The 137,909-nt window shown below is 44.2% G+C and overlaps 9 protein-coding genes, 2 long non-coding RNA genes and 1 pseudogene across 24 annotated transcripts in view; 7 read left to right on the top strand and 5 right to left on the bottom strand.

The window, feature by feature from the left end:
* Positions 1-10,622, bottom strand: part of NPR1 (natriuretic peptide receptor 1) — a 16,905-nt gene extending 6,283 nt beyond the window's left edge. Inside the window, exons 1-15 of the mRNA XM_079109916.1 lie at positions 9,324-10,622; positions 8,446-8,645; positions 7,960-8,073; positions 7,462-7,597; positions 7,002-7,093; positions 6,121-6,256; positions 5,824-5,908; positions 4,291-4,411; positions 3,830-3,904; positions 3,515-3,592; positions 2,993-3,097; positions 2,446-2,517; positions 2,168-2,324; positions 1,580-1,735; positions 1,178-1,346 (exon numbers count right to left, since the gene is read on the bottom strand). Of these exons, the coding sequence (XP_078966042.1) occupies positions 1,178-1,346; positions 1,580-1,735; positions 2,168-2,324; positions 2,446-2,517; positions 2,993-3,097; positions 3,515-3,592; positions 3,830-3,904; positions 4,291-4,411; positions 5,824-5,908; positions 6,121-6,256; positions 7,002-7,093; positions 7,462-7,597; positions 7,960-8,073; positions 8,446-8,645; positions 9,324-10,041 (2,414 nt within the window). The 5' untranslated portion in view covers positions 10,042-10,622. The remainder of the gene's footprint in view (positions 1-1,177; positions 1,347-1,579; positions 1,736-2,167; positions 2,325-2,445; positions 2,518-2,992; positions 3,098-3,514; positions 3,593-3,829; positions 3,905-4,290; positions 4,412-5,823; positions 5,909-6,120; positions 6,257-7,001; positions 7,094-7,461; positions 7,598-7,959; positions 8,074-8,445; positions 8,646-9,323) is intronic.
* A 7,729-nt stretch (positions 10,623-18,351) lies between these two features.
* Positions 18,352-26,606, top strand: ILF2 (interleukin enhancer binding factor 2). The gene is made up of 14 exons (XM_079150990.1): positions 18,352-18,448; positions 19,095-19,154; positions 19,437-19,479; positions 20,315-20,419; positions 20,881-20,958; positions 21,498-21,600; positions 22,948-23,013; positions 23,312-23,428; positions 23,932-24,010; positions 24,259-24,346; positions 24,731-24,792; positions 24,868-24,982; positions 25,170-25,260; positions 25,547-26,606. Exons 1-14 carry the CDS (start codon positions 18,444-18,446, stop codon positions 25,705-25,707), a joined length of 1,173 nt encoding a protein of 390 aa, XP_079007116.1. The 5' UTR covers positions 18,352-18,443; the 3' UTR covers positions 25,708-26,606.
* On the bottom strand, positions 26,221-27,955 carry SNAPIN (SNAP associated protein). Its single transcript, XM_079151004.1, has 4 exons — positions 27,763-27,955; positions 27,454-27,500; positions 27,086-27,204; positions 26,221-26,816 (listed from the first exon to the last, which is right to left on the bottom strand). The coding sequence occupies exons 1-4, from the start codon at positions 27,903-27,905 to the stop codon at positions 26,715-26,717; spliced, it is 411 nt and encodes a 136-aa protein (XP_079007130.1). The 5' UTR covers positions 27,906-27,955; the 3' UTR covers positions 26,221-26,714.
* A 9,174-nt stretch (positions 27,956-37,129) lies between these two features.
* CHTOP (chromatin target of PRMT1) lies at positions 37,130-46,859 on the bottom strand. 9 transcript variants are annotated; one of them, XM_079155451.1, is made up of 7 exons: positions 46,579-46,854; positions 45,342-45,507; positions 43,921-44,074; positions 43,131-43,214; positions 41,069-41,255; positions 40,136-40,273; positions 37,130-38,314 (listed from the first exon to the last, which is right to left on the bottom strand). In XM_079155451.1, exons 2-7 carry the CDS (start codon positions 45,356-45,358, stop codon positions 38,109-38,111), a joined length of 786 nt encoding a protein of 261 aa, XP_079011577.1. In that variant the 5' UTR covers positions 45,359-45,507; positions 46,579-46,854; the 3' UTR covers positions 37,130-38,108. The 9 variants fall into 9 exon arrangements, 7 of the variants coding, with proteins under 7 accessions (XP_079011577.1, XP_079011576.1, XP_079011580.1 ...); XM_079155450.1 differs by having other exon boundaries at positions 45,426-45,507; positions 46,579-46,853; XM_079155454.1 differs by lacking the exon at positions 40,136-40,273 and having other exon boundaries at positions 45,426-45,507; positions 46,579-46,859.
* Positions 46,860-46,920: 61 nt separating this feature from the next.
* LOC306670998 lies at positions 46,921-50,322 on the top strand. Its single transcript, XR_013766558.1, has 3 exons — positions 46,921-47,048; positions 48,191-48,260; positions 50,095-50,322. It is a non-coding gene; the product is annotated as an uncharacterized lncRNA (long non-coding RNA).
* Positions 48,369-52,612, bottom strand: S100A1 (S100 calcium binding protein A1). Its single transcript, XM_079155918.1, has 3 exons — positions 52,466-52,612; positions 50,329-50,482; positions 48,369-48,706 (listed from the first exon to the last, which is right to left on the bottom strand). Exons 2-3 carry the CDS (start codon positions 50,467-50,469, stop codon positions 48,563-48,565), a joined length of 285 nt encoding a protein of 94 aa, XP_079012044.1. The 5' UTR covers positions 50,470-50,482; positions 52,466-52,612; the 3' UTR covers positions 48,369-48,562.
* A 149-nt stretch (positions 52,613-52,761) lies between these two features.
* On the top strand, positions 52,762-61,566 carry S100A13 (S100 calcium binding protein A13). Of its 3 annotated transcripts, none has more exons than XM_079155737.1 (3): positions 52,762-53,462; positions 54,838-55,030; positions 61,312-61,554. In XM_079155737.1, exons 2-3 carry the CDS (start codon positions 54,878-54,880, stop codon positions 61,453-61,455), a joined length of 297 nt encoding a protein of 98 aa, XP_079011863.1. In that variant the 5' UTR covers positions 52,762-53,462; positions 54,838-54,877; the 3' UTR covers positions 61,456-61,554. The 3 variants fall into 3 exon arrangements, with proteins under 3 accessions (XP_079011863.1, XP_079011862.1, XP_079011864.1); XM_079155736.1 differs by lacking the exon at positions 52,762-53,462 and adding an exon at positions 53,528-53,834 and having other exon boundaries at positions 54,951-55,030; positions 61,312-61,566; XM_079155738.1 differs by lacking the exon at positions 52,762-53,462 and adding an exon at positions 53,565-53,834 and having other exon boundaries at positions 61,312-61,555.
* Positions 61,567-64,955: 3,389 nt separating this feature from the next.
* On the top strand, positions 64,956-67,150 carry S100A14 (S100 calcium binding protein A14). Its single transcript, XM_079125636.1, has 4 exons — positions 64,956-65,059; positions 65,422-65,531; positions 65,982-66,128; positions 66,340-67,150. Exons 2-4 carry the CDS (start codon positions 65,502-65,504, stop codon positions 66,475-66,477), a joined length of 315 nt encoding a protein of 104 aa, XP_078981762.1. The 5' UTR covers positions 64,956-65,059; positions 65,422-65,501; the 3' UTR covers positions 66,478-67,150.
* A 1,092-nt stretch (positions 67,151-68,242) lies between these two features.
* On the top strand, positions 68,243-74,209 carry S100A16 (S100 calcium binding protein A16). Of its 2 annotated transcripts, none has more exons than XM_079110200.1 (3): positions 68,243-68,400; positions 73,047-73,225; positions 73,484-74,209. In XM_079110200.1, the coding sequence occupies exons 2-3, from the start codon at positions 73,073-73,075 to the stop codon at positions 73,640-73,642; spliced, it is 312 nt and encodes a 103-aa protein (XP_078966326.1). In that variant the 5' UTR covers positions 68,243-68,400; positions 73,047-73,072; the 3' UTR covers positions 73,643-74,209. The 2 variants fall into 2 exon arrangements, with proteins under 2 accessions (XP_078966326.1, XP_078966327.1); XM_079110201.1 differs by lacking the exon at positions 68,243-68,400 and adding an exon at positions 72,249-72,401.
* A 40,497-nt stretch (positions 74,210-114,706) lies between these two features.
* On the top strand, positions 114,707-121,909 carry LOC306653684. The gene is made up of 3 exons (XR_013761768.1): positions 114,707-114,845; positions 115,206-115,321; positions 121,837-121,909. It is a non-coding gene; the product is annotated as an uncharacterized lncRNA (long non-coding RNA).
* On the bottom strand, positions 119,250-121,192 carry LOC306654303 (UBX domain-containing protein 2A-like; annotated as a pseudogene). Its single transcript has 2 exons — positions 121,177-121,192; positions 119,250-119,924 (listed from the first exon to the last, which is right to left on the bottom strand). The product of its transcript is annotated as a UBX domain-containing protein 2A-like (transcript).
* A 3,998-nt stretch (positions 121,910-125,907) lies between the features above and the next one.
* S100A2 (S100 calcium binding protein A2) lies at positions 125,908-129,124 on the top strand. 2 transcript variants are annotated; one of them, XM_079128461.1, is made up of 3 exons: positions 125,908-126,155; positions 127,500-127,647; positions 128,679-129,124. In XM_079128461.1, the coding sequence occupies exons 2-3, from the start codon at positions 127,507-127,509 to the stop codon at positions 128,829-128,831; spliced, it is 294 nt and encodes a 97-aa protein (XP_078984587.1). In that variant the 5' UTR covers positions 125,908-126,155; positions 127,500-127,506; the 3' UTR covers positions 128,832-129,124. The 2 variants fall into 2 exon arrangements, with proteins under 2 accessions (XP_078984587.1, XP_078984586.1); XM_079128460.1 differs by lacking the exon at positions 125,908-126,155 and adding an exon at positions 126,567-126,589.
* Positions 129,125-137,909: the final 8,785 nt, after the last annotated feature.

The raw sequence follows: 137,909 nt of genomic DNA, 5'->3' as shown, positions 1-137,909 counted from the left end.
GGAAAGTTCAGTTCATCTCTGAGAACCCAGGATCAAGTATGAAGCTTCAGGCACTTCGATAGCTTGTTCATCTTTGTTGAACACGAGTGAGTTGGAAGTGAATTGGTGGGCACAGTGACACACATCTGTAACCCTAGCAACTTGGGAGGTTAACAAGTTCAAGGTCAGCCTGGGCAACTTATTATTATTGCTGTTACTATTATTATTGTTGTGGTGGTACTGGGGATTGAACCCGGGGTACTCTACCACTGAACTACATCCCCAGATCTTTTTATTTTTTAACACATAGTCTCAAAGTGGAGCGTGGTGATGCACACCTCAGGAAGCTGAGGCAGGAAGATTATGAATTCAAAGCCAGCCTTAGCAATTTAGCAAAGCCCTAAGCAACCCAGTGAGACCCTGTCTCTAAATAGAAGAAAGGGCTGGGGATGTGGCTCAGTGGTTAAGTGCCCTGGAGTTCAATTCTAGTATCAAAAAAAAAAAAAAAATTAATGATCCTCTACCTCAACCTCTTGAATCTCTAGGATTATAGGTGTGTGCCTTGGGGCTGGGCTAGCCTGGGCAATTTAGTGAGAACAAGTCTTTTTTTTTTTTTTTTTTTTTTTTCAGTGCTGGGCATGGAACCCAGGGCCTTGTACTAGAGACCAAGTCTTAAAATAAAAAGGGCTGGGGTTGTAGCTCATTAGTAGATAGAATGCCCTTGGGTTCAATCCCCAGTGCAAAAAAAAAGAGGTGGAGAGGGACAAGGATGAGCTAAGGACAAAGTGACAGGCAGGCAGTAGAGAGATGTGTCTAGGGATCTCTGGGCTCCACTAGGATAAGGAGTCCAAAGGGCTGAGGCAGGAGCTTATGGAGAAGGCTAAGGCTATGGGGAGGAGATGAGAGAGGTCAAGGGTGTGTGACCAATTTATTCTGCACACCAATGAAAAGTCCAGGGCCCAGTGTGGGAGAGTGGGCAGTGTGTGGGATGTTGATGTTGGTGGAAGAAAGGGGTCTGAATGGTAGGGGACTGTGTTGTATAGTATCTGCAAAGCGCTACAAGGCCAGAGTGACCAGAGTGAGCCGCGCATGAGAAGGCTGGAGCGGGCTCCCTCTGTGGCTGCAGAGACAGACTGAAGTGTGGGGTTTATGGTGTTTGTAGTGGAAAAGAAAGGTGGCCATGACTAACACCAGTGACCTGTTAAACTTGCGCAGTGTCAGGCGGATCTGCTGAAAGGGTGGCCGCTCCTGTGGGTCCTCAGCCCAGCACCGCTGCATCAGCTGCCCCAGTTCCTCCAGGTGGCTCTGCAGGGCCAGGGAGGGCCGGAAGGGGGGCTGCTCACCCCGAGTCACACGCTCAATGATCTCTGTATTGTGTGGGGGAGAGGGATTAGCCAGGGACCCAGTGAGAGACTGGGGGCAACCAGCTAGGGTTGGTTATGGAAGCCCAGAACCAGCTGGGCAGGGAACTAGTCACTTGCATCAGTGGAACAAAGGGTGGTGGCTGGGACCCATTCCAGAAGGAAGGGGTAGGGATGCTTCCAAGACTCCCTCCCCCTGGGGCTGGGGTTAGAGGTAGGGGACATTGTGGCCCTTTCACCTTTGGGACTGAGGTCTAAACCTTCCACATGGAAGACCCCACTCCTCAGAGCAATCTCCTGAAGGATGATCCCAAAGCTGTACACATCACCAGCCTGGGAGCCCCGGGAAGGGGGCGAAGCCATTCGCAGAAGCTCAGGAGCGGTCCATAATTTTTCTGTGGGCCAGAGGTTAGGAGTTACAGGGTGAAGGCCCCCAAGGTGAAGGGATGAGGGACTTCACATTCTAGTGGAAAAAGAAGAACTAGCAAATGAATGTAATATTTCATACCAAAAAAAGCAATAATAGAAGTAAAGAAGAATAATGTGATAATGCTGGGGGAAAGAAAGCTTCAGACTGGGGAGGAGTGAAGGAAAGCTGTGAACAAGCTTGTGGCTGGGACTGGTCTGGACACATCACACTGTGTTTAGAACTGGAAGAGGTCTAGAGACCACTTAGGCTGTTCTCCCCCTTTTGCTGATGAGAATTGACTCTGGATTCAGTAGAGGCATGCCCAAACCAGATAGATCCCAAACCACAGTCTCCCAACTGAGCTACATTGGTGGTGGTTGTTAGGTAGATGGGGCTAGGGGTCAAGAATTGGGCTCACTGGCATAAAGGATGTGTCCTTGCTCTGGCTCCGGGTCCCTGAAGCTCTCCAGCCCATAGTCGGTGATCTTAAGCACAAAGCGCCCATCTACCACACAGTTGGATGACTTGAGGTTCCCATGGGAGCAAATGGCCCCATTGTGTAGAAACAGCATTCCCTGGGAAATTTGGGGAGGCAGAGGTCTTGGGCATGAGTGGGACCTACAACCGTGGCCAGGGGAGAAGCATACTCATTCCTTATCCCAACCCCGGACATCCAGTGGGCTCCGCTGGGCTTACCTTGACAATGTCATTGGTGAGTGAGTACCGGAACATCCAGTCCAGAGTGATGCTCTCATTCTCCAGAATGTCCTGTTGGGAAGAGTGAGACCTGTACCCCACAGACCTCCCTGGGAGTGGGAGGAGGATGCAAGTGTCCTACTGACATAAACTTGTAGAACAGAACACTACACTGGATTTACTCTAGCTGCATTTCCTCCCCATTCCCATTTTACCCATGGGGCCAATAAAGGTCAAAAGGAGCGAGACTTGCTGGGCTTGTATAACCAGTCAGGGATGGACCGGGGCTAGAACACAGTGTTCCTGATTTTTTTTTTTTGGGGGGGCGGGGGCTGTACCAGGAATTGAACCCAAGGTTATTTCTACCATTGAGCCACATCCCCAGTCCTTTTTATTTTATTTTGAGGCAGGGTTTTGCTAAGCTGCTGAGGCTGGCCTTGAGCTTGCAACCCTTCTGCCTCAGCCTCACAAAGTAGCTGGGATTACAGGGGTACCCCACCATGCCCAGCTTGGAACCTGTTCTCTGACACTCGGTTGTCCCCCTCACCTGCAGGCTCCCTCGGGGACAGTACTCTGTGAGGATACAGATGTTGGGGGGGTCAGTGCAGGCACCCACAAACCTGGTCAGGTGTTCATTCTGCACATCCCGCATCTGCAGGTTAAAAGCAGCATCAGGGGTGTGGCAGAGAACTCACTCCTCACCAACTTGCCCCCTGACCTCAGAGACCCCTTCCCTTAACTCCCTACTCATTTTTTAGAGACATATTCAGTAGCCCCTCCTCCTCTACGATCTGCTTCCTATACTTCCTGTCTCCATGCCGCTTACCCCCCTGCCAGGTGCACCACATTTGGTCCTTCAAGGACCTTCTTCTGGGGTAACTCCAGTGATAGTTCATCTTATGATTGATTCCCCTACCCCCATCCCTAAGATGTGAGGGCCCACCCCAGGTCCACAGACCCTAGCTTTCCTAGGATACTCTGATTAACTAGAACCTCTGCCGCCAGCTCTCTTGGCCATCTCCCTGCAGGGGACTCTTTCCCAGTCCACTGCCTCACACCCGCACATTACATGCTTCAGTTCAAACAGGACTTTTCGAGTCAGCTCAATGCGTTTACGGTTCACGTGTTTCACAGCCACCAGGTTGCCCTGAGCAAGGAATGGAGACTGTCACTGTGTGGAGCATGACCAGGGGCCCTGGGAACTCCAGCTGCTCCCAACAACTCACCCATCCCTCCAGGACCCCCAGCTGCTCCCAACAGAACTCCATTGCCCTTCGGATTCCCAACTGCCCCTCCACAGCCCACCCCGGCACCCTCTCCTAGTCCTCCACAGAGCACTCCCCTACTGAAGTGCCAAGGACCAGAGATCTTCCCCCAGACCCACCTTATAGTACGCTGTCTTGGCAAAGACTTGGAACTGGCCCTCTGTGGTTAGCAGGGAGCCATAATTGGAGCCTCTCTGAAGGAGTGGAGAACAGGAGGCATGGTCAGCACCCTGGATGCTTTACTACCCTGCCTTATCTTTGTGTTACCCTCCTTTACATTCTACATCAGGAAATCCTCCCCTTGTTTATTTGTTTTATATTTATGTTGTCACATATACTGCCTCCTTTGACCTTTGAAAGAGCCCTGTGAGGGAGGCTTTATGCCTATAACCATCAACTGAGCCCAGTTTAGGGAGGAAATGTGACTTGCTCAAGGTCATGAAGCAAAGGAAGGCAGAGCTGGGAGCAGAACCCTGTTTTCCACCCTACATGTCAGGCACTACTCTTGGTATCCAGGTCCCCCCACCCTGCAAACACCATTGTTGCCTCCCCAACCCCCCTCAGACACCAGCATTCTTACCCCACTCAAGGTCAGCCGGCTGCCTGCACTTCGGAGGTGCCTCTCAAGGCTGCTGGTCTGCACATCCTCCCAGCGCACTCGCCACAGCTCGGAGGCCAGCTCCTTCTCCAGCTGCATCTTCCTGGGGCATGAAGCCTACACCTGAGCCCAAGTGTGATCCCCCACCAGATGCTCAGCAGCCCCTCCTCAGAGCCCTGAGACCACTTCAAGTACTAAGAGGTAATGAGGGAATTTTATCTCCTGGGCTGAGGGTCAGGAGGCCTGAGTAAAATTCTGCTTCAACTGGGGACATTGGGGTAGTCACCGTTAATGTCCTCTTTTGGAAATTGGAGGCCACTATATCTATTTCATTTTATATGGGCATTAAATCCAGGGATAATCTACCACTGAGCCACATTCCCATCCCTTTTCATTTTTTATTTTGAGACAAGGTCTTGCTAAGTGGCCCGGGCTGGCCTCAAATTTGCAATCCTCTTGTCTCGGCCTTCTGAGTTACTGGGATTACAGGCATGTACTCCCACATCTGGCTTCATTCTTTACTATTATGAGAATAAAAATATTGTGTGTGGAAGTGCCTGACACATGGTATATGCTCAATAAGCATTGCTTTTTCTCCCTCCCTCCTCTCCTGTATCATGAACTTCCATTTTAGCCTCACTGGAAGACAGGAGTGGGGCTCATTCATCTCTCTTCTCCACTCTAGGTTCAACACTGGTACAGAGCAGGGTTCATCAAAAAAGGGGCTCAGCTTTCAGAGGTGTTGAACCATTGCTTCCTATCTAGCTGCAGGAGTAGCAAGGAAAACCAGTTCCATACCAGGATCCACTCTGCTATGATGTTATTTCTCAACCTTTCTGCTCCTTCTTGCATCTCCTTGACCTTCCCAGGCCACTCCTGTCCCTGTCCCCTCTCTCCTCTCACCCCTTCTCTGTTCTCCTGTGTCCTAAGGCTATTTATTTATTTATTTATTGTGATACTAAAGATAAAACATAGGTTTTCACACATACTGGGCAAGTGCTCTACCACTGAACTACATTCCCATCCCTTTAATTAATTAATTATTATTGTTTTGGTAGCAGGAATTGAATGCAGGGGCACTTAACCACTGAGCCATATCCCCAGCCTTTTTTATTTTTTTATTTTGAGACAGGCCCTTGCTAAATTGCTGAGGCTGGCTTTGAACTTGCAATTCTCCTGCCTCAGCCTCCCAAGTTGTTGGGATTACAGTCATGAGCCACTGAGCCCAGCATTTTTTTTTTTTTTTTTTTAATTTTGAGACAGGATCTCCCTAAGTTGTTGATGCTGACCTCAGACTGTGATCCTCCTGCTTCAGTCTCCAGAATCCCTGGGTTTATAGGTACATGCCACTGCACTGTGGCTTCTTAAGGCTTTTTAGTTTCTTTTCTCCCTCACTCCCTCTGCCTTCCCCTGCTGTCCTTCACCCTACTCTTCCCTCTGGGTCCCTGCCACCTCCCCTGCAGTTGGTTCTCCAGATCTCCCCATGTCACCCCACACCCCTATGCCACAGCTCACCTGTATACAAAGAAGGAGACGATCAGAATGCTGAGCAGGGCAAGGCTACCTACCAAAGCCAGTACCTCCAGGGTGGAAAAGTGGTCTGCAGGAGAGAGTTCAAGTTGTGGCAAAGTGATTTGGGTTCTACAGCAGTAGGAAGAACCTTCTAATAGTCAAACAGTGATAGATAAAGGGAAGCAAAAGGCAGGAGGAGGCTCTGTCTCCAGAAAAGGGTGGAAAGGAGCACCTATTTAATTCCCCTTGGGAGGAGGCAGTGTCTCCAGAATGGAAGCCTATAGAGCAAGGGCCAGTCACCTTGGTTGCAGGCTGGGTCCTCGTTGTCAAAGCCACATTTAGGAATGTCAGGAGGAGGATACCCCAGAGGCCAGTATAGTTTGCGCCCTGACATGGCCACCAGCTCTTGGGAAGTTCCATTGTAGTTCAGTACAACCTATGGGAGAGCAGGAGTGGTGGGTGGTCAAGGGCCAGGCATGTGGCCTCCTGTCCAGTGACACAGTCCTGCCTCCCACCTGCCTCATCAATACTTCCAGGGCTTGTATCTGGGCTGCCAACTATTCACCAAGCCCCTGCTGTGACTGCATACAGAGAGACCTCATAGTCATGTCCATGGAATTAGTGGGCAAACATTTAAAAAATGACTCAAGGAATTTATGAAGAAAAACTGCATATAGAACCCCACCCCTACACACAAGGAGATTATAATCTTGGTTGAAGCACAAAAACAGGAAAAGGTAGTGTTCTTCTCAATCCACATTTCCAGGTCTAATCTGTGTAGTTCTCTTCCAGGAAGACTTCTTGGATTTGATTCTTGGTGCCTTTGGCTTCTGTCTCTCCCAGTCTCTACTGTGTTTACAGAGCTGTGCATATGCATTCCTTTTGGCCCAGAGTCAGCCTGGCTGCTGGGAGGAGATCCTGCTGACCTCAGGAACTCCCCAAGAAAAGGGCTGTGTTCCCTCCTTAGACATGGGTTCCCCAAGGGTAATACCTTCGGGTCCCTATCATTCTGGTTGCTACCCCAGAATGGAAGTGGATGTGTTTTGTCTGGGGTTTTCATAGGTGTCCATGTGTGGCAGGGTGATCACAGAATAAATAGATGCCCTGGCAGGGCTATGGGGGAGGGTAGGAGGGGAGATGTCATCCTGAATTGACACTGTCTTGTGAGTGTGCACACATACCCTGAAGGCACCTGTGTCAGGATCCATATCCCAGAGGGAGAAGTCAGTCTCTCGATCTCCACTGCTATCAATTTTCAGGTATCCTGTCACACCTGTGGGCATGGGGCAAGATAACTGTGTTTTGAGAAAATACACGTTCAGGGATGCCCCACTTCCATGTCTCCATCCCCTGATCTTCAAACATACATATGTACAGAAGAATAGTGAACAGGACAGCTGTGTTGTCAGCAGGAATGACTGAGTTTGGACACTTAGGAGGACTTGATAGAATTGGGGAAGTGAGAGAAGGAGAGCCTGAAAGAAGCTGTGGAGGTTCCTTATAGAAGAAAAGAAAAGACTGGTATGGGCGGATGCTTACCTGTGTTGCAGGGCTACAGACTTCTCATGTCCTCCTGCTGGGGTACATGGTGCTCATACCCCCTCCCCCAAAAGTGCTTTCCAGACACTTCCAGACCCTGACCTGGAAAACTTCGGTTCCACATCCTCTGAGTTATGTTCTCCCCATTGGTGACAGTTCCCCCATGTGCCAGAGTCTCTGTCACTGCCTGGACATAGAGCAGAAGCCCATCATGGAAGGATGCTGGGATGATGTTCTCCTGCAGGCACAAACAGAACTCAGCTGCGGGGGGTAAGGGAGGGATGAAGGGTGCTGTGGTGGGGGAATAGGAGGCACTGGGAGCTCAGAAGAGGATGCATAAAATAAAACCCACATTATAGAGAAATGGGACGAGACAAATAGGAAGAGATGAGTCAACACCATTTTACTGATGAGGACTTGAGGTTTAGGGGTTGAACTTGTCACTGTCCCCTTTAACTCAAGAAAGATAAGGAGACAATGGGAAGGGAGAGAAGGGGAGACCTGTAAATACGGAGATGTCTGAAAGAACAGGATGGAGACTGGAAGAGGGCCATGAAGTAGAGGCTGGAGGTCTACACTAGGTTTCAGGACCCCTCCTACCAGGCCATCTTCCATGGTGAAGTTGAACTGCTCACGGGCCAAGAGTTTGAGCTGCTTCAGGAATTCCAAGTACTCAGGATTATCCGGTTCTTTATATGTAATGATTTTGGCGGCCTGAGGAAGGGGTCAGAGAGAGAGCTGGCAGCTGATTCGAGTTCTCCCAGTACCCCGTGGCACCAGTTGTCAGTGTGCTGATCTCTCAGGTCAGCCTCTCTGCTTAGGTCAAGGTCAAACATACCCTATTTCCTGCATGAAGTTGTCCCTGCTCTTGAGCAAGGGACTGGAGTTTTCATACAGTCTGTGGAACGTTAATGTCCTCCCACTTCAAGCCCCATTCTTTTCTTTTTAGCCTTGTGGCTCTGAAGTCCCCCATGAGCATCAAGAACACCTTTTTTTGGAATCTTTTCAGACACTTAGGGGAACAGTGTCCAGAAACTAAGTGTCAACAGCTCAGTTCCTTCACCATGGGCAAACCCTGGCACTCACCTGAAAGGCCTGGTGGGCACTGACATCCTGGCCATCTCCCCTCTCCCAGGGCCTTCGGGGAGCAGGGCCCTGTGCCCCTTGCAGGCTTTGCCCAAAGACATCTAGGTGGAAGAAAACATAGTCTTCCCCACTGAGGCCAGCGTCCAGGGCCAGGAGCATCAGTGTTCTGAAGGCATCTGGGGAGCTGCAGATGTAGATAACTGGAAGGAAAGGAGGAGTCAGGAAAAGAAAAGGGTAGGGAAGCTGGGGCTCATAGGGGAGGAAGCTGGGACCTGATGGTGGTTAAATGGCAACTGCTGGCTCAGTTTAGGCATTGGCAAGAGAAAACTGAAAAAGGGGGGAGGAGGTGTGGAGGGTGGAAAAGGAAGGAGCAGAGCTAGGCAGAGGGGGGGAAAGGAGAATAGAAGGTGGGGGCAGGTGGGGGCTGGAGGGAAGGGAGAGGGAGAGAAGGGCCAGCTGGAGAGGGGATGGGTGAGAGGGTGTGTGAGAGCAACGGGAGGAAAGGTTGGAGGAGGGGAGAGGGCAGTATGGAAGAGAGAAAACCAGAGAGAAAAAGAGACAGGAACTAAGCCGAGGGCACACTATGTGCTAGAATGGGCGCAGGCACTTTTCCCCTCCTGTTAACTCTGCAGTCAGGGAAAGTAGGGGAGGTGATAGGTTAGGAACGTAAATGCGGGTGGGGGTGGGGAAAGAGAGGGAAATAGAAACCCAGAAGTTGAGGAGCCGAGGAGACTGAGACAGGAATAAAGGGCCTCAGGAAGAAAAAAAGACTGGTTCAGAGAGGAAGGGAGAGGAAGGCCAGAGCCTTGTACACTGTCAAAGGTCAGAGGCAAGGCATTGGGGCAAGGGGGAAAAACTAGGGTGGGGGTCTCTCTCACCTCGGCCTTTGCGTCGAACGGTCCGCAGCAGCTTGACATAGTGGTCGTGGTCGCCCTCAGCGAATTCCAGGTGGTCCACTGTAATGTTGAGGCGGTCGCGGACCCGCATATACAGCCCCTCTACCACGAAGAAGCAGGGCTGGTCGTCGCCTGGCCGGTAGGCATAGAGCACCAGTGCCCGGCGCTCCCAGCCCAGTCGTCGATGCAACGCAGCCACGAAGTCGCCCAGCTTGGCGTGGCTGGGTCCTGCGCGGGTGGTCAACGCGTACTCGTCCTTAGCCCCAAAGCCCAGCGCTGGGGCGCCAGCAGTCAGCAGTGGCACCCGCCAGTGCGCGGTGAAGCGCCCCACTGGGGCCGCGGCGTACACGCAGCCGGGGCCCAGGAACACGGCGGGGTTGTGTTCCCACTTGAGGTCCACTGCGGCCAGGGGGGCAGCGGTGTCGGAGCAAGTTCCCAGAGCATTCTCGCTGCTGCCCAGCACCGTGCGAACCGTCCAGCCCGGCAGCAAGTCGGGCTGCGCTCTCACCCGAGTCAGAGCCAGCTCCACCGCGGGTCCCACGCGCGCCCACGACCACGGGTACGAGGTGTTGATCAGCGGCAGCACCACGGCTACGATCAGGTTGCCAGCGTAGCTGCCCTGGAGCAACAGCAGCAGCAGCGGTAGCAGAAGCAGAAGCAAGCGCGGGCCGGCGCTGGCCGGGCTCTGCCTCGCGGGCATGACCTCAATGGGTACCGCGGCGGGCAAGCGCTCCCACCATGGTCTCCTCTGCTCAGCGGAGGGTCGCAGGCATCAGGCGCGCCCCTGCGGGAAGGAGCAAGAGCAAGTAGGGGAGCTTCCACCCGGGAACCCTGTCCACTGAATCTGCGACCGTGAGAGGCGAGAGCGCAAGAGGCTGGGCGCGCCACTCAGGGGGGTGCAGAGGGCGCCTGGGAGCAGGCGGGAGCGACAAGAGCTGCGGGAAGGAGACTGCCAGAGTGTGAGCTAGCGAGGTGTGTTAGGAAGAGAGAGAAAGAGAAAAAGCGTGAGCAGGAGCTCCGGGGAGAAGGATGAGGGAGGGCGCGCTCGGGAGGAAAGGGGAGTGTGTGTTGGTAGGCAAGCGAGAGCGCCTGCTCCAGGGAGTGTGCCAGAAGGGGCGTCCAGCCGGCTCAAGTCTCCGGCTGTCCGGGGGGGCGACCCACAAGGACCCAGGCCAAGCTCAGAACCCTCCCTCCCGGCCGCGTCCCCTCCCAGATTTGGTGACATTAGAGCCCGAAGAGCCAATCCTAGATCTCTAACTCCTTCCTCCCAGCCCGAAGTCTGCGGCTCGCCCCCGCCCCCGACCGGCGCCCTTTGCGCAGAGACCCTCTTTCCGCTGCTCCGCAGCGGGACGTTTTCCCTCTCGGGGACAGCACCCGCAGACCCGGCGCCCTCGCCGGGAGGAGCAGGAGTTCGGGAGAGAAGGGTGCGGAAAGAGCCGCTGGCGCCCCACCTTGTCCCTTCCCTCCTACCTGGTTCCCTCTGGGGAAGAGGGAAACAAGTAGTTTGAGTTCTTGGCAGGAAAAGGTGTGTTTGGACGTGTGTATTTGGGAGTGGAGCGGGAGGGCGATGGGTTTCCGAAAAAGGCGTTGAAATAAGGCGTTCACATTACCCAGTCCATCTATGACTTCCCTTCCCTTCTCTCGCCTCCCCACAGCTGTCCAGAATGTGCGGATTAACGAAGAAAATAGACCAGGTGGGAGGAAGGAGTTAACTCTTCAGTTCCCAAATAGATGTGGGAAGGTGGGGAGAGCAGGTGGATGGCTGGGGACTGGGGTGGTGCGGAGGGGCGAAGAGAGGCAACGTCAGGTCCGCTTCCATAATGTAAGTGTATGTAAGGAGGATTGCTAAAATGGGGTCTATGATGGCAGTGGGAGATTATGTTGGAAATGACTTTTGGAGGTGTAAATTGAGTAGAGGGCTTTGGGGTACTTGACCGCTGGGCCCCCTGGCCCAGAGTGCTGTGGAATCAGTCTGCCCTCTAATGTTCATCAGGAGTCATTGACGGTATTGCTCCGCCAATCTCTTCAGAACCTGGAACCTAAGCAGGACCTAAGATAAGCAATCTTCTGTTAAGCAAATAATACAATATACATTAAGCACTGCGTGAGAGACATGAATAAATTGCTAAAGGGCCCAGATGAAGGCTATTGTATAAATTCTGCCTGGATTGGGCCAAGAAAATCTCCAAAGAGAAATAATTCAACAAGAGTAGAAGAAGAAAGGTATTTTGTGTAGAGAAATAACATATTTTTTAATTTGTTATTTTTAGATATACATGACATATTATATGTACATGGAGTTTAACATCCTAATTAGAATTCAATTCTTGTGGTTATATATGATGTGGAGTTGCATCAGTTGTGCATTCATGTATGAACATAGGAAAGTTATGTCTGATTCATTATACTGTGTTTCCTATACCCATGTTTTCTCCCTCCCCTTCATTCCCCTTGGTCTAATACAATAAACTCCTATTCTTCCCTTGTCTCCCCTTGTCGTGTGTTAGCATCCGCATATCAGAGAGAATATTTGACCTTTTTTTTTTTTTTTTTTTTTTGGGGGGGGGGATTGGCTTATCTTACTTAGCACGATAGTCTCTAGTTCCATCCATTTATCAGCAAATACCATAATTTCATTCTTCTTTATGTCTCAGTAATGATCCATTGTGTATATGTACCACATTTTCTTTATCCATTCATCTGTTGCAGGGCACCTAGGTTGGTTCCATAACTTAGCTATTGTGAATTGAGCTGCTATAAACATAAATGTGACTGTGTCACTGTAGTATGCTGATTTTAAATCCTTTGGGTATAGGCCAAGGAGTGGGATAACTGGGTCAAATGGTGGTTCCATTCCAAGTTTTCTGAGGAATCTCCGTACTGCTTTTCATAGTAGTTGCACCAATTTGCAGTCCCACCAGCAATGTATGAATGTACCCTTTCCCCACATCCTTGCCAACATTTATTGTTACTTGTATTCTTGATAATTGCCATTCTGATTGGAGTGAGATGGAATCTCAGTGTAGTTTTAATTTGCATTTCTCTAATTGCTAGGGATGCTGAGTTGTTGACCATTTGTATTTCTCCTTCTGGGAGGTGCATGTTCAGTTCCTTTGCCCCTTTATTGATTGGGTTCTTTTTTTTTTTTTCTTTTTTTTTGGTGTTAAGTTTTTTGAGTTCTTTATATATCCTGGAGCTTAACGCTCTATCTGAGGTGCAGGTGGCAAAGATTTTCTCCCATTCTGTAAGTTCTCTCTTCACATTCTTGATTGTTTCCTTTGCTGTGATTCTTCTTTTTAGTTTGAATCCATCCCATTTATTGATTCTTGATTTTACTTCTTGTGCTTTAGGAGTCTGGTTGAGGAAGTAGATTCCTAAGCTGACATATTGGGTATACATTTTCTTCTATTAGGTGTAGGATCTCTGGTCTAATGCCTAAGTACTTGATCCAGTTTGAGTTGAGTTTTATGCAGGGTGAGAGATAGGGTTTCAATTTCATTCTGCTACATATGGATTTCCAGTTTTTCCTGTACCACTTGTTGAAGAGTCTATCTTTTCTCCAGTGTATGTTAATTGCATCTTTGCATAGTATGAGATAACTATGTCAATGTGGGTTTGTCTTTGTGTCTTCTATTATGTTCAATTGGTCTCCAGGTCTGTTTCGGTGCCAATACCATGCCATTTTTATTACTATAACTATGTAGTATAATTTAAGGTCTGGTATTGTGATGCCTCCTGCTTCACTTTTCTCAGTAAGGATTGCTATGGCTATTCTAGGTCTCTTATTTTTCCAAATGAATTTTGTGACTACTTTTTCTATTTCTATGAAGAATGTCATTGGAATTTTAGCAGGAATTGCATTAAAACTGTATAGCACTTTTGGTAGTATAACCATCTTGACCATATTAATTCTGCTTATCCAAGAACATGGGAGATCTTTCCATGTTCTGAGATCTTCTTCAATTTCTTTCTTTAATGTTCTGTAGTTTCACTGTAGAGGTCTTTCACCATTTCACCATTTTTGTTAGATTTTTTTGAGGCTATTTTGAATGCAATAGTTTTCCAAATTTCTCTTTCAGTTGATTCATCATTTGTGTATAGGAATGCAATTGATTTATGTGTGTTAATTTTATATCCTGCTACTTTGGTAAATTCATTTATGAGAAAACATAGTACTGAAGTATATATTAGGAAACATAAATATTCTTATTGTCTAGGGTTGGTGGCCTAGAGACCAACTTCAGATTGTAAATATGCTTTATTTGGCTTGTGTGAATCCAAGGTCTTGCACATGCTAGACAAGTGCTTTAACACTGAGCCTTTTTATTTTATTTTGAAACAGTCTCACTAAATTGTGGAAGGCTAGCCTCAACTTGCCATCCTCCGGCCTCAGGCTTCCAAGTAGTTGAGACTACAGGTATGTGCCACCACACCGAACTATGTTCTTCTATATATTTCATTAAATTGCCCATATATAAAAATCAGCAGATGGTACATGAATATTTGGGTTTCTAAGTTTTCTGGAAACATTAGAAGAGCCAGTAATATAGGCCCTGCATCCCTCCTTAATCAATTGGAACAAGAATATGTGACCCCCTTGAAATGACTAATTCATTATGGTTCTGTCTTAACTTTTTCACTGCTGTGACTACAAGATCTGACCAGAACAATTTTAGGGGAGGTAAAGTTTATTGGGGGGCTCACAGTTTCAGAGTTCTTAGTCTATAGAAGGCCAGCTTCATTCCTTCTTGCTGGAGGTGAGGCAGAACATCATGGCCGAAGAGTGTGGCAGAAGGAAGCAGCTCCCATGATGATCAAGAAGCTGAGAGACTTCACTCTCCAGATATAAGCTGGGTGTGGTGGTGCATGCCTGTAATTTCAGGGCCTCTGGAAGCTGAGGCCAGAGAATCACAAGTTCAAAGCCAGCCTCAGAAATATTGAGGTGCTAAGCAACTCAGTGAGATCCTGTCTATAAATAAAATACAAAACAGGGCTGTGGATGTGGCTCAGTGGTTGAGTGCCCCTGAGTTCAACCCCTGGTTCCTGAAAAAGAAAATAAGAAACAAAATATATACCCCATAGTCATGCCAAATCTCCTACTTCCTCCAGCCTTTACTTCACTGATTGGGTTAAAGCTCTCACAACCCAATCACATTTCTTTTCTGAAGAACCTTCTGTCTCACACGTGAGTTTTTGTGGGGACACCTCACATCCAAACCATAACAGGTTCCTACCCACTGCGCTTCACTCAAGTGCATTACCTGGCTGGCTGCAGTGGGAACTTGTGTTTTCAACTGTGATCTGAGATGTAAAGTGTGTGCATTAGGAATGACTGAGGAGGAGAGGCAGGAAAGAGGGCAGAGGAGGACACATCATGAAAGCTATTGTGTGATAGGCATAATGTCTTTGTCCTATAGTGGGGAGGGAAAGGCCATATGTAGAGGTAGATAGAAGATGGCGAAATGTTTTGTAGTATCAGATAGACTTTGGGAAGTGAAGGGTTGATGTGCCATTGACCACATTAGTTGACAAACTGAAGGAGTTTTTTTTTGGAGAATGATAATTTTAGTTTGAGTTTGAGGTGTCTATAGATAACCGAGTGGAGGTATTCACTAGGTTTCTGAATTAGTGGAACTGGAGCTCAGAAGTAATGACTGAACTAGAAGTACAGTTTAGTAATTGGACTCCTCCCAATAATGGAGTAACTCCAGTAGCAGACAACTAAAAATGTATTAAAAAAAGATTTGTGTGTGTGTGTGTGTGTGTGTGTGTGTGTGTGTGTGTACAGATTGAATGCAGGGCTTCAAGAATGTTCTAGCACTGAGCTACATCTCCAGACCAAAATTTTTTTTTTTTTTTTTTTTTTTTAATAAAAGAACCGTAGAATGCTTGCCTAGCATGCACAAGAGCAGGGCCCAGGGCTTGATCCCTAGCACTGGAAAGAAAGGGAGAAAGAGGAGAGGGAGAGGGAGAGAGGAAGAAAGAAGGGAGGGAAGGAAAGAAGGAAGGAAGGAAGGAAGGAAGGAAGGAAGGAAGGAAGGAAGGAAGGAAGGAAGGAAGGAAAAGGAAGAATTCTTAGCATAAGAAGAGGGGAGGATAGGAAAGCAGAGAGGTTAGTTTACTTTGGGGTCGTTTGCTGATGCAGAATTGGTGGCAGAAAATAGGTTATGTAGAGCTAGCAGGACAAAAATTGGAATCCAAATGTTCCCAAAGGTAGGAACCTTGGTAAACCAACATCCTGGTTTTGGTCAGGATCCCAAGGCTGCAGTCCTTTGGGAAACTTGGGAGCAGGTAAGTCAAACATAAATAGAAATTCTAGACCCCAAATATTTTAAAACAAAAGTTAAGAACTGCCAGCATAATGGTGCATGCCTGTAATCACAGTAACTTGGGAGGCTGAGGCAGGAGGATTGCAAAATTAAGACCAGCCTCAGCAGATTAGTGAGGTCCTAAGCAACTTATCAAGAACCTGTCTCAAAATAAAATTTAAAAAGGAACTGGGGATGTGGTTCAGTGTATAGTGTCTCTGGGGTCAATCCCATGTACAAAAAAAAAATAAGAACCAATTAATAATTAGCAGCAGATTAGACTGGACTGGGAAATGAGTAGTGATTGGAAGAAAGGACAGAAGAAACTACTCCAAACTACTCAGAATGAAGCACAGAAAAAAAAGATAAAAACATAAAAGAGGCAGGGTGAGGTGGCGTGTGCCTGTAATCCCAGCAATTTGGGAGGCTGAGGCAGGATCAGCTTCAGCAATGTAGTGAGGACCAGTCTCAAAAATAAAAAATAAAATGGGCTGGGGATGTGGCTGAGTGGTAAAGCATTCCTGGGTTCAATTCCTGGTACAAAACAAACAAAACAACAAACAAACAAACCATAAAACACAGGCAAGAACTGGGTGTGGTGATGCACACTTGTAATTCCAGCAATCTGGGAAGCTGAGGCAGGAGAACCACAAATTCCAGGTCAACCCTGGGGAATTTAGTGATAATTTGTCTTAAAATAAAAAGGGCTGGTGATGTAGCTCAGTGGTAGATCATCCCTGGGTTCAATTCCCAGAACCACAAGGAAACAAAAAAATCAAGCATACAAAAAAAAAAAAAAAAAAAAGAGGTGAAATAAAGTCATATTCTGACAAACTAAAACCCCTGAAGTTAGTCACTAGAAGTGAGAAACTAATTTTCAAGGGAACTATTATTCCACATGGTAGGCTGGAGATGCAGGAAGGAAGAAATAAAGAGCATTAAAATGATAAATTAAAGTGATTAGTCTGCGTACTAAATTAATAAACATTAATGTTCTGTGCAATTAAAATGTGTATATATATACATATATATATAATTTAAATTCTGTGTACATATACACCTACACCTACCCAAGGAAAATTAATACACATCTGATAACAAGAAACATGTACAAGAATGTTGAGTGGCTTCATACAGAATGGTACCCAAATGTGTACCTGTGTGTCTCAGTGAGTTGTGGGTCCTGAATTCATCAGCAAGAGAATGGATAAGCAAACTGGAATACATGCTATTATACAACACCATGCTACTCATAAATAAAGACTAGATTGATCTAGGGATGTAGCTCAGTTGTAGACTGCTTGCCTAGCATGCTGGACCCAGGGTTCAATTCCCAGTATGGGGGAAGGGGAGGATGAAAGAACAGACTGCTGATAAATGTAGAAAAATGGAAGAATCACAAAGTCAGATAAGCAAAAGGAGCCAAGACTTAGGAAAAAATACATGTAGTATGAGTCTATTTATGTGAAGATCAAGAACAGACAAAACCAATCAGTGGTAATAGAAACCAGAATAGCTGTTACCTACAGTGGCAGGGCAAAGGAATACAAGTGAGTTCTTCTAAGTTGATAGAAATAGTCTTTACTTTTCATCTGTATAGTGATTAAATGGACGGAATATATTTACACTTAAGATCTATGCATTCCGTTGTAGTAAATTACACATGGATAAAGAATCACATAGCAACAATAGAATCTAATTCGGGAGGAGTAATGGAAATAAATGGAATTAAATTGTTCCTACATTTTCCACAAGAAGGGTAAAGATTAGGTTTTGCTAAGTCAAGGATGCACGTTGTAATTTTTAGGGTAACCATTGAAAGAGTAGAAAAAATGCAATAACATCCAATTAATGGGGGACGGTTGGAATAATAAACAGTACTCAACGCAAGAGGACACGGAGGAGGAGGGAAAGGATTACAGGAGGGCCGGAAAACACACAGTAAGAGGATGGTTTTAAATGCAAATACAGTATAACTGTACATATGGCTGGTGAAGGTGCTAGGATGAAATCAGTGTAGAGGGATGAAAGAAAATTAAGGGAAACAGTCAATAAGCATGGATTGGGTCTCTCTTTCCTTGCCACTTCTCTTGCTCCTGTTTTCCGAGTTTTCTTTCCACAGGCAGGCTCAATTTGCCTTCCAGTCTCTTAACATTCAGTGTCTTTGGCATTGCCTCAATTAATACCTCCTCCCTATCTGAAGGCGGCTTTTCCTGCCTTAAGTTTCTACACGTTATGTTGATTGCATCTACTTTGCCTGCCCGTGGAAAAACAGTTCCTAAAGATTGAATTTTTGAGGGAGAAAGAAAGAAATTAGAATAGCATATATCAACTGAAGAAATGTAAATCACCTGTGTTGCAGCTTTGGAAGGTAAAGGGAAAGAAAAACATTGCACTCCGATAGCAGAGGATGGTTTCGATCCATCGACCTCTGGGTTATGGGCCCAGCACGCTTCCGCTGCGCCACTCTGCTACCTGCGATAGGAAGCTTTCAATTTGCCTATACAAAGTTCTACCGTCCTGAAATTCTTTTTCTGGCTCCATCTAGTGTCCAGTCGAAAATTGTCATTATCGTTAAACCTATTTTTATTGGCTGGTTCCTGATACAGTAGGTGTTTCTTATTGGTTCCCCGATTCGCCAAAGTAAACCAATAAACAATAAGGGCGGAGCAAGAAGGGAGCCAATCCTGCTGAGTTTTGTTGGGACACTCGGGCAAGACGCCTCTTCAGTTACCCGCGTCTGGGAGGGAAGGGGCGGTTGGTGCGGCCTCCATTGTTCAGGATTAAGGGCGCCATGAGGTAAGGGTACTTAGGGGCTCAAAATGTTTCTCTGAGAATTTTAGGAAGGGTGGGTCGAAAGGAGTCGGAGGACCAAGGGCTGTGTATCCCGGGGCCTGACTCCAGATCCGGGAGAGTAGGGTAGTTGGAGGCCGAGGGGGCGGGGAAACGGGCCTGGGATGGAGATGGGGATGGGGCCCTGGAGTCGGGAGGCGGGTTCGACAGGTCCGGCTTTGGGAGGCTGAGATGAGGGAGTGTCCTCGGGGCCCGGAGTAGCACCCGCCTTCTAGACTGAGAAGGCCGGGACGTTCCGCACTCTTCCTCAGTGCCTAGTGAATGACAGGCTGTGCCCTATAAATGTACCGTGTTAACGTACGGATGAGCAGTCACTTTTGTCTCTGAAGTAACAGGATTGGGATATTATGGGTTACTTCTTGTGGGGGCTCAGTGTCTTACCTGCTGTGAGTTTGCGATTAAATCCCGATTGAGGATGTCTTGGGGGGTGGAGCTAAGCACCGTGTGAATGTGGAGAAGTGTTAAGTGGGAGTGGGGGTCTCTGCTTCCGTAGGGAAGTTTAGAGCGACGGAGGTAAGTCAATTTGAAATTATATGTGTGGTATGATGGATATTTCATCAGTGAGGTCAAAATAAAATCTATGTATTTTTAGGGGTGACAGAGGCCGTGGTCGCGGTGGGCGCTTTGGTTCCAGAGGAGGTCCAGGAGGAGGGTGAGTACCCGTTTTCAACATCTTTGCATTTGCTAGTTTCAATCAGCTAAATGGGAATTTGGAGTTGACTGGTACTTGATTTTGTGAGAGCCAGGTGTGGTTTAGAAATGTGTTTTCCTGCTGCTCTTCTGCTAAATGAGTTTGGTCCCACTTTGCTAAGAATGATACCTCCCCAAAACTGTTGTCCATTCAGAAGACATATTTTCAAAATCGCTGGTGCATTGTGTACATCTCCCTTGATTTCTATATGGTAAATAATTTGGACTGTTTTTCTTGTTTTAGGTTCAGGCCCTTTGTGCCACATATCCCATTCGATTTCTATTTGGTGAGTTCTCAGTTAATATGAGTTTCCTGGCTACTGTTCTCTTATAGGTATAGAAATGGCCCAGCATCTCCATGTTAATGAAGTCAGCTGGGGATTGGAGTAGGGATTTGTGAGTGGATTTAGGATTTAAAAAATTTTAAATTTTAATGTATTTATTTATTTTTGGTGGTGGGGATTAAATTTAAGGCTGAAGCCGACCAAGCAAACATTCCATCCTGAGCCCCTAATTTTATTTCAATTAATATATATTAATAGTACATATATATGGTTCGGTGTGATACTACAATACATGTAGACAGCATGCACTGATGAAATCCAGCCTTCTTTATCCACTCTTCCCCTCTAGAGTTGAAGTTTTGAGTCAACTGTCTGTTCACATATAAAAACAATGTAAGCAAAGCTGGGTGTGGTGGTGTGTACCTATAAACCCAGCTACTAAGGAGGCTGAGGCAGGAGGGTTCAAAATTTGAGGCCAGCTTTGGCAACTTAGGGAGACCCTATTTTGAAATTAAAAAGTTCTGGGTTGGCAAGTTCAATGGTAGAGTGCCAGTGCTTTCAATCCCCAGTACTGCAAAAAACAAAAATGTAAGCAGGGTAAGGATCATTTCTTGCCTAGATGATTGTAAGATTTTGCTCCTAATCGACTGATTGGGTCTCTGGCTTATTTTTTTAAAATACAAAGATTGTGAGAGCTTAAATTATGGCTTTTCTGTCCTCATTTGAATATCTTGAATGAAAACAAGTAGGATTTTCTGTTTTTAATTTTTTCTGTCATAACAGGAAAAAATATCTTTCTTATTTGTGGTAAATGGTATGTTGTTTGTTTCTCTTTTAGTGTGAAATGGCCTTCCCTCGGGTCAAGCCAGCACCTGATGAAACTTCTTTCAGTGAAGCCTTGCTGAAGAGGAATCAGGACCTTGCTCCCAATTCTGCTGAACAGGTATGTTCTTTTGGCTTTCTTTCTGAGATTTTGCTAAAAACATAGAAAAGTGACTATTAGTTAAGAAGAGTGTTATGTGGGCTGAGTGTGTAACTCAGTGGTACAGCACTTGCCTTGAATGTATGAGGTTCTGGGTTTGATCACCTGCAAGAACCTGCACTCCACAGAGGGTTTATTTTTTTTTTCTATATTTCCATCGTAGCTGGAGGTCAAGAGCCAGGTGAATGTATAAACATTATGTGGTATGCATTCATATTATTATTGGGGAATCTGTTTGTGGATCAAATAGTTATTCTTTTCTGATACATTCAAGGCCAGAAGGTTTGAAATGTTTTCAGAGCCCCACCTTGGTGTCGAGTTCGCTTGTAAAAAGATTAGGGACCCCCAAACTTAAGAAACTCTTGAGAAATTAGTTGTGATTTTCGACTTTAGGGTTATTTTTGTTTTTTTATGTTTTTTAGGCCTCAATCCTTTCTTTGGTGACAAAAATAAACAATGTGATTGACAATTTGATTGTGGCTCCAGGAACATTTGAAGTGGTGAGTTTTGGTTTTTGTTTTTCATTTGAAATGGTGAGGGGTTTTTTTTGATGGCTTAGTCCTAAGAAAGGGCAGGCTTGGTAGTGTGGAATTTTCATTGGCTTCTATCTCTTTAACTTTTCAGTTACCTGTTCCAAATCTAGCTTAGTACAGACTTCTGGAATTTCCTTGTAATCCTAGTCTTGGGGGCAAGATTTGTATCATTGTCAGCTAGGTATGCTATAGCCATGTTGTATAGCCATGCTTTCATGTGGTTGCTTTTGGGATATGAATTCACTACTGTTGCAGCCAAATCTGGGAAATAAGGAGTTGTGTCTTCAGAGTTCTGAGAGAGGGGCTGGGCTTGTGGCTAAGTGGTAAAGTCCTTGCCTAGCATGTTTGTGAGGCACTGGGTTTTATTCTCAGTACCATATGTAAATAAAAGAATAAAATAAAGGTCTATCAACATGTAAAAAAATATTAAGAAAAATAAAAAAGAGTTCTGAGAGGAACGTGGCACCTATTCTAATTTTTTCCCCCTGTAATCCCTTTTCCAATAGCAAATTGAAGAAGTCCGACAGGTAGGATCATATAAAAAGGGAACAATGACTACAGGACACAATGTAGCTGACCTGGTAGTAATACTAAAGATTCTGCCAACATGTGAGTATACCTTTTCTTTTTTTTTTTCTTTTCTGGTGGTAGGTGTCAAACCCAGGCCCTTGAGCATGGTAGTCAGTTGCTCTGCCACTGAGCTATATCCCTCAGCCCCTAGTTCATCTTTCTGACTGTGGAAAGCAGTATAATAGTTGGGTTTGGAGTCTAGGAATCTTTAAAGACCAGATTTTTTTTTTTTTTTTTTTTTTTTGTGAGAAAGTGTGTTTGGAACACAAATAGGAAATTTAATTTTTTAAGTTTACTGGGTTGATAAGGGGCTTGTTAGTCAACATATTGTCACTGTGATGAAAATACCTGCTAAGAACATCTTAGAAGAGGAAAAGTGTGAGACTCATGGTTTCAGAGGTTTGAGTCTATGATTGGCCTACTCCATTGCTCTGGGCCTGAGGTGAGGCCAGACAGCATGGTGGAAGGGTATGGCAGGAGAAAGCTTTCAGCTCATGGCAGCTGGGAAGTAGACACAGCAGTTAGGGACAAGATACAGTCCAAGGCCAGATCCTCAGTGACTTACTTCCTCTATCATGTCCCACATACCTAGTTATCACTCAGTAGTCCATTCAGATTATTAATCCGTCAAATGAATTAGTCCACTAATAATGTTACAGCTATCATAATAATATTATCATTTCACCTGTCAACATTCTTGCATTGCCTAACACATGAGCTTTTTAGGAGATACCTCATATCCAAACCATAACAGGAACAGACTCTGTAATGTGTGTCTGAAAGAATGCATGCCCAGTACCTTGGGGCTATGTTTCTCACCTGGAGATTTTTTTTTTTAACACTGCCTGGAGATATTTTGGGTTGTCACAACTAGGAGGTACTACTGGCATCAGAAGGGGTTAAAGGCCAGGGATGGTGCTAAACAGCCTACATTGCACAGTACTGACCCTTCCTCCCCAAAGAATTATCCAGTCCAGATGTTATAAGTGCCACTGACCTGAAAAACTTTTGATATGGGGACTGGGACTTTAGCTCAGTGGCAGAGCACTTGCCTAGCATGTGAGGCACTGGGTTTGATCCTTAGCATTGCATAAAAAAATAAATAAAAAGAAAAGCATACTGTCCATCTACAACTACAAAAACTTATAAAAAAAAATTATTTAAAAACCCACCAACTCTGATATGGAAAAAAGCTGAGTATAGAAGTGTCCTATTCCTGAACCTTTGAGTTTCTCTTGTCCAGGACTTAGCTTTCCTTTGTAAAAGTGTTCTGTTATGCTTGTTCCACATTTGAGTGCGGGGCAGAAATGAGATACATTTCTGTATCTCAGAGATACAGAAAGTCTACATAAATAGATGATTATAACATTTTTTTCCTCAATCTAGTGGAAGCCGTTGCTGCCCTGGGGAACAAAGTCGTGGAAAGTTTAAGAGCACAGGATCCATCTGAAGGTTTGAGTTTGTTGCTGAATATGTATTGTGTGGCAATAGGAGCCAGTCCTATAATTATAGATATACTTTCAACAAAGGTCGGGCTAGATTGAGTAAATGGAGTTTTATGTTGTAGGAGTTTTTGGTAGGGGTATTAAAATTTCATTTTATCTCCTTTCTAAATCTCTGTATTTTGAATCCTCCTTCTGAACTCTTGTTTTTAAATGCCCACCCATTTCCTCCACCCCATCCTGGATTTAAACCTTTTATCATCTAATGGAAATGTGAATTACAGCTTTTGATTATTTTGTTCTTTCAGTTTTGACCATGCTGACCAATGAAACTGGTTTTGAAATCAGTTCTTCTGATGCTACAGTGAAGATCCTCATTACGACAGTGCCACCCAATCTCCGAAAACTGGACCCAGAACTCCACTGTTAGTCCTTTTTTCCATTTCTGATAAGTGTGGGACAAATAAAAAGCATGGTATTTTTACTGAGTTTTTTTAGTTTATTTAGCTTTTTGTTTCACATGAAGCTTTCTGGAAAATGAAGGACTTAAGTTTACCCTGGATTTTGCTAACATCCTCTGAACTCTGGAAATAGTTTTACCAGCTACCATCTTCCTAGTGAAATTTTCAAGGACAGAATGGCCAGGAAAACAATTTGGAATATTTAAAGAGGACGGTGGAAATATTTATGGAGGGAGAGGGATAGATTTTTGAAGAAAATCATGAATCTTACATGCTTCTAGATTTAGTTTGGAATAGTATAAGTGATTTTTGAACAAGGGATTTGCTGATCTGAGGAACATGGGATGGTTTAAAGTGTTAAAATTAGCTCGCTCTCCTTCCAATTTTTTGGAACTGCAGTGGCAGGATTGGATTGCTTGCTTAGTAACAGTAATGTTTCATGTTGGCCTGTCATGCTTGTTTTCTAGTGGACATCAAAGTATTGCAGAGTGCCTTAGCAGCCATCCGACATGCTCGCTGGTTTGAGGAAAATGCTTCTCAGTCCACGTGAGTCTCTCCCTGCTCATTTTAAGATAACCTTTCTAACTGCAGTGAATAGCAGGGTTTCCCCATACTTCCTCTGATAGAATTGTTTTGGCTATGATTGTCTGTTGAATTTTCATTTTTACCTTAAATAAATTAAGATTGAAAGAAGAACATATGTAGTTTTGTAAATAGTATAGTCAGCTTCAACTCTTCCTCAGGTGTGGAAATATGATCTTACTACTGTTAATCCTTGGATCTCTTACATTCAGAGTTAAAGTTCTCATCAGACTGCTGAAGGACTTGAGGATTCGTTTTCCTGGCTTTGAGCCCCTCACACCTTGGATCCTTGACCTACTTGTAAGTAAACAAGGGTGATTGGAGCTCCTGTTCATCTGTGTTAAGAGTAGTTACTCGGAAACCAACCAGAATCTGAAATTCAGTGAGGCTTAAAAAGAAATTCAGTGGACAGGTAGTTTATTATTTCATTGAGTTTTGGGTGTATTCAACTAAATGAGTAGTTACTGAGTTACAGCACCCCTTTGTGTTTTCATTACTATTATTTCATTATTGTGATACTGGATAGAAATGACTAAATGAGCAGCAATTTTAGAATGTCTTCTGAATGTGTTTTGGTTAGACCTTAATGACTTGTTTTCCTTGTGATGATTTATTCAAGTTTTGTTTGCTTAAAGATAGAATTGCCACTTTGGTAGCACACCTACCAGACTCACTCTTTTCCAGGGGCACTATGCTGTGATGAATAACCCCACTAGACAGCCTTTGGCCCTAAATGTGGCATACAGGTACCATATATTTCTTTGAGTTTGGGATTAGTTGTAAAATTGTGTGTGTGTTTTAGTACTTCCCTTATGTTTCAGGCGTTGCTTGCAGATTCTAGCTGCGGGACTGTTCCTTCCAGGATCAGTGGGTATCACTGACCCCTGTGAGAGTGGCAACTTCAGAGTACACACGGTCATGACGCTGGAACAGCAGGTATTGGGACAGCTATGAAATGGTCTGTTATGAGAGGACAAAGGGAACGTGGTCTTTAGTGGTCAGGGATCTGGGGCTTTTCCAACACTGTGGTCCTAAAAGTTGTATTCATCTCTGTCTTCACAGGGATATTAGTCAGATAAGGTATTGATTTTCTTTACTAATTTATCCTCACTTTGCTCTTCAGGATATGGTGTGCTACACAGCTCAGACTTTGGTTCGAATTCTCTCACATGGTGGCTTTAGGAAAATCCTTGGCCAGGAGGGTGATGCCAGCTGTAAGTATGGTACTCAGATGTCTGTGTGTGTGTGGTACCATGGTTGTAACCCTGGGGTACTGCCAAGGAGCTACATCCCCAGCCCTTTCTTTCATTTTGAGATAAGAGTCTTGCTGAATTACCCAGGCTGGCCTCAAACTTGAGATCCTTGCTCAGCATTCTGAATTTCTGAGATTACAGGTGTTTAGCCAGCACATCCAGCTTACTCAGATGACTTAATGTTTCTACTGTGTTCTACTTGTTTGCTGGGGTATTTGTCTGAAAGCACTGATTTTTTCTATTCTAGATCTTGCTTCTGAAATATCTACCTGGGATGGAGTGATAGTGACACCTTCAGAAAAGGCTTATGAGAAGCCACCAGAGAAGAAGGAAGGAGAGGAAGAGGAGGAGAATACAGAAGAACCACCTCAAGGAGAGGAAGAGGAAAGCATGGAAACTCAGGAGTGACCTTCCCTTCACTCTCTTTCCTATTCAAGGGGAAGACTAGATCCTAAGCTAGCTGCTACTAGGCTTTGTATGGTGCATTTCTGTGGAATAGAGGAGACAGCAGGAAATAAACTACAGAAAGATGTGTCATTCCACTGGCTTTGATACTGGATTAGCAGCCCAAAATCTCCCGTTTATAAGCCTATGCCATCCATCTGTAATGAAACAGGATACCAACATTTCTTCCTAATACTCCAGAACCCCCAGCTCCTAAAAACCCCACTCAACCATTACTTTGTTGTTGAAATGTTGTGAACTGTTAGGTGTCTGGACATTTTTTTTTCTAAGAAAAACGATTAAAGTACTTCCTAGTTGGGCTCTTGGTTTTATTTTTCCTTGGTATGTGGTAGCCTACCTCTTTTATTTATTCTTTTTTTCATTGGAAGTGATACTGAGTCAGTGAAGATCACAACTTGAAGCTGTAAATTGAAGTATATACCTCTCGAACCCTCCATATATCAGAGTAAACTAGGATACTGTTTAAGCATTTATTGAATTAAATGGTTCTAGCAGTATTGCTATTCAAGCCAGTGCAATCAACAAAAGAGGGTGGGGAGAGGTCACCTTGACTTTCCTCTAAATTCTCATGTAAACAAAAAGAAGTCATAGGTAGAGGACCTGTTGCCTGGATCCACGTAACCAAATGTGTAACAAAAGATGCTCCACTCTAGTTAACTAGGCCTGAAAAAGGTGGGCCTTAGGTTTGTAGTTTTTAAAAAAATGTAGAAGCCTCAGTTCATTCTTGGAAGGGAGCAAGAACTGTAATGTAAATCCTCTGGGAACTTGAGTCCTACTGCACACAGGTTTCCTGGGTTCCCTATATAAGTAAGTGCTTTAAACGAGGGCTGTCATTTTGTTGTCCCAAAGTCTACAAAAATTGTTTCCCTGAATCTTGTCATGTCTGTTGAAACAAGTCAACTGGGTAACAGTATTTGTGCTACTCGGGTCCCATACCATCTTCTGTCTTGCTACTTGCTTGGGGAACCCGGAGGATAAACTCCTGAATCCAACATTGCTCTCCTGCGGGCTGTTTCCTTGGCAACACTGTGGTTTAGCCGCCTCAGCCGTTCCTACAAGATAAGATATGGAATCTAGTAACTGCCACTGTGAAAGCCTTTAAAGTTCAGTCATATAGGTGTTGAACATAACTGAGAATGGTTCTGCCTATTGTCTTTTAAAGTTTATGTAAGAATGGTAAATGACAGCAACTGGATATTGAGAACTGTTTATTATTGATGCCAGTTAAAAACTCCCTTTCCCCCCATTTTTAAAAATTAAGTTCATTTTCATTGAGTTGAGGACAAAGCAGAGCAAAGAATCTGTTGGGAAATTCTCTTACCTGAGCATTCTGTAGAATGTTGTTAACCAAAACTACCCGTCGCCTGGCATTAAGCAGCTTCTTAACATAGGGGTCAAGATCCAAGGCCACCTTCTGATCCTCATTGATTCGGCAAAGTTCTGGGGATGGAAGAAAGGTGCAACAAACATCTAATGGCTCATTTCTCGTTCTTAGGGAAAATAGGCTAGTACTGTAATAGAAAACACACACATGGGTCACATACACCTTCCACTCATTTCCTTTCACTCCTTGTCCTAAGGGGCCTCATGTTCTGGAGGCAAGTGACAGAAACCCAGCCGACAGACTGGTAAAACAAAGGTCCTGACTTGAGTCGGGAGGATTTCAAGTATACGGGGGTGCTCACTCACCCGTAGCTAGGTTGTCAATTTGTTCCCGGAGCTCTACCTGGCTTTCTCTGCAAAGAGGAGCAAGGCCTACATGGTCAGTAAAGGGAACTCAGAAAACGAATTCGCCTACGTATTTCTCAAGGACTGAAACAGGCCAGCCTCAATTTAACGCCCTCACCCGAGGATTTCCGCCTGTTCACTGGGGCCTCAACTCAGTTTCTCAAATTTATTTTTAGATCAGCTAGAACTTACCTTGTCTCCGCCTTTCTTAGCCCCGCCCCTACAAAGCCAGCTCTAGAGGTCCCGCCCCCAACCTTCCCTCTCCTGCACCTGACGGCGTGGACGTGGGAGTCGAGCTGCTGCACAGCCGGTCGTAGGAACTCGAGGAGCCCCTCGGCAAAAAGGTCGCGGCCTGTGGGCCCTGCCACTGGGGTCCCTGCCCCGGACACAGCAGCAGAACCAGCACCCGCCATCTCCAACCCTCCCGATGCCCGGAACCTGCCGCGAGGGCCGCCGGGAACTGGGATCCGCCGAAGTGCGCCGCTAGGGGGCGCCGGGGAAATGCGGCGGACTTGGGATTGCTGGGAAGTGGAGTTTCGGGCGCATAGAGAGTAGCGCCTCCCCTAGAGCCCCTGGGAGTTGTAGTTCTTTGTAGGACTTGGAGGGGCAGGGTTTGAAGAGCTCTGGTACGCCTGGGAGGAGTCATTCGTTTGGATTGCATACTTTTTGTTTTCCTCTGATGGTGAAAATAAGTCCTGTTATCACCAGTTGTTCATAGCCTTCTTTGATGAGAAAACCAGATTGTATTCATGGTATTGTTTTGTATTTCTAAAGAGTACACATTTAATGGCACTAAATATGTACAAAACTTTATGTGCCTTAAAAAGGAATGAATTTAAGACTGAATTCTGAAACATGCTAAGACATAGGTGAACTTCGAGAACATTGTGTTAAGTGAAATGAGCCATCCAGAAAAGGACAAATACTGTATGAATTCACTTATTTGGGGTATCCAGAGTGATCCTTTTAATAGGGATAAAATGTAAGGCAGAGGCTGGGTGTGTAGCTCAGTGATGAGAGCACTTGCCTAACATGTGGGAGGCCCTAGGTTTATCCCTAGCACACACAGTGTTTGCAGGGTTTGGAGAGAGAAGAGAATGGGGAATTATTATTAATGGATACAGAGTCCCAGTTTAGGAAGTTGAAAAAGTTATGGAGATGGATAGTTGTGATGGTTGCATACAGTATGAGTGTACTTAATGCCATAGAACTGTTTAAAGATAGTTAAAATGGTAAATTTTGTTATGCATATTTAACTACAATTAAATTTTTAAAAAATTACATGTGTTTCCATATTTTCATTTTTTCTTCCCTCAAAAAAGGTCTCTTAGGGGCTGGAGTTGTAGCTCAGTTGTAGAGTGCATGCCTGGCATGTGTGAGGCACTGGGTTGGATCCTCAGCACCACATAAAAATAATAAAGGTATTATGTCCATCTGTAACTTAAAAATATATTTTTGTAAAAATAGGTCCTTTAGAAGGCATGAGAAGTGGAGCATGCTTGGAATCCCAGCAGCTATAATCACTGGTTTGGGGCCAGCCTCAGCAACTTAGTGAGACCCTGTCTCAAAATGAAAAGTGAAAAGGACTAGGGAAGTGACTCACTGGTAAAGTGCCCCTAGACTCAATCCTGGTGCCAAAAATAAAAAATAAAAATAAATAAAAAAGGTCCCTGAGGACTGGCTCAGTGGTAGAACACATAAGTTTATTTTAGTTTTTCATGGCTTTCCAGAGAGTTTACATCTCTGTCCCTTAAACACTAATGTATTGGGTGGGGCTGGGGTTGTGACTCAGTGATAGAGCATTTGCCTAGTATGTGTGAGGCACTGAGTTCGACCCTCAGCACAGCATAAAAACAAATAAGTAAAAGTATTGTGTTCACCTACAACTAAAATTTTTAAAAAATTTTAAAAAACTCTTAATGTATTCTAGTGGTTCACAATTCTCTAGGCTATGGTGGAGGAAATACTTCTGTAGGACAGAAAAAGGGATATATAGAGATATGGAGGCACCAGAATGTTCAGATTTGTCTTCAGAAATAAAGGAGGACGAGGCATTGGAATTGCTATGGGAGAATGGTGTTCAGTAATTATAAACCTGAGACTCCAGTTGTGAACAACTTTTAAAATCTTGTACACTTTTTATTTTTGACTGTTTCCCTGTACCTTTTTCTCTAGTGATGAAAGGTAAAACTCTCATGAGAGGCTAGCGACTTATTTTGGGAGTAATCAACAAGGAAGGAGTAGCTAGGAAAATTGCAACTTGCTTCACAAGCCTGGCCTGGGGAAGAGGAGTCAATCCCAGAGGGTAGAGAGGTGACAGTGTTGAAGAGGAAAGGGGAAAAGCCCAAGTCCCTGAGGCCTGTACTGGGAAGAGAGAGCGGGAGCTGGCCTGGCCTTGGAGATTGGTGGCCCAGCGTCTGGACAAGAAACCTCTAGAAAACAGATCAAACCAAATACCTGTGACACTTAAGTAAATTTGAATTCAGATAAACAATAAATTAGTGTAAGTATTTTATCAGGTAATCCTACTTCAAAAGCTGGGTCCGAGGGAACCACTGCTTTCTTTTTCACCCCTTATCACAATAAGTTAGCTGTCATCTCGCCATCCTATTGTAACAGCTACTGTCTGATCTTCTGGCCTCTAGTCTCTCCCTCTTCCAAGTTTGTTTGCACTCTAAATTATCAGTCAGACTACATAATATCCTGCAGAGGAGAAACTAATGCTGAAAGGAACTTTAGCAACCATCTCTCCTTAGTTCCTTGGATGCTTGTGAAGGTAGACTTCAAAGTAGGGTTGCCAGATTTAGAAAACAGATCAAACAAAATAACTGGGGAACCAGTAAATTTCAATTGCAGATAAACAATAAATAACTTCTTTTGTAAGTATTTTATCTGGTAATCCTACTTCCAAAACTGGATCTCTGGGGAAAACTGTGCATTGTTCTTATGCTTTCCTTTTTTACTCCTTATCACTTTGAATTAACCATTATCTCTCATGAACCTATTGCAATAGTTCCTGTCTGATCGTCTGGCCTCTAAGTCTCTCCCTGCCTGGTCCATTTGCACTCTAAAATACCAGTGAGATTACATAAAACTATGCTCAGGGCAAATTAATGCTGAAAGAGATTTTATACTCCATCCCTTGTTGTTTCCTTGGACACCTGTGAGGGAGACTGGGCAAGGATTTCACAGAAACCCTGAAGTTTGATAAAAGGTTGAAGGCCAGTGCTAGTTCAATTGTTCATTCTCCAAGCACTTATCAAAGTCCAGGCATCATGGCCTAAGGTATTCAGTACAAAAGCCCTCTCCTCCCTGCTGGTACCTGTATCATATAGCACTGGCTTTCCACAGAGACTGAAGGAGATGTAGGTCATAAGAACATCCCTTCTCACCCAGATACCACATGCACCACCACCATGCTGCTTGGGTTCAACCAGGAGAGCGAAACTACATGATGATATCAATAGGGAGAGTTTCATATCAATAATTAAATCAAAAGAGAATTGTACTAATGAGGGATTGACTAACAAGCAGAGAGAACTCTAAAGCACTTAGGGGAAGAGCTGCTATTGCCCCTAAAGATAGAGGGTGTAAGGAAGAGCCCCCCAGGTCTGAGATGCAGACACTGTTGTAAGCCAGGTGTGGTAGTGCATGCCTGTAATCCCAGCAAATTTGGGAGACAGCCTCAAACTAAGGATCGCAGTTTGAGGATAGTCTGGGCAATTTAAGGAGACCCTGTCTCAAAACAACAAAAAATAAAATAAAATTGGCTGGGGATGTAGCTCAGTGGCAGAGCGCCTTTAGTTTCAATCCCCAGTATTGGGGGGTGGGGTGGAGTCATGGTGTGGCTCATTGAATGGCAGAGAAGTTATAGTGCCATGTTGGTGGAATGTGCTGGAAATCTGCCTTCCAGAACTTACAGATCCCCTCTAGGGTTCCTGGAAAGGCTGTTTATGGGAGATGGCTCACCTGAGGAATTCTGCTATGAAAGAGCCTGAAGGGAAGCTGCTGGCCATTGGGTACTGCTGGCTACTCTATACCACAGGAGTGGAGACCTGGAGAAGCCAAGTTCTAGGGTACCTACTAGAACCAGAAATCAGTGTTTCCTCCTGAAATGTTTCTCCAACGTCCTCTACTACCAGCTGAAAAAGAAAACGTATTTAAACGGTCCAGAACCATTTTCATAGAGCAGGCAAAAAAGATGAATTCAGACCTGTGTGGCTTTATTCCTGATTATCCGACAGCTGGAAAATTCACTAGTCTGCTTCTGCAGAAAGCTCCAGATCTAAAATATCATTTTATTCACTTGGGTACAAGTCACAGGGTAATGTTGGTGTCCCCAATTCCCAGGTCTGATCCAAACAATTCTTGTTTTCCAACCTCCCACTTTTTGGTTCTAAGTGGAACAACAGTTGCCTTGCGACTCTCTGAAAGCCAGATTTGCTTGCTTGCTTCCTTCTTTCCTTCCTTCCTTCCACTCAGAGGCACTTACCACTAAACTATGTCCCCGGCCCTTTTTTTTTTTCCCCTTGGGTGCTGGGAATCGAACCCAGGGCCTTGTGTTTACAGAACCTAGGGCCTTGTGTTTACAAGGCAAGCACTCTACCAACTGAGCTATCTCCCCAGCACCCCCAGCCCTTTTTATTTTGGGACAGGATCTTGCTAAATTGCTGAGGTTGACCTCCAACTTGAGATCCTCCTGCTTCAGCCTCCCAAATTGCTGAGATTACAGGCATGCAGCCAAGCCTACTTTCTGCTCACAGACTTTGAGGGCCTATCTTTGGTTTCCATTTTCTCCATAGGCAGCACAGGGGATTTGCAGTATATAAGCATTTTCACTTCTGAAGTCTTTTTGTGCTTATAGACAGCAGACTGATGACTAGTGGGCACTCTAACCTGTAGCCTCACAGCCTGGGCAGCTAGAGCTGGGGATCAGGCTGATATAGCATAAAGTGCAATCCCTGGTCCCACAGCAGCAGTGTCTGGCATTGCTGCATCTCCACCTGACCTGTGATGTGGTGTTAATCTGGCTGCCAGTCATCCATAAATTTTAGGAAGTGGATGTATGGGTACTGCCTGTCAACCATCACAATGCCAGCAGCCTCTGTCAGTCATAGGTGGCAGGAAAAATGTAGCTGTGCTTGCTGCAGGCCACCTGGAACAGGTAAACCCTTGGCAGGGGGCTGAAGGTCAGGATATCCTGCCAACTCAGATGTGCTCACATTGCCAACTCTCATGCCCAGCAGAATCCTCTAGCAGCTGGTTTTCTTGGGGTGCTGCGTTGGGTGTTGTAGGAATTTCAGTGCCAGTAAATCTTTCTATTCTATATTTTAGGGTCTTTGGTCACCTCCTGGAAACTTGAGCTTTGCCCTACTTCTGAGGCTCCCTCTTCTGACTTCATTCTCCCCATCCTCTGGATGGTGCTTTGCTTGAACTGCCTTCTCGCTGAGTGCCTTCAGGTGGGTCCTAGGGTAGGTCCCGGAGGAAGCTCTGCAGAGATACACTTATGTTGACTCAGGGAGCCAGTCCTACGGTACCCTCTGCCTGGAGATCATCTGAACCCTGTACCTACTGAGGAACCTGGGATGGGAGGGAACTCAAGATTGGTAGAACTCAAGATTGTTTTTTTTTTTTTTTTTTTTTTTTTTTAAACTAGGGCCACTTAACCCCTGAGCTACATCCCCAGTCTTTTTTTTACTTAAAAAAAATTTTTTTTTTAGTTGTTGATAGACCTTTACTTTATTCATTTATTTATATGTGGTGCTGAGAATTGAACCCAGTGCCTCACACATGCTAGGCAAGAACTCTACCACTGAGCCACAATCCCATCCCATATTTTTTACTTTTTATTTTACTTTTTTTTTTTTTGTATCACAGATACAAAAGCGCCAGAGGCGCTTAACCTCCAGGCCATATCCCCAGCCCTTTTTTATATTTTATTAGAGACAGGGTCTCAGTGAGTTGCTTAGAGCCTCTCTAAATTGCTGAGGCTGACCTTGAACTCACATCCTCCTGCCTCAGCCTCCTGAGTCACTGGGATTATAGGCCTGCACCACCACACCCTGTGGCAGAGGTTGGGCCACAGAATGGTGACTTGGTACCATTCAACTGAGGAGGACCACCTGAGTTTGACTTCTTGTGCCTCTGTCAGATCCAAAGGAAAGGGTTGGGGATATCCCTGGTCCAGTTTGCTTTCTGGGGAGCCAGAACACTGGGGAGCCCTGGAGTGTTTCAACAGAGGAACAATGTGTGTATTAGGGAGGGGGCTGGGAAGTGTTAGGGTGGGCAGCAGGAGTCTGGTTTCAGCTTTCTTATCAATGGTGCTCCTGGAGAGTTGCTATCTCCTCACGTCCCCACAGGTGAATTCTCAGGTCAGACTCCAGGGCTCCTGCTTATCACAAAGGGGTCAGAGATGAAGGGTGGGGTCCTGGCCTTGGCAATGCTGAGGAGGTCACTAAGGGTTTTTTGTCCACTTTTGTCTTTCTCATCAACCTTTCCTCCATCTTTGTCTTTCTTGTTCTATGCCTGGCTTTTCCCTTGAAAATTTTTGAATGATGTGCTTTCAGTTAAAATCCAAAGGAGAGCTGGGCACTGTGGCACATGCCTTTAATGCTAGGGGCTCAGGAGGCTGAGGCAGGAGGACCCCAACTTCAAGACCAGCCTTGGCAACTTAGTGAGACTCTGTCTCAAAAAATTAAAAAAGGGCTGGGTACCCAAAGGACTTAAAATTAGCATACTACAGTGACACAGTCACATCAATGTTTATAGCAGCTCAATTCACAATAGCTAAGCTATGGAACCAACCTAGGTGCCCTGCAACAAATGAATGGATAAAGAAAATGTGGAACATATACAAGGGAATATTAGTCATAAAGAATGAAATTATGGCAAATGGATGGAACTGAAGACTATCATGCTAAGTAGAATAAACCAATCCCCCCAACCAAAAGCAGAATGTTCTGATATGTGGATGCTAACACAAAATAAGCGGGGGAGGGAAGAATAGAAGTTCATTGTATTAGGCAAAGGGGAATGTAGGGAAGGGGGGATGGGAATAGGAAAGACAGAATGAATCAAACGTAACTTTCCCATATTCATATATGAATACATGCCTAGTGTAACCCCACAACTCTACATCATGTACAAGAATGGTAAGTTATACTCCATGTATGTTTTATGTCACAATACACTCTACTGTCCTGTGTATCTAAAGAGAGAGGAAAAAAAAAAAAAAAGACATCAACTAAAAAAACAAGACAAAACAAAAAACCAAAACCAAAACCAAAAACCAAACAACAAAAAGTGCTAAGTGGCTGGGAATATAGCTCAGTTGGTAGAGTGCCTGCCTTGCATGCACAAGGCCCTGGGTTCAATCCCCAGCACCGCCAAAAAAAAAAAAAAAAAAAAAAAAGGAATGGGGATACCGTCCAATGGCAAAGTACTCCTGGGTTCAATTCCCAGTACAGGAAAAACAATGAAAAAAAAAAAAAAAAAAAAAAAAAAACCTAAAGAAGAAAGATTCAGGACATCTTGGAGTACCCCTTTCATCCAAGACTCTTCCAGTTTTGCTGTGTCCCCTTCTTGCCCATGGTGTTTTTTTCTTGAGTTGATAATTGCCTTACATCAGAGGGTATGGAAATTAATATAAATATGTCAAGCCTAAGTGTAAAATGAAGTGAATCCCTTAAAAGGTCTCCTGTGGATCTCAGCTGTCCAGGTCTGCTGGCCCAACACAGGTGCACAAGTGGGGGGGGGGGGGTACTGCCATCACAGGTCCTAGAATCACCCTGGACCTCAGTCTCCGCCATCTGTCATTCTTACCAGCTTCACAATCTCCTCTGATCTTTCCCTTCTTGTCCCTGAGTCACATGTCAGGGGCCCCAGCATGTCTGGTGAGGTCTCTAGCCGGGGTGTGGAACAGGTCAGAAAACCCATTCAGGGAGTGGAAGCCTCCACTCCTTTCTTTTGGGTCCACACTGCCATCTGTAGTGAACATGGGGCAGCCAAGTGGCACCTGGACCATTCTCTCAGTGGCATATCCAATTAAAACGTTTGAGAAAAAGTCTGGACTGTAAAGATCCCTGATAAGAGGTTAAATTGTGGTATTAGGAAAGGTCAAGACTCAAGAGGTCAGAAGACATACTCTCATGGTGACAAGCCTGTCTCTGTGAATTTGGGTCAAGGGGAGAGCAAGAGGTGAATCCCTAGAGGACCCCAGAGCCAGAAAAATGGAGGCTTGGGCTATTTTGCTCTTCTGCTCTTCTCACATTCACTGGACAATCAGTGAGAAGGGTAGCTCAAGGCAGTAAAGACTGGGGCCTGTAGTAGTACTAAGCCAGGCACTCTCTTCAGGTTCCAGTCCCTCTGGGGTCCTCTCCCTGAGGCCTTCCCCAGTGAGCTGCTCAGTTGCTGCAGGGCCTAAAAAGGTCCTAGGAAGCCTGAGAGGATACACTGCCATTAAGGCTCTAACCATGTGTTAAGTGGATAGCTGGGGCCTTGACCCTGTAGCCTATCATCTCTCTTTAGGGTTGGGTAGATCATCCTATGTGCTCTGCTTATTAAAATCTTTGAATATCTCCTTACTACCCGTTATAAAGGTCAAGCTCTTCAGAAATCAGGCTGAAGAACCCACACACTGAGGGATCTCCTATCCTGAAGACCCACTGCTTTTTTCCCCCTGGTGTGCATGCATGACATTTCAGCCCACAGTAGCTATCTACTTATCATTATTTACTTGGAATATTTTCATCTTTAAATTTTCCATGTTCTCAATGCTCTTCTATGAAAACAATGCCTTGTGTCAGCACAGTAAGCCCTCAGCAGATGGCAGTTGAACGGGTGAAGGTAGCCAGGCTTACTCATCCTACACTACTTGGGACACTTACCATGGACTGAGGATGGCAGTGGGAACAGGCCTCAGGACCCAAGTGCTGCAAAGAGCAGCAGGTGAGGCTGGAGAGCCCACAGCTCACAGGGCAGAGATCCCTGTGCCCCTCCATGGACGACAAATCCCATTGTGAAGCAGAGGCATAGAAAAGGCAGAAAAAGGGGACCTAGGCTATAATGGCCACCTCTTTGGCTGAGGACTTTAACTGAGCATGTTTCCTCTGGAGGGGAAGGGGACTCTTCTTGTTGCACAATGAAGTCCTTGTGCTTTAGCACTGGAAATGATGGAGGGAGCAGAGCTGGGGGATTTATCTCTGCTTAGTCACTGTTCAATTCCCCTGGCTTTCCTCAGTTGTCCCATCTCAAACAGGTAAGGATTCAAGTTCAGGTTGTCCTGACCAAAATATTCCTCCTGGCTCCTAATGAGCACACCACATCCCAATAGTTTAGGATGCCTCGTAGCCAGCTCAATGGCAAGAGACTTGGTTGAGGGTGGCCAGGATCTTCTTTTCCTTCACTTCAAACAGCAAGGCAGAGTCCAAGGACCATCTTGATTTAAGTTCCCATAGCCAGTTTAGACTGGGGAGGGCAAAAACTTTCACCTTCTGCCTTTTCACCCTCGCCCTGGTTAAGAATTTTAATACAACCAGGAATGACTCTCAACTATACAAGGGGTACATTGAAATGTCATTAAAACAGCTGTAGCATCTCAAGGAGTCCAACAAATAAAGAGAAAGTCCTGGTTGGATTTGAGAACAATTTGTTATAATGAACCAGAAATACAAGATTCCACTGAAACTGGAACAGTTGACAGAATATGGTTGAACTTAAACCTTCAAGAGGAGGATCAAATAAAGCCAACAAATGGAGAAGCCCAAGATTGGTCTGGGACAAACATGATAACTGCATTTTGGTATGGGTAGTTCCTGATCCTTCCCAGTAGTGGTCTCCCCTACTCCCCCATTCTTTCTTTTCCCTCTGTTATACTAGTCAAACCAAGTAATTTCTTCCTCTCCACTGCAGGTGTAAGCAGTCCAATCCCTTTGGATATGATACAAAGTCAAGAGGCAAGCTGAAGAATCTCATTTGAGGGTAGAAAGTGCATGTATCCAATCTAGCAGGCTGGTTACCAACTATGTGGTATCAAAGCACCTGGTAGCAACTTCAGTCAAAGCAGATACCATGTGTAACCTGTTATGTGTCCCTGTAGCAACGTGAATGTTCCCAACTTACTATGCTGTTAACAATGCAGCAAAACTTATTTTTCAACTCCAGATTTTTCTAACACTTCTAAGAGGCTATTTAAACAGGATGTACAACAGAATTCTATCTCAGAAACCAAGGCATCAAGGAGAAAAATTGGCTCTTTCTGGGAACTTTTTGTGGGGGCACAGAGAATGTCAGTGTACGATAGAAGGGAGGCAGAGGTAGGCAAAGTGTTCTACCCACAAGGCCAACACATTCATGTTCAAAGATAAGTCTGGGTGAAGGGAGAGGAAAAAACAAAACAAAAACCAATCAAATCAAAGGAAAAAAGGGTTTCATACAACACAGTATCAAAAAGTAAAAGGAACACACTAAATGCACAAACTGGTGGCAGGTAAGTCCATAGCCTTTTGTGATAGGTCCTTCCAGCATCAATCAGGTTTCTTCTCATCTGTTATCTCAAGGTTATATACAGATGTGGCGACTTATCAAGAGTCTCTCACAGAAGGATAGGCAGGCAGGCTTCAATCATTGGTTTCTGGATCTGTCTGTGCCATGTAGGCATCCAACTCGGCATCCAGGTGTCCTTTAGTTTTCGACATGTACGCGTCCAACTGGTTGTCCAGCTGCTCCTTGGTCAATACAGGGCGAGTGAGGGCACCTCTCCCCCGTCCACGGCCTCGGCCTCGGCCTCCAAAGCCCCCTCTTCCCCGACCTATCATGCCCCGACCTGGCCCAAGGGGGGGAAAAAAAAAGACAGTTACAAGTAGGTTTAATGGGCGCTATAGTAAATGCCCCTTGAGCAGTGGGGCCTAGCTGAGAAAAGCTGAAGGGCAGGGCAAAGAGGAGAAATCTGGAAAAACAAGAAACACACTGGGCAGAAAGCAACACATGGAAAGCACATAGAATGAATCCCTCATTACATGCTCATCTCTAAGTGCTATCTAAATTTTTTTATTCTATCAACAAAGGAAAATAATCAACTGATAAATTAATCTCTCCTAAGGCAAATTATAATGGTTGAGATTCCCTTTAAATTCATAAGTAAAATACATTATAGATAACCCAATTTAGTAACAGGGAAGTAGTAAAAAGGGCACAGAGAATCAGGGATGTGAAGGCAGACATTCAAATGAAGCTTTAATGAATACCCTCTGGAAAGTTATCTCTCCTTAAATTTATTAAGCTTAATGAACTGACTCCATGTGTCAGATGATTGAGGGTTTCTCTTTGATACAGAATAATGTGAGGAGATAAGGAAGAAAAACATTTTGAGTACCAGCCTTTTCTATCTCTGATTCTAGGCACCTTAGAATTGTGGTTATCTGAGAGGTAGTTTCAATTCACTTTAACAAAAATACATCCAGCTTTTGGAAAAGTCACTTGAGTTTTTCCTGCCCCTGTGATGTCTCTCTCAAAAACCAGGTGAAGATAATTTGAAAACAATCTATTTCATCCTTTCTGAAAACAAACTAACTTGCATTTCACTCAAAAAGCCACGTAGTGTGTAATGGGAGAGAAGAAAATAAGCCCTTGGTTACCTAATGCTCTTTCCTAACAGTTAATATTCCTTGGCAATGTCAGGGTTATAAATTTTGGAAGACCCACAGCATACTTTAAAAGGAACAAAGCAAATATACACAGGGGCTGTAAGAATAGATTTTTCTCCTGAACAGGCGGTGGTGGGAGTTTCTCACTAAGTTCTAAGCCAGAAAGCTCCCACGAGATTTGGCATTAACACCACCATCATTAAACTTTTTTCCCCATCTGAATCATGAGATCACAAGACAAATATCAAAGTGTCAAAGGTAAGATTATCAGCAAGAGCCAGTTAGGCAGTTAACTGACATAATACCATTTTACTTTCTACCTTTATCAGAAAAACCATCTCTGGCTCCCCATAGGCAGAAACTTTACATTGAATTTACTTCATTTCAGAGCCAATGCTCAGTCTAATCCTCAAGTCTAACCCTCATGTCTAACCCAAGTCACTCCTCATGCTGGGGATGGAACCTGGGGCCTTATGGGTGCTAAGCATGAGCTCTGCCACTGATCTACATACTTCCAGCCTCTCACCACCTTCTTTCTCTTCACATTTTTTCTGTGTTTGTGTATGAGGGGCACTGGGGATTGAACCCCGGGGTGCTGTACCACAGCTACATGCCCAGGCCACCTCCTCTACTCTTTATCTGGGCTAAACTGAGGTTTTAAGCCAGGAGATGGGCAAGTGGTAGTGATGGGGTAGAGACAGAAACAGGCAAAATCCCAAACTAACCATTTTGTCATTTTAACAATTTAAATCTGTAAGAACCTGGAGGAACACTGCATAAAATCTAGTTCTGTAATATGCACCTGACTGGCTCTTAGAAAAATCATGACAGACTTTCAAACTACCAGCATGTGAATTTAGGAAATAAGCCAGTTTCAAAAAACAAAACAAGACAAACAAACAAGCCTGCCTATGACTTGAAGCTGTGCAGAAAGGTGGCTCTGAGTTTTTAAAGGAGGGAAATAAGGGGGAGCTATTCTCTGAAGTTGTTAGCTGACTAACCTCTACCACCGATTCCGCCACGACCCATAGCTCCACGCCCTAGGCCCCCTCTCCCAGGACCTCCACGACCTCGAACACCACCTCTTCTTAAGCCCATTCGGGGAGCTACGGCTCGTCCACCTCGAAGCAGGTTTTGACCTTGGAGAGGAGGCATACAATGTATATGCAGGTAAATCCAAGAGAGACAAAAATAGATTCTAACCAAAGGAAGGCGGTGAGGGTTAAATGAAAGTAATTCAGTTAATTTTTAGGCTGGGTGGGGCAAGCTGCACACCTACAGTGTGACCAAATTAAGTTGCTCATTATTTATTAGTTCAACATTTCTGACCACAAATTCATCTTGGGAACCTGGGAGTTAATTAAGTATAAACTTAATAAATTTAAAAACTATACAGGGAACAGTATAGCAGTGTCCAAATTATAAGATATAGATTAAGTACTTCTGGCCAACTTGTCCTCTCCTTCTTCCAGATGATAACAGTGTTGCACTAGCACCAGGAACACAGAGATGTTTAGTTATGTTATAGGTCGAAGACCCATAAATTTTTTTCTTTTTTCTTTTTTTTTTAAATTTTTTGGTGCTGGGGATTGAACCCATGGCCTCATACATGCTAACCATACATTTCTTAAACTTGACTTATTTCTAGAACTTGAATGTGCTTTGATTCAAGCAGCAGCAGGGTGCTTTAAAATGAAATGGAGATGACATGAATTACCTGTTATGCAGGTCATAGCCTCTTACCATTGCACATTATCAGAAAAGAAATGGTATCAATAAAAAGGCATGCAGCACTATTAAAATGTGATTTCAAAAGTTATTAATTATATTAATACAAATTTAGTATTAAGATGTTAAACAAATGTGTCCATAAGCAGCCCAAGAGAAAAGGAAAGGGGATAGGGTCCAACAGTTATCAGGTACGAAGAACTGACCTCGGAGCGACATCCCGCCCCTAAGTAGGGTTCTGGTGGCTCGTCCCCCACGGAGTCCTCCTCTGGATAAGCCTCTCTGGATTATGGGCAGACCTCGTCCTCCAATTGCTCCCCTGGCCAGGGCCCCTATGGGTCGGCCTAACCGTGCCTGGATGTTACTCTTACCCAGGCGCTGCTTTAAGCTCTTCTGGAAGAAAAGGTGTTGGAGGATTGAGATCAAAAAAGCAATTCAGGGGAATTTGGCAATTCTAAGTGCAGAGAAAAAGAAGCAAGTGAAATGCCTGGTGTGGAGGGAAACAACCGGCTGTGGGTATCATTGAGAATCCCAAATCAGAAACCTTTGTTCTCAGAATATGGTATAAAAGAATTCTGATCCAGAGCAGAAACTCTAAGAAGCTTCAGTATGATCCTATGAAATTGGCATCAGCACAAATTACCTCACTAATTTGGCTACAGAAGTCATATACCACCAGCTGAACTTAAATTTTAATAAGAACACTTGCTGTTTCTGAACCACAAGTTGACAATGATATGACTTAATTCATACCTGCCCAGGAACTACCACTGTCTTCAAAGGCTTACTCAAACACCACAGGAAGTTCATCACACTCTGGGCAAAATTTAAATTACAAGTTCATTTGAATTCTTGTGACTTAAGAACAAGATTGATTTTCAGTCAAAGAGGCCAGTGTGCTCCATTTTTCCTTTGAGTATCTATCTCCAGACGGTCCACTTTTTACCTTAAGATGCAAATAAACACAAAAAAGTCAAACTTCCTTTCCTTACATTTCTTAAAAATCCATACTTTCATGTCTACCCTTGCAAACAGCTCCTTTAAGTTGGTATGACTTTTAATTCAAAATAAACAAAAATATGTGTCCAGAGAGCCAGCCAAACTTATGTTAGAATTAACACAGGTGAACTATAATCACAAAGGGGCACATATGAGGACAAGGAAATACTACAGAGGTAGATTTTCAATAATCTGTTCTCAAAGAGAAATCCTTGAAGATCACATCTTAGAAAATTCTTCAAAGGAAATTTCATCAATGTAGCTTTGAACACACAACCAAGACCCTACTAAGGTTGTTTTTTCATAAAGCCATCAATCAACATGAATAAAAATAAAAGTTTATGCATGCTCAGGTTCAAAGAACAAGTAACTACAAAAGATGTGTGTGTTCCCCCTGTGCCCAATCATAGCCCTCAAAATGATGCTGCCAGGCTTAACTTCCTAGCACATGGTAACTGATTCTGATCAGTAGAGAAAGACTCCTAGCACAGGGAGGTGCAACCAACCTTAAGGGGCTGTCCTGTCACTCCTCTAATCAGCACGCAATTGTAATTTCTGCAGTGCTAGGGATCAAATCCACAGCCTCACACGTTAGGTGAATGAGCTACACCCACAGTCCCAGCACATGATTATGAGATTAGGACTGCCTTCTATAAGTACCTCATGTTCAGTTTTCCTGAATATATTCATTCTCCTGAGTTCTATTCTTCAGTGAAGAACTGTACAGTGCCTAGAAGTTCTTCTATCCCCATCCCTAGTTGCCACAAATCCTTTAAACATTGATAGGTCACTTAAGGATGTCAACTACACCACTTGGTTTCCACTCCAGATTGCCTGTATAAGGCAGCCACTGACACATGTGGCTATTTAAAGAAAATTTTAAATAATTAAAAATTAAGCACCTCAATAGCACTAGCTACATTTAAAGTTCTTAATAGCCATACAGGGCTAGTGGCTACTGTATTGGACAGCACATAGAGAGCATTTCCATCATCACAGAAGCTACTGACAGTGTTGCTCAAGAGGTTACTTTTTGCACAGTCTATATTTAAAGCTTCATGCTGAAAGGTCCTTTGGTGGTGCTTTTTGCTTCTTGCTTTCCTGAGTCAGAGAAGGATCCAGTCACACAAGGCTTAAGGTGGTTGAAGCAGAAAGCCTTGTTTATTTTTGGTCAGTGAGCCCAGTGGTTCAGAATAAGGGTGGGAGGGTGTTACATTTAACTGCTGAATTTATGCACAGCCATGCAGTGCTACCAGTTAAAGTCCTTACAGTTGCATGGCACCGCCCTCCAGACGCCCAGCCACAGCTTGGACATATCCTTCCACAGCCAATGTCCGGACTTGCATATAAAGTCTATGAATAATAAAGAGCAGGTTTTATTTCAGGTCTGAATAGGATTATCTCTTACTGGAAATCTGAAAGAGAACCTCACTAATTCTTAAATTAGTTACTCAGTGCTCTTGCTTCAATGTACTGATAAAACTTCAGATGCTGTGGAAACGAAAGTTACTATACTCCTTCTATATTTCAGCACTGAAAACCTTTGACTAAGGCCAGACTCCCTGTACTAGGGAAGAATAAAATTATTTCCCTAGGATGTAGATCATTTAACAGGAAAGGATGTTTTTAAGATCTTCTAAAAATAGTTTTTACTTTTCCTTCTCTGTTTTTTTGGGGCAGTGCTGGGGATCAAATCCATGGTCTTGTACATAGTAGGAAAGTGTTCTACTTTTGAGCTATACCCCAACCTGAAACAAAGGTTCTTTGTATTAAAAAAAACCCATCAATCTACTTTAAGGGTAAAGGACCAAAAAATAAGAGATTAATAAGTCACTGATAACACAAACAAATCACAGATAGCAAACTCCCTAAAACAGAATACAAAACATTATTCATCAGTACCTGCCAAAATTGGAATTCTCTGAATTTCCCTTTCATAGAAGCTTCAGGATTGGCCCCTAAGCCTCTTTTGTCATCATCCATGGCGTCCTGACAGCCTCAGTGGACTGACTGACACAGATCACCAGCTGCTTCAGAGCATTAAGACCCATTCTCTCACCTGCTTAAGTTTTAATGCTGCCTGGACAGAGGGTCTATTCTCCATCTGCTGGGCCAGTCTTCTGTTTCTGGCACTGGCTAGCTGCTGTTGTTGCTGCATCGAAGCTCGAATATTCACTGGCATCGGCTGTTTGTTCTTCAGCATATTAGTAAAGCTTCAAGGTCGAACAAAATGGATGTTTAAATAAAAGCTTTATTACAAAACATTTATTGGCATTTTCATGGCTTGCTAGACCAGGAGCTCCAGATCCCACGAACTTTTAAGTAAAGTGGTACGTTTAGATCAAGGCTGATGTGGGTTAAAGACTCCTCTGTTTCCACAAACTTGCAAGAATCAGAAACTTAGAAATGCAGCTAAGTGCAGCACATTCAATCAAAAGTGATAACAAGGGCTCAGGTAACGGCTCTTAGACAAGTGAAAAGTATGAAAAACACGCAATAAGCAGATATGATGACAAGAGACAGAAGATGTAGTTTCAAAGACAAACGAAGAAAGCCTAAACTTTGGGGAACTCAAGGGTTCATTTTAAGGGCTAATATGAGGAAGGCCTAGAGACCTTCAAAGCCAGGGAAATAATACACCCACATAAATTAAAGAAGTGTATCATATTTATAAATATACATGTCACTTAGAAACAATGTGAATATATGATTAAAGTTTCACATCCTAAGAGATAAGAAGTACACATGCTTCAGAAGAAGCAAAAAGACACATTAAATATCTTAAGAGTTTTAATATCAACTTGATAAAAATTACTGGTAGAACATACTGAATGAACAAAGCTCTCAGATTGAAACTGCCTTTAAATATCTTAATTTTTCTCAGTCTCATGACTATTTTTTTCCAATTCCCAATGAACACTTTCAAGAAATATCAGTTCAATCATTTAAGAGCCTGTAAAAATATTCCTCTACTATTTCTGACATGGTTAAGCTTAATGGAATGAAAGAGAAGAACACTTAACTGTTAAAAGAATCCAAAACAAAAACAAACTAAAAAGCAGAATGGAAAGAAAGTGAAATGGAGCAAAGCAAGTGCCTCTTACAAGGCCCAGGAATGGCATTCGAGGGCCTTTGGACATATTCGTGGCTTGCTACCTGCCTCTTACAGGCCAGACACAACACTGCTGGCCTTGGACTAGACAGCAAGCCTTTTGCAGCCAGGTATACCATGCTACCGTGCTGCACCACCCCTGTATCAATGCAAAAAAAAAAAAAAAAAAAAAAAAAAAAAAACTTGAAGAAAAGAAAGGGTGTGAGGAGTCTTTTTAAAATACATCCCACCAGATAAATATTTCAAACAGCTTAACATAAAAATCTACTGATAAGGGGTTTTGAAACAACCGCCCAATTTGTTTTGTGTACCACATAAGACGCAACTAAGAACAGAGGTCTGTAGCCTTCTGTTGGTATTTAGCTTACAACTGGTTTTTGTGCATCGGACCCCAGGGCCATTTAAGTAATGTTTTCTTAGGAAGGAGCTGAAGTTGCTGTTGGCTGCCTCACCGCTCATTTAGAGACATCTTGGTGGTGCTTTTTAGCACAACTTTCGGCGCTGATTGTGCAGCCATCTTCAAATCCCGAGAATCTACAAAGGATGATATGCAGAATGAGGAAATCAGAATAATGGCCACTTTATTTCTACAAGGGACAAGGCTCAAACAATGAAAGAAAAGGCCTGTCATTAACTATTAAAAATCAAAAGAGAAATTTATATGAGTGTTGTCCTCAAATTAAAATTTCAAGGCCACAGGACAGAAAACATCTGCCAAAGTCTCCAAAAGTTTAAGAGTCTGGCTTTTAGCTGGGCACTGTGGCTAATGCCTACAATCCCAGCCACTTGGGAGCCTGAGGCAGAAGAATGGCAAAAATTCTGGGCCAGCCTCAGCAACTCAGTGAGGCCCTAAGCAACTTAGACCTTGTCTCAAAACAAAAGGCTAGGGACACAGATCAGTGGCAAAGTGGTTCAATGCTCAGTACCAAAAAAAAAAAAAAAAGAATGGATCTGGCTTTTAATCCAGAGCATCCTTTTCAACCTTGGCTGCATAAGACTTGCACAGGAAACGTTTAAAAATACAGATGCCAGGGGTCCAATCTCTGGTGGTTAAGGGTCAAGGATCAGCAGTTGGGGGAAAATAAAACACTACCCAGTTGCTTCCAGTGTGCCAAGTTGAGGTCCACTGATTTAGAGAAGACAAACAAGCATGCCCAGTTTCAAAAGTGGCTATCGACTCCCAGAACCAAGCAGGGAAGGGCCTTGGCAAGGGATTAGGGATTTAGGGAATGGAGGAGGAAAGGTTTCCTCAATGGACATTCATCTGGGAGTTAGCTCTCCAGAGCGCTCTACAAGATTTAACCCTAAAGCAGCCACGAGGTCCTACAGTCCCCATTTAAATCCCCACCAACCTCAATGCCCTGTCAAGGCACTGTTCAAACCGCTTAACAGTTAATTTTTTATTCCAAGCAAACCCTAACCTCCATCAATCCCGCCACCATCTCCGGGTCAGCCCCGCCCCGTCCTGCCCTCGGGCTCCGCCCCCTCCCTGAGGCCTCCCCACCAACACTTCATCTGCGTCCGTATCCTACCTCCCATGCCGCTGGGCCGTCCAGCGGCCCCTTTCGCTCCCCCCTCCTTCTACTCCTCCCCACAGAAACGCACCAAAAGAAACGGACGCCAGTGCTCCTCCCGGGGCTGCCACCACGGCTGCGGCAGGCGGGCCGGGGACCGGCCGAACCTGAGTTGACGGAGGGGCTCGGGTTCAGTAGGTGGGCGGTTGGTTAAATGAGTAAGCGGTAGATTGCGAGGCTCGTTCGTTTAGGTTGACTACCTAGCCGGCCAATCCGCCTGGTCGTCCGGCCTGCCCTTCTCTGTCTTTCGTCTGTGCCACCACAGCTGCCGCCGCCAACTCCTGCTCGGTGTCCAAAACAAAATGGCTGCCACGCTCAGTGCGGAGTGGGACCGGCTAAAATGGCGTCTACGTACTTACGTCAGGCGCTTAGATGCGCACGCAACTAGGGGCGGGGGTGATGGACTACGCCTGCGCAGGAGTCAGAGGCGGAGCGCTGCGTTGAAGGAGGGGCTTTAGCAAACTCACTTCGGAGTTACACGCGGTATTCGGTCCATGAGGGGTGTGTTCAGTGGCCTGGTGGGTGGGGCGTGTGGAGACTAGTTTCCCGACCGAGTTGCACTACAATTTGGTGGGGTTGTGAGTGGTTTTGATTGTAGAGAGGGGCTTCGACCCAGGTGGAAGGTGTTCGGTCCAATGAAAATGTTCGTATTCCCTCATTCCCTTCTCATCCCGGCCGAGAATGGTGTCTAAAAATCTTTGTGCGGGACTTGCCTCTGTCTCTTCCAGACTATGGGACCCAAACGATTTGCTTTGGTTCTCGCCTCTTCCCCATTTGCCCTGTTCACAACTTGCCTATTGTGTGTGGCATAAACTTTAACCTCACCCACGGCCCAGGAGGCTAGTGCCGGGAGCACACCTCTAGCTAACTGTACACCAGCCATCATAGCAGTTCATATTTTCAGCTTCACTTCTTCCCCTTCCCAATTTGGCTTGAATATGGCCTAAAACTTCTTTTGGGGGAATGTTCCATGATTTTTCCCAACCTACCATCCATTGGAATTTTATTATTTTTATTTATATTTTATTTTTTAATGGTCCTAGCTATCCAACCTAGAGCATGGGCATGCCAGGCAAGTACACTACCACTGAGCAACATCCCCAACCCTCCATAGGGATTTTTTTTTTGGTACCTGGGATTGAACTCGGTCACTCTGACCACTGAGCCACATCCCTAGCCCTATTTTGTATTTTATTTAGAGATGGTCTCACTTGCTTAGTGCCTCGCTTTTGCTGAGGCCCCCTTTAAACTCTTCATCTTGCCTCAGCCTCCCAAGCCACTGGAGTTTCAGGTGTGTGCCACTGCCCCTGGCTCCATATGGATTTTGATGCATAAGTATAAAGGGATTTTTCTTATGGCTCAGTACACAAAGCACTTAAATATTTGAGGAAGGAATGACCAAACACATCTTCCTTCCACCCCATATACATTTTGGGACTCTTTTTCTTTTTCTTGGCACTTAGTTTGTGTGGGTGTATTTAATGGTCCTGCACCCTTGCTGGACTTTATTCTAGTGAGGGTAAGGGCAGTGTTTTATTTTGCTCACTGGTGTATCTCCAATTCCTACACAATGTCGAGCACATGGTAGGACCTCAGTAAATGTTGGTTGAAGGTTGACAGATTTTTTCCTTCTGGTTTTATAGTTGAGAAGCTGATGTCTCTTCCAGCTGGAACCTTGGACCCCCACATTTCTGAGCCTTGAGCATTCTGCAGGTAGGAAGATGATATGCACAGTGAATGCTCTCCAAAATAAGGGGAGTTGGGAGTAATCAATTCTCACTTCTGCACCCACTTCCAGACCCCATAGGAGACAGACATTGATGGCTGGCGAGAGCGGAGCCTTTAATGAAAGATTAGTTGCAGGCCTGGACTGCTACTTTTGCGCCCTTGGTGTATGTTGAGGGAGGTGGGCAATGATGAGAATGTGGAGAGGGATAAGTGGGGTGAGATGAAAGCAGGTGAAGGGGCAGGTCTGGCAGGGGAAAGGGAAGGACGCTGCCCACTGAGCTGTCTGCTCAACTGTTCTCCCAGAAGAAGTTGTTACAGGCCACTGTGAGAGCAGCCACAAGCACCACATACTCCTGGAAGTCCACCTCCCCATCTCCATTCTCATCTAGCTCCTTCATCACCTTGTCCACAGCATCTGCATCCTTCTGGGCCTGTGGAGGAAGGAGAGGGAGAGGGCCATATGTATCAAAGTCAGGGACAAGAGAGTAGTTGAGGAGAGCAAGGCAGAAATGAGCAAGAGGTCAAACAGCATCTAATTATGGGATTCTTCTGCTTTCCTCCTGAAAACACTCATGGGCTCCTGTTGTCTACAGAAGAAACTTCTTAGCTGGAAGAGTTAATAATAACATCAGTTACCATAAGTTGATTGTCTACAGTGTGACAAGCCCTATACCAGAAGCCTTACAGGCACTGTCTACTTTAATTCTAATACAAACTGTATGGGGTCCTTTATTTATTCCATTCTGAATAAGAAACATTCATGGTTTTAGTTAAATATTTATTTATTTAATTTTATTTTGGGGTACTGGGAATTAAACTCAGAGCCACTTGACCACTGAGCCACATCCTCAGCCCTATTTTGTATTTTATTTAGAGACAGGGTCTCCCTGAGTTGCTTAGTGCCTTGCCATTGCTGAGGCTGGCTTTGAACTTGCAATCCTCCTGTCTCAGCCTCCCACACTGCTGAGATTACAGGTGTGCACCACCATGTCTGGCGGTTTTAGTTAAATAAATGTGCCCAAAGTCACACAGAAAGTGTCAGGGCTGACACTGGATGTGGTGGCCCACACCTGTAATCCCAGCATCTCAGGAGATTGAGACAGTAGGATTGCAAGTTTGAGGCCAGCCTCAGCAATTTAATGAGACCCTAAACGACTTAATAAGACCCTGTCCCAAAGCATAAAAAGGCTAGGGATGTAGCTCAATGGTTGAGCACCCCTGATTCAATCCCCCGTACCAAAAAGAAAAGAAAAAAAATAGTGGCAGGATTTGTTTCAGTGACTTGGGAGGATGAGGCAGGAGAATCACAAGTTTGAGGCCAGCCTCAGCAACTTAGTGAGACCCTGTCTTAAAATAAAAAATAAAAAGAGCTGGGAGTGTAACTCAGTGATAAAGCACCCTTGGGTTCAGTGCCCAGTACGGAATGTGGGAGAGGAAGAGAAAGGAAGTAATAGGGCCAAAATTTGAATGCAGTCTAATAAAATCTCACAGACATACATTCTGTTGTATCTGAGGCTTCTTTGCTGTGTGCCCCCTGTTAACGTTTGCAACCTACTTCTCTGCATCCTCCATCAAATGAAACTACTGGATGTGCTCCATGTTCTGTCTCCTATGCTTTTGTTCATGCAGATATTTCCTGAAATGTCTTCATTTATCCTAGTCATCTTCCAGTGGAAGCTCAACTGCCACTTTTCAAGGAACCATCTTACTTCAGTCTGGTTATCAATTTCCAACAAACTCTTTCTGGCACCTTTGTTAAGGCTCTGGGTATTTCCTGGAGTTCATGGTTTATTTCCAAATGTCAGTCTTTCCCTTCTAGACTATGAACCTTATTGACGAACCTGTGCAAGACCTAGTACTTAACAGGTGAGCAGTAAACCAAAGCATTTCTATGTGACACAGGAGGACCAAGAGAACCTGGAAAAACCCAGGTGAAAGAGGAGGGGGATGATTGGACTGAGTTGGGGGTGGGGTGGGAAGAATGGCAGGGAGGTGCCCACCCCATTCCCCCACTTCTTGCCCACTCCACCCTGTACTCCCACTCCATGCTCACGTCCAGAAAGCCAGAGAGCTCGGTTTGCAGCAGCTCTTTTAGTTCCTTCTTGCTCAGCTTGTACTTGTCCCCCTCCTTGCCTGAGTGGGCGTGGAACACGTTGATGAGGGTCTCCATCGCAGTCTCCAGCTCAGAGCCCATTGCAGCAGTGCACCTACTCCAGCCACACACACACCATAGAAGTGAGCTTGGGACCAGGCCCAGGGTATATGGGGTTCAGGTGAGGGGAATCCTCAGGCCTAGCCCTGGTTCCACAGCTCAAATAACCATGAGATGGGAGCCCCACTGCAATCTATGTTTCATTGAGATTTTACAATGTGAGGGAAAACCCAGCATAACTAAATCCAGACCTTTGTGTCCCTCAATCTGAACCCTAACCAAAGGGAGTCAGGTTTGGGCATGGAGAGCAAGCAGCCAGAACTGGACTGACTCCAGAGGCCTGCAGTGGCTCCTGGCTGCCTGGGCAGAAACTGGAGGGTGGGGCAGGCTGGGGTGGTCACAGGACCAGGATGGCTTCTTCCGGCTCTATTTTTACCCTGGACCTTGTAGGCCTAGCACAACCAAGTTCTGCTGTTGGGTGGTGAGCTGGGGTCCCTACAGCCTTGACTCAGGGCCACTGCAACAAGAACTGAATCTGACTCCCTCCGTGAGCCTAATGAAGAGTGGCAGCCTGACTGGGCAGCCCAAAGCCTTTTGGGGAAGGGAGTCTGTTTCTGAGCTTCCTGCCAGCAACCTATAGGGGTCTTCTTCGGTCCTTCAAACCCCTTCTCTCTTCAACATATCATTTTGTCTTATCTGGGGTTTGCCTCCAGGTGCCTACAGTTTGATTCCTCTTTGCAGAATTATCCCTTCCATGAGGTGCACGGTAGGAAGAGAGAAAAGAATGTCTGAGCCCTGGAGGCAGAGCTCCCAGGGAGTAAGGGAGGAAGTCTGTAGTTGTCCCTGTGGTTGCCTTGCTGACCTCAGAGCCTGGTTGACGTGGGTACAGTGGGAGCAGGGGAATGGGGCTGGTATGTGTTGGAGATAAAGCCTGAGTGCATGAAGTCTTTTGAGTTCAAGGGGCTGGAAGAGAGCAGGAGAAGAATGGATGGGTCTGTTGGGGAGAGAAGACTGCCAAACCAGGGAGCCTCTATCCTTTGGCCCTGGGATAGTCAGGCCCTCTGCAGCCCCAGGGGGCAGCTCAGGTGTCTGGGATCAGGTGTCCCCATCCTTCCCCAAGACTGGGGGAGTGGACAATGGGCTCTGATCAGATGACATCCCAGCTCTTCAATTCGGCCCTTGTGAGTGTCACCTGAACTCCAGACATGAGAAGCAGTTGTCACAGAGACATGGGGGAGATGGAACCCAAGACGGGGCTGATAGAGAGGATAAGGGGGTGCTTGAGGGAGGGATGCTGGTGGCTCAGTTACCAGCCCTATCAGGAGGGGCAGCTGGAGGTTGCCCCAAGCCCTCCAGCAGCATGAGATTTTATGTGGGGGCAGTTCTGGGAGGATCTGGGGTGGGGGCCATAGGAAAACAAAGAGGAAATAATTTGGGGAAAGAGGGGAGGGGGGGATCTGGGCTGAGAAAAGGGAGGAAGACAAAGAGGAGATCTTGTGAAGGAAGAGTTGGGAGAGGACTCAGAACACTAGGCCCCTCTCTTCCTGATATCACGTGGCCCTTGCTCTGCCACCCCCAGACTTCCCTGGGACCTGGCTCTTGGCAAGGCTAGGAGAGGGTGGCAGAGACTGAGTCTGGAAGTGGGGGCAGGAGCAGCTGTTCTCTTCTATTATTTTTACCCCATTGGAAGCAAGGCAAGGGCTGTGTCCCTTCCCCAATAATGAGAGACTGAGGAGACCTTGGCAGGGGACTTGTGGGCTCTGTGTGGGAAGGGACTGGTGGCCTGGAAGCTAGGTGGTGGGCTCCTGGCCTCCCCATTCACTGAGCTCCCAGCTCTTCCTCTGACTTTCACTCACCTCTCTTACCACCTTCCAAACTGTTTCCCGCAGATCCTGAACTGCCCTACTCTAATTCCTCCCAGACCCTCAGTGCACCACAATGCCATCGTCTCCCCCCTGCTCTTGGGACCCCTCTGAAATCCCCTTTCCCCCAAGCTGACCAGGCCAGGGACCTAGGCCAGGTTGGGAAGGATACTCACAGTTGGCCTGGGCCTGAGATTGGGAGCAAGTTCTGGACAAATGGACGAGGCTGCAGATGTGGCTCCTGGAGCTGTGTGAGGAGACCTGTCTTTAGCAGTCCTTCCCCCGCCGACCCCCCTCCCCAGCGGCTCCGCCCCTTCACAGACACCCAGTGGGGCAAGGGGCCAGAAGAGAACAGAGGCGCCCTCTGTCTCCTGGGCTGGAACAGGCTGCCCTGTGTCTCTTCCCTGGCCTTGGTTGCCTGCCCTCCCAACCCCCTGCAGGGTACCAGCAGCCAAGTACGGGAGGTAGGAGTTGGGAAGGGGGGGAGGGGGGGTTCCTGGGATGGACACAGATGTCTCGCCCCCAGCTCTAAGCTGGCTGTGAGACTGAGCAGGGGAAGGGAAGGACTTTGCAGAGGGAGTCTTAGCCTGGGGCTTCTGTGTAGGGTCTCGGCTCAGTAATTTAGTCTTGGGACTTCACTGAGAGCTTTCAATCCGGGGATTCTAATATGGGGCCTTGGTCTGGATCCTGTTTGTGATGCCTCAGCTTGGAGTCTTGGAGGGGGTCTTGGACTGCAGTGACCTTTGCAGTGTCTCTGCAGTGTTTTTCAGATTGAGCCTTCAAGGGCTGAGCTCCCTTACTTTTTTTTCTTTCAGCTGGGATTTTCAATTAATTGTTGTCACCCTTAGCCCCACCTTCTAATTAGTTGTTGGGGGTGTGGTGTGGTAGGGCAGCAGCCCCCAATAAAGGAAGTGATAGGACTCGAGAACCCCTTCTGAATGGGATCTGTCCAGGAAGTCCCCCCAAGTTAGGGAACCTGTGGGAGCGGGTTAGGGCTGCCAGGGCTCCCAGCCTGAGGGCTAGGGCGAGAGGCATGAGTGGGCGGTCCCCTCTCTTCAGAATCAGCTGTGGAAACTTGACACCTCCGGGCTGGGGCGTGGCTCTCTCCTCTGCAAGCACTTTTAAACCTCCGCCTAGAGGCTCCTGCTCGCAGCACCCCTTCTCCTACCCCTGGTGAGTCGCATCCCCTATAACGATCCTGGAGGGTGTCTGGGGATCCTTTTTTCTCCATTGGCTCCCAGGTCCCTCCACCAGAGCCGGCTTAGACAGGGATTCAGGAAGTGGCTTTGGGAGAGCAAGCAACAGCCCCTGCAGGAGTGTGTGCGACTGTGTGGGTGGGTGAACGGAAATGAGAGGGATGAGTGGGCATGTCCCCTTCCTCCGCCTTCTGTCGTGCCCCCGGGGGAAGTGAGTGCCCTGACCGTGCCCTTGTGAGCTCAGAGAATCAGAAGAATCCTGTTCCTGGACCCTGTCAACTGGAGACAGGATTGGGAGGGTGTGTGGGGTCCTGGTCCCAGCACTCTGTTCAGCTGCGCCAGAGGAGAGGTAGGGTAGGGGATCTGTCCAGATTGAGCCAGCCCTGACCACAGCTGGGCCTATGCCAACCCTAAGCTTCTCTGCTGGAAAGAGTGACCAACGTGTGGGCGGCCGGACTGCAGGCGGGTGGAGACCCAGATCCCCTGTAAACAATCTTTGGAGACAAACAACCTCCTGACTCTTGAAGGCTGGGAGAGACAAGATAGGGCCTCCAGGACAGAACTCCCATAAGAGGGCCACCAGACTCAGGACTTCCAAGAAGGAACTGCAAACTGAAAAATCTCTCCTCAGATAGAGAGATGGCCACACTGATGGATCACCACAGAGGGTCTCCTTTTTTTTTTTTTTTTTTTTTTTTATACTAGGGACTAAACCCAGGAGGCTTCACCACTGAGCCACACCCCCAGACTTTTTTATTTTCTATTTTGAGACAAGGTCTTTCTAAGTTGCTTAGAGCCTCTATTAAATTGCTGAGACTGGCTTTGAACTTGCCATCCTCCTGCCTCTGCCTCCCTAGCCACTGGGATTACAGGCACCTGCACCTGGCTCATAGAGGGTTTCTTAAAAAGGACCTTCAGAAGCCAGGTGTTGGTGGTCCATCTTCAGGGGAGGCCTAGGCAAGAGGGTGATAATTTTGAGGCCAGCCTGGACAATTTAGTGAGACCCTGTCCTCCCTTAAAATAAAAAAAAATAAAAAGAGCTGGGGAATGTAACTCAGTGATAGAGCACCACTGGGTTCAATCCCTAGTACCCTCCCTTCCCCCCACCGCCCAAAAAATGAAGGACCCCAGATTGTGAGACCCACAGAAAAAAAGTTTTCTGGGACTAAACTTAAATTGAGATACTGTTGCCTGGTCCCCTGTCCCAAGCTCAACCCCTATGTCCCCCCTCTTTCTTATAATGACACCTCTAGGCAGAGGCCTGATGTAGCAGCACCAAGGCAGGAACACTGGCCATTATTAGATCCCAGACTCCCTGACTCTTCCCCCTTTGCTCCCTCACTGTCCTGCAGGTCAGCTGTGTGAGCACATCACTCTAACCCCAGGGTCCTCATGGCAGCTGAGCCACTGACTGAGCTGGAGGCGGCCATCGAGACAGTGGTTACCACTTTCTTCACCTTTGCAGGGCGGGAAGGCCGGAAGGGCAGCCTCAGCATCAATGAGTTTAAGGAGCTGGCCACGCAGCAGTTACCTCACCTTCTCAAGGTTGGTGGAGGTCTCTGGGACTGGAATTTTGTGAGACAATTTTTGTTGGACACTGTGTATATGAGGTGATACTGTGCAGTAGATAATGAGACCACAAGAAAGGATGTGAGGCCAGGCTTGGTAGTGCACACCTGTAATCTTAGTGAGGCAGGAGGATTTCAAGTTTGAGGCCAACTCGGGCAATTTAGTGAGACTCTGTCTCAAAATAAAATAACAGGGGTTGAAGGTGTAGGTCAGTGGTTGACTGAGTCAATCCCCCAGGATGTGAGTGTTTGCATGTGTACATGGTTCTGGGTTTTTATGTCTGGTGTGTGTGTGTGTGTGTGTGTGTGTGTGTGTGTATGTGTGTGTGTTCATGTGTGTGACTAGGTAAGTAAAGATACTGTGTTTGTGCAAATGCGAGTGTACAGCTGAGCTCTGTGCTTCCATTAAAAGATGCTGTTTGGTTCTTGTCTGTTTGTGCCCCTCTGGTCTCATTTTCCCAGTATAGGACTGAACCCAGAGCTGGTTTCCAGAACTTCACAGACCCTAAGAGCTAGAAGGAAGCCAAGAGAAAACATGAAACATGGTTAAGACTCCTCACTTCATATATGGAAACTGAGGCCCAGTAGTGGGAATGGGATTGTCAAAAGTAAAAACACTGTTTGGCACAGTGGTACATGCCTATCATCTCAGCAACTTGAGAAACTGAGTCAGGAGAATCTCAAGTTTGAGGCCAACCTGAGCAATTTAGTGAGATCCTGTTTCAAAATTTTAAAAAGGGCTGGGGGTGTAGCTCTATGGTAGAGTACCCCTGGATTTAACCCCCAGCAACACACGCACACATACACACAAGAAAAGAAAGAAAAGAAGACAGCCAAATTCATGGAGTCCTAGACTCTCAGTGTAGGAAGGCTTGTAGGTAAAATCTGTGACTATTTCTCACCATCTATGAGAATCACCTCAATAGAGCACCTGACAGGGTTGTTCTTCTCCTCTACTGGAAGGAATGGTATACTGGAAGGAATAAGTTGGGATTTAAATTTCATTCACTTTGGGTTTGCATGTCATTCTAGGCTGACAGTTTCTTTTACTTCCTTTCTGAAAATTCATAGATGTATACCAGTGTGTGAATATGGATTTTTTTTTTTTTTTTTTTTTTAAGAAACAAAACAAGCCTCTTAAACTTATAGTCTCTCATCTGCAAAGTCCCCTGTATCCTCTGACTTCTCAGACTTCCTTGCACCTCTTTCTTGGAAATGACAGTTTCTCCGCTGAAGTTATAGCTTTCCCTGGAGTCTGACTGAGCAGTAACTGATTTTTCTTCTAACCTCCTCTGGACCTCTTTGCTTTTCATCTGTTTTTCTGGATCCTAGTCTCTTCTTCTGAAGATCCCCCAGCTCCTTGGAAACTGAGCTACCAGCTGCCTTCCCTCCTCCTTCTTTGTTTCTTTTTGCAGTACTAGGGATTGAACCCAGGGGCCCTTTTTATTTTTTACTTTGAGATAGGATGTTATTAAATTGTCCAGAATGGCTTTGAACTTGTGATCCTCCTGCCTCAGACTTCTGAATAGCTGGGATTACAGGTGTACTCACAGTGCCTGCCTTCTGCCCTCCCTACTGTACTTCTTATATCTTTTCAGCTTTTGGCTCACTGTTTTTCTTCTCATCACTGCATCTGTTGTTGTTGTTATTATTATTATTATTATGATTGGTACCTGGGATTGAACCCAGGGACACTTAACCACTGAGCCACATCCTCAGCCTTTTTAAAAAAAATTTTTTTAGAGACAGGGTCTCGCTGAGATTTTTTTTTTTTTTTTTTCAGTGCTAGGGATTGAACCCAAGGTCTTATGCTTTCGAGGCAAGCACTCTACCAACTGTGCTACATCCCTAGCCCCAGGGTCTTGCTGAGTTGCTTAGGGCCTTGCTGAGTTGCTGAGGCTGGTTTTGATCTCAAGAGCCTCCTGCTTTACAAGACTGTACAACTTGTGCCGCTGCTGTCATTATTTTCACTGGCTTCAGTATCTATACAGACAACTCACACTACACGCAGGTCTTTCAGTATTTTGCATCCTCCTTTCTAAAGATCTGTCCTCCTGTATCTCAGCATCCCACTCCTCTGCTCATGCTTCATTACCAAATCCAGCATTTTGATTCCACTGGGACCTTCAATCTCTCTCTTTCTCTCGTTTTTTTTTTTTTTTTTTTTTTTTTTGTTACCCAGAATTGAACCCAGGAGTGTTTAACCACTAAGCCACATCCCCAGCTCTCTATTTTAAAAATATTTTTTTTAGTTATCAATGAACTTTTATTTTGCTTATTTATATGTGGTGCTGATATTCAGACCCAGTGCCTCACGTATGCTAGGCAAGTGCTCTACCACTGAGCCACAACCCCAGCCCATCCCCAGTCCTTTTAATACTTTATTTTGAGACAGGGTCTCACTAAATTGCTTAAGGCCTTGCTAAATTGCTGAGGCTGGCTTTGAACTCTCGATCCTCCTGTCTTAGCCTCCTAAGCAACTGGGATTACACGCTTGTGCCACCATGGCAAGTGGGACCTTCAATCTCTTGACCCATCATTTTTTCACTTTCCATCATCATCTCTCTTCATTTCTCTTCTTCATGTTTCAAGCTCATGTTCCAAGACATTATTATAATAATTCTCCTCAACCCCCTTGATTCTCTCTCTGTTCCATTTGTCTGGCAGAATCCCATCCTTGGTGAAATCCAACATTTCACCTACATTAACTTGCGGATATATCTATCGTCTGTGCCTATACTTGGATAACTGAATCTGACTGGAGGAAAATGCACAGTCTAGTTGACTTGTCTCATTTTAAATCAGCAATCATAGACTCCTGGGGGACCCTTAGCAATGCCTGGGATTTCTGTTGTGTTTCCCTGAATGATTCATTTAGCAGTGCTTTCTGATGATTATATCAAAACTTTCCCTCCCTCCTCAAACTCCAGTGCTTCTTTCCATGTTCTCCCTCTCACTGAGAATTTTCTCATGAAGAAAATAAGAGTCATCAGGAAACTTCTGTGTGTTACCCTCATCCTCAAATCTACTGCTCAATCAGCACATAATCTGCCTGCCTTCCTGTTCACACAAATAATCTGTTTTAGCTCTTCCACTGGTGCCCTGGATCCCATCCCCTCTCACCTACTTTAAAGACTTTCTTCTTGCAATTTTTGAAATGATCTCTTTCTTGAAACATCAAATTTTCCTTCTCTACTGGGTCATTTGTATCATGTTTTTTGTTTTTTGGTTTTTTTGATGTTGTTTTTGGTACTGGGGATTAAACTGAATGCATGCCTTTTTTTTTTTTTTGGTACCAGGGATTCAACCCTCAGGGGGTTAACTACTGAGACACATTCCCAGTCCTTTTTATTTTTTATTTTGAGATAGGTTCTTGCTGAATTGTTTACAGTGTTGCTAAACTGCTGAGGCTGGCCTCTGACTTGTGATCCTCCTGCCTCAGGCTCTGGAGTCACTGGAATTACAGGCGTGCACACCATGCCCAGCCTGGGGTCTCTTCTACAAGGGCACTAATCCCATTTTTGAGGGATCCACCTTCATGAACTAAATTATTTCCCCAAGGCTATATCTCCTAATACCATCACATTTGGGGTTAGAATTTTGTTATGGATTGGATCTGGAATGTATTCAAAGGTGAGGTTTTGGAAAGTGGATCATGAGAGCTCTAACCTCATCAGTTGATTAATCTATTGATGAGGTGGGACCTAGTTGTAGGAAGTAGGTCACTGGGGGCGGGCCACGGAAAGGTTTATCTTCTGTGTGGCCTCCCACCCTGCTTCCTGGCTGCTATAAGCTGACAGCTTTAACACATCCACCCTTATACCATGATGTTGCACATCACCTGAGGCCTGAAGCAGTGGAGCCAGCTGTGGACTGAAAACTCTGAAACTGTGAGCCCAAATAAATCTTCCCTCTTCCAAGTTGTTTGTGTCATGTATTTTGGTCACACAATAAAATGCTGATAATACAAAGATTTCAACACGATTTTTGCAGGGACACAAAATTCAGTCCATGAGGGGCTGGGATGTAGCTCAGTGGTATGTGTGCAAAGGCCTGGGTTTGATCCTCAGTTCCAAAAATGAAATGACCAAAAAAAGTAACAAATAAACAAACAACCCAACCAAAAAGATTGAGGGGTCTGGGGATGTAGTTCAGTGGTAGAGTGCTTGCCTGGCATGCATGGGGTCCTGGGTTCAATCCCCAGCATCCCCCAGAAAAGAAAGGGCTGGGGATGTATCTCAGTGATAAAGAACCCTTGGGCTCAATCCCTCATACAAACAACAACAATAACAAACAACTAAAATTCAGTCTATGAGAATGTATGAATATAATTGTAAAAAAATTTAAAAATGAAAAAATTTCCAGTGAGTGAATGAATGAATATGTCTTTTACATATTGTTCTACAAATAGCTTTTTAAAAATGTAACAGTGCATATAGGATATTTTCCCATTAAAGGAATAACAGACTGTCCAGGGTTGGTGACGCAGCCCTGTATCCCAGCAATTGGGGAGGGTGAGACAGGAGTATTGCAAGTTCAAAGCCAGTCTCATCCATGTAGTGAGGTCTTAGTTGAGACCCTGTCTCAACATAAAAAATAATAAAAGACCTGGGGATGTGGCTCAGTGGTTAAGTGCCCTGGGTTCAATCCCTGGTACCAAACAAAAAAAAAAAAAAAAAAAAAAAAAAAAAAGAAATGATACACTGTATTCCATTTGATAGGTCAACACAAATTTACGTAGCCAGTCCTCTGTTGATGGACATTGCTCTTGTGTTAAATTTTCCTGTTTGCAAACATCTTTGTATATCTTTATATATTTGAGGGAAAATAATTACATTGGGTTAAGACCTAATAGTAGAAATATTAGGTAAAAGGGCACGTTCATTCTTAATTTTTATGTATGTAACCAATTTGCCTCCCAACAAGATTGTACCAGTTTACATGGCCACCCCCAGTGCAAGAGAATGCCTGTGTCTTTACCCAAAGTAGGTATTACCAAGCTTTTAAGTTTTGCTCATGTAACACGTGAAAATACTATCTTTTTTCTGATTTATACTTCTTTAGTTCTGAGCGAAATACAACATTAAACAATATAATTGTGGTGAATATGTTTATTGCTCCTGCTGTTGACTGCTTGTTTCTTTTTCTTTTTTTTAATCAATGGGCTCATTATAGACTGGGGAGGCTCAGACAGGAGAATTGCAAGTTCACAACCAGCCTGGGGAATTCGGTGAAACCCTGTCTCAAAGTGAAAAATAAAAAGGGCTGGGGATGTGGCTCTGTTGTTCAGTGCCCCTGGATTCAGTCCTTAGTAACCCCCCCCCCCAAAAAAAAAAGTAAATAAAAATAAAGATAAAAAAATAAATGAAAAGGACTGGGAATATAGCTCAGTGGTACAGTACCCCTAGCTTCAATTCCCAGTATCACAAAACTGAAAAAAAAAACTAAGAATTTGATTAGCTCTCCTATAAATTAGCTTTATGCTATCTGGAGATTTGGCAAATCTTCTCTGCCTTCATTCAGATGTTGATTTAAGCATTAGACTCTCTTGAGGCATGCTTCTCTGGTTTGATATTGACCCATTACTCAAAAATTTTTGATTGTGATCGTCTGGTAATATATCCTTTTATCATGAAGTCTGGCTTATAGTATCCCTGGGTTTCACAGGCCCATCTTGAGAGACTTTATCAAGGGCCCCTAGGAAACTAGATACCCTGTGTCTTTGCCATTCCCTGATCTACCAGGTACTGGCCCAACCTGGATACATGAGAACACATAAGGGTTATACAAATGAGCAGCTACTACTATGAGGGAGGTGGGTGGCTGAGAAGGCTCTCAGGGGAGTCAGGTTGGATCCATCCCAATGAGGGCTCCCTGAGTATTATTGGGTAAACCCATGACTGACGCAATAGTGTGCTAGAGCCAGCTTTTACCTACTAGTGAGAGCAGATTGTGTGCATATCTTTCCAGCTCTGTATTCAGTGACATATTTGTAGATTATGATAAGCCATGCTTGGAGTATTTGTACCAGGGCAAACAAACACAGATCAGGCCCTTCCACTTCTCTCTGCTGGTGTTCTTGAAGTTGGGACTCCAGGGCAGTACAGGCCTGGGCCTGCAACCTTTTCCTTCAGGTAGGGACAAGGGTTGTTGCTCTCTGAGGGAAGGGCTCTCAGAGAATGGTAAGCTGGAAATTTTCACCTTTCTATCTTAAAATCCCCCCAGTTTCTAACCCTACTTTCCCTTTTGTGTTCTCAGGATGTGGGCTCCCTAGATGAGAAGATGAAGAGCTTGGATGTGAATCAGGATACAGAGCTCAAGTTCAATGAGTACTGGAGACTGATTGGGGAGTTGGCCAAGGAAATCAGGAAGGAGAAGGCCCTGGAGATCCGGAAGAAGTAAAGCCTGCTGACCAGGATGGGGGTGGGCAGGGTAGGACTGGGTGGGGACAGGCAGAACCCTATCAATTCCCCAAATAAATCTCCCTTGAAACACAAATGTTTCTTACTCACATCCCATATTGATTTCTTCTCTTGAGACCGGGGAGTGGGAAAACTGTCCTGACCTGAGGGCAATTCTGAAAAGTATGAGCTCCTTGAATACAGGGAGCATTAATTCATCTTCAGTTATTCCACAGCATCTAACATGAGGTCTTGTACTGATTAGGTGCTAAATGAATAAATGGTTAGGCTGGGCATGATGGTGCACCCCGATTTGGGAGACCAAGGCAGGAGAATTGCAGGTTCAAGACCTGACTGGCAAAACAAAACAAAACAAACAAACAAAAAAAACCTGACTGGCAAGGCCCTGTCTCAGAAGAAAAAAATAAGAAGAACTAGGGATGTAGTTCAGTAGTAAAGCACATCTGGATTCAATCCCCAGTACCAAAATAAGAATAAAAACTTAAAAAATACATATGTAAATAGGTGGTTGATGGATGAAGATGTGGAAGATACAGAGATCTGGGGCTGGTTTCTATCCCACCAGGTATCTCCTGGCATTCAGTTGCATATTTATAGCTCCCAGTTTTCCCCATCCTGTTCTTGGAGTTTGTCCCCATGATGACAATAATAGAAATGAACAGGTGTCATTTCTAGATGTCATAGCCTTATGCCTTATGTCAGGCATAAGTCTAAACATGTTACCTACATTATTTTAGTTAATTTTTGCAACTTTTCTTTTTTTGGTACTGGGGTATAAATCCAGAAATACTTAACCACTGAGCCACATCTCCAGCCCTGTTTATATTTTATTTAGAGACAGGAGTTTACTGAGTTACTTAGGGCCTTGCTAAGTTGCTGAGACTGGCTTTGAACTCATGATCTTCCTGCCTTAGGCTCCTGGGATTACAGGCATATGCCACCACATCTGGCTAATTTTCACAACTCTTAAAGAGTAGATTGTATATTTCTTTTCTTTTCTTTTTGCAGTACTGGGGATTGAACCTAAGACTTCACACTTGCTTAGAAAGGCCTCCGCCACGGGGCTACACCCCAGCCCTTTTTATTGTTTATTTTGGGAAATGGTCTTACTAAGTTGCCTAGGCTGGCCTCAAACTTGTGATCTTTCTACTTAAGCCTCCTGAATTGCTGGGACTATTGGTGTGTACTATCACACCCCACTTGGTAGGTAGTATTTTTAAGTCTTATATTCAAAATGAGGATATGAGCTTGGGCTCAGAGACTTGCGAGACTGAGGCAGGTGGATCACAAGTTTGAGGTCTGCCTCAGCAACTTAGTGAGACCCTGTCTCAAAAAAAAAAAAAAAAAAAAAAAAGAACTGGGAATGTAGCTCAGTGGTAAAGGCCCCCCTGGGCTCAATCCCCAGGACAAAAAAGAAAGAAAGAAAAGAAAAGAAAAGAAAGAGAGGAGGGGGGGAAGGGAAAAAAATAACAATGAATCAAACAACATTGCCCTATGTAAATTTATGATTTTTAATTAAAAAAAAAAAAGTTAAAAAAAAAAAAGAAAAGAAAGAGGTTATGGATATTTAGAGACAAGAATCCCCAGAACTGGGTTGAAATTCCAGAGCCTCTGATTTACCAGGGTCCTCTCTAGATGGGCACTTGGGAACACTAGACCTCCATTCCCAGACTCCCTCCACAGCAAGGGTGAAGCAGGAGGAGGGACTAGTGAGGTTTAAGGTCATGGAGTGAGGGTGCAGTGATACTGAAGAAAGCAGAACTTTTGGGGACAGTGCTTCTGCGTTCCCTATTCTTATTGACTTGAGGAGCATGTGGTTTGCTTTACCAGCCACCAGAGAGAGCAGAGGCGGGCCAGTGCATCAGGACTGCCTCCTAGGGCTGTCATTGCTGTACCTGCAGGTGTCCATGTGGGGCAGCTAGTAGACCAGAAAAACATTTAGGCTGAGACAAGCTCCTGATTCATAAACTCCAAAATGATCCCTGATGAAGACTTCACATATAAGGACCATGAGACAGAGACCTCAGAGTGACTCCCTGGCTGGAGGGGCCATTGGCAAAGACAGTCCAGAGGGGTTTCCATACGGGGTGGGGGGGGGTGCTCTCACAGTGAGACATTCTATGAGGGACCTCAGACTCCTCGGAAAAGCTCTGAGATGGAGAGACCCTTGAAGGAAGTCCTTGAATTGAAGTTGTTTGGAGGAACTCTCCAAGGAGACCCTTGTGGAAGTGTCTCCAGTTACAGAGGGCCCCTGATTAAGACTCAAGTTCACGGGAGCCCCAGAAGTTGACACAAGGAAGGGCACCGGGGCGTGTGCTCTGATCTCAGAGTTTGGAAAAGGAACCCATTCTATCTTTGCCCTGATCCACACGGAGCCCGCTGCCTTTTCTTGTATTCCCTTCTCATGACTTCAGGTTCCAGGACCCTGGGCCTGGGCAGGTAAACAGGGATATTTGGGTTGGGCTCAGTTCCCAGAAGTACAGTGAAGGCTCCCTGAGGTGACCTCCTGGGCGCTGGTTTAGAGGGCAGGTATTGCTATAGAGCTGGTGGGTTAGAGAGGACATGGGATTCTGAGTGGGGGAAGAGTTTGCAGCCCGAGTGGTGTGGAGAGATTGTGAGCTGCCATCTGGGCTCTGGGTTGCTGAGGGGAGCTGACAGGAAGTCAGGTCAATGCTCACTGTGACTCTCTCTACCAGGCTGCCCTTCATTTTTTTTTTTTTTTTTTGGTCCTGGTGATTGAATCCAGGGATATTTAACCACTGAACCACATCCCTGGCCCTTTTTCATATTTTATGTAGAGACAGGATCTCACTAAGTTGCTTAGGACCTTGCTAAGTTGCTGGGGCCGGCTTTGAACTCAAGATCCTCCTGCCTCAGCCTCCTAAGCCAATTAATTGGGTTACAGGTGTGCGCACTGAGCGCCAGTCCTAGGCTGCCCTTCTTTGCTACTTCCTCCTGACCTCTCCATTCAATTCTCTGCCATCAGGATTGGGAAAGGCTGGGCTATGGGGTCTGGTTAAACTTGAATGTCACTATCCATATTGGCTTTGGCTGGGAAGTAGGGCAGAAAGAGAAGTATCTCAAAAGTACAGGGAGGCCCCAGCAGACCTCTTTCAAGTTCTTCATCTACCTTTGTCCTACAAACCTCACTTGATCAGCCCCTGCTTCTTTCTTTCCTAGTTACTAATAGAGACACCCCCCCCCCCACCCCCACCCTGCTGCCCCATTCCTCACAATTCCCCCAGGTCCTTCCAACTCCTAGGCATGGTGACTCTAAGTCCCCTCTCCCTCCCTCCCCAACCTTACTTCCCTTCTCTCCTGGTGACTCTGCCTGTTGATCTGGGGCCAGGGGCATCCCAGACCCAGCCCTCCAAGGCTCCCTCCTCATGGCAGGGGTGGGGACAGGCTCTGGAGCTCTGGCCAATGGAGGGTGGGGCCCACACAGTTGGCTTGCAGCCCAGGCTGCTGCAATAGCTGGGGTGGCTATCAGGCCCAGCCCCCTGCCTCCCCTCCCTTCCCCCAGGTATAAGAGCTGAGCTGAGGTGAGCTGGCTCCTCCCGTCCTGTCTCAGCGGCTGCCAGCAGGTAAGGAAACCCTGGGCTTTTTATCCAGATGGGTTTCTCCTGTACGGGGAGCACCCTGAGTTTCTCCTGCCTGAATCTTCCAAGGGAGAGCTGGGGTACTGGGTCCTGGAACTTTGTGTGTGCATTTTGAGCATAAGTGGATGGCTGGAGGTGTGAGACTGAGGTGAGCTCCAAGGTATTCCCCCTAAATTGGTTGGCCTGGGCGTTGTGGCCTTATCTCCTGGAGCCTGGGCAGGAACTGGGCCTGTGTGGGGTTGCCCCTGACCCCCTGGGTGAGGCAGAATATTTTGGGTGAAACCAAAAGAGGTCATTGAGACAGAAAGCAGAAGTGTCCCCTCACCTCAGATCTCCCCCTCCTCCAGGCAGATCATGATCCATCAGTTCCTCTGGGTCAGGCTATAGGACGACAAAACTCACCACGGGACCAAGTGCACCAGGCACCATGGGACAGTGTCGGTCAGCCAATGCGGAGGTGGGACCATTCACTCTTGCCCTGTTTTCCATTCTCTTCTTTTCCACCCTGGGGATCTGTGTACCCCACTGACTTCTGCCCCTCACCTTGGTCTTGCCCTTCACCTAGACCTTGTCAGTGAGGCCTGAAATTCTTCCCTGAACCCCACACAAGGTGATCAGATGGAATCCTCCTGGGAAGAGGACTGTCTGGACACGTGCTGGGACCTGCCTGCCTGGGGCTGGGGGTGGCGGGGAAGAAAGTCTTGCCCAATCTGTGGGTAAGAGCAGAAGCTGCTGGGGGCTGGGGTGGAGGTAAGGGTGAGGGACTGGGTTTGGGGCCCTGGAGTGGGCAGGGACCCACGTGCCTTCCAGCTGTCTTCTGCCCTGTTGGCTTTACCAAGGCTCCTGGGGAAGCAGGGTGTTACAGGTTGGGCGGAGCCTCCCTGATGTGGTTGTCTGCTGCCCTCAGGATGCCCAGGAATTCAGTGATGTGGAGAGGGCCATTGAGACCCTCATCAAGAACTTCCACCAGTACTCAGTGGAGGGTGGGAAGGAGACACTGACCTCCTCTGAGCTACGGGACCTGGTCACCCAGCAGTTGCCACACCTCATGCCGGTACTGAGGGGATGGACCCCACCCCAGTCAGTCCCCTGACTTCCCAAGCAAGTGCGTCCAGGCCCCACCCACACCGGTACTGGCAACCCCTAGACCTTCCCCTTTGCCAGTGCCAGGTAGGCTCAGGTCCTGTGCTTGCCTCTGGGTAGGGTGGGGTGGGAAGATCTGAAGGTACTGTCTTGCTAAGCTGTGGTATCTTCCCTCCACTCAGAGCAATTGTGGGCTGGAAGAGAAAATTGCCAATCTGGGCAACTGTAACGACTCTAAACTGGAGTTCGGGAGCTTCTGGGAGCTCATTGGAGAAGCAGCCAAGAGTGTGAAGCTGGAGAGTCCTGCCCCAAGGAGCTGAAGATTTCTACCTGGAATTTCTTAGGAGGCAAATGGGGGATAGGGGGCCTTAAAGACTGTGGGCCTGGAAATAACACTCCACCACCACCACCCTATTCCCCAGCCTGCACCTTTCCTCATCTCTGCAAGGTTCAGGTTCATAATAGCCTTCCCCAGGGTCTCTGCATACTTCCTTCCTGGGTGCTCGGGGGAGATGATGGGTCCGAGAGTCCCCAGCTGAGGGAAGCTCAGGGAGTGGGTTGGGACCAGGGAGGTTATGGAGGGATGCTGGAGGGATAACAATGGTGTAAGGGCCAAGTGATTTGATATTGGGGAAAGGGCAGAGAGAAAACTGGGCTATGGGAAATGATTTGAAGAATGGAGCTGGGAATATGGCTGGATATTGTACCAAAGTAAATCTCTGAGAACCTACCCGTCTCAATCTCTTTTCCAAACCAAACTGCAGCTATCCCTGTCCCATGCTATCTCTTCCTGTTTCCAGCTCTGCCCCACCCTCCTCCCAAGACTCTGTCCCAGGGCTTGGGCAGGGGAGGAGGGAGAGCAGGGTTGAGGAAGAGGCTGAGGAGGGTGTGACTTTGGGGCGAGAGGACCAGCTGGGTGCTTGGGCATTTATAGAATGATGGTTGTTTTGTATTGTTTGATTAATAAAAAAAATGAAAAAAAAAAAAAAAAAAGATGTTGTCTTGATTGGATACATGCCCTGGGGACCATGGGTGAGGGATCCTTGGTAGGTGGTAGAGTCATTGGTGGGATAGACACATGGAACTAGAATGGTTGTCAGTGGAAATGACTGGGTGCTCACTTCTCCCCATGGATTTGGTTGAGGGTGGAAACAAGCCCAACAGGTGGGAGACCAGGTCCTCTCTGAGGGACAGGCTGTTGCTTGTCAATGGGCTTACCTTCCGATAGGAGATGAGGGCACAGGTGTGTACGCCTGGGGAAAAGACATGAACCCAGGTGTCCTGGGGCCTCACTGACTAGTGGTAAAGAAAAGGTAGGGCTGGGACACAGTCTGATTGGGTTTAAATCCTATCTCTGCCACTTAGATCTGTGAAACTTTGGACGTGCTTTTAGAGTTTGTCTCCTCACCTGTAAAAAGGGGTTGTGAATAGTACTTCACTAATGGGAGTGTCGTGAAGATGATGTGGCTCATGTGCAGCACGAGAGAGCCCAACACACAATGAGTGCCCAGTGAGTGGAAGTCACTGAGAGTGGGTGAGAGTCCTCTTTAGTTTCAGCAGCAGCCCCACCATAGGGAGGTAGAGTTGGCCAATTTCCTTGGGTACCTGGGGGAAAAGCAGGGGGTGGGAGTTTGCAGAGGAATTGTTCTACTGTGCCTAAGGGGTTTTGGAGATGGGTCTCAGGAGAGGTCAGGATGGGCTGACCTGGAGAAGGAAGACCAGAGCCAGTTTCTGGTCCCCAGTGTCAGAAATCAGGTGTTACTCCTGAAATCTGAACAGGAAGGAAGCTTTTGTGGCCAGCTAGGCTGGCCTGGAATGCTAACTAAACTTGCCTGTTGAGGGCCCCTGAAACTGGGCTCCCAGTGACCCAGGTAAGAAGGGCAGGTGATAGTCCTTCCTTCCTTTCTCCACGTTGTCAGGTTCTGCTCAGGTCCTGTGGGTTAGGGGGGTGGAGCTGAGGGAACGCCAGGTTCCACCACTCCTTCTGGGGTGGCGATAGAGGGGTGTTAAAAAAGGTGTGTATCCCTTTAACAAGGGCCCAACCCCAGGGCCAAGTTAAGAAGGAGCTCAGTCACTACCTCCCCACCGAGCCAGCTCAGCCAGGCAGGGCCGGGAGGGAGTGGGACAGATTCTGGGAGTGCAGCGGGGAGGAGTCCTGGCTGGGCTGAACGGGGGAGCTGCTTGGCAGTGCCAGAGCCTAGGCCCCAGAGCCCTGCTGGAGAGGAGGTGGATCGAGAAGGCAGGTGAGCACCTCAGGCCCGGTCTGGGAGATCTGGGGCTGCCCAAGGGTCCCTGCAGGCTTGGGAGGCCAGGAGAAGGGGCAGTGAAGGGGGCCTGGGGAGAGGGGCCTTCCAGAGGCAGGACAGGAAGAGTTTTGTTAATTATTAACTTTCTCCAAAGGCCAGTTTGAGAATGAGGAGTCCTGGTGTGGTTGGGGGCTGGGTGAGGCCTCCAGAGGAGTGGGTAAGGTGGTAAGACCCTCTCTCTGGCCCAGCAGCTGACTAGGCTCTTCTCCAGGGGCTGGGACACTGGGCAGAACATTTGGGAGCCTTGCCCACAGCTGCTCAGCCCTCCCTGAACAGAAAAGGACAAGTGTGTGTTGGCGGGGAATGGGGGGTGGTCAGATGCTGGACACAGGCCTCTCTGGGGTCTAGGAGTTGAGTCCTGGGAGAACTAATGGGATCCAGGAGGGTCCAAGGAGCTTAAAAACCCAGGGAGAAGGAGGCAGGGGCTGAGGCGGCTTCCCCACCTGAAAACATAGGCAGGTCCCGGATGCAGGCCCCTATGTGCTCTGGGAGCTGTTCCTTGGGAGGGGCCTGGGTGAGGCCCTGGGGAAGCCTGGGAGCTCCCTGGAAAAGGGAGAGGGAAAGAAGCCAAGCCCTGAATCCGCAGCTTCTCCACCTTAGGACCCAGGCAGGTCCTGGCTTGACGGGCTTGGCTTGGCAGAGCGACTGGTACTATAGGAGCATTCCCCTTCCTAGCCCAGGTGAGGGCAGGGGTGGAGGGGAGGTGGCTGCAGCCCTTCCCCAACGAACTAGTGAAGAACTCCCTGAGTGGTGAGGCCAGAGGTAGCTGTGCGTGTGTGCGTATGCGTGCGTGTGCGCCTGCCTGCATGTGCCTCCAACTTCACTCATCTGGAAGAAATTTCAAAGAAGTCCAAATTATTGCTCTGAAAGTAGAAGAGGGCAAAAGGTAAATGAGTTACTCAAGCAGAAAAGATCAGTAAAGGCAGAGCTCCTTGCTTCCTGTGTGTGCAGGTGTGAATGAATCCTGTGAGGATGGGAAGGGCTGAGGCAGGGTCACCTGTGTGAAGCATGAACCTCAAGCAACTGGAAAAGAACATAGCAGAGGATAAACCTGTTGATTGAAGCTGGAGAAATTATTTTGAAACACTCTTGTAAATAGAGATTGAATTCCCAGCCTTGTTCAGAGACCCAGCCCAGTTCTTCAATATGCCTTCGCAGTGTGTTGAAGGCACTTGGAGCAGAATGAGTCAGTCAGGAGGGGAATGACTGGGGCTGGGGCTGGGGCTCAGTGGCAGAGTGCCTAACAAGCACAAAGCCCTAGGTTCCATCCCTAGCATCAACCTCCTCCCTCCTGCAAAGAAAGAATGACTGAATGAACAAATGAGAAAGAGAGAATGAATGAGAGTGAATAAATGAGTGAGTGGTAGGTAGATGGAAAGCAGATGGAAGGAACTCAAAACGCTAAACTTAAGCTTGAAAATGGAGCTAGACTCTGGAGAATCCCAGAGACTTGGGGATTAGGAGTCTGGGGACATATCCCACCACTTGGAAACAATTTAGCAGTCCAGAAGTGTGTGCAGGATGGGAAGAGAAGGTGGATTTTGGAGGGTGTGGTGGACATCCAGGGTTCCAGAATGAAGGGGGTTGGGGAGGTGAGGGGGTGGTTAGCAGGCACTTTGAGGGGGAGGGGCCCAGAATCTGGGGGTGGAAGGGTGGGGCTGAAGTGGCTGAGATCCAGGGGCATGGTGTCAGGGCAATTTGGGTTTTTGGAGAAGTCAGCAAGCCGGTCTCAGGTGGGCGGGGGTGGGAGATGGGAGACTACTGGTTGCTCAATGATGAATCAGCCAAGGAGACAGTGAGAACACAGGGGACAGGGAGGGAGGGACTCTTTGCAGGACAAGTGGTCCCCCTCTCACTTTTTTGAAAGGTTCCAACGTGCACTATTCGCAACCTGACTCCCTACCATCCCCAGTCCCATGCCCCATTCTCCTGCTGAGATCTGCTTGAGGCAATGTCAATACAGGAACCACTTCCTGGCTAACCATCCTAGATAGGGGCTCATGGGACAGCACACCTGCCCTTCCCCCATGCCTGGAGATCCTCAGACCTAGCTGGTAGGAGGATGGGGCAGCTGCAGAAGCAGGTGGTTATGGTTTGGGTGGGGTGGCAGATCCTGTCTCCTGGCCCCCAGGGGAGGGTGGGAGAAGGAGAATAATGACACATGATTGTGACTGTCCCACTCTGATAACCTGCCTTCAGAAAAAGCTTCAGAAAGTATTTGTCAGATGCTTATCTCAGTGTTGTCCATTTTACAAGAAGGGAGTGGGGGCAGATTCCTGGGAGGAAGGCCTGGGAATGGAAGCCCTAGGAAGCTACCTCTCTGGCTTGCCCAGCACATGTGAGAGCCAGTGACTGAGTCTCCTCTTGGATGCTCACCTGTGTCTTGCCTACTTGGCAGCCGCCAGAGGTAGGGTAGGGGTTGGGCATGGTGTTGAGGAAGAATAGGAGGAGATTCCTGTGGCTGGAGAAATAAGACTTCAAAAGGCAAGTGGAGGGAGAAGTGGGTCTCATAGAGAGGAGCAGAGATCCACCAACCCAAACATTTCTTTCCCTTCTCTCTCCCTGACTATTCCCCACAGGATTCCTCGGGTAGAAACAGGTCTGGGATGGTTAATCATGGGAGGGGGTCTCCAAATGCTGTATCTACTCCAAAGCTTGGTTGATAGTGGGCGTGGCATAATCCTTCCTGGAATGGGTACCATTTCCAAAAACCTTAGGAACTGTGGTCATGAGCTTGGGCTACCTCCCTCCCAAGAGCAGCAGAGCAGACAGATCATGGGTGAAAATGTTTCTTCTTCCTTATTTGTGAATGTTAGAGGATTTGTCTGAATATCTTATTGAACCACACACTTAAATAAAGAGTATGGTTTCCTGCAGTCCTGGCATTTTATGTCATCCTTCCAGCCACAGACCAGAGTGGTCATGTGGGCAAGGGGAGGGGGAGAAGGGCAGGGTTTTCTGCTAGAGATGCCCCTGACCCTTCTCCTTTTCAACTCTCCTTCCTTCTTCCTGGACTATTTCCTCCTGGTCTCGCCCTTCCTTCAGAAAAAGCTCCATAAAAGAAAAGACTTAGGAAGTTACTCAGGGGTCTTGGACACCTACTCTCAGGGCTGAAAGGAGGTAGAATATTTATGGACTATCTCCCTTGAGCAAGGCACTAGGCCAAGCAGTATGGGTCAGGGAAATCACAGAGACTAAAAGAAAGGCTGTTGTATACCCGGGAGGAAAAATAATTGTCCCCAAGTCTGTGCATTTTGTTGTTTGGTTCAGAAAACACGGCAGCTGCATGTCAGAAACACTATGTATGCCTCGAGGAATGAGACCAGAGCTGTAAAGAGACAGTGTCCACACCAGTTAGTGGCTCCAGACAGTGCCGGCATAGTGAAGACAGACAAGTCTGTGGGAGTTGGGGAGGAACGTGTTGAGGGCAGGGGTCAAGGCAGGCCTCCCAAGGGAGGCGTGGTTTGGGCAGGGCCAGAGTGATGGGCAGGCTCAGCTGGGTGGAGAAGGCATGGCCATGGGCATGGAGTAGGAATGGCCACAAGGGGATCAGAAAGCAGGTGGCAGGGGCAGGAGGCTGTACTGTGGGGCCTAGAGAAGGAGACCCCCCCATTCCAGATCAGCCTGTACTGTGGCTGTGTCCATCTCCTCTTGCCAGAACCAGCTGAAAGCGGCAGGAGCTCATTCTTGGCCTTGAGGGTGGGAGGGGAGTCTGATTTGCTTGGGTTGACTTGGGGGGGCACTGGGCTTGGGCGGCGACTCACAGAGTAGATCCGCCTGCTCCCCTCATATCCTGTTATTCAGAAGGCTGTATCCGCCTGGAATGTGAGTGCCTTTTGTCCTTGGGTGAGGGGGTGACGCATGTGGCCTCTGGCAGGCAGCTGTGGTGTCCAGGGTCTGGATCCAGCTGGGGCAGAACGGGCCTGTCTCCTCCTTAGGTAATGGGGTGAGGGGTTTTCCTTGGGTTCTGCTATATATTTTAGGGCTGGGTACGAGGGAGGAGAGGTTTGCAGGGTGTGGCAGGGGGTTGGGGAGGCTGCACAAAATGGATTTGGATCTTGTCTTTTTCTGGAGATGGGCAGCTGTGGCCTGAGCCTCTGAATTTACTGCCTTGGAGCCTGGAGAAGGGATTGGGGTAGGCTTAGGTTCCTACCTCCTGTCTGTTGCCTGGGGTCTCAGCCAGCCGTAGGGATGAGAAGCAAGAGCTTCTGCCCCCATCTGCCAGGGCTCATCCCAACAGTTCTTAGCTGCACTTGCCCCAGGGCAGTTACCATCCTCCTCTCCTTATGGGAGCCTCTTTCTCTTACCATGGCTCTGACAAGCGGCAGCTCAGTGCCCTGGGCTGGGGAAGAGCCTGGAGAACCTGTCTGGGCGGTTGAGCTGGGGAGCACCTGGATTAGGGGAGTCGCATAGCTCTCATTCCAGGGCCCACCCCCGCACCCCTGTGTTCCCCTCCCACCACCTTATTTTTCCAGAGGATAAACCATCCTGGGGGCTGCCCAGGGGCCTAGGGGCCCAGGGTGCATGTGAGGGAGGAGGTTTGGCCTGTGGGATGTCTTATCTCCCTTCTTCGTGGTACCCAGGCCCCTAGAGGAGCTGAGGCAGTGCAATGGCAGACTGCTACACGGAACTGGAGAAGGCAGTTGTTGTCCTGGTGGAAAACTTCTACAAATATGTGTCTAAGCACAGCCTGGTCAAGAACAAGATCAGCAAGAGCAGTTTCCGCAAGATGCTTCAGAAAGAGCTCAACCACATGCTGACGGTAAGCTCCCTGCCCAGGACCTGGCCTCTCCCCTTTCTGTTCTACCAGGCATCCTTCCCACTGAGTCCTCTGTCCTTTGAGTTACTCTTGCCAGCGCTGCAGGCCTCCGTCTTCTGAGGGTGCCCAGATCCAGCCAGGGAGGGCTCTGTTTGCGTTTTCCAAGGACAACAGCTGTCCAGGCTCTCTGGAGTTGCCACCCTCCCAACCTTCAAACAACCCTTCCCTGACCCCCCCCTTCCCCCCACCATTCCTCTGCAGGACACTGGGAACCGAAAGGCCGCCGACAAGCTCATCCAGAACCTAGACGCCAATCATGATGGACGCATCAGCTTTGACGAGTACTGGACCTTGATAGGTGGTATCACCTGCCCCATTGCCAACCTGATCCGCCAGCAGGAGCAGCAGAGCAGCAGCTAGAGGCCTCACCACCACCTCTTCCTGGCCCTGGCCCTGACAGAGCCCCAGCCCTGGTGTTCCTCCCAGGCACCTCCTCAACTCTGCCCTCTTAGCCCCTTTCCTTGCTTCTCCCTCCAGACCTTCTCCTTACCCTTGCTCAGCAGTGGAAGGGGAGATGTCAGGGTCCTTTTGTGAGTATCTCAATGTGGGGGCACTACCCTGAGGGTCTCAGTCCCTGGAGCCAGCAGGCCCTAGGGCTCCCCTGTGAGATCTCAATGCTGTTTGGGGACCCCAAGAGTTTCCTCACCTATTCAGTCTTCCAATGCCTGATTTTTTTGTCTGATTCCTGCCTGATTCTGGGTCCTGACCTCCTGGGGTCAGCTTGCTGCTTGAGGTCTCCCTGCTCCTGGTGTCAGCAGTGGCAGAGACCTCTCCCCTCCTGCATAGTCCTCAGCTGGGTAGAGAAGCATTTCCAGGGACTCCCCTCTAGCTGCCTTTGTGTCTGGGAATGAGCTAAGCAGGGCTGAGCCTTTTCCCTCTGCTTAGCCACTAAAATGACAGTAATAAAGGCTGAATTTGGAGTTTGTATCCCTCTTACCTGGTCCCTTTATGACATTCATTAAATCCTTCACACTCCTTGAAAACTTCTTATGCTTTGGTAGTCTTTACCCTCCACTCTGAGCCCAGGAGGAATCTCACAGGCAGAGCAAGAAAGAAATTAGGACTCCTGGATCCTAGGACATCCTGTCATCCCAGGGCTAGCAGCTCCCTCCCTTCTGCTCCACAAAGGGCCAGAGGCGAAGTGTCACTGTCTCCAGACTTTCATATTCAATTTCCAGGTACAAAGTTAGGTCTCATTTCATCCTTATTGCAATTCCACAAGGGGGACATGACACCCAGTCTTGAGCCATGAGTAGCATGGAAGCCTAGAATCCTCACCAAGATATTATTCCAATAAACAGAAGTTGTGGGATGAAAAAATAGGGGTGCAAGTGATACCACCGTTTACCAGTGACAGTCCTGCTTCCTCAGGTGTTGAAGTATAACTCCAGAGAAGCACTCCGAGGTGAGCGTAGAGTAGAAAGTAAGCTTTTTTTTTTTTTTTTGGGTACTGGGGATCGAACCCAGGGCCTTGTGCTCGCGAGGCGAGCACTATACCAACTGTGGTATATCCCCAGCCCCTAGAAAGTAAGCTTTATTAAAGAAAAGTAAAAGCAGACTTCTCCTGGGTGGAAGAAGGGGACCCAAAGGTGGAATCCATCGGATTGAGCAAATCTTGTCCTTTTAATAAGTTTTATTCTCCTGTTCTTTCCCCCTTATCTCTTCCTGCCTACTTGATTAGGCCTAGTTTTGCATAAAGTGAGAAGCGAAGGGCAGGGGGAGGGCCAAGGTGATCAGGCAGGTAAGGGCCCAGGGGGCATTAATTAGCATCACCTTGTCTGTAGTCCCTGACAAGGGCAGGTAAATTTGGTAATTAATAGGCTCTGAAGGTTCTTGACATTCCATTCTTCTAGGGTAGTTTCCACCTTCCAGCAGCAGATGGCTTTTATGGCCCCCATTTCCTCGATCTGATCCAATCCACTATTTATACACTAACTGCCTGTCCCCAATTCTGGCTTCACAAGGGAGGAGGGGTATGGGAGGCCAGAGAGAGGAGAGGAAACCACAGCTGGTATCTGCTAAGAAACAATATGGCTTCTCCATTTCTCCTGGGCTTTTGCACCTACGGGTCCCCTAGTAGGAACACGGTGGGAAACCCAGCCTATAGAACTTGGGATCAGGTGTTTTCAAATGGGGGCAATATACCAAAGGTTTAAGATTTCCTCAAAGATACACAGGCACAGCGAGTTTTATTGGAACCTACTTCCAGATCTAAAATTGGTTGGCTTTGAAATATGCTGACCCTCCTTTATCACATCTACATCACAATAACCCTTCATTAGCAGGTATGGTGGTACACTCCTGTAATCCCTGCTACTTGGGAGGCTGAGTCAGGAGGATCACAAATTAGAGGTCAGGCTCAGCAAGTTAGTAAGACCCTGTCTCAAGACAAAAACTATCAAAACAACAACATAGCCTGACAAGTGGCAATGTGCTGCTGAGTTTGATCCTCAGTACTGCAAATGAACAGACAAAAGCAATAACTTCCCCAATTAAAAATGAAAGGCGGGGTGGCTGGGGACATGGCTCAGTCGGTAGAATGCTTGCCTTGCAAGCACCAAGGCCCTGGGTTCCAATCCCCAGCACCGCAAAAAAAAGAAAGGCAGGCTGGGGTTTTGGCTCAGTGGTAGATCACTTGCCTTGCATGTGTGAGGCCCTGGGTTTGATTCTCAGCACCGCACATAAATAAATAAATAAACAACAAATAAAATAAAGGTCCGTTGATCACTAAAAAAATACTAAAAAAAAAAATGAAAGGCATGCCAAGTATTACTATGTGGTCCTGTCTGAATGATAAAGAACGTGTTCACATTTCTTTTGTTGTGGGTCTTCTGTCTGTATATCTATCTATTGTGGCAAAACAAAAAACAAAAAACAAAAAAAACAATGTGCACTTTTTCTTTTTTGCGATGCTGGGGATTGAATCTTGGTAGAGTGCAAGGCAAGCACTCTACCAACTGAGCTATATCCCCAGCCCACAACAATGTACACTTTTTAAAAAATATTTTTAGTTGTAGATGGACACATTACCTTTATTTTATTTATTTATTTTATGTGGTTCCGAGGATTGAATCCAGTGCTTCACATGTACTACGCAAGCGCTCTACCACTGAGCCACAAACCCAACCCACAATGTACCCTGGGGTTGTGCACATTGTGTTTAAATGTACATTGCAATATTATTAACTTTATGCACACTGTTTTTTCTTTGTTTTCTTTTTGTACTGGGGATTGAACCCGGGAGTGCTTTACCACTGAGCTACATCCCCAGTCTTTTTTATTTTGAAACAGAACTAAGTTGCTGAGGCAGGCCTTGGACTTGAAATTCTCCTGATTCAGCCTCCTGAGTAGCTAGGTTTATAGGCCTGTGCCACCAAGCACAGCTGTATTGTTTTTTTCTTTTTTTATTTACTGGTTTGGGGATTAAACCTGGGGGCTCTTTATCACTGAGCTACATTCCCAACCCTTTTTATTTTATTTTATTTTTTTAAATTTTGAGACATGGTCTTTCTAGATTACCCAGGCTGGCTTGAACTTGCAATCCACCTACCTAAACCTCCTGGGTCATTGGGATTACACACATGAGCCACTGTGTCAGGCTATGTTGTTTTGATAGTAGCTATTTGAATGGGTGGGAGGTAATACCTCATTGTGGCTTATTTTTTTAAATTGACACATAATAATTCTACATATTCATGGGGAACTATGTGATATTTTGACACATAGTCAAATGTGCAAAGATCAACTCAGGATAATTAGCATACTGATCACCACAAACATTTATTCAAAATCCTCTCTTCTATTTTGAAATAAACAATAAATTATTGTTAATTATAGCCATCCTACTGTGCTGTGGAACATGAGATCTTAATTCTCCTATTTGACTATTTTTGTACCCACTAACCAATCCTCCTCTATCCCTTCTCCCCTACCCTTCATTGTGGTTTTGATTTGCATTTCCCCGATAATTAGTGAGATTGAGCATTTTTTCCATTTGCGTGTTGTTTGTGTATCTTCTTTGGAGAAATGTCTCTTCAAATCCTTTATTCATTTTAAAAATTGGGTTGTCTTTTTTTGTTGTTGTTGGGTTGTTAAGAGTTCTTTGTAGGGGTTGGGCTTGTGGTTCAGTGGTAGAGCACTTGCCTAAGCATGTGTGAGTCACTGGGTTCAATTTCAGCACATAAAACACTAAATAAACAAAATAAACCTATTGTGTCCATCCACAACCAAAAAAAAAAAAACAAGAGAGTTCTTTGTATTTGTATTTAGGTGTATTAACTCGATGCAATATACACTTTGCAAAAAATGTTTTCTCCCATTCTGCAGGTTGCCTTTTGACTATTGATTGTTTCCTTTGCTACATAGATATTTTTGTTTGATGTAGTCTCTTTGGTCTGTTTTTATTTTGTTATTTGTGTTTTGGTGTCATCAGAGAAATCATTGCCAAGACCATTGTCATGAAGTTTTTTCTCCATGCTTTCTCCTAGGAGTTTTATATCTCAGATCTTAGATCATAAGATAAATGTTCACCTTCTTTTTTTTTTTTGGTACTGGGATTGAATCCAGGGTCACTATACCATTGAGCTATAGCCCCAGTCCTTTTGAAGCCAGAATTAAGGACAGGTAGTTAGTGTAGAAATAGGGAATGATTAGTATGAAAATGCCCAGGTTCCCTTTGTTCGCATAGTTAGCCTTCACTAGTCTAGACACTAGAATCTCCCCATTACTGTTCCCGTGCTTAAATGTGCTCACGGTGTTCTCTTTAAGCTGCAAGAGGGAGGCATTTAAAAACCCCTCCCATGAGACCCTCCAAGCAAAGGGTATTATACGCCTAACAACCAATAGATGTCCCCCCAACCCCCGGAGATTCCTTTAGTCTACAGGACAAAAAGATAGGCAAAAGGTACACTTCTTACTTTTGTCATCGTTTTTCATAATTAGGAGTTTATAGTGGCAGGAGGAAAGCAATAATGCCCTTAAGTCTGAATCCTCCCAGGGTCTCTACAGGGCAAACTAGGACCCTAGCACTTTGCCGAAGAAGGCCAGAAATAACTTTGGCAAAGCCAGGTAGTGAGAGACGGGTTTTTCTGGACTGTAAGGAAGCTCAAAGTTAGGGAGACGTCCCTAATACTTCTAACTCAGAAGGGAGCTTCTCTCTCAACAGTATTGTCAGGTTCACCACTAGCCTGCATGCTGCTAAATTGCAAATGATCAAGAAAAGTGCCTTTCATATGTTACCTGCTTGACATCAATAATCTCTGCCATGAGCGGAGAAAGCCTTGAGGAATCGCCCACTAAGGGAGGAAAATGGAGGGGACCCTCCCAACTTAAGACAGACAAAAATAAATTTAAGGAGGCTTTTGGAGGATCCTAATAAATATTGAGATGTTTCAAAACTTACGCCAGGTATTTGACTTCACCTGGAAAATTATGCTGTTAACCATCTAGAGAACAGGCAGTTCACAGAAACCATCCTAACTGGGATTCGAATAATGAGTAGGATGCCTAAAAAAGCTATTATGCAGCCTTCAGGAAAGTCCTGCTATTTTCATGGAGAGACTTAGGAAAGCAATAAGAAAACACACCGCTCTGAATCCTGAATCCATAAAGGGCCACCTACTTTTAAAGTATAAATTTATCATTTAGTCAGCCCCAAATATTTAGAGGAAATTACAAAAATTGGCACGTGGCCCTGATCAATCCTCAGATGATCTTCTCCAGCTTGCATCTTCCGTTTTTTTAATAGACATCAAAAGGAAAGAAAAGGGAACATATAGGCAAGAAAAAGGACTTACTAAAATCATTCAAACTGATAGAAACTTTTAATGCCTTGCAATAGTCCATGCGATTTGCCCATTTTAGGAGTTAAAAAGCAAACTGCCTAGTCCAAAACCTTAGAATAATGAAGCAGCAATTTCCCCCACCCTGCAGTTCTTAATCCATACACTTTTATCTTGGATTCCAACTGCTGCTTGGTTTACTAAGTTAGATTTAAAAGATGACTTTTCCTGTTTATGCTAGACTCTGAATGGCAATTTCTGTTTGCCTTTGAGGAACCAGATACTGTATCTCAACTAGCCTAGACAGTATTGCCTCAGGATTTAGATGGCCCTCACCTGTTCCGGACAAACCTTAGCTAAGGACTTAACAAAATTCAGAGATAAAACATCTGTAATTGTTCTCCAGTAAGTAAATGACTTCCTTTATGTGCCTCCACCCAGGAGGAATATCAAAAGGCCATTACAGAATTCCTAAACTTCTTAGCTGATAGGAATTATAAGATCTCAAAAAATAAAGTTTAATTATGTCATCAACAGGTTCAATACTACAGGAAATAGACACCATAGGACAATATTCTGCCCCAGGAATATCAAGAAGGGGCCTTACTTCAAGCTCCTGTCCTCAGCTTACCTGTGAAGCAAGATTTAACCTGTTTGTCACAAAGGGGAAAATAAATCCTGGATAAGCAGCCATAGACAGCTCAATAACCAATGGCATATCTCAGTGAGGAACTTAGCAAAGTAGCTTCATTCTCAAAAGTAATGGAAAATAAGGTCTCATAATTTTCTTTGACATCCAACCTGTCCTGATGAGATGGCTAAAATGCCCTAGGCACAAGGTTTCTGTTAAAACCTGTTAGATCCTTCTAGATCTCAGTCAAGGCTTACATTGAAATGTACATAAAGGAAGCCTAAAGGTTCAGTAGGAGACCGGTCTCAAACCCAAGGGAAAAAAAAGGTAAAAAAGAGCCTTACCTAAACTCCAGCAAAAGTAAATTTTATGGTGCCTTACTAAAGTAATTAACGGCCGAATCATTTTTCCAGGACTCTTGTTTTTTTTTTTAAATTCTATATTTTTTTGAGTTCATGATTTTTTGGATCAGTTCTATTTTTTATTCAACTAGAGTTTTTGAACATCTGTTACATTGCAATGGAGATTCACCTGTAAGGCCCCCCAAAAAGGAAACCCCAACTCTGTCCCATGGATGGACGGCAACCCCAATCAACCGCAGGAGGCGTCACTTGATGCAAACCGCAAGAGGTGTTTATTCCAGCGCGCTGTGACCCAACTTGAGGAGTCGAGTCCCTAGCAGAAAATCTTGTAGGTTTATAAAGGCAGAAACCACACATCGGGAGGGGTCACACATGAAAGGGGGAAAAGGGGGAACAAAGCTGCCAGGAAATTTCAAAGGGGGTCTGGGTATGCTGACAAAATGTTTCACAATGTTTTACAACAGGCTGTAGATTCTGGTCAATAGTTTCTGGTAATCCTACTGTTTGAGCACTATCTGGCTATCAGGCTCAATTTACTCTTTTACTCTCTGTTTGGGAACACAGAACAGCTTTAAGGGCTTTGTTCCCATTACTGGGAGGGAAACCTTAGGGAGTTGAGATAAAACAGACAGCTTAAAAAAATGTCCATTCTTTCACACCTATAAAGTTACAAGGCCTTTGATTTTGTGTTATTTGTATGTCATGCTGTCTGATGTCATGTTTTATCTGTATCAAAACTGAGTGATCCTAAAATTAAAATTTAAAAATGGATCCAGATACTTTTAATTCATGTGATTTAAAGGTTCAATTTAAACTGGGTAAACTAATAAAAGTAAAATGTCTTTGAAAATAACTCACAAGTCTCTAGGTGGTCAAGCTAATAAAATATTGATATTAATAAAATGTCTAATATCAATTGTTTCTAGGACTTTTCTTCAACAGAAAAGTGACCGCAAATACTGTTCAGGACACATGTCTGATATCTTGGTTTTTGCAGAATAAGTGAAATAGAGTTAACATGTACGGGATTACTCAAATGTGTTTGTAGAGACATCGGATTAATTTACAAAGTTAAAATGCTAATTGTTAAATAACATTGAGTAATTTTAACTCCTTAAATTCCATGGGGTATCATACTTAAACATTATTGGTGTTTTCATAGGTTGGTAAATAAAAGGGTTTAAACTTGCTTTGTGTCATCACTAAACTAAAAACAAGGTTACTAAGAGTTATGTCCTAACAAGTGCAATTCTATATACAAAGGGTCCCAAAAGTTTCAACTGTGTTTCAATTAGAGTACTATAAACAACAAAATATTTAATCTTATTAAAATAGAGTAATTTACCTAAATTCAGAAATTTCATAAGAGTTGTTTCAGAATGTGAACAAAAAGGGGTCAACAAATAGGAAAGAGAAAATAAAAGGTTCTGGGTATGGAAATATATTTAGTAAAAGGGAAAAGGAAATGTTTCTGGGTAAGAAAGTGCTTGTGTGATGAAATACATGAGGGTCTAAGTAAGGGCTAAAAAAGTCTGTGTAAGTAAAGGGCAAGTTTCAACAAGTTTACGTGAAACTAAGTTGGTTGTATGTATGTGAGACAGCTAAAGCTATTTAAGGTTTTTTCTAAAGTGAAATACTAATGTTCTGATATAAACCAAAGCTTAATCTATATGGTAAAATGACAAGGATTTTTTAGAAACACTAATTTACTCTTAACTTTGTGTCTATTAAGTTTTATTCTTTAGAACAAATAGCCTTAAAAATTGGGGTGTATACAATTATGGTTAAACAACTGTTAGAGTATTGTACTATGTTACAGAGTCTACATTTTTCTTTAAAAACTAAATTTGGTAAGATAAAAGTCTCAAGGTAATTGTGAAATGGTCACTAGTTGTATATTAAATGTGTTCATATTTTCCAGGTACACAAGTTTTTAAAACAGGGAATTTATCAAGCTCTGCTATTCTTCAGATTAAACTTGCCTGTAATGGTAATCTTAAACTTATAAAGAGTAAATTTTAATTGGGCATTTATTTCTATCATTTAATGTTCTATTATAGGACCTGCTATCAATAGGGTATATGTAAAATTTGTTACTTTTTACACTGAGGTAAAGAATTTCAAATATAAATGTATTTATAAAAGTTAGAGCCTGACTTGTTTAAAGGTTAATATTGTGAAACATGAAAACATTTTGCCACTTTGACACACAAAAGGAAAGTTAAAAGCTCTCTCAGCCTTTTTTTGATTCATGTTTTAGATACAATGTTAAATTGTGTTAATTATAAAGTTTATATAGACTCAGGAAACAGTATATGTAAACTACTTAATGATATTTAAGGAAGAAGCAAAGATCAACATCAGAATTAGAACACTTAAGATCTGTAAAGAGCCACACCTTACCTGAGATAAGGCTCTGCCTCCCACCTTACTGCATGTTAGAGTGACTCCAAAATAAGTCAGACTTCAGCTTATTTAAAGTTATAGTCAAAAGATTGGTTCTTGTTGTAAAAGTAGCGTGATCTCAAATAGGGGATATAATGTGGTTCTCAGTCAAAATTCAAGATGGCTATTATGCAAGCTGAATATATTTTTACTCTTGCTAATTTCATTTTGTAAAACTGTTACCTGTTAATGTTTTGCAGAAGTAGCTGCTTCAAGAACACACAACCTAGGTAACTTGTGATAATAAGCCATCACCTATAGAACAGATAGTGGTAACTTCCAGTACTAATGCAGACTCCAGTTAGATAAAAGGGTAAATAATTGTAAAGTTATAGACATTGAAGTTAAAGCCCAGTACTCTTACTTTATGACTGGTGAGACTGGCTTAATGGATGATTAAGATCAAACTTAGAGATTGGAATTAAATACAGAAGGCAAGATAGACCAATATTTGGATCTTTTGCCCTCAGTCAGCCTGAACCCAAGAACAAGAGAACTTCCCTAAGGAGCTTTGCAACTCTGGGTCACACAACCTCCTGATCAAGGAGATTGTTGAGACTAGAGGATGAAAAATCACTCAGTGCATCTGCTGCAGAGGAGGGTCATGGAAAAAGGGAGACATCCCTTGATGCTTCCAAAGGAAGCCACCTGATCAAGGAGACCCTGCCTAACCAGTGGCACTGGTGGAACTAAGAAGCTGCTCTTAAGTTCTCTAGGAGTGGCCCCTGTGGGAACTCAGCTGACTCTAACAAGACAGAAACCAGGTCAATTTGACCAGCTTGATCTTAGACACCCAGCAAAACAGTTAAAACCAAAGTATAGCCATTCTTGGGCATTTAAAAGAAATAATAGTTAAATGTAACTTAAGATGTACACTTGTATTAGCCCACTAGAATAAAGACTGGAAGTTACAAATGAAAGAAAGAATCTTCCGCAAATGTGCCTGATAATTATCAAGAGAAACTGCCAGAGTCAGAAATTTTTAGTCAGTTTAAGGCCTGCAGACCTTCCTAAGCTACTCAGGTAGACTTAATCTATGTTTGCTCGTATGATTATCTATCCCTAAGTAATAGAAGTATAGAGATCTCTACTAAACACAGGTTATACCAATAAAGGGATATTTTACAAGAATCAGATGACATTAAGTAGCTTAACTATATTTTTTAGGGACATCTATGGCATTAAGAGTTAAATGTTGTGTTTACGTTCCTGATAACCTGGACAATGTTAAAGTCCCCAAATAAAGACCTTGTCCTCTCCAGCATTTGTTAAGCCTAGTTATGGAAACAATTTCTCAGTTCTTCCACCTCCTGGTGAGAGATTGACTTGTCATTTTCATGATACTCAGTGGCATGTTCCAGATGCTGCAACATTTACTTTGTACTAATCTCATTTCAGTACTCATGTCTTTTTGTTTTCTATCATAGAAGCACCCACCCCCAGATGATTTTACAACCTGCTCTTCCCCAACCAGACTTCTACCTTGGACCCCTCAATTGACCCTATTTTTTAAAAAAGGAACTCCAAACTGCTTGCCCCTCGCTGCCCCCTTTCAGCTTCAAAGCAGCCAGAACGATCGGCGTCCCCTTTCATTTCCTTAACAAGCAGTTAGGAGTTCCTAAAGCTAAAGGGGGGAATGAAGCCAGAATTAAGGACAGGTAGTTAGTGCAGAAATAGGGAATCGGGTCAATTAGAGGAAATGAAGCCATAAAGCCATTTGCCTCTGGAAGTTGGAGATTGTTCCTGGAAGAATGGAATGTCAGGATCTCCGGAGCCCATTGATTACCAAATTTATCTGCCTTTATCAAGGACTGCAAGCAAGGAGCTGCTAATTAATGCCCCCTGGGCCCTTGCCTGCCTGAATCACCTTGGCCCTCCCCCTGCCCATGGCTTCTCACTTAATGCAAAACCAGGCCTAGTCACTTAGGCAGGAAGGAAAGATAAGGGGGGAGAGAACTGGAGAACAAAAGAGAATTTAACCTATAAAAGATGTAGGGTGTGCTCACTTCTTGGGACTTTAGAACATCACCCATGGCCCCCTTCTTCCTGCCGGGAGAAGTCTGTATTATTACCTTTAAATAAAACCTGCTTAATATGCTTGCCTTGGCATGCTTCTCTAGTGTTCAATCTTCAACATTAGAAGGAGCAGAACTCGTCACCGGTAAACAGCGGTATCACTTTTTATCTTTTATTTTGAGATGAGGTCTTGCTAAGTTGCCCAGTCTGGCCATGGACTGGCAATTTGATCCTCCTGCCTCATCCTCCCAAGTTGCTGGGATTACAGGTGTGTGTCTTCGTGCCTCAATTCTATTGCATGTGGGTATCCTGTTTTCCCATAATCATTTGTTGAAGAGATTATCCTTTCCTTATTGTGTAATATTGGCACTGCTGTTAAATATTCTTTCATTATGAAAGTGAGGATCATTTCTAGGCTTTCTCTTCTGTTCCATTGGTTTATATTTCTATCTCTATGCCACTACCAAACTATTTTGATTCATAGCTTCATAATATATTTTGAAATTAGGAAGTATAGGCTTTCAGTTTTGTTCTTCTTTTTCAAGATTATTTGGCTATTTTGGGTCTCTTGAGGTTCACTGTGAACTTTAGGACTTTTTCTATTTCTATAAAAAATGCCTTTGGGCCTGGCATGGTGGTGCATACCTGTAATCCCACTTATGGGGGAGGGTGAGACAGGAGTCTCCTTCTCACAAGTGGAGGCCAGACTCATCAATTTAATAAGACTCTCAGCAACTTAGCAAGACGCTGTCTCAAAATTAAAAATGCAAAAGGCCAGAGACGAAGCTTAGTGGTAAAGCACCCCTGCTTCAATCCCTGGTATCATCCTCCCCAAACAAAACAAAGCAGAATATGTCTTTGGGGTTTTTATAGTGATTGCATTGAATAAGTAAACTGCTTTAGTTAGTATGGACATTTTAATGATATGAAATCTTCTGATTTGCAAACATGGGATTTTTTTTTTCTATTTATTCATGTCTTCTTTAATTCTTTTCAGCAATATTTTGTGGTTTTCAAGTTTAAGTCCTTTAGTTCCTTGGTTAAGTTATTCTTAGGTATTTTTATCCTTCTCGAAGCTATTGTAAGTAGTTTTTTCCCCTTAATTTTCTTTTTAGACTGTTCATTATCAGTGTATAGAAATGCAACTAATTTCTGAACATTCATTTTGTATCCTGCAACTTTGCTGTATTTATTTATTACTTCTAACAGCTTTTTAAAAATGAATTCTATAAGGCTTTCTACGTATAAAACCATGTCATCTGCTGGACACAGTAGCGCAGCATGCCTGTAATCCCATGCCTGCTCAGGAGGCTGAGGCAGGAGGACCATCAGTTCAAAGCCAGTCTCAGCAAAAGTGAGACACTAAGCAACTCAGTGAGACCCTGTCTCTAGATAAAATATAGGGACTGGGGTTGTGGCTCAGTGATAGAGCACTTGCCTAGCAAGCCCTGGATTCCATCCTCAGCACCACATGAAAATAAAATAAAGGTATTGTGTTCACTTACAACTAAAAATATATTTAAAAAAATAAACAAAATATGAAATAGGGCTGGGAATGTGGCTCAGTGGTCAGGTGCCCCTGAGTTCAATCCCCAGCACCAGAAAACCAAAACCAAAAACAAAGATCAACCCATGTCATCAGAAAAGAAATAATTTTACTAATTTATTTTTCCAATTTGGATGCATTTTATTTCTTTTTCTTGCCTAATTGCTCTGAGTAGGACTTTAGTTCTATGTTGAGTAGAGGTGGTGAGAGTAGACATCCTTATCTTGTTCCTGATTTTAGAAGAAAAAATTTCAGTTTTTCATGTTTAGTTGATGTTAATTGTGGATTTCTCATGTGAAATTATATTGAAGTGGTAATTTTCTTTTCCTTTTCCTTCCCTTCTTCTCCTTTTCCTTCCCTTCTTCTCCTTCTTCTTCTTCTTCTTCTTCTTCTTCTTCTTCTTCTTCTTCTTCTTCTTCTTCTTCTTCGGTGCTGAGGATTGAACCCAGGGATACTTTACCACTGAGCTACATCCTCAGCCCTTTTTATTTTTATTTTGACACAATGTCTCCCTAAATTGCCCATCTGACCTTGAACCTCTTGATCCTCCTGTCTCTGCCTCCTGAGTAGCTGGGATTATAGGCATGTGACCCTGTGCCTGGCAGCAATTTTCTGCTATTCCTAAGTTTTTGAGTATTTTTTTAAAGTCACAAAAGAGTGATGAATTTTATTAAATGCTTTTTCTACATAATTTAAGATGAGCATGTGATTTTTGTCCTTTATTTTGTTAATGTAGTGCATTATATTTATTCATTATCATATGCAGAACCATCCTTGTATTCCAAGGGTAAAACCTACTTGGTCATGGTGTATAATACTCTTGGTGTGCTATTGAATTTAATTTGCTAGTACTTTTTTGGGATGATTTTTGCATTGATATTCATCCGGGATTTAGTCTGCAGTTTTTTTGTAGGATCTTTCGCTTGGTAACAGAATAATGCTGACCTCATAAAATGAATTCATAAGTGTTCCATTTTCTTTAATTTTTGGAAGAGTTTGAGAAGGATTAGTGTTAATTCTTCTCTGAGTATTAGGTAGAATTCTTCAGTGATGCCATTTGATCCTGGGTTTTCCTCTGTTGAGAGGTTTTTTGTTAGATTCAATCAACTTACTAGTAATAATTCTTTTCAGATTTTCTATTTTTTTTCATGATTCAGTCTTGGCTGGTTGTATATTCCTAGCAACTTAATAAATTTTTTGTAGGTTATTCAATTTGTTGGCATATAATTAATTAATTAATTAATTAATTAATTAATAGTCTTGGGGATTGAACCCAGGGACACTCTACCGCTGAGCTATACTCCCAGCCTTCTTAGCTTTTGTTTTGAGATAGGGTCTCCCTAAATTGCTTAGGCTTAGCTGGAACTTGTGATCCTCCTACCTCAGTAGTAGCTGAGGTTATAGGCATGCATCATCTGCTTGGCTCTTGTGGCCTCTTCGGTCATTCTTGGGACAGGATTGTTATAAAAGGAGCAAGCCTGGGGCTGGGAAGATAGCTCAGTTTGTAGAGTGCTTACCTTGTAAGCACAAGGCCCTGGGTTCAATCCCCAGCACCCAAAAATGAATAAATAAATAAAAATAAAAGGAGCAAGCCTGGTTCTGCCCAACTCTTTCTCTTCACTCCTATTTGAGATGTGACTGCTTGTTTCTATATGAGCTCTTGCCATCATGTACTTCGTTCTTCTGTTCTCATCAGATGTCAAACAGATGGAACCTCCCCACCCAGTCTTGGACTTTGGACCACTAAAACTGTGAGCTGAATAAACTTTTCCATTTTATAAAGTTAGCTGCTGCAGGTATTTATTACAGTCACAAAAATTCAATAACAGTTTTTTTATTTTCTGGTACTGGGGATTGAACCCAGGGCCTTGTACATGCTAGACAAGTGCTGTACTGCTGAGCCATATCCCCAGCCCTACAGTCTCAAAAATTCAATGTCTGTCAGGTCCAATTGGTTTGTGGTGTTCTTTAAGTCCTCTATTTACTTACTGACCTTCTGTTTGGTTGTTCTCTCAAACATACATATTTCAAGTGTTCAGATTTCCTGAAACACATTTAAAACAATGTTTTAATAGTTTTTATTTAAAAATGCTCTAGGGCTGGGGCTGGGGATATAGCTCAGTTGGTAGAGTGCTTGCTTTGCAAGTACAAGGCCCTGGGTTCAAATCCCCAGCACTGCAAAAACAAACAAACAAAAAATGTTCTAGTATCTAAAATACTCCAGAATGTACACTTTTTATAATGATGTAAACATGATGACAAAAATCTTAGCAGTTGACTTGAAATTTGTACAATTCAGTATACAGTTAAAAAAATTCTTGTAGGAAGTGCAGAAACAAACCCTATGAAAATAGACTTCAGAGAGCAGCAGGATCACCACAATGTATGGTGGGTGCTATGCCCAGAGGAAGGATGGGCTGAAATGGGACAAAAAGCAGGGGAGGGTGTAACAGGGAGGAAGTGGGACAAAGAGCTTCTTGGAAGATATAACAAGGATATAATTGGTATCAAGGCCTTGGGTGGTAGAGAAGGTAGATCCTTGTCTTTGTTAGCTTTCCACTACTGTAATAAAATATCTGAGATAATCAACTTATAAAGAAGATTGATTTATCAAAATAAACCTCACAAGTTTTGGAAGTTTCAGTTTCAGTTCATGGTTGGTTGGCCCCCAGTTGCTTTTGGGTCTGTGGTGAAACAGTATGTCATGGTAGAGAGCATATAGCAGAGAAAAGTTGTTTAATTCATGACTAGAATGCAAAAGAGAGAAAGAGGAAGAGCTGGTTTCCCACAACTCCTTTTGTGAGATGCTCAATGACCTAAAACATCCTACTAAACCCTAACGTTTAAAGTTTCAATGGAAACTTTAAAATTCAATGCCTCTCAGTGGCTCCACCCTGGGAAACAAGACTTTAAAACATGGGCTTTAGGTGAACATTTTAGAGCTAAACTGCAATACTCAAAACCCAGGGTGTGGGGAAATATCATGGGAAATCTCAGAGGCAACTCAGAATAGAGTTGCCCTTCTTTTGTTTAATATTTTTTTAGTTGTTGATGGAACTTTATTTTATTTATTTATTTATATGTGGTGCTGAGGATGGAACCCAGGGACTCACATGTGCCAGAGAAGCGCTCTTCCACTGAGCCACAACCCCAGCCCATAGAGTTGCCCTTCTTGTCCCTCCCTTCCAACGACCAGCTCCTCATTTGTTTTCCAGCCCCCACATAGTGCTTATTTCCTCTACCCCACTCAACATTCCCATTTTTCCTTCCAAAGGAAGAGGGAAAGGGAAGAGGAAGAAAATGCATTAGACACTAGAGAGATTCTCTTAGGAGGCATGAGAACAGGGTCAAGGTGGGGTGGACCAACTCCATCCTTTTTTCCTAGAGCCTCTTCTGCTTCCTTGAGAGATGATAGGCTGTTCTTCATTGCCCATGATACTTCAGAACTTAGTCCTTCCACTTTACCAAGACTTTAGAAGAGCTGGCAGGAAACGAATGTGTGTGTGTGTGTGTGTGTGTGTGTGTGTGTGTGTGTGTGTGTGTGTCTCGTCCAGTGAGTAAAATGAAGACTCGGCTCTCAGATGGAGTTTTATGGTCTTTATTTTTATGGGAGAGCTTCTGAGCCAAGTGCCTGGTTCTTCTTCCTCCACCGCCGCCGTCTTCTTCTTCTTCTCCTCGTCGCGCAGCTCTCTCTCTTCTTCTTTCTTGCGCAGCTGCTGCTGCTCTCTGCCGCGAAAAGTACGCAGCTTTATGGGATGTAACAGCCAATCACCTAACGGGTCAGGCGTTTGGCTCGTGGACACTTAACGGTGGGTAATGAGGACATGTACTGATCACGAGCTAAGCACGGACTCGGGGGAGATCAGTCAGCCAACAGAAAGCACTTCCTTAAAGTTGTTTTTCTTTGCGGTTGGGCTTCTCGGCGCCATCTTAGGGCGAGGCCAGCTACCACTGCGAGCCCTACAGGGCAGCGGCCTCCAACATGTGTGTGTGTCTACACACACACACACACACACACACAAGGGCTATAGATATAGTCCAGACCACACCTCCAGTAAACTACTTCCTCTAGTCATATCCTACCTGCCTATACTTACCACCCAGTAATCCATTCAAATTATTAATCCATCAAATGGATTAATCCACTGATGTGGTTAGAGCCCTCGTGATCCAACCAGAAGTTGTACTGCCTAAAATATAAGCTTTTCGGGGGATGTTCCAGATTCAAACCATAACAGAGGTCTGGGCTTACGCCTAGAATTCTGTGGAGGAAACTGAACTTCAATGGAGGTCAGAGAACTTGAATGACCCTCAGAGCTTTGGTTTCAGGACCTGGAGCCAGAGAGGTCCCACAGGAGCAAAAGCAGCCACTGTAGGGTCAAGCAGCTCAACCTGAGGCCTCCCTGGGGAGTGTTGGGTGAGAGAAGGGCAGGATCAGACTGGTTGAGCTGAGCTGGGGAGAGAGGGTGAGAAACAGTCTTCTTTGAGTGGTCTTCTCAGCCCCCTCTGTCTAGGATCTAACCCCTTAGGACCCATGTGATGGATGCCCAGCAAGTTGAGCCTGTCAAAGCCATCTGTAGCTAGACTTGTCTTTTTTTTTTTTAAGTATTGGGAATTGAACCCAGAGGCACTCTACCACTGAGCTACATCCCCAACCCTTTTAATTCTTTATTTTGAGTCAGGATCTTGCTGAATTACTGAAGCTGACCTCAAACTTGTGCTCCTCCTGCCTCAGCCTCCCAAATAGCTGGGATTACAGGTGTGTGCCACCACATTCTGCTGAACTTGTCATTCTTTAGGGTGAGAACCTGATTTATTGTGTCCCATAAGGCTAATGAACCTAAAACCACCTGTGTAACTTTTGTACTTTCTATACATTTGGTTTTGTTTTTCATTTTGATTCCTAGTAGAGTTTCTTTTTGAAAAATTAAACAATAACTTCTATTGTCTCACGTTAAAAGTTTTAAAAAATGCTTTTGTATCCAAGGCTTATTTGTTCCTGCCAATGACCCTGTAAGACAGGAATCAGTGCCACATTTCACAGATGAAGATATCGAGACTCAGAGACTTGGTGTGACTTACCTAAGGACACACTGCCTGTGGCCAGGAGACCCATGACTCAGATCCCTTGTTTCATTTACTGTGGGGACTACCACACACAAGGGCAGGGACACTTGTCCATGTCTTGGCCTCAACATGGTGAGAGCCAAGAGCGTCCCCTACAGGCCCTGCATGGTGGCTGTGTTGCTTCTCAGGAATACTTATTCATTCAAGAATATAGTATCTTGAAATTGACCAAATTATGCTATGTACAAATATGAATATACCACAATTGATTTCACCTTCGTGTGTATCTATAAAGCAACAATTAAAAAAATAAATAGGGCTGGGATTGTGGCTCAGTGGTAGAGCACTTGCCTAGCATGTGTGAGGCACTGGGTTCAATTCTCAGCACTGCATATAAATAAATAAAAAATAAAGATGCATCAACAACTAAAAATAAATAAATAAATAAATAAATAAATAAATAAATAAATAAATGGATGGAAGACCAGTAGAACAGGAGGAGGTAGAAAGAGAAGAAAAATGGAAGTACTAGGGAGTGTGATGGAGCAAATTATATCCCTTGCAGGTATGATTACATCAGAATGAACCCCATTATTATGATTACGTATAGCTAGAATGCACTAACAACAACAATAGCAATGAAATAAAGACAAACAAAACAAGAATATAGTACCTTGAACCAGGTGCTGTGGTACATTCCTGTAATCACAGCTCCTCAGGAGGCTGAGACAGGAAGATCACAAATTCAAGACCAGGCTGGGAAATTTAGAGATACAATAAAAAGGGCTGAGGATGGAGCTCACTAGTAGAGCTTACCCAGATTAAAAAAATATGTGTGTGTGTGTGTGTGTGTGTGTGTTTACAAGGTAATATGTATATGTATTATGTAATATGTACTGTAACCAAAAGAGTGAGATGAAGTGTTTCCTGATTTTATGAAGCTCACAGTTTAGAGAAGAAGAGAGCATATAGCCACATGATCACACAAATAAGTGAATCATTATAAATTAAGATAACTTTTGGTTTTGCTACTAGGAATTGAACCCAGTAGCACTGTACCACTGAGTTACATTCCCAGACCTTTTTATTTTTTATTTTGAGACAAGGTTTCACTGAGTTGCTGAGACTGGCCTTGAACTTGTGATCCTTCTACCTCAGCCTTCCGAGTTGCTGGGATCACAGGCGTATGCCACTGTGCCCATCTTGAAATAACTTTTGAAGAATCATACCCAGAAATTTTTAACAATGTAAATCTGACTTAGCTTTCACGTGGGACCATCTTTGTGGGAGTGGAGCTGGTTGGGAGATGTAAGAAGGGGATGGATTTGTGAGAGACGTTGAGGGTAAAATGAGCTGGCTTTGATGGAGTAGTACAAGGAGCTGATCAAGTGTTCAAGTCAAATCCTAGGAATCTTCCTGACTTATTCCTTATTCTCCCTCTCTATATCCAATTGACTTGCAAGTTCTGTTGATTCTACTTTAAAAATAAATCTCCGACTGGGGATATAGCTCAGTTGGTAGAATGCTTGCCTTACAAGCACAAGGCCCTGGGTTCAATCCCCAGTACCAAAAAAAAAAAAAAAAAAAATCTCAACTATGTCTGCTTATTTCCCTAACGCTTCGCATCCATTTAAACCACCATCTCCCCAACCACACTGCAAGAGACAGCCTTCATTACATTCAACATGGTTTACTTCCATCTAGTCTTAGAAATAACCGTCAAGATCATCCTTTCTGCTTTTGCCATACCCATGACCCATGTCTAGAAGCAGCAGCAACAATAAAAAATAAAAAACATAGCAAAATATACAGAAGAAGAAAACAATTATTCACTATCCCACTACTCAGAAATAAGCATTATCATTTGATGAATGTCATTTGGATATATCTCTTTAAGTAAAACAGTTGGTCCTTCATATCTGAGAGTTCAACATCCTTGTATTCAACCAACAATGGATCAAAAATATTCCTTTTGTCTGTATTGAACATATATAAACTTATTTCTTGTCATTATTTCCTAAACAATACAGCATAACAGCAATTTATATAGAACTACATTGTGATGTTCAGGCATAGTGGTATATACTTATAAACCCAGCAACTGAGGAGGCTGATGCAGGAGTATCTCATTCAGGACCAGCCTCAGCAACTTAGTGAGAAGCTGTCTCCTGTGGGTCAGTGGTTAAGAGCCCCTGGGTTCAACCCCTGGTACCAGGGGGAAAAAAAAAAAAAAAGGAGAATCTAGTAATAATTAAAAGTATACAGGAAGCCAGCATGGTAGTGCATTTCTAGTGATTTGGGAGGCGGAGTTAGGAGAATTACAAGTTCAAGATCACCCAGGGCAACTTAGTGAGAACCTCAGCAACTTTGGGAGCGACTCTGTCCTAAAAAAAAAAAAAAAAAAGGCTGGGGGTGTAACTCAGTGGCAAAGCATCTATGGGTTCAATCCCTAGAACAAGACAAAACAAAACAAAACTACCTCAAAAACAAACAAAAAACCAGGAAGATATGTATAGATCATATGCAAACACTATGCCATTTCATACAAAGTCTTGAGCATCCATGGGTTTTGGTATCCTTGAAGACTCCTGGGACCAATCCCCTAAGGATTCCAAGAGAGATGACTAAAAATGGTGAAAAACTGAGAAATGGATTTACAGAAAAACAAGTTATCACAGTGGGATAATGAATTCTATTATTCATTTTAAAGCACTATTTAAACTTTACTTATATTTATCCAAAGGCAAAATGGATAAATTACTGAATTTCAGTTGCTTCTTCATCATGAGAAATATTACTTCCTGGGGTTGGGGATGTAGCTCAGTGGTAGAGCTACAACAAGCATGGGCAAGGAATTGGGTTCAGTAGCCAGCAGCACCAAAAAGAAAAGAGTAATTCCTATAAGATCCTTCAGATGAAAAACAACTCCTAATCATATTTTTTCATTTTAGATAGTCATCTGAGGTTAAAAAACAGTGTATTTATAATTACAATCATTTTCCGTGCCCCAATCAATTTTTGGTAATTATTTTAATTCATTTTACAGAGTTCATGTATATGTTATTTACATTCTGTTTTGTAACCATGATTTCCATGGATGTCAAGGTTTTCATACACTGAATTCAGTGTTCAATAACAGAGCTTTTAGCCTGACTTCTTCATTCTTGCATCCTTTATTTGATTCATTATTTGGTTGGTTGAATTTCAAAGTGCTTTTGGCTCATGTTATCCCTGAGTTCTTTTAGCTGGAGACTGTTGCTGCTTGGCAGGGGATGAAATTCTTGGGTCACTCATTGTTTCTCTCCAAGGCTTGGAGACACCCAGCCACTGTTTGTTTCCCTTCCTGCGCAAACTGGAAGGGTAACCAATTTTCTCAGGCTAACCAGATTTTCTTGCCTCATGGGCAGCTGCTTTTTCTTTATGGACGCTCTCATTTTTTCTTAAAGTCTTTTTCTTTTCCCACTATTTTAATGATGAATTATTTCAAGTGTACAGAAAACAACACAATATCCAGACACAAGCTTTGTTGAATTTGAACGTTTTTCTACATTTGTTTCAGATCCCTTAAAATAAATACTAACAGATCCAATTAAAAGCCTCTGTGTGCAATCCCATATTGCACTCACCCTTTCCACAGCTGTAGCCATTATCCTGAATTATGTGTTTATGAGTCCCTTGATTAAAAATGTTTTTGGCTCAGTGTGGTGGCACACACCTGTAATCCCAGGAACTCCAGAAGCTGAGGTAGGGGGATGGATGGCAAGTTCAAGGCTGGCCTAGACAACTTAGTGAGATCCCGTTTCAAAACAAAAATAAAAAGGGCTGTGGATGTAGCTCAGTGGTAGAGTGCCCCTGGGTTCAATTTTCAGTGCACATATATGAAACAATTTTTTTTTGTTGTTGTTGTTGTTGTTCTGGGGATTAAACTCAGGAGCACTTAACCACTGAGCCATATCCCAAGTTTTTTTGTATTTTATTTAGAGACAGGGTCTCACTGAGTTATTTAGCTCCTTGATTTTGCTGAGGCTGGCTTTGAACTCAAAATCCTCGTGCCTTAGCTTCCTGAGCCACTGGGATTACAGGCGTGCACCACCGCGCCTGGCACATGAAACAATTTTTTTGATCACATATGTACACATTCCTAAGCAATACATTGTTTAGCATTGCTTGATTTTATACTTTTCATAAATTTTATCTTAATACATAGGGCTGGGGACATAGCTCAGTTGGTAGAATGCTTGCCTAGCATGTACAAGTCCCTGGGTTCTATCCTTAGCATCATACACACACACAAATATATATCCTTCTGTAAACTGTCTTGTTTAAAAGAGATTATCCATATTGGGCTGAGCCTAGTGGAGCACGCCTGTAATCCCAGGAACTTGGGAAGCTGAGGCAGGAGGATCACAAATTTGAGGCCAGCCTCAGCAACTTAGTGAGATCCTGTCTTAAAATAAAAACTAAAAAGAGTTGGGAATGTAGCTCAGTGGGAAAGTGCCCCTGGGTTCAATCCCTAGTACTTAAAAAAAAAAAAAAAAAAAAAGACAGATTTATCCATATTGATGGATTTATTCTTCTTCAGTATTTTGTGTCTCACTATATGACTATATTCCTTAATTTATTTATCCAAGTTCCTATCAATGGATATTTGGGCTGTTTTCAATTTGGGAGGTGATTTTTTAAAAAATTATTTTATGATCCATTAATAAAATTTTGTACTGCATTATAGTCAGAAAACATAAAATGTATAATAATGAGTCTTTGGAATTTTTCAAGCCTTCCTTGGTATCCTTGAGCCTACAGAATATTACATTATCCACATGTACTACAGAAGAATGTTTACTGGATGTAGAATTTCATATATAATAATAGTTTGAGTTTACCAATGATATCTACAGCTATTTCTTTTCTTTTTAATTTTTGTGGAAAAAATCATTTTATCCTAAGCCCAGGGTAGTGCATGCCTGTAATCCCAGCAATTTGGGAGGTTGAGGCAGGAGGATTACAAGATTAAGACTAGTCTTAGCAATTTAGCGAGGCCTTAAGCAACTGAGACTCTGTCTCAAAGTAAGGAATAAAAAGGGCTGGAGGTGTGGTTCAGTGGTAGAGCACCATTGGGTTCAATTCCAGAATCACAAATAAAGAAAGAAAATAAATAAATCACTTTATTCTAAATAACTCACAATGACAGCACAACAGCTGGTCTAAGGAAGCCATACAAATATTTGCCCTGTCCCACATTGTATACCATCTCAATGAACAGTTAGAATATCCTCTTCCATTGCCAGTCATTAACCAGGATGCAGCTGTTGTGTTGGCACACACCTGTAATCCCAGCAGCTCAGGAGGTTGAGGTAGAAGGATCATGAGTTCAAAATCAATCTCAGTAACTTAGTGAGATCCTGCCTCTAAATAAAATATAAAGACCTGGGGATGTGGCTCAGTGGTAAAATGTCCCTGGGTTCAATCCCAGGTACCAAAAAAAAAAAAAAAAAAAAAAAAAAAAAAAAAAAGCCAGATGTTACTCATCCCAGAGGAGAGCGGAGGGTTCTCTTATGGTTTTCCACTTTATGCTTTCATTACTAATTGCATTTGTATGCTAAAATAATTTAGTTATGCCAGCCAACTTTTCACTTCAACTTGAATTTATTGATTAGATGAATCTATCTGTAAGCCTGCACTGTCTCAACACCTCATTAAAACCCTCACAGAGCTTAATGTTGTCTTGGTTCTGTGCACACTCAAAACTGTTTTATCTCATGGATGTACAAGCCACCAAACTGCTACTGCTGCCATACTGGCTGTGTTCCCTGAGGCTCTTGGTAAGTGATGTCAGACCTTGGGGGCCACAACCTTACTTCCTCCCACCAAAGCTTCCAGCATGACCCAGTGTGACATCAGTGCCCACAGCTATGCCAGCTGTAGGGGTTACTGCCAGGTAGCAACAGCAGGTAAGCCCAGTGCAGATGGCAGATGGCGAGGCTGCTGCTGGTGGCAGAGCTACTGGTGCTGCCTTGGGTTCAGCTCTCATCTCAGGGGCCCTGCTGGCTGGAGGGGCTGTGCAAAAAGAGCAGCTTCGGTTTCTACCTGCACAGCTTTGTAAGTGCCCAGTGATTGAATGTCCAGAAGATTGAAATTTTGCAGAGATCCTGGTTGTCTCTGTAAAGGAGAGTGGAAGCTATCCAGCTTCCGACCTTTGCTTATTTTTGTCTCCTTTACTAATCAATTTCTCAAAAGAGTGTGTTAATTTTTTAAATCATAATCAACTATTTCTCCTAGAAGCTTTGTCTGTTGTTGTTTTATATATTTTGAAGTTGTATTAGTAGGTTCTTTTCGTGGTGCTTATATTTTCTTGAATCATCTTCCCCTTTGTCATTTATATTTTTCATCTTGTACTCTCTTTTGTCAAATACTGAAATTATTCCTGAGGCTGTAATCCCAGGACCTCAGGAGGCTGAGGCAGGAAGATGGCAAGCCTCAGCAACTTAGAGAGGCCCAAGCAATTTAGCAAGACCTTGTCTCAAGATAAAAAAAAAAATAATGAAGGGCTGGAGATGTGGTTCAGTGGCTGAGAGCCCCTGAATTCAATCCCTGGTACCAAAAACTAAATAAAAAAGAAAAGAAAAAAAAAAATTAACAGGTTTTTGCTAGATGTCCTTCATGGGTCAAGATATTTCTTCTTAGCCTTAGCTTACTAAGAGTTATGGATGGGTACTGAATTTATTCTTCCATCTATTAAGATGATATGGTTTGAATTTTCAGCCTGTCAGTATGGTGATATACATTAACACACTTTCCAATATTAAATCCATCTCTGCATTCATGGCAAAAACCAGACTTAGTCTCTTTATATATACATACATACATAAATATATATATATATATATGTAGATCTCTCTATATGTATATATATATCACATACACTATCTATATCACACACTAAAATTGTATGTTTGTTTTGTTTGTGTTTTTGGTGCCTGGGATCAAACCTAGGGCCTTGTGCATGCTAGGCAAGTGTTCTACCCTGACTTATATCCCCGGCATTCAAGTATAATACTAGATTCCATTTGCCATTTACTAATAGTTAAAATAGGATTTTGCACTTTTAATCATAATAGATTGGCTTCCCAAATTTCCCTTCCTCATACGGTTCATTTTTGGTGTTGGTATCTGTGTTGAGCTATTTGGTAACACAGGTTTGGCTGTAACAGATACTGAAAATAACAGTGACTTCAATGAGGGAGAAGTTTGCTTCTCTGTCCTGGACTATCTGGAAGTTAGTGGTTAGGACTGGTTGGTGGTTCTACTCAACCACTCCTAGTTTGGGTGTCTAAATGACTCATCCTTTTTCTAGTCCTCTATCCTGTTGCATAGGAGTTCCTTAGTTGAGAGAGAAGGTGAGAACAGGTAATGGGGTATTAGCCATCTTTACCACAAAGGTTATTTTCTGTTTGCCATGTAAAGTAAGCTGGACAGTATTTCCTCTTTTTTATTTTTTATTTTTTAGATGTAGATGGACATGATACCTTTATTTTATGTGGTGCTGAGGATTGAACCCACTGCCTCACATGTGCTAGGCAAGTGTTCTACCCCTGAGCTACAACCCCAGGTGAGTATTTCCCCTTTTTCTATTTTTTGGAAATATAAGTTTACACAAGATTTTCTTCTCTCTTGATTATTTGGTAAACTTGTCTACAAAAACCATCAGGGTATGTTTTATTTTCAAATTCTATCTTGGGGACTTTATACTACTGATCAATTTCTTTAATGGTTAGAGATCTTCAGATTTTCTTTGTTAGTGTTGGTCAGTGTGTATGTGTGTGTGTGTGTTTCCCCTGCAAAGATGCCTATATTGTGCAGTTAAAATTTTTTTTCAATCTTGGTGGACATGAAGGTATATGCTTATAATCCAAGAGACTCTGAGGCTGAAGCAGGAGTATTGAAAGTTAAAGGCCAGCTTCAGCAATTTAATCTCAAAATAAAGAAAAGCTGGGTGTGGTCGTGCATGCTGATAATCTCAGCAGTTTGGGAGGCTGAGGCAGAAGGATCACAAGTTCAAAGCCAGCCTCTGCAAGTTAGCAAGGTCCTAAGCATCTAAGTGAGACCTAGCTCAAAACAAAAAATAAATAATGGGCTGGGGATGTGGCTCAGTGGTTAAGTGTTCTGGGTTCAATTCCGGAGAAAGAGAGAGAGAGAGAGAGAGAGAGAGAGAGAGAGAGAGAGAGAGAAAGAGAAAGAAAGAAAGAGAGAAAGAGGCTGGGGATATAGCTCAGTACTAAAGTTCTCCTGGGTTCAATTCCCAGTACCAAAAAAAAAAAAAAATCCGACTTTATCTAGGGGAAAATCTAGGGAAAATCTGGTTATTCTGGTTTGGGTGTGGACCTTCAAAGCAGCTTTGCTTTCTTTTTCTTTTGTTTTTCCCAAATGCCCCAAGGCCATTACCAATTTAGCACCTCCTTTCCCTTTTCTTCCTTTTTTTTTTTTTTTTTTTTTTTTTAAACCCTGTGGTTCTGGGGATTGAACCCAGAGGTGCTTTACCACTGAACTACATCTCCAGCCCTTTTTCTTTTGAGACAGGGTCTCAATAAATTGCTGAGACTGGCTTTGAACTTGTGATCCTCTGGCCTCAACCTCCAGAGTCACTGGGATTATAGGCTATGCCACCACACCTGGCTGGCTTAACATTTTCTGAATCATGGCAGTTATGTAAACTAAAATCTCAAATTTGCATGAAAGCAGGCCCATGTTTAAAATTTCTCTAGGAAAACTATTTTTCCCTAACTGGAGTCCAGACCAACACATAACAAGCCTCCTCGCACTCTTTCTGCTGGTGGGAGATTTTTCCTGTGACTGATTCTTTCCCCCAGGGAGTAGTTGTTGGAGGATTCTTGATTCATGCAGGGACTTTCCAGTTCCCAATTACTTGCTGACATAAGGACTCATATCTTCTTGAATAGTCATTGAAAATGGAAGTTCTTTGTTTCCTGATACTAGAAATCGTTCCTTTCCAAGGAGATCTGTACTATCAACTCATGCTCATTTGGTTTTTAATTCCTACTTTCCTTGAGATTTGGAAAATTTCATGTGAGCTTAGCAGTTTATTTAAAAAAATATCACTGTCATATTTCAACCAGATGGAAATGGAAGTTTAATTCCTTTTCTTAAACACAATAAGTTTCTCAGAATATGTCTGGGTTGTGTTAAATTTCTTTTCTTGGAATATGATGTGGCCATTAGGCTTTGTTAGTGTAAGAAAATCCCACGAAAACCACGCCTGACATGGGAAATCACATAAAGGAGTTTATTAAGCAAACAGAATGTCTCCCTGCAGGGTAAGAGAGAAAATGAGAGGAAAAGAGAAAGGGCACATGCAAGAAAGAGTGGAAAAGCGAGGAGGAGAGAGAAAGCAAGTCAGGGGGACAGAAAAGCAAGAGAGAAAATGGCAGAGAAGCCATCTTTAAGAATCCTGCAGGGCTAACAGGAGACCAATAACAGAGAAGGATACTTGCAAGCTGACTGATGAACCAATACCTAGCTAGGATGTTCACAGACTGACAGTAGTTGGGAGGCGAGGAAATGGCTGCAACGGAAAGTGTGGGGAAAGCAGTTTTGTACATTACAGTTAGAAATACCGGGGTACCACAAGGAATCAAACACGTGTGCAGAAGTTTTGCAAAGGAAACTTCACTTCTCCAAAAGTGTGGGCTACCAAAGAAGATCCTGGCAGGCTGCCTGCTTTTATCCCTAACACAGAGCTGCCACTTGCCCTGATAGGAGGAGTTTGGGGTTACCATCTATGCGATTGGCTACTTTTAAGATTGGGGCGGGCAAAGGAAAGGGCTATGGTTAAAATGACTATTATGGGATTTTACATCCCAATTAAGGCTAAATACTATATTTTGAAAATGGACCACTAAACTTTCTATTTCTCACTACTTGAAGAACGAAGTGTTTATTTTAGATTATTTTGTTTTATTGTTTTAATGCTTTGTTCTCTTCTTTAGGTATACCAGTTATATATTGTTTGAATTTTTCTGTTTTCTACATTTCTCACTCTTTCCATAATATTTTTATTGTGCTCTTCTTTTTTCTTTTCTTTTCCATTTATGTATTTATTGCTGGAGAGCAAACACAGGGCTTTGCACATGCTGGGCAAGTACTGTCTCTGAGCTGTACCTCCAGCACATTTTTTTTTCAATTTCATTTTTATGTTTTCAAAAAAGTTTATCTGCTATGATTCTGATTTTTTCCATTATATTCATTCCATTTTAGAATATGACATTCAATTTTGTAATGCTTTAATTTTTACTTTTTATTTTCTTAAAATATGTTCTTTTCACCTTCTTTTGATATATATTATTTATATATATACATATTTTTATTTATTATATATTTTAATTTTATATATGTGTGTGTATCTGTGTATATATATGTGTATATATATATATATATATTTTTTTTTTTGGTACTAGGGATTGAACTCAGGGGACCTGACCACTGAGCCACACCCCCAGTCCTATTTTGTATTTTATTTAGACAGGGGCTCACTGAGTTGCTTAACACCTTGCTTTTGCTGAGGCTGGCTTGCGATCCTCCAGCCTCAGCCTCCCAAACAGCTGGAATTATAGGTTTGTGCCACCGCACCTGGCTGCTGTGTTTTTTCTTTGAAATTCTGCATCTCTCTCTCTCTCTCTCTCTCTTTCTCTCTCTCTCTCTCTCTCTTTGTGTATTGGGATGGAACCCACAGGTGCTGTACCACTGAACTACATGCCCAGACCTTTGTCTCAAAATTTTATTATTTTGAGACATGTCTTCTTAAGTGGCCCAGGCTGGTTTCCAACTTGTGATCCTCCTGCCTCAGCTTCCTGAGTAGCTAGCATTACAGGTGTGCATGACAGTGCCCAACTAAACTTTGCATCCTTTTTTTTTTTTTTTTAAATTATTTTAGTTGGATGTGGTGACACACATCTGTAATCCCGGCAGTTTGGGAGGCTGAGACAGCAGAATTGCAAGTTCAAAGCCAACCTCAGTAATTTGGCGAGACTGCCTCAAAATAAAAGGCTTGGTTATGTGGTTCAGTGGTTAAGGGGCCCTGGGTTTTGTAAGCTTGGGGGCACGGTTAGCGGCCAAATAAAATTGGACAGAAAGCGGCTGAAGCAAGCTTTATTGGAATTTGGCTCTTGGTTGAAATTCCCAGCCCCCTAGCGTACAGGTCAGGTAGGGAGCTGGAGAAAATCGAGCGTGGTCTTTATAGGCTGGAATGGGCAGGGGTCCTGCTGAGTGACAGGTGGAGTTAGGGGAGTTAAGGGTCAGCTGCTGGAGTTAAGGGTCAACAGGTGGAGTTAAGGGTCAGTGGAGTTTTCTTGTACATTTGAGTGATCACCGTTTGGCACGCAGCCCTTTGTTTCAGTTGCTCCGCTCTCCCTCCTACAGTCGCCCAAATTCCGACCTAACAGGTTTAATCCCTGGTATCCCTCTCCCAAATAAAATTTATATTACAAAAAATAGACCATGAAGTGGTGGTGGAGGTATGCCCAGCTACTTGGAAAGCTGAGTTGGGAGGATGACCTGAGCCCAGGAGTTTGAGGCCAGCCTGGGCAACATAGTGAGGTGGGTGGGGGCTGGGGGAAGGTCATATTATATAATTTTTTCACTTTTCTTTCTTCCATTTTTTAAAGCATTTGTCAGAATTCTTCCTGAGGTTTTTTTTTTTTTTAATTTTATTTTTAAATTTTTTTGTATTCTTTTGATAACTATTTTTCACATTTTATTTTTGTTACTAGAGTCCTAGGCTAGAGTAGAGTTCTCAGTCCCTCTAGGGATCCTACATATCAGGTTGGGCTGTCATGGGAGAAGAGATGTGTCTGGAGAAGAGTCCAAGGAGTTCCCAGAGGAGAGGAGCAACTCATCTCTGGAACAGCAGGGTTCTTAGCATATGTGATGGAAAAGAATTTCAGCAGGAGCCAGACAAAGGCATAGACAGAGGTTTATTTAGGAAAGATAAATATTCAAGGGACAATGTGAGCTGTCTGGAGAGTAAGAAGCAACCCTGACTTGGGTTGGGGCCAATATTTAACGAAGGGTTGTATCACGGTCGGACTGGAGGTGGACCCAGGGTCGAGCTGCATAATTTCACCCTAGTTTTCCTGGGCTTGCTGTTTCTCTTATTTTACAAGGGCATGACCCAAGGTTTACAACTGTGTTTTCTGCATCTCAATGGCTTGAGGATGTATCCCTTAAGATTCCATATTTCTCTCTTCTCTCCTAAATCCCTATCTCAGGGCCACTTGCTCCAGAAAATAAACAGGAAAGGTAATGGTGGAAAGCATGAAAGCAACTTTAATCATTGTTAACTACGCTGGAAAGACAAGGGAACCTACATCCTTTGAGGGACTGACAATGACTTTGAGCTTTTATAGAAGGGGAATGAGGGCAAGAGTTGGGGGTTTGCACAGCTGAAGGCTTTGCAAGCTGCCAAAGTAGGTGATCTTGATCAGGTGTGTTCGGTCCATCATTATCTCAGCATTGGTCAAGTGGAGCCTTGTCTGGGGCAAGAAAGTTGCTGTTGCCCGGGAGGTAGCTTGACCCATCACAAGATGTTTATGGATCAGACCTGTTACCAAGGTGACTCAGAGCAAAGGAAACATGCAAAATGAAGGCAGAGATGCCAAGCCTTGAATTCTGCTTTTAGCTGTGGGACAACAGCAGCAAAAGTGAAGAGTCTAAGCCCTTGTTACATTTCTTTCCTCCATTTCTCTCACTTTTAAAAAAGAGCATTTAAAAACAAAGCTCCTCAGGGATGCAAGGTTGGTTCAACATCAGGAAATCAATAAACGTAATTCACCACATTAATAGACTTAAAGTCAAGAATCACATGATTATTTCAATAGATGCAGAAAAAGCATTTGATAAAATACAGCACCCCTTCATGCTCAAAACACTAGAAAAAATAGGGATAGTGGGAACATTCCTTAACATTGTAAAGGCCATTTATGCTAAACCCATGGCTAATATCATTCTAAATGGTGAGAAACTGAAAGCATTCCCCCTAAAAACTGGAACAAGGCAGGGATGCCCTCTTTCACCACTTCTATTCAACATCGTTCTTGAGACTCTGGCCAGAGCAATTAGACAAACCAAAGAAATTAAAGGGATACGAATTGGAAAAGAAGAACTCAAACTATCCCTGTTCGCTGATGACATGATTATATATTTAGAGGAACCTGGAAATTCCACCAGAAAACTCTTAGAACTCATAAGTGATTTCAGTAAAGTAGCAGGTTACAAGATCAATGCCCATAAATCCAACGCATTTTTATACATAAGTGATGAATCTTCAGAAAGAGAAATTAGGAAAACTACCCCATTCACAATAGCCTCGAAAAAAATAAAATACTTGGGAATCAATCTCACAAAAGAGGTGAAAGACCTCTACAATGAGAACTATACAACACTAAAGAAAGAAATTAAAGAACACCTTAGAAGATGGAAAGATCTTCCATGTTCTTGGATAGGAAGAATTAATATTGTCAAAATGGCCATACTACCTAAAGTGCTATACAAATTCAATGCAATTCCAATTAAAATCCCAATTGTGTACCTTACAGAAATAGAGCAAGCAATTATGAAATTCATCTGGAAGAATAAGAAACCCAGAATAGCTAAAGCAATCCTTAGCAGGAAGAGTGAAACAGGGGGTATTGCAATACCAGATCTTCAACTCTACTACAAAGCAATAGTAACAAAAACGGCATGGTATTGGTACCAAAATAGAAAGGTAGATCAATGGTACAGAATAGAGGACACGGACACAAACCCAAATAAATACAATTTTCTCATACTAGACAAAGGGGCCAAAAATATGCAATGGAGAAAAGATAGCCTCTTCAACAAATGGTGCTGGGAGAATTGGAAATCCATATGCAACAGAATGAAACTAAACCCATATCTCTCACCATGCACGAAACTCAACTCAAAATGGATTAAGGGCCTCGGAATCAGACCAGAGACCCTGCAGATTATAGAAGAAAAAGTAGGTCCAAATCTTCACCTTGTTGGTCTAGGACCAGACTTCCTTAACAGGACTCCCATAGCACAAGAAATAAAAGCTAGAATCAACCACTGGGATAGATTCAAACTAAAAAGCTTTCTCTCAGCAAAGGAAACTATCAGCAATGCGAAGAAAGAGCCTACAGAGTGGGAGAATATCTTTGCCAATCATACTTCAGATAGAGCACTAATCTCCAGAATCTATAAAGAACTCAAAAAACTCTACTCCAAGAATTCAAATAGTCCAGTCAACAAATGGGCTAAGGAAATGAATAGACACTTCACAGAAGAAGATCTACAAGCAATCAACAAACATATGGAAAAATGTTCAACATCTCTAGTAATAAGAGAAATGCAAATCAAAACCACCCTAAGATTCCATCTCACCCCAATTAGAATGGCGATTATCAAGAATACGAGCAACAACAGGTGTTGGCGAGGATGTGGGGAGAAAGGTACACTCATACACTGCTGGTGGGGCTGCAAATTAGTGCAGCCACTATGGAAAGCAGTGTGGAGATTCCTTAGAAAACTTGGAATGGAACCACCATTTGACCCAGCTATCCCACTCCTTGGCCTATACCCAAAGGACTTAAAATCTGCATACTACAGAAATACAGCCACATCAATGTTCATAGCTGCTCAATTCACAATAGCCAGACTGTGGAACCAACCTAGATGCCCTTCAATTGATGAGTGGATAAAGAAACTGTGGTATATATATACTATGGAATATTACTCAGCCATAAAGAATGATAAAATTATGACATTTGCAGGCAAATGGATGAAATTGGAGAATATCATGCTAAGTGAGATAAGCCAATCTCAAAAAGCCAAAGGACGAATGATATCGCTAATAAGTGGAGGATGACACATAATGGGGGGGAGGGAAGGGTTAGAGTTAGGGTTAGGGAGGGGGGCAAGTATGGAGGAAGGAACTACTGTATAGAGGGTAAAGAGGGGTGGGAGGGGTGGGGGGAAGGGAAAAAATAACAGAATGAATCAAACAACATTGCTCTATGTAAATTTATGATTACACAAATGGTATGCCTTTACGCCATGTACAAACAGAGAAACAACATGTATCCCATTTGTTTACAATAAAAAAAAAAAAAAAAACAAAGCTAAGTTATTTCCTTTCTGATTATTATTTACTTTGAATGGAGCTAGTGGTCTTCTATAGGAAGGTGGTATAGAGCGGGGTGGGAGTGTGGTAGGACTGGGTGGTAACTGGGGTGAACAAGGGAACACATCTCCACTCAATTTTTGGTGCTTGGCGGATGGGGTTCCATCACAGAAAAAACTTGGTGGAATTTGGTCTGATATTCTTGGTCTCCTTTCGTTGCTTCCCTGACTAGGAGGCCGTGTCCCAAGGCAATAGGAATGTCATTTCATGCCAGCATGGATCCTTCCTTCCTTGCTTGCTTTGTAGTACTGAGACTTGAACCATTGACACTCTACTATTGAGTTACATGTGAGCCCTTTGTATTTTTTATTTTGAGACAGGGTCTCAACTAAGTCGCCTAGGCTGTCCTTTATCTTGTGATCCTCCTACCTCCACTTCTCTAGTTGCTGGGCTTACAGGTGTAATTTAAGACCTAAGATTTAGGTCTTAAAGATGAGTCTGGTCACAACAAAAAACAGGGTAGAAGTGTGGTTTTTCCCTCTACTTTTGAATCTCACTAAGAAAAACCAAACAGAGCCAAGCACAGTGGCACATGCCTATAATCCCAACTATTTGGAAGGCTGAGGCAGGAGGATTGGGAGTTCAAAACCAGTCTCAAAAATTTAGTGAGGCTCTATCTGAAATAAAAACTAGGGCTGGGGATGTGGCTCAGTGGTTAAGCAACCCTGGGTTCAATCCCTGTTTTAAAAAAAGAAACAACAACCACAACAACAACAACAAATAAAATACAGAGTATCAATGACCATGTTTAACGAAACGGATACAATTCCAAGCTACAAACCATGAAGGGTCATCTGCCAAATATAGTTGTCACTGAAAGCTCCTTGTTCCTGATGCCAATCCAATAACAAGGACACCGTTTCAAGAAAAAGGAAAAGTAAGTTTTTATTGCTTTGCTACCGAAGAAACATAGGAGACTCCTGCCCTAGAGGCTGTGATTCTGTCCATCAGGGGAAAAATGCGTTTTAAAGAGGTGATTCAAAGGCCATGTTCCACTTGTTCTCTGCTCATTTGTTGATTTGGGAGATATTAATTTTTTAGATATTCCGGTGCCTCAAATCTGAATTATTGCATTCCTGTGGTGGGTGTGTGCTCAAGGACAGATAATCCTGCCTAGGATGGGGAAGAAAAGTAATTCTGTTTCCTCCAAGATTAAGGAGGGACAGAGATTAGGGAAGGGAGAGAGAGAGAGGAAGAAAACAAAATATGTTCATTTAAAAAATAAGTCACAGTGGCAGAGCAGCAAGGGCTATGTTCAAAGTATAAAGTGGACCATCATTACATAGTGTATGGATTTTTATTTTTTTGTGTGTGCTGAGGATTGAACCCAGGGGCACTTTACAACTGCGATACATTCCCAGTCCTTTTTACTTTTTATTTTGAGACAGGGCCTCATTTTAGTTGCTGAGGCTGGCCTTCAAATTGAGATCCTCTTGCCTCAGCTGCCCAAATCTCTGGGATTACAGGTGTGCACCCATCATGCCCAGCTGATAGTGTGTGAATCTAAACATGATTGTTAAATGAGAGCAGAAACATGCTACCCAAATCTTTGGGCAGAATACCCCCCAAAGAACTATCTAATGTCCCTTTGATTGAAACAATAACATTTGAGGTTAAGAACTGGCTGAGGGAGAGGTCTCTCTAGTCTGCCACCCAGAATAACAGGGAAGAGACTGTTTAAAAAGAAACTGTAACAGCGGTCCAGTTTATGATCTAAAATTTTTTTGTAGCTGTAGATAGATAGCATGCCTTTTTTTTATTTGCTTATTTTTGAATACAGTGCTGAGGATTGAACCCAGTGCTTCATACATGCTAGTCAAGCACTGAGCCCCAGCCCCAGGCCCCCACTTTATGCTTTGAATATAGCCCTTGCTGCTCTGATACTGCAACTTATTTTTCAAATGGTCATGTTTCTTTCTCTTCCTCTCTCCCTGCTCCTCCCTAATCTCTCCCTGAAAGCACGCAGAGACCACTCTGGACGTGGGAACTCACGCAAGAGATTTTATTAAGCAGAAAGGCAGAGTGTCTCCCTGTAGGGTGTGTGTGAGAGAGAGAGGAGGGGAGAAAGAGAGAGAGAGAGAGGAGTGGGGGAGAGATAGAGATAGAGATAGATAGATAGATAGATAGATAGAGAGAGAGAGAATGTGCGCAAGAGTGAGAAGGAGAGAGAGAGAAAATAGCAGTCGAGCTATTCTTAAGTAGTGGAATTTCACTGGCTAATAACAAGGGGCCAATGACTGACCAGAAGGTTCACGGGCTAACAATCTGGGTTGTAAAGTCGTGTGGGGGAGGCAGAATAATGGCGGCAGCAAAATAGCAGATCTGATGCCTATATTCCTCCCTTTTTGTTTTTATAGATAGAGTGGTGGAGGGGTGGGACGATGGTCTTTCTTCTGTAGATTCTTCCTGCTGGTTAGGGGCGAAGAGTCTCATTCCTGTAAAAAAAGAGGATTAGGGAGGGCTTTAGGTGGGAGCAGAGTTTTTGGAGCCGGAGGTGTCAATAGTGAATCGCAGGTCTTAGCTTTGGGTCTCGGGCTGGTAGTCTTGAAGGAGAAGCGGTTGATTGGCTGATTGGTTGGTGAACTTGTGTGTGTCTGCTGGCTCTGGAACTTGTGTATCTGATCTTGTAGGAACTTCTGTAGGCAATTTAGCAGGCATGGTCCTGTTTAGGAAAATATGTAGACCTTAAAATGACCAAAAATTTCCGACTCTGGCAGTTTCTCTTGATGGTTATCAGGCACTCCTGCCTAAGAATCTCTTTAGTAGCCTCCAGTCTTACTTATTCTTGGGGCTAACATAAGTGTACATCTTAAATTACTTTTGACTATTGTTTTTTTTTGTGTGTGTTTGTGTGTTTTTCATTTTTTGTTTTTATTAAAATATTTATTTTTACAGACTGCATTTTGATTCATTGTACACAAATGGGGTACAACTTTTCATTTCTATGGTTGTACGCAATGTAGATTCACACCATTCATGTAATCACACATATACATAGGGTAATACTATCTGTTTCATTCTATTATCTTTCTGTCCTCCACCCCCTCCCACCCCATTTTCCTCTATGCCATCCAAAGTTCCTTAATTCTTTTCTTCCCCCTGCCACCTCCCCTTCTTATATATTGTCATGCACTTATCTGAGAAAACATTTAACCTTTGGTTTTTGGGCTTGGCCTATTTCACTTAGCATGATATTTTCCAACTTCATCCATTTGCCAGCAAATGCCATAATTTTATTCTTCTTTATGGCTGAGTAATATTCCATCGTGTATATATACCACAGTTGCTTTATCCATTTGTCAATTGAAGGGCATCTAGGTTGGTTCCACAATCTAGCTATTGTGCATTGAGCTGCTATGAACATTAATGTGGCTGATCACTATAGTATGCTGATTTTAAGTTCTTTGGGTATAGGCGGAGGAGTGGGATAGCTGAGTCAAATGGTGTGTCCATTCCAAGTTTTCTGAGAAATTGCCATACTGCTTTCCAAAGTGGCTGCACCAATCTGCAACTCCACCAGCAATGTATGCGTGTGCCTTTTCCCCCACATCCATGCCAACACTTATTATTGCTTGTGTTCTTGATAATAGCCATTCTAATTGGAGTTAGATGAAATCTTAGGGTGGTTTAAATTTGCATTTCTCTAATTAAATGCCCAGAAATGGCTATGTTTTGGTCCTTTTTTTCTAGGTGTTCAAGATCAAGCTGGTCAAATTGACCTTGTTCTTATCTGTAGTTTAGGGTTAACTGAGTTCTCACAGGGGTTACTTGTGGAGAACTTGAGAGCAACTTCTTAGCTCCTTTAGTGCCATTTGCTAGGTAGGGTCTTGTTGATGAGGTGGCTTCCTTTGGAAGCATCAGGGGTGTTTTCCTTTTCCAATGACCCTCCTCTTTGCTGCAGGTGCACTGATTGGCTTTTCATCCTTTAGTGGTCTCGTTGATCTCCCTGATCAGGAGGTGGTGTGGCCCAGAATTGCAAAGCTCCTTAGAAAACTTCTCTTATTCCCTGGGTTCAGCTGACATAGAGGGCAAGAACCAAACATTGGTTTTCTTGGTCCCTGTATTTTAATCTCAACCTCTAAATTTGATATTAAATATCCAGCAAGCCAGCCTCATCAGTCATAAAGTAAGAGTACTGGGCTTTAACTTTAATGTTTATGACTTTACAGTTATTTACCCCCTTTTATTTAATTGGGGTCTATATTATCTCATCTGTCCTATAGGTGATGGCTTATTATCTCAAATTAATTTAGGTTGTTTGTTCTTGAATTAGTACTTCTGCAAAACATTAATCAGGCAACAGTTAGAGAGTTTACAAGGAAAATACAAAATGGAATTAACAACAGTAAAACATTTACTTTGTGTAATAGCTATCTTGAATTTTGTCTGAGCTATACATTTTATCCCGTTTGAGATCACAGTAATTTTACAACGAAAAAACTCTTTTGAATATAACTTTAAATAAGCTGAAGTCTGGCTTATTTTGGAGCCATTCTGACATGCAGCAGGGTGGGAGACAGAGCCTTATCTCAGGTAAGGCAAGGCTGTTTACAAATCTTAGGTAAAGTGTTCTAGTTCTGAAGTTGATCTTTTCCTCCTCTTTAAACATCATTTTACATTTGCTCCTATGTATTGTTTCCTGAGTCTATGTGAATATTAGTTAACATAATGATATTACATCCAAAACATAAATCAAGGAAAGGTTGAGAGAGCTTGCTGTGGTGACAGAAGTTGTATAAGCTCCATTCGCTGGCCAAGAGGAGTCATTATCTAACTTATATTGGGTCAGACTGTGTTGCAATAGAAAATAAGCCTGTGAAGTTTGAGATCTGGAGTCAAATGGTGAGGCCAAATGTTTTTGAGGAGACAGCTGAGGGGGTGGGGGTGGCAGAGAATTTTAAATTGGGCAGAGCCCATGGCTAAGAGTTCTCAGGAGCCTGGAGAGGGGAAATGGGAGAGGAGGAAGGGGTGTTCCCACAACCTCTCTGATTTCCCACATAGGAGCAGACCATCAGTGAGGGTTGTCACCATCCCTGACAGATCTGCAGCTGAAGTAGAGGGAGACCCTGACCCAGAGCTGGGGTTTTCATAGAGAGAGAGAGAGGGAGTTCAGCACCACCACAGAAGAGCTCTGAGGACTCACCTCCAGAAGAGGGAGCACTGTCCAGAGTCGAATTCTGTGGTGGGTGAAGAGGTTGGCATGCAAGAGGCAGAAACACCCTATGGTGGGTATTGGCCAGGGAGGAGGGGGCATGGTCCAGGTGACTCAGGTCCCCATTAAGGGAGAGCCAGCAGACCATGACCATGAATCCCATCCCGGATTTCATCACAGAAAGACTTTCCTACCCAGAAACATTTTCTTCTCCCTTCTACTAAATATATTTCCATACCTAGAACCTTTTATTTTTCTTTCCTATATGTTGACCCCTTTTGTTCACATTCTGAAACAACTCTTACGAAATTTCTGAATTTAGATAAACTACTCCATTTTAATAAGATGAAATATTTTGTTGTGTACAGTACTCTAATTGAAACACAGTTGAAATTTTTGGATCCCTTTGTATATAGAATTATACCTGTTAGAACTGAAGTCTTAGTAATCTTGTTTTTAGTGATGACACAAAGCAATTTTAACAATCTGTGAAAACACCAATAATGTTTAATTATGTTACTCCATGGAATTTAAGGAGTTAAGAGTACTCAATGTTATTTAACAGTTAGCATTTTAACTTTGTAAATTAATCAGATGTCTCTAACAAACACATTTGAGTAATCCCATACATGTCAAATCTACTGATTTTACTGTAAAAACCAAGATATCAGACAAGTGTATTGAATAGTATCTGCCATCTTTTTCCTGTGGAAGAAAAGTCCTAGAAACCATTGATATTAGACATTTTATAGATATCAACATTTTATTAATTTGACCACCTAGAGACTTGTGAGGTAAGTAATTTCAAAGACATTTTACTCTCATTTGTTTACCCAATTTAAATTGAATCTTTTAAATCACGTGAATTAAGGTATCTGGATCCATTTTTAAAATTTTAATTTTATGAGTGCTCATTATTTCTGTCAATTTTGTTATCATGTACATACATAGACAGCATGACATTAGATGACACAATATACACATAACACAAACACAAAGGCCTTGTAGCCTTTTATAGGCGAATCTCCATTGCAATATAACAGATGTTCAAAAATAACTCTAGAGTTGAATAAAAATAGAACTGATGAAAAAACCATCAACCTAGGTATGTAGGACCAAAATTGTGAGCTTGAAATATATAGCATTTAAGAAAAACAAAACAAAACAAAACAAGAGTCCTAGAAGAAAAAATGATAATGGCCATTAATTATTTTAGTAAAATAGCATGAGAGTGCAAGAAAGAGAAAGGCAGAGAGAGGAAGGGAGAAGAAGAGAGAGAAAGTTCAGGTTTGCAGGAAGAGCAAAGATAATGTAGGGAAATCTCTTTCCATTTCCCTGAGTGCTCTCAGAAATTAAAGTCCCTAAAAATGTTGGGATCTAAAGTGCCATTTGGTTTGAGGTCTGGGGTGAGGTGGAGGGACTCTTAAATTAACTAAGAGGCAACCCAGGGGGTAAGGGTGGGAATTGAGAGTGAGCTGCCCATTGTGAGAGAGGAATTGGTGAACACAGAGGCCAAGCATGCCTCGGCCACCAGGGAATCACCCGAGTGAAGGACGAGTTATCAGGGAGTCATCACTACCTACTAGATAAGCGTCAAGGCTAAGCCTGTAGGGCGACCTGGGTGCCCAGCACTGGGGTTGTTGTAGAGACAAAAATGTCATAGAGAGAACCCAGGACCAGAGTAGGTCTTGCAAGAGGCAGTCCTCTTAGGAAAGAGTCCCCCGCCAGCCCAGAGCTCTCCCCCAGCAATCAGTATAGGGATTCAGCTGTAGTTGCAAGAACTGTGACCGGGGTTCCCTGGACCCGCGGAGAGCCTCAGGTGTGCTGGACGCTCAACAGTCATTTCCCAGGTAACCAAAAGCCAGAGGAGAAGTCACCTACCGAATGAGGCCGGTGTGTGGATGTGGAGGAGAGCGTCCAGGCAAATGGATGGTGAGACCAGCCTCTGGTGGGGGGGATCTGGGGCATCAGAGGGGATTCCACCCACCTAAGTGGCAGTAGAAGAGCCCATCCTAGTCATGGCACCAATGAAAGCACCCAGAAACCACTCTGGATGAGGGAACTCACACAAGAGATTTTATTAGATGGAAAGGCAGAGTGTCTCCCTGTAGGATGGGGGGCGGGGGGGAGGAAGAGAAAGAAAATGGCCAGGGAGTTATTCTTAAGTAGTGGAATTTTGTTGGCTAATAACAATGGACCAATGACTAGGAGGTTCATGGGCTAACAGTCTGGGATGTAAAGTGATGTGGGGGAGGCAGAATAATGATGGCACCAAAATAGCAGATCTGATACTAATACCATCTTTCTCTAATCTCAGGGGAAATAGGATTACTTTCTTCCCCACCCTAGGCAGAGTTATCTGTCCTCGAGCACAAGTACCCACCATAGGAACAAAGTAATCCAGACTTTGGGGATGGGAACAGAAGATCTCAGAAATGACTATCTCCCAAATTAATTGATGAATTACAACTCCAGACAGAGAACATGTGGAATGCAGCCTTTGAATCACCTCTTTAAAAGCCCCCTATTCCTGTGGAAGGGCAGAATCACAGTCTTTGGGACAGGAGTCCCTTGCGTTTCTCCTTTTCTAGCAAAGCAATAAACCTTTTCTTCCTTTTTCTCAAAACTGTGTCCTCATTATTGGATTGACACTGGGGACAAGGACTGAGTGATAACAAAACCATGTTGTTACTTGGGAGGCTGCATCAGGAGGATCACAAGTTCCAGGCTAGCCTGGAAAACAGCAAGATCCTGTCTCAAAAAAAACAAAACAAAACAAAACAAAAAAACAAAAACAAAAACAAAAAAAAACCCCACAAACGGCTGGGGATGTAGCTCAGTGGTAGAGCACCCCTGGGTGCAATCCCTGGTACTGCAAAAAATTAAAAAAAAAAAAAAAAAAAAAAGAATGGGCAACTCAACTCTGATCATTACAGTTGAAGAAGGGAGAGACAGGAGTTCAGGAGGACACTGATCAGGAAGTTGCTGTCTCAGGCAGGTTGGGGTGAGGTAGGAGCTCCAGGAACAGAGAGGAAGGGTTAATTAGGTGAGGTTCCTAGGAAAACCCTGTGGTTCTTGGGGTGTGCTCAGTGAGGACTGTGGCTGGCATGGTGTTTGTTCTAATCTGGAGTTCTACAGAGCAAGACAGAGATGATGCCCACATTGCTCCTTGGGAGGGCAGCAGCGAGGTCAACAACAGAGCCTCAGGCTGGGCAGGCGGAGCTGGCTGAGTGCAGTTTCAAACCCTTTGATTTTAGGAGCTGTCTGAACTGAAGGGTTATGAGACTGTGAGAAAGGAGGGCAGAGGAAGAAAGGAAACAAGAAAGCAAGTAAGAGAGAAATGTTTAGAGGATCAGTTTTAGCATCAGTTGAGTTGGAGGAGGAAGAGGAAAGGGGAAAGAGGCCAGAGAAGGAATCCTGGGCAAAGCACTGCAGAGTCAGTATTGATTGATGAGCAGGGCTCTGCTGTCAGGCCAGTCTGAGTTCAAATCCTGGCTCTGCGCTTAATCCCGAGCTTTAGTTTCCTGATCTAATTAATCATAGACATTGTTTATATTATAGGGTGTTTGGGAGGGACAAATTAGATAATATATGCTCAGAACTTAGTACAATGTCCAAGAGTCAGCACTCTGTAAATTTTAGCTTCTGCCTGCCTGCTTGCCTGCCTGCCTTTTTTCCTTCCTTCTCAGGAGCAGATGTTTATCTGGACAGAATCTGGGCAGGTTCAGAAGGTCATTCTTCATCACTTCACTCAGAGAAGATCTGGTTCCAAGAGACAGTTTTTGTTCATCATTATTACTTCATGGTAAATCCAAACATTCCAGGAATCAGCTCTATTTCTTGCCAGAAGGAGAGTCCCAAATGCAAGCCAGAGACTGGTTGGTGGATAAAGAGCTGGGTAACTGGATGTGGATAATCTTTTATTTATTTATTTAATTTTTGGGGTGCTGGGCATTGAACCTAGGGTCTTGTGCATGCGAGGCAAGCACTCTACCAACTGAGCTATATCCCCAGTACCAAATGTGGATAATCTTAAAGGATTGCATGAATAAACTGGATGATATGTGTATCTCTCCCCATGTAAGGAATTATTTCTTATTATGAAATGGCATATGAGGAGGCACTGGACTAGATTAAGTCACTAAACTCCACTATCTCTGAAGCTGGACCTAGATATTTTGACAATTATAATGGGACAGGGCTGGGTGGTAATCCCAGCAACTCTGGAGGCTGAGGCAGGAAGATCACAAGTTTGAGGCCAACCTGGGCAATTTAGTGAGAACTTGTCTCAAAATAAACAATGAACAGGGACTGGGAAAATGGCTCATTGGTAAAGAGCCTCTGGATTCAATTCCCAGCACCATCCAAATGGTGAAATCACTCACCATGTGATCTTTTTTTAAGGGATTGAACTCAGGGGCATTTAACCACTGAGTCACATCCTCAACCCTTTTTATTTTTTGTTTTGAGACAGGATCTTGCTCCTGCCTCAGCCTCCCCAGCTGCTGGGATTAAAGGTATGTGTCACCGCACCCAGCTAAATGGTGAGTGTGATTTTGCTGAGGTAACTTACTCCCTCCCTTTAGTAAGAGACCCTTGACCACAGGGATGAGTATCTAACCCACACCTGTCTATCATAACACCCTGTCTCCCTGGCAACAGGGACTGGTCTATGGCCCAGTTTGTGAACCCATCAGAACCAATTAGGGCTTCTCCTTGGATTAACATATAGATATTGGGTTTCCAAAACTAGTTCCTCATTATATGGAGAGGACCTGCTATGCTACAGCAAGAGTGAAGCCAACATGGAAAGAGAGACAAACAGCGTGAGAGGAGGATGGATAGACGATGGATGGAAGAATGAATGGTGATAAGTTTCCTGTTCTGGCCCTTAAGGCTGTAGTTCATCTATCTTGTGAATTATGGCAGTGACCTATGCCATGTAACAACCACACCCTTTTGGCTTTGGTGAGCTTGAGTTGAACTTCTGTCTTTTTTTGTAGCTGAAAGATCTTCATTAATAGAATTAGAATATGGTAGAGTCAAGTCTTAACTCCTGTGTAACAACCATTTTCTAGTATTACAAGTTGATCCTTAGAATGTCTTTCTTTAAATCACTTCCTCATGAGTAATACCCTATAATTTTTAAAATCACTGCTTATTCTTCTGACTCACCTTGCTTTTTCTGAAATTGCCCTTAGTCTTTTTCTGAGATTTAGGATGTATCCTGGGTTTATCAAGACACATTAAAACATTTCTCAAGTTGGGTGTTTCTGGGAAGATGGTTAATTACTCTGATTTATGTAGATTCCTGTTAGCACCAGTTTCACCGGGTGACACTGTCCTTTCTTGGCTCTCTATTCTGGCAAATGGTGGAGCCTGGCTTGAGACTCCAGCCTGCCTGACACCCAGACCCATGTACTTGCTGGGATAGCAGCCAGCCTCTGGCTGTGGGAGGCCATGAGGAATTGGCAGCCAGTGTGGAAGCGTCCCAGGCTCACTTAATCAGATGTCAGGTGACAGAATTCAGAGACTATGGGCCTTTGTACACTGACTTTCCGTAAGGAGTAGTGAATTGGGGAGGCAAGTCCCCAATTCTGGTGCTTAGTGGTACAGGGAAATGTTGCAGAAAATAGTCATGCTTTTTAAAATTTTTTTAGAATTTTTTTCAGGCCAGGAGATTTAATATGATAGTGAAATATTCAAGTTGAACTGGTTTTTGTCTAAGCTACAATGCATATTTTCCTTGGTGACAACAGAATGTAATAAATAATCCTTTAATGTATACACAGGTTGATTATGATGTATGGTATTGAAAACCATATTTTGTGGGACTCATTTTAAAAGATATTCATTAATTAGTGATAACACAGGCATAAAAATTCTAAGTTATTGGTAGCAAATGAATGACTGATCCCAAATGTTAGCTTAAAACAAGTCCCTAATTTTGAAAGAAAATAAAATAGAAAGGAGATGAACTGGGGTTCCTGGAGAGTTAATATATATTACTCAGGGGTCCTTTACCACTGAGCTACATCCCACAACCCTTTTTATATTGCTGTGTTGCTGAGGCTGGCCTCAAACTTGTGAACCTCTTGCCTTAGCCTCCTAAACTGGTTGTGTCAACACACCCAGTTGAAGAGAGAATATTTTTTCAAAAACTTATTTTTAGAAATCATAGAAATGTGAGATTAATATTGATATTATATTAAACTACACAATTTTATTCTTAAGTGAAAATACAGGTTTGGGGTGAGAGTTCAGTGGTAGAGTGAATAGCTAGCTAAGTTAGTATTTGAGTATATCCTCCCATTAGAGAAACTGAGTTTTGGCATGGCTGTGGAGAAAACAAGACCTTCTTGCATTTTGATTGTAACTGAATTATAAAATAATTGCATCGATGCTTTTAATCTGCCATGTATAATTTTTAATGTTTTACCATTTAAAAACTCTGAGACAGCTAACATATAAATAAATCTCTGATGCTTGAGAATGATATTTGAATGATTGTTGCTGTGAACATGTTTGCTAATTGATACCATTTTAAGAGTCCAAACAATATAGCTATTTAATATATCTTGTATTAATTAAATGGTATTTGAAAATAAGTATATATTTATTTCTGAGTAGTTTTTGGGAAAAAGTAAATTGAATATAGTCTTAAGTCATGTTATTTTCCTAACTTCTGTTAGGAAATTTATTTAAAAATCTTATCAGAAGAGAGTTAATTAAGCAGGGCATGTGGCATAGGCGTATAATCCCAACAACTCTGGCAGCTGAGGCCAGCCTTGATAAGTCAGCAAGATCCTGTCTCAATAAAAAATAAAAGGGACTGGGGATGTGACTTAGTGGTTAAGCACCCCTAGGTTCAATTCCTGGTACCAAAAAAAAAAAAAAAAAAAAAAAAAAAGGAAAAGGAACAAGAAAAAGAGAGTTAATTAGTAGTTGAACTAAAAGTCTAGGAAATCTGACTTCTTTCCCCCATCACGATTTACATGTTGCTATCATTAAACCATAAATTCTCTGCAAGTTTTCTACTTAGTCTATTAAAAATCAATGCTATCACTTCTTAAGATTGACGAAGAGTGGGGAGTAAGAAGGGAGAGTGAAAGAAGGGGACCGAGGTTTTCTTTTTACTTCAAAATGCATTTTTCTAAGCATTTTTCTGTGGTGCATAGTAATTTGTGTCTTACTTGAGTATATTTTTAATATCTTTACATATTTCACAGCAAGTAGTTTTTAAATGACTGGATACATTTCTAGTCAAAGGGTATACTATCTCTCATCAAAACACTCTATTTGGACAGTTGAGGTATTTCCAGATTTTCTATATTATAATTAACTTACATAGAGTTTTATTTTAACCCAAAACCATAGTTATTGCTTCTGAATAAATTACTATAGGTGGGAATATAAGAATTTCAATGCTATGAATGGATGTAATGGCACATGCCTGTAATCACAGCAGCTTGGGAGTCTGAGGCATGAGGATTGCAAGTTCAAAGTCAGCCTCAGCAGCTTAATGAGGCACTTAGCAACTCAGTGAGACCCTGTCTCTAATAAAATATAAAAAAAGGTCTGAGGATGTGGCTCAGTGGTTAAGCACCCCTGGTTTCAATCCCTAGTACCCCCCCATTTTTTTTTAAAAGGGTTGGGGGAAAAAGCAAAGAAAAAAGAAAAGGGGCTGAGGACACTGCCCCGCCCCCCAATGCTATGAAAGTTCTCTGAAAGGTTCAGCAGTATTTTGGAGTTGTTTTTTCCCCAGTATTCTCTAAATCTGTTTCTTCCAGGGTAAATGTTTCACCTAGCAATTTTAGAATAGGAAGAGTTGTTGCCAGCAGAAAGGGAGGACTTTTTGGAAATATGTGATATTTTTCAATGAAGTCTTTAATGTGACTGACCCTCTGAGAAATGCTACATTTCTGAACAGTCCTTTCCCATTGGAAAGGATCTATGCATGAGCCATAGCTTCCGTTGTCTAGTGGGACAGCAGACAACTTATTTTTACTTTCAACTTGCTTTAGGAACCATTTTTGGAGTGGCACATCCCGTTTTGTGACACTGTCCTGGGAAGGGCTGGAACACAGGCTCCATAGACATCCATACTTTGTTATTTTAATATCACTTCCTCTTTATCAAAAATTCCCTGTGATTCTGGAGTAATTTTCTTTTTGATAGAGTTCAGAAACTGTGGACTTTCACTAGTGGAATAACTTGTAAAATCTTTGTTGATCGTGAATCCGCTTTTGCATAATTTTATATTTACCTTTATCTGCTTTTCTGTTCAGTGGGGAACATGCATTTGGCATCAGCTTTCTGAGCTTCTTCAAAGAGGCTGTTCATGAAATATTCATTGTTCATTTGTTGATTATCACTAAGAGGTTGATTGTCAGATCCTGTTTCAAAACCTCATTCTTTCTTTATTTTTTTATTTTTGACAGTGCTGGGGATTGAATCCAGGGCCTTAGCACGTTAAGCCAATGCTCCAACACTGAGCTGCATCCCCAGCCCCCATTCTGCTTTTAAACTTTTAAGATCATTGAAGTTTGTAATTCTCTTTTGTGTTAGTTTACCTGTTTATCATGAAGAGATGCATAGGGCAAGGTACGGAGGAAGGGGTGTGGATCTTCCATGTCATCTCTGGGTGGAACACCCTTCAGGGACCTCAGTGTGTTCCTATATCTGGTAGTTCCACTGTGCTCCTTCTACACTGCTTTCACTAGGACACAAATTATGGTTTTGGTGGCTAGAACTTGGGGGAACAGAGTGGTTTGTTTCTTACCAGATGCCTCTGAGGAATGATTTTGGTTTAATGGTATAGATGGTAACAGTTGGGCCCAAAAGGTTGAGTATTGGGGTTTCTGAATGTGCTAATTGTTCAGGCTCTTTTCACTTTTAAGTTCTGAGAAAAAGGGATCCAGCAGGACTCCAAATCACAGCCATGTATGATAGAGAAACCATAGAATGTAATTTGGACCTGAGGCCAATGAGATCTTTACATTGCTCTCCTGTTGCCTCCTACAGAGCAGACCTTCCCTAAAGCTCATCCCAGAGGGCAGATGCTCAATTGCAGGCGCTGTGGGTGGTGGGTAAGTAGTGGAGATGGTGAGAGCAGGCTGGGGAGGAAGCCAGGCTGGAGAGGAAGGGGAAGCCACAGCGGAGCAGAGCTGCTCAGAGCCTACCCTCTGTTTTGCCCCCTTATTCAGGTGGAGGGAAGGAGTGGTGGGGAGAGGGGTAGAGCGGCTCCTTCTCCTGAAGAACCTCTCTGTGACATGGCATGTCAAAATTCTCTCCCCGAAGCACTGGCATTGTCAAGAAAGAAGTTTCTGGTGACATTGGAGAGAGCTGGTTCCATAAGCGTGGTAGCAAGTCAGTTTTCAAAGAGTTCAGGGGATGGAGGCAGAGAATTGAGAGTGTGTCTGGAAATGTGGTGTTGAAGGCTATGAGGACAGTACTCTGTTTCCATTGGCCGATCACAAGACACTTGGTCCATGTCAGGCACCAGGGTATGCGGAGTTCATAAAACTTAGTGACTATAAGACATAAATAGTCACAATTAAACATAAGAAATGATGTTATAGGGCAATGGGCAAGGAGCTACAGAAATTTCACAGAGGAACACCTAACTCTGTGTGTATGTAGGCACACATGTCCACGCACCTGCATGTGAGCACATATCCCTGTGCTTTAGAATACAGAGAGGCTGGGAAGTAGATTTGGGGGTGCTGCCTAGAGATGATCTTTGAGCTGAGTTGAAAGGGTGATTAGGAGATTGACAGGCTGTCCAACTGAGGAAGGGCTTTCCATAAGAGTCCATAACATGGGCAAGGGCTTGGGGGCATGAATAAGGATGATACCATACCTCAGTGAAACCAGGGTACCTAGGAAGGAAGGTATGTCATGCTAAACGGCCTCCTCCTGAAAGTTGTGGGAGTTCGCTAAGTGTTCTAATCCTGGGAGCTATGTGCTTAGATTTGAGTTCTATGAAGATCATCCTGGTGGTAGATCTGAGAAAGTCTTAGAATGGGGGCCAAGGGTAGAGGTGGGAGGAGAGTACAGATGTGTTTTCAGTAGTGCAAGATGATTTGGTTGGGATCTAAGGCGGTGTGCACAGCCGGGAGAGGTATTTCGAAGGTGGAAACAATAGGTTGACTGACCGCATAGACATCTGGACAGCAGTAAGGGGGAAGCAGGAATTTGGAACGATAGCCAAGTTTCTGGTTTGGGTCACTTGGTGGATGGTGGCATTCTTTGTGGGATAGGGGAAGGCTAAGTTGGGAGAGCTAAGGAATGATTCTTTTCTGCATGTTTTAAATTCAGGCCATGGAGCATTTGAAAGCAAGAGGAAAAGATGCCAGGACCAGAGAGGCTGAAAAGATAGACTCTTGAGCACAGGTAAGTTAGAGAAATGAGACTGACTGACTGAAAATGGGGGTGGGGAGGCAAGGATGGGCAGAGATTGAAGTTGATCCGAGTAGGAATGGGAATATTGGGGCCCCCAAGGATCACCATTGATTGGTGCACATAGAAAAGGTTTAACACTGTTAAAACCACCTGCCTTTAAGTCTTGTCTCCTCCCTTATCAATTGTGTGAATTTGGGCATACTTTCTGGAGCCTGATTTCCTCCTCTGTCAAGTGGGGTAAGATTGTACCAACTTCCTGGGATTGTTGTATGAATTGAATGGAATGATCTATGGAAAACTCCTGACACACAATAGGTGCTCCACAATGTCCTCTTGCAAAGGGAATGCACAAACCCATTATGAATGACAAATACAGAATGATTAAAACCTAATGTGAGAAGGGGTTCTCTCATGCTGATTGTGCTATCAGGGAATAGTTATGGGTCTGATTAATGAAACAGGGTCATGAAAAGTTCAATGCAGTTTGCTAAGAAAAAATATTTTGGGTTATTTTTGGAGGCAGTGGATGATAAAAGGCATCCTTGTGATGAAAAAGTCTGAGCTAAGAGATATGGTACAACTCATCCAAGATCTCTCTGTGAGTCAGAGGCAATGCCAGGACTTACACATGGGGCCTCCATCTTGAGACCATTCTCCCCTGCTCCCTCTCTTTGGTGCTGGGGATTGAACCAAGGAGTACTTTACCCTCGAGCTACATTCCTAACCCTTTTTATTTTTTTATTTTGAGACATGGTCTCGGTAAATCTTGCAGGCTGGCCTTGATTTTGCAATCCTCCTGCCTCAGCCTCCTGAGTCTCTGGGATTCCAGGCCAGTGCCACCGTGATCCACTATCCCTAGGCTTTTGAAACAATTTTGGGGGAATCTCAGTCCACTTGGGCTTCTTAGCAGGTACTGCTAGGAAACCCCTTCTAAATGAGACAGGTGTGGGTGTGGGAAGGCTTCTTGGAGGTGAATCAGCACTGCTTCGTCCAGGGTGAGTCAGGAGCAGGGAATGGGAAAGGCTGGCCGCAAGAGGGAGAAGCGGTGGGGAAGTCGGAAGCAGAAACCAGCGCTGCAATGACACATGGCAACCACCAGGGGGCATGAGCCACACGGGCAAAACCAAGCAGGCCGCTGTTGCAAAACTTGTGCCGCTTGGAGCTCTCTGAGGGTGTGGATGGAATGCGACGATCCAGTTTCTCCAGCGGGACATCCTTGCCTCGGATAGCCCTTCTGCCTGTAGAGAAGTGGAGAATGTTGGAACAGGATGGGACTGGAGGCCATTCATCCAACAGACCTGTCCTGCAGTGAGGGAATGCAATTGCTTAAGGTCACACAGCAAGCTAGTAGCATGTGAATCTGATTTCACAGACTCAAGGCATTGCCATTGCATGGGCACAATTCTGACTTCAGTTCCTGAGAAGAGACACCTGGCTATGGACAGGCCTCTGGATGCAGGGAACTCCCGAGATCCGGTCCCTCTTCTGGTTCCTTTATTCCTAGTCACTTTGTTCCTATTCAGTTTCTTTGGCCTTTCCCCCAACTTCTCTTTCATAATTCCTTACCCTCTCTTTCTCTCTTTTCCATCGATTGCCTCTTTGTTCCTCTTCATCTGCCTCCTGTCTCCATCTCTGCCCACTGGGGAGTTTACTCAGGTCCTTAGCTGGTCCCTGCAATGGGATGTTTCCTGTGGTCACTCCTCAGGGGTTTGTAGCTCTCCGAAGCTGTATTTTCCAGCCTGATGCCTCAGTTCCACCCCTGGGACCCAGAGAAGAAGTTATTATTTGCTAGTGTAATCAGTGGTGTGACATCAGTTGTTGAGGACAACTCCCCGACCTCCTGGTTCCTAAATACACTCCCTGTGACCCTCATTGCCATTCTGCAGTCATAAACACTGGTTGGCACCTGGTGTGGGCGAGACCCTTTGTTCACGCAGAAATGAATAAGACCCAGTCCCTGCCTGGTGAGCTCACCATGAGGGGGTGAGGGCAAGCGAAAACAAGTACACAAAAGATTCAGTCTAGATAGGAGTGCTCTGAGCACACACAGGAGGATTCAAGGAATGCTTTGTGTGGGATAGAACAGGTGGAAATTGAATCTGGCTGGGTTCTGGAAGGCTCCATGAAGCAGGTGGCTTTTAACTGGCCTTTAAAGGGAAGATGGGATCTTGCCAGAAGGAGGTGTGATGTGGGTGTGTGTGGGCACATTCTGAGCAAAGCGATCACATCAGCCAAGGGTCTCTGGTCACATCAGGTGTGTACAATCCTGTATGTGCTCAGGGCACAGTAGGCAGGGCAGTCAGGGCCTAATCAGAGCGGTTGGAAAGCAGGTGAGAGCCAGAGTGTGGAGAAACTCACTGCTGGCTCCGTAGAAGAGCCATGGGGATGCAGTGCATTTCTGAGTAGGGAAGGACCCTCGGAAGCCCTGAACTGAAAGGGTGGAATTGCTGTGGGCCCTTATCCTAACCCACTTCATCTATACTGCTCCGGCTGGCCCCAAGGTCTCATAGTGACCCCCAGGAAGGGACCAGCCTGGTTCATGGTCTGATCCTCTCAGGTCTTAGTCTGATCTTGCTGTGTGTGGTGTTATCACCCATATCTTCCTGGGGTCCTTCAGTGAAGGGTCTCCATGCCAGTACTTCTAGCCTGGCGTTTCCGGCCACTGCTGGCCTGGCCCTGGGGGAGTAGGGCGTGCCGCTGAGTCACTGCCTGGGCATCTGGGTCTGGAACCATGGGTGAGTCACCAAAGGGGGGGTATTGGAGGGTTGGGGGAGGGGAAAATCTGTTTGACATCTGGATGGGGGAGGGGAACTGGGCCCACAGGAAGGGCGGTGCCCAACTGGGGTTAAGATAGACAAAGAGCAGGAGAAGGGGGCCCAGCGGGGAGTTGTGGTGAAGCTGGACCTTCCTATAAACCTCTCCCCTGGGCTTGGTTTGAAGGCTCACAGCGGTCACCCTTCTCTGAGTATGCAGAGGGCACATGGGAGTTGGGGGTGGTGAGGGAGGGCAGTGGCTGGGCCTCTGCCTATCCAGCCCCCTATTTTCAGCTTCAGGTAGGGGTATCTTCCCCACCCACTCACCCACCTCCCCAAGCTGGAGAAGAAGAGGCCAAGGTTTTCCTGTTCTCTCCTTGACCCCTCCTCAGGGCTCCTTTGTACTCCACACAGATGTTTGCTCACCCTGACTGTGGCTGCATGCACAGCAAATCCCCATTTCTCACTGCGAGGTATTTTAATTACACTCAATCACTTTGTTACCTTAAAGTTACTTTAAAAGTAGTGCAAGCAGTGGCCCATGCCTGTAATCCCAGTGGCTCAGGAGGCTGAGGCAGGAGGATCGCAAGTTCAAAGCCAGCCTCAGTAATTCAGTGAGGCCCTAAGAAACTTAGTGAAACCCTATCTCAAAATAAAAAATAAAAAAGGCTGGGGATGTGGCTCAGTGATTTAGTGTCCCTGGATTCAATCCTTGGTACCAAAGGTAAAAAATAAATAAATAAATAAATAAATAAATAATCAAAATAAAATGAAGAGTAATTTTTTTTTTTTTTGCGGTAATAGGGATTGAACCCAGGGTCTTGCGCTTGTGAGGCAAGCACTCTATCAACTGAGCCATATCCCCAGCCCGTAAAAAGTACTTTTATCTCCTCCACTCCTTGAAGTCAGCACTGCCCTCCTCCTCCACCTGCCTTCTCTGGCCTCCAGCTATCTAAGGGTGTCCCCGGACTGCTTCTCATTCACACACATTCAAACACGCACACACATAAACATGTACACACATGCGTGCACATGACCTCGGGGCTGTGAGTTTCCCGCCTACTCAGGGTCACCAAAGCCTCTGACACTGGAGTGAGCTGTGACTCACAGGCATGTCATGAGAACCAGTCCTAGCCGGGGCCTCCAGGCCTCAGGACAGCGGTTGTGTTCTCTGGCCCCTGGCCCTTGTTGCCCCTTTCCCATAACACCTCCAGCTACCATGACCTGGGTGGGCTCAGGGGCTCCCCTTAGCCGGCTGGGGCCCTCCTCCAGTCTGTGGAGGAACCAGCAATCTCTAGGGGGAGGGGGATCAGCACGAAGTGAGTGAGGGTGGCAGGAAGCCAGGCTTTGGGGAGATCAGGTTAGAACAGGTCTGTTTCCTGAAAATGCCAAGTCTGGGGCCAGTGAGACTGACATATAAATCCCCACCCTGAGTGCCTGGCCACTTTGTTCCCTTCCTGGGTCTCTCTGCCACCTGATCTGGTGAGTATATCTCTGTCTTATCCTTGTTTCCATATTTTTCTCTCTCTGATTTCCTCAGTGGGATTGGCCTTGAGTCTTCTTTCCCACTTTGGGGGACCCTCTGTGAATGTCAGTTGAGGGATCTTTTTCCAGGTTCTTCTGTGAAGTCTCAGTTTAGGGGTTACTCTGAGGCCTTCTCTCAGGTCTCTTAGTCTTGGTAGGGGTCTGTTAGGGCATCTCTGTCTTTTGGGGTCTAACCAAGGGGTAGGTGATATCTATGTGAGGGGTACTTTAATGAGAATTCTGTTTGCTTTGTTTTTGCTTTTACTTTTTGCAAAATTCTGGATTCTAGGAGGGCTAAAGAACAAGAAGCTGGGGTCTCCAACACATAGCCCCACCTGGGTTCTGGCCTGGAGTAGTGGCATAATTCTGCCCAGGGCTGCTCCCCTGCCTAGGTAGGGTGGGGCTGGCAGGGCGGGGCTGGCCAGCTTGGCCCGGGCTTTCCCTGTCTCCAGCACCAGCTCCTCTGGCCTGCTTGGGGACCTGCCTAACCTTTTCAATCACGCCTTGGCATTTTCAGAGGCAAATGGAAAAATGCCCTCTGAGGTCTATCCTTGTGTCCCCAGATTCTACCTTGATCCCAAGGCACTAAATGTTTGATTTCTTTAATTCTAATCCCAACAAGATCCTCTGTGGTGGGCAGGGCATTCAGTGGCCCCTGCCCTGCCCATGTCCTGCCTGCACACACAGCATCTAGGACTCAGGGCCTCCAGTGAGAAGGGAGACACATCCTCTCTCCTCTGTTAGTCCCTAGTTGAAGGGAGGAACATCCCTGCCAAAGAAGCTTCCAGTTAGATGGCAGAGAGAGACACTGGTGCCAGCAGCCCTTGTCTGTGGAAGGAAAAGACCACTTCAGGGAGCCTCATACTCCTGGGCTGAAGCCATGGCTACTCCCAGATGATGTAGGGAGCCCCCAGACCCTGGGCCCACCTGTGCTCTCCAATGTGTGGCCCAGACATGAGTTGAATCAAGGCTCTGGTCATCCTGTTATTTCCCTTCCCACGGACACTCAAAAGGGGGATCCCTGCCCTCAGAGGTGTGTTCCTAGTGTGACTAGAGGAGACATGGGCCCTGCCCTTGGTGGACACTGCGAAGGCTTAGCGTCTGCCCTCAGTGCCCGGTGGAGGCAGGATCCCTGCCTACAGGGAACCACATTCCGAGGGCAAGATGGAGCCCCTGCTTCCCATTTGCATAGGGACTTGGTGAGGCAGTTGGGGGCAAAGGGCAGAACTGGGTCCTACAGGCTGGACTGTGGCCCTGGGTGTCTTGGTGATATTGCCATTATTGCCACTTCTGTGGTCCCAGGTCCAAGATGTCCAGTCCCCTGGAGCAGGCTCTGGAGGTGATGGTCACTACCTTCCACAAGTACTCTGGCCAAGAGGGCGACAAGTTCAAGCTGAGTAAAGGGGAGATGAAGGAACTTCTGCATAAGGAGCTGCCCAGCTTTGTAGGGGTGAGTGGGGCAGACTGGGGAGGGGAGAGTCGTGGGGGAGTGTGGGGTGCAGGGTAAATCTCTTCCCTCCTCTCCACTCCTGTGGCGCCTGTTGATGCAGATGCCAGGGTGGGGCTGAGGTTTTTTTCCCCCATGACTTTTGCTTCATGGTCCCACTGGAGTGGGAGCAAGGCCCTTGCGTGAATGTTCTGTTTATGGCTTTTCCCTGCAGCATTCTTGAGAACTGTGAGCAGTTGGGGTCCTCAGAGTCCATCTGTCAATTCCTTTCACTGGAGAATTGAGCAACTCAAAGCCCAGAGAGGGAAAGTGACTGGCCCAAGATCACATGGCTAGCTTGTGCACTTTCCCCTCCTCTTATTTTTCATATTTATATGTCAAAACAAGAGGACATGTAGAGAGAATAAAGCCCAGCAAAGACATGCACTCTGGGACATTTTGTAGAGAAATGCAGTCATTTCCTAATTTGCCCCTCACTACCCCTGTACTGACTAACCCTAAAGTCAGGTCTCAGAATTTGAACATAAGAGGCCAGTCCTTTTTCCTCCCTCCCTCCCTCCCTTCCTTCTTTCCTCTTTCTCTCCTTTCCATATTCCCTCCCTCCCTCCCTCCCTCCCTCTCTTTCTTTCTTTTTCAATTTCTGAATCATTTTGGTTGCATAAAAAGCATTTCCTTTTTCTGAATTGCATACTGATTTGGGGGGCAGCAAGCCTCAGTTTCCTCATCAGCAAAATGGGGTCATGATATCCACCTGGTTGGGCTGCAGTGAGGATTAAAGTTGATGGGTACTTAAGGTGTGTCCAGCATCCCCCTGCCCCCAGGAGGGTGTGCTGGAGACCTTCACCAAATAATGCGTAGCTGTCCTTACTTGCTGGACCCTTGTAACCTGCAGGGTCTCCCTGCCCACCACATACCTGGCAAACCCAGTGGGAGGGAGAACTAAACACTGACTTGTGTGCATGGGTCTGGCTGTGGGTTTGGGGTGGAGCAGGGTAGGGCCAGCTTGGTGATGACCCCAGTCCTTTCTGTTTCAGGAGAAGGTGGACGAGGAGGGGCTGAAGAAGCTGATGGGCAACCTTGATGAGAACAGCGACCAGCAGGTGGACTTCCAGGAGTATGCTGTTTTTCTGGCCCTTATCGCTATCATGTGCAATGACTTCTTCCAGGGCTACCCAGACCGACCCTGAGGCAGAACTCTTGACTTTCGACCATGAATCTCCCGGGCCCAGGAGGACTCTCCATCCCTTTTAAGTTTTTGTTTGCTGATAATACTGTAACTGCTCAGTGATGCCTGGTAGACCGGCTGGTTCAGTTGCAGTGCTGGGAACTGAGGGCCTGGATTCCACCCGCTTCTCCACCTTGATTGTCTAGGTCAGAGCTGTGCCTTGGCCCTAGTTTTGGGATTTCAGAAACCAATAAAAATCTGGAAATCAAAAGAGTTTTCCAACATCTTACTTTATCAAATAAAGATTTTTTAAAAGGCAAATACCATCGACCACCCCTGTCATTTCATAAAAAGAAAATTTCAATTCCAACCCATAAGGGGCTAACCTCAGAACAAAGGACAGACTAACAGTCAATACCGTGAATAGGGAGTGACCCTAGGAAGTGATGGGAGACAAGAATTAGTCTAAAAACCTTGCCTAGCTTCATTTTGAGGACTCTTTGTCAGATTATAGGCCCTCGGCAGTGTGCTTGTTTTTATAAAAGCTATACTTATTTTTATATTTGTTTCCAGATTGGCTAGCTCTATTTTGAGCTATTCATTCTTCCCCTGTTGATCTCTAAAAGCTACGAGGAGCTAGCTCATGCCAAAATTCTTTTTTTCTTTTTTCTACCAATTTCCCTAAAACTATAGGCCAGGTTGCTATATGTTCTGCATCCTATGGTATTCCAGGCACAGTTTGACCAGATGCTTTGCCATGTCATAACAAAGGTTACAACTTTCCAGTCTACATATTTTTTTTTCTTTCTTTTCTTTATCTAATTTCACATTTTAGGTTCTTTTTCCTGATGGAGTCACTTCTAGTTACCAATATGCTCTACCAGTAAGGAATGTGTTTGTAGTTTACACAGATCCTGACTAGTAATGTTGTAAATAAAGCAGCATTTTAATGCCTTACATGATACGCAGTCTGAATAAGCCGTTCATGTTTGGTTCAGTGGCTCAGAGATGCTTTACTGCTTACCTGTTACCACATAATGAACCAACCCACTATGTGGTGACTTAAAACAAATTTGTTATCTCTAATGATTCTATGGCTAGCCTGGGCTTAGCTGATGGGTCTCATTTGCTATTGGAAGTTGGGGTGGAGTCATTTGAAAGTTCAATTGGCATGGTTAGTGCATGCCTATAATCCCAGTAACTTGGAGGCTGAGTTAGGAGGATGGTGAGTAGGAGGCCAGTCTGGGAAATTTAGCAAGACCCAGTCTCAAAAAATAAAATAAAAAAAAAAAATAAATAAAAAATAAAATAAAATAAAATAAAATAAAAGGTTTGGGGATATAGTTCAGAGGTGTAGTGCCACTGAGCTCAATCCTTTTACCAGGGGGAAAGAATTTCAAGTTAAGTCAACATCCAAAGGTTCTCACTCAATATGTCTGGCAATAAATCTGATTATTAATTGAGAACTCAGCTGGAGTTGGCAGGGGCATGCCTGCTTATGGCCTCTCTGTGTAGCTTGGAATTCTTAGAGTATGGTACCTGGGTTCTGAGAGAACTTACCCCAGGGTGAGCATCTTAAGAGGCCCAAATGGAAGCTTCAGGCTAAGATTTATTTCAGAAAAAGAAAAAAAAAAAAAAAGATTTATTTCAGAAGCTGGGTGTGGTGGCACATATCTGTAATCCCAGTGACTCTGAAGGCTGAGACAGGAGGATCTCAATTTCAAGGCCAATATCAGCAACTTAGTGAGACCCTGTCTCGAAATAAAAAATAAAAAGTGTTGGGGATATGCTCAGCGTAAAGTGCCCTGATGTGCTGGATTCAATCCCCAGCAAAAAAAAAAAAAAAAAAAAAAAAAAAAAAAAAGATTATGGTGGTGTATTAGAGGCACAAATGGTCATTGGCTCATAGCAGTTCTGAAATTGAGTCATTCGGGGTTCATCAGTTCCTTGATCAGGGCCCAGTTCTACTCTCTATAAATGGTTCTTCTTGGCACTTGGTTCTATCCTCTAGGCTCTTGGCTTCATGTACTAAGTTAACTCTTTTTTGTTTTTCCATAAGAAATGTCTGGGCTGGGCATGGTGGTGGACACCTATAATCACAGCTACTCAAGAAGGCTGAGGCAGGAGGATCACAAGTTCAAAGCCAGCCTGGGTAATTTGGCAAGACCCTGTCTCAAAATAAAAAATACAAAGGGCTGTGGATGTAGCTCAGTGGTAGAGTGCCCCTGGGTTCAATCTTCGCTTCAATACTTGGGGGGATGGGGAGAGAAGAGAGAGCAATGTCTGTTTTATAGGTAAGTAGCTTTCTCAGTCTGTTTCTTGCCCATAAGAAGTTCAAGACTCAAAAGGTCTCTCTCTCTCTCTTTAAAAAAATTAAAAAAAAAAAAAAATTTTAGCTTTCTCTATTCCTTTCTTTCCAAGATGATACAATTCCTTTGAAAATATTGTGGACTCTTGCCCTGGGTTTGATCCTCAGCACCACATATAAGTAAGTAAGTAAGTAAATAAATAAATAAATAAATAAAATAAAATATCCATTGACAACCAAAAAAAAAAAAATAGTAAAAAAAACACTTTTGTGGACTTCCTATGCACCAATTTATAATTAGACAAAAGCCACAGCTACAAATCTCTTTGAGACTGATCCCTCTTTACCTTAGGCTCAGAATCAGGGTGCTGTGAGAAAATGTTCTTAAGACTCTTAAAAGCCTTTCTCTGCAAGGGTCTAAGAGGCACTCTTTTAAAATTACTAGAAGCCAAAAAGCTGAGTGCAATGGTGCAAACCTGTAATCCTAGTAACTTGGGAGGCTGAGGCAGAAGGATGGAAGGTTCAAGCCCAGCCTGGGCAATTTAGCCAGACCCTGTCTCACAAGGCTGGGGATGGTAGCCTAGTGGCAAAGTGCCCCTGGGTTCAATCCCCAGTACTGCAAATAAGTAAATAAAAATAAAAATAAAAATAAATGAAATAGCTGTATTTTTTATTTGGGAAAGCCTAGGAAGTTCCCTTTAAATCTTTCCAAGTTCTCATGAAAATGTCTTACTTTTGATTTCAATTTTACCTTGAGACCCCTTCAGTGGCAGAGCCCTGGAGTTGACCTTTGCCCTGAGACCATTTATTACTTTGAGACGCTTTTGCTGGCTGGAAAAACTATAATGGGACCTCGGTATTTCCTCTAAATTCTGCTAAAAAACAAAATAGATACTTGTTTACTTCAAGTTTCTCTTCTCATATTTAATCAAAGGCAGACAGAAGAAGCAAATAGGTAATTTCACTGTTCTGCCTAAAAGTCTTCTTACCTGGAATCCAGAAATGACATCAGGTGCCCTTTCTATTTTCCACATTACCACAGATGATGGTGTTGCCAGATATTTCACCACTACCTAACAGGGTCTCCCTTTTCTCCAGCCTGTACAGTACAATTTTTTTTCTTGTCATTCAAATTATTACCCACTACCTTTTTAAGGTCCTTCCAGCTTTCACCCATTGCCTGGTCCCAAAGCTAATGACATCTGTTTTAGTTTTTCGTACTAGCAGAATCCTACTCTTTTTTTTTTGGGGGTGCTGGGGATTGAACCCAGGCCTTGTGCTTGCAAGGCAAGCACTCTACCAACTGAGTTATCTCCCCAGCCCTCTTTTTTATTTAATGGTATTTGGAATTGAACCCAGGGGTGCTCTACCACTGAGTTACATCTCTAGCCCTTAAAAAAATTTTTTTTTGTTTTAATATTGAGACAATCTTGCTAAATTGCCCAGGCTGGTCTCCAACTCGTGATCCTCCTTCTTCAGCCTCCTTGAGTAAGCTGGGATTACAGGTGTGCACCACAGAGCAGGGCTAAAACATGGATTGACTTGAATAAAAAATGAAGAGGGAATGAATAGTGGACAAATAATAGGCAGTATTTTTCTGAATTATGTTATTATTTTTCTTTCTTCCCTGGGAAACTGATGCTTGGCACCTCTTACAGAGTAGCTAGGCAGAATTTTCTAGAGATGGAAAGGAGTGTGACAAGAAGGTGCTTGACAGTGTCTGGTTCTTACTTACTCTTCTGCCTTAACTTTGCACTGAGGCTACTGAGGCAAGGCTGGGCAGGCCTTCAAGGACAAATGGTCTCTTTTCAAGGCAATAAAAAGACTGAAGCCCACCATCCTCATACCCTGTAGGGAAGGAGCAAGTAAATACATGGCAGGGAGTCCTGATGATGGTAATTAGCATCTCTGTGGCAGTTCTCAAAGTGCCCTCCTGCACACTGTCATTTCAGCATCACAGCAAGCCCAGAGGGGCTATCATTAGGCCCTTTTTACGGAGGGGAAACGGAGATGGGGCAGCATCAGCCATTTGTGGGAGCACAGCTCTGGCCAGGTTCTCTATTAGGCCTACTCATTGAATCCTCCCATGAACTGGGCGAGAATGTGCTAGAAGTCTCTGCAACCACGGAGGAGGAGGAAACAGGCTGGGAGAGGGTAAATAAGGATTAGTGTGAGAACTTGAGCCATGTCTGTAAGAAAACTCCTCACCTCCATGCAGCACTGGGGTGGCACTGGGCCTTCTTCTGCTTCCTGCAGCCATGTCCAGAGCCTTGGTCTTTGTGTGAGCTGAAGGAACCTGGCTGAACAGAGTCCAGATGCTTTTGGTCTTCCCAACTGAATTAATGGGGAACTGGGCCCACTCCCTGGTTGGGTCAGTGTAATCTGATTTCTTTTGGACTTCAGGCTCGCAACAGGTTCTGACTTCTCAGGTTTGGATTCTGGAACTGTTTTGGTTGGTGGAGACTGGCCTCAGCTGGCTGCCTCTAGAGTTGTCCCCAGCTGGTGATGTGCCAAAAGAAGTTAATCTCCTTTCTTCTTGGGTGTTTGACAAACTAACAAACACCACACTTTCTTAGCCACTACCAACAATCTTCTTTCTTTCCTCCTCTGCCCCTAAATCTCTGTGCTGAGGCAGAGAGTAGGAGGATCTGTTGGCCAGGCTCTCCCTTTCCCCCTGGGACTGCTGTTGGGAAGACAGCTCAGGGAATTTCACCTCCTATTATGTCCTATTGGCCTTTGCTTCTTTGGGTCAGCCCCTGGCAGCTCATTAACAGTTCAAGAAAAGGGAAATGGAAGGCAAAGGTAGATTTGTTACCAAAGCCAAGTCTGTTTACTTGCTGCTTAAAAAGGGGCTCAATGATTGATTTCAAGTTACTGGGGCAAGGAAAAAGATGGGAATTTGGGCAAAATGAGAAGATAGGTCAATGCCCTGCGGTGGTGATGACACTCAACCATCTTAACTCAGTCTGGGTTTCAAGCTCCTTTTATCCTTAAGGCAAGTGGAAGGGGACTTGGTTTATGAAAGGATCAATAATGACAGATGGCCATATGCTTCTTCATGCTCTGGAATGGGGTACTGCAATGTATGCTGTAATCACAAGGTTACAATGCCCCTGTAAATCTCAGAAATACCCTTATCTTGGTATCTTTAGCCTTTAAGTGGGAGGAGAGAAAGTAGGGAAATTTAGGGAAAGTTAATCTTGTACTAGTTCCAGACAAAATGTTCCTTAAATGACTAATATGTCTATATTCTGAGTTGAGTAGAAATCTGACTCAAAGTTTAAGAGGAAATCTTTTTTTAAAAATTTGTTCTTTTGTTTTAATATATGACAGTAGAATGTATTTTGACATATCATACATACATGGAGTACAACTTCCCATTCTTTTTTTTTTATTGTAAACAAATGGGATACATGTTGTTTCTGTTTGTACATAGAGTAACAGCATACCATTTGTGTAATCATAAATTTACATAGGGTAATGTTATTTGATTCATTCTGTTATTTTTCCCTTCCCCCACCCCTCCCATCCCTCTTTTCCCTCTATACAGTCCTTCCTTCCTCCATTCTTGCCCCCCTCCCTAACCCTAACCCTAACACTAACCCCTCCCACCCCCCATTATGTGATCCGCTTATCAGCGAGATCATTCGTCCTTTGTTTTTTTGAGATTGGCTTATCTCACTTAGCATGATATTCTCCAGTTTCATCCATTTGCCTGCAAATGCCATAATTTTATCATTCTTTATGGCTGAGTAATAATCCATTGTATATATATACCACAGTTTCTTTATCCATTCATCAGTTGAAGGACACTTAGGTTGGTTCCACAATCTGGCTATTGTGAATTGAGCAGCTATGAACATTGATGTGGCTGTATCTCTGTAGTATGCTGATTTTAAGTCCTTTGGGTATAGGCCAAGGAGTGGGATAGCTGGGTCAAATGGTGGTTCCATTCCAAGTTTTCTAAGGAATCTCCACACTGCTTTCCAGAGTGGCTGCACTAATTTGCAGCCCCACCAGCAATGTATACAACTTCCCATTCTTGTGGTTGTACATGATGTGGAGTTTCACTGCTATTGTATTCATATGTGAACACAGGAAAGACATGTTCGATTCATTCTACTGTCTTAAGAGGAAATGTTAACCAAAGTTAAGGCACAGGAGACAGATACAATATGAAGGCAGAGATGCCACACTTTTCCACCCTGTTTTAGTCGTCTGTCAGACACTTGGACAGCTGCAACTGAAGAGTGAGTGTTTTTAGCAAAAGTGCCCAGTAAGTCCTTGAAAAGGTCATCATGACCCACATGTCAGAGGTGTCACCTACAGCTAAGGTAGTGGGAGACTAATAATACATTGTTCAGTTACATGACTTCCAAAATTAGTGATTTTTTTGGGGTTGGCGGTCACTGGAGATTAAACCTAGGGGCACTTAACCACTGAGCCACATCCCCAGACTTTTTAAAAATTTTTTTATTTTGAGACAGGGTCTTGCTAAGTCACTGAGGGCCTTGCTAAGTTGTTGAGGCTGGCTTTGAACTTGTGAGCCTCCTGCCTCAGCCTCCCTAGTTGCTGGCATTATAGGTGTGCGCCACTGTGCCTGGAAAAATTAGTGATTTTTAAAGTCAACAAGCTAGAGGGTTTATTTAGGTTTTTCCTTAATTACAAGTTCTGACAAAAAAGAGTGATGAACTAGGACCCACTTGCGATCTGTCTACTGACTCAATGCTCCTATCTGTGAAATGAACCTAGTCAGTTGTTGACTGGCAGTCAAAAAAGTAGTAAATACAGGTGTGGTGGTATTCACCTGTAATCCCATCTACTCAGGAGGCAGAGGCAGGAAGATCCCAGGTTTGAGGCCAACCTGGGTAAACTCATGAGACACTGTCTCAAAATAAAAAATAAAAATGACTGGGGATATAGCTGGGGGAAAAAAAGTACAGGGGAACAAAAAAAAAAAAAAAAAAAAGAGTGGTAGGTCTAAACTCCACAGATTCTCTCTTGACCCCAGCTCAGATCCTCTTTTCCCAGTGCTGTAAAAAGTCCTCCCTGGGGGCTGGGGATATGGCTCAGTTGGTAGAGTGCTCGCCTCGCAAACACTAAGGCCCTGAGTTAAATCCCCAGCACCGCAAAAAAAAAAAAAAAAAAAAAAGTCCTCCCTGGTTCTAGCCCTATCCCCAGTAATCAAATACCCCTGCCCATACTCTCCCCATACTTGGCTCAGGAGATGAGAAAGGAGATCAATCACTTTGGAAAGGTTCATTGGCCCCATGGGGCTATGGGATTGGAATGGATCACTCTATCCTTGGGGCTCAGGCCTTTTTGGCACAAATGCAGGAACTGCCCGGGTGCTCGGGACACTTCAGCTTACTTTCCCCTGAGGTACAGGATAAACACTGACCTTTAGGTGGATAATGCAGTTTCCAGGGAACCTGGTGAAGCGCTGGTGATGACAAGTGGGAGCAAGGGGAAGAGTCATGGCAGACAGATAGCATCGGCATCTGCTCTTGCCCTTCACACACCCACATGCTGTTCCTTCAGGAAAAATGCTCCTTGTCCTCCAGATACGGCGCATTTCTCAGCGGTCAGCTCCACATTTGCAGTGTGGGGGGGCGGTTCTGGAAGGTGAGAAGTCAAGGGTACTGGGTTCAGCCTGAGGGTGGGAAATTGAGTGTTTGGACAGTAGAGGGTGAGGAGAGAGGAGGAAAGTCCCTGTCCAGGCCTTGGAGAGGCATTTGGAGTCACTGCAGAAAAGGGAATTTAGGGTAAACAGCACGGTAGGAAGATTGTAGTTACTCCAAGAAGAGTTTGGAGGGTGAAGGGAAGAGAATTTACAGCTCTACCCCCTGTATGTGTGGAGGCAGTGGAGGCAGATGGCTGGGGAAGATGACTCTATTCAGGTGACCCAGAGACCTCTCCCATGACATGGTCCACAGTAACAGTAAGTGATACAAAGCACTTTCACATTGGATTCTTCTTCTTCTCCTCCTTCTTTTTTTCTGCATTGGGAATTGAACCCAGGGGCGCTTTACTACTGATCTACATCTCCCAGCAGCACCCCTCCCCACCCTTTTTGGTATGGGGATTGAACCCAGGGATGTTTACCATCGAACCACATCCCTCGCTCTTTTTATTTTTTATTTTGATACAGGGTCTCACTGAGTTGCTGAGGCTGGCTTTGAACTTATGACCTCTTGCCTCGGCCTCCTGAGACACTGGCATTACAGGTGTGTGCCACCACACTTGGCCCCTTTTTGTTTCTTGAGTCAGTCTCACTAAGTTGCCCAGCTGACCTTGAACTTGTGGTCTGCCTGCCTTAGCTTCCCAATTTGCTGGACCATGACCAGCTTCATATTAGATTTGTGAGGCAGAAATCTTCTGAATCCATTTCAGAGGTAAAGAAATTAGTGCCCTAAAAAGGTAAAGACACAATATGCAAGGTTAGTTGGTGGAGCTTGGAATGAGGATCTGGCTAAGGGCTCTTTCCATGACTGTCTTCCAATTCCCACGTGTCTGTACCCAGACCACCCTGTTTCCCCTGTTGCTCCTCAGGAGTCTTCTTCCAGAGTGAGTTCCTGCCCCCTCTGCAGTCTCTAGCTTCTCCCAGCTCTTTTCCAGTGGACAAACACAGTATTTTATCCCTGGGCGGGGGCAGCCATGTCCAGCAACACTAAAGGCTGATGGATAAGTCCATGGACTTGGGAGTCAGGCTTCTGGCCTCTTCCCTGACCATACATCTAAGGCAGCCTTTCACCAACACCATTTTCTTTCTCTTAACCCTGTTTTATTTTC

The sequence above is a fragment of the Sciurus vulgaris genome (assembly GCF_902686455.1).
Source record: "Sciurus vulgaris genome assembly, chromosome: 1".
NCBI lineage: Eukaryota > Metazoa > Chordata > Mammalia > Rodentia > Sciuridae > Sciurus > Sciurus vulgaris.
The sequence above is the reverse complement of the archived record's forward strand: the minus strand, read 5'-3'. Positions and strand labels throughout refer to the sequence as shown.

Excerpts from the sequence above, each read along its gene's own strand:
- ILF2 (XM_079150990.1), top strand. Across the intron at positions 24,793-24,867 it reads GCCCTAAATGTGGCATACAG|GCGTTGCTTGCAGATTCTAG; the intron begins GTACCATATATT and ends CTTATGTTTCAG. Across the intron at positions 24,983-25,169 it reads TCATGACGCTGGAACAGCAG|GATATGGTGTGCTACACAGC; the intron begins GTATTGGGACAG and ends TTTGCTCTTCAG.
- SNAPIN (XM_079151004.1), bottom strand. The coding sequence starts at position 27,905 with ATGGCGGGTGCTGGTTCTGCTGCTGTGTCCGGGGCAGGGACCCCAGTG. Across the intron at positions 27,205-27,453 it reads AATTGACAACCTAGCTACGG|AACTTTGCCGAATCAATGAG; the intron begins GTGAGTGAGCAC and ends TTCCATCCCCAG. Across the intron at positions 26,817-27,085 it reads ACATTCTACAGAATGCTCAG|GAACGGCTGAGGCGGCTAAA; the intron begins GTAAGAGAATTT and ends CTTATCTTGTAG.
- CHTOP (XM_079155450.1), bottom strand. The coding sequence starts at position 45,490 with ATGGCTGCACAATCAGCGCCGAAAGTTGTGCTAAAAAGCACCACCAAG. Across the intron at positions 43,215-43,920 it reads CAGCATTAAAACTTAAGCAG|ACTTTATATGCAAGTCCGGA; the intron begins GTGAGAGAATGG and ends TATTATTCATAG. Across the intron at positions 41,256-43,130 it reads GAGGGCGGTGCCATGCAACT|AAGAGCTTAAAGCAGCGCCT; the intron begins GTAAGGACTTTA and ends CTTTTCTTCCAG.
- S100A1 (XM_079155918.1), bottom strand. The coding sequence starts at position 50,469 with ATGGGCTCTGAGCTGGAGACTGCGATGGAGACCCTCATCAACGTGTTC. Across the intron at positions 48,707-50,328 it reads AGCTCTCTGGCTTTCTGGAC|GCCCAGAAGGATGCAGATGC; the intron begins GTGAGCATGGAG and ends CTTCCTCCACAG.
- S100A13 (XM_079155736.1), top strand. The coding sequence starts at position 53,657 with ATGTCCCCTTCCTCCGCCTTCTGTCGTGCCCCCGGGGGAAGTGAGTGC. Across the intron at positions 53,835-54,950 it reads TCAGCTGCGCCAGAGGAGAG|GGCGGGAAGGCCGGAAGGGC; the intron begins GTAGGGTAGGGG and ends TCACCTTTGCAG. Across the intron at positions 55,031-61,311 it reads AGTTACCTCACCTTCTCAAG|GATGTGGGCTCCCTAGATGA; the intron begins GTTGGTGGAGGT and ends TTGTGTTCTCAG.
- S100A14 (XM_079125636.1), top strand. The coding sequence starts at position 65,502 with ATGGGACAGTGTCGGTCAGCCAATGCGGAG. Across the intron at positions 65,532-65,981 it reads GTCGGTCAGCCAATGCGGAG|GATGCCCAGGAATTCAGTGA; the intron begins GTGGGACCATTC and ends TGCTGCCCTCAG. Across the intron at positions 66,129-66,339 it reads AGTTGCCACACCTCATGCCG|AGCAATTGTGGGCTGGAAGA; the intron begins GTACTGAGGGGA and ends CCCTCCACTCAG.
- S100A16 (XM_079110200.1), top strand. The coding sequence starts at position 73,073 with ATGGCAGACTGCTACACGGAACTGGAGAAGGCAGTTGTTGTCCTGGTG. Across the intron at positions 73,226-73,483 it reads AGCTCAACCACATGCTGACG|GACACTGGGAACCGAAAGGC; the intron begins GTAAGCTCCCTG and ends ATTCCTCTGCAG.
- S100A2 (XM_079128461.1), top strand. The coding sequence starts at position 127,507 with ATGTCCAGTCCCCTGGAGCAGGCTCTGGAGGTGATGGTCACTACCTTC. Across the intron at positions 127,648-128,678 it reads AGCTGCCCAGCTTTGTAGGG|GAGAAGGTGGACGAGGAGGG; the intron begins GTGAGTGGGGCA and ends TTTCTGTTTCAG.